General features: G+C 35.3%; 2 protein-coding genes across 2 annotated transcripts; one reads left to right on the top strand and one right to left on the bottom strand.

The window, feature by feature from the left end:
• Positions 1–40,280: 40,280 nt before the first annotated feature.
• On the top strand, positions 40,281–117,448 carry LOC145667021 (zinc metalloproteinase nas-15-like). The gene is made up of 12 exons (XM_081734711.1): positions 40,281–40,626; positions 47,863–47,923; positions 54,949–55,061; positions 64,935–65,010; positions 73,908–74,025; positions 81,773–81,948; positions 83,364–83,432; positions 90,761–90,870; positions 98,302–98,392; positions 103,382–103,492; positions 114,423–114,542; positions 116,047–117,448. The coding sequence occupies exons 1-12, from the start codon at positions 40,351–40,353 to the stop codon at positions 116,172–116,174; spliced, it is 1,449 nt and encodes a 482-aa protein (XP_081590837.1). The 5' UTR covers positions 40,281–40,350; the 3' UTR covers positions 116,175–117,448.
• A 4,865-nt stretch (positions 117,449–122,313) lies between these two features.
• Positions 122,314–122,970, bottom strand: LOC145678521 (uncharacterized). Its single transcript, XM_081748770.1, has one exon. It carries the CDS (start codon positions 122,968–122,970, stop codon positions 122,314–122,316), a length of 657 nt encoding a protein of 218 aa, XP_081604896.1.
• Between the last annotated feature and the right edge of the window lie 21,209 nt (positions 122,971–144,179).

Raw genomic sequence — 144,179 nt, 5'->3', positions numbered from 1 at the left:
CAATACAGTTCCTTCAACTGAACCGAGCCTCCAATACTTTCTAGTGGCCTTTCGATGAACAAACATGCCACTAGAGGAAGTATAAATCTCGATATGTCACTGAAAACCAGAGATTTCCTCATGTGGCGTTTGTTTCACTGTCGATTCCACACCTCAATTTTAAGAAAAGCATTCGCATTCCCAGTATATGACTCAGGTGCAGCGTTTTATGAATTTCTTGTTGAATGTTCAGCAGATGAATCAGATACATTTTTGCAGAAAATGTTACTAAATCTCCAGTAGATAAGTCAGAGGTATGTTTTCAGAACTTGATGTTTAATCTCGACAGACAAAACACCAGCACCTGCCAACAATAGCCTTTGAAACTTCGTGAGATGAATCATGAATATTATTCATAAAATGCTGCTGAAGCTTCAGCAGATAAGCCAAGGCAGCGATTTGAGGATTTACTGTTGAGTTTTCATGAATAAATCCACAGAAATAGGTGGGTGCTCAGCTACCATGCAACATCATCTCACATAAGAGACCCTTTCGCATCATATTGTCGAGCTCCTAATAAAGCTGTATTACGAACCTAGACACACGTTTTGTGTAATTGATCGTATACTGTTCATAAAAAATATTAGGAACAAATATTACTTTGTCGTCTTAATGTTCATCAGTGTAAATTACCAACTGTCGGTTACACAGCTTGCCTTACCAGCGAGAACAGCTTGGTTGAAACACAAAATAGAACCATAGATTAGTACAAGAACAACATACAAGCTGCTATTCCTATTTATCTCGGGCCTTCATCCATTGTTTGTATATCTAATGTACTCATTCGTAACCTCGTCTATCCTATCCCCTCCCTTTATCTAGAAATTTTACGGAAACTTATCTTCAAATAGGATAACGCGTATCCCAATAATGCTATCGTGCTCTTCGGTATACACTTTCTACCGTAACCTACTAGGTCTCCGAACCTAAGCTGTATGACTACGTGTGAACGGCCCCGACCATGATCCAACTATACCCAAGATCTACAGCGAGTGTAGAGTGACTTAAAGTATGTACGACCAGCTAATTCCCCGAACAGCTGCTTACGTGACTGCTTGTGGTAGTTACATGCAGTATTAAGCTCAATATCCTTCATAGCATGTTCGTCTGTCGCTCACACGTCATATCGGACTCTATACTACATATCATTATCTTTCTTTTATGTATCAACTTTCGGAAAGATATGTGATTCATAATGAGTGTTTTTGTGTTATCATGTTATTATTTCTTCCTATTGAATAACTCTGTAGTTCATAGTAGTGAGGACATGTTTACTTTGCGTTACATTCTTAGAAATAGGTGAAGTTTCCTTCATGAATCAACGACGTACGAGTGTTGTGAAACAAACATTTCTTAATTGTTTCTTTGGTTAGTTGTACGTTAGTTCTTGGAACCGAACCTAATGACCTTTGATGAAACTGGATGAATTGCTTTCGGGTGCATTATAGGTTTATATAGCTCTGGATTTTGAGAGAATTTATTTACAATCGACTTTAGAAATGTTCCTTTATGGGGTCTGACGATTTTCGTGAAATTAAGCGAATCAACCACTGTTTAAGGAAACCAGAAAGCGATTTATGTAGATCTGTGCTTCGCGAAAAATACCTCTTGTATTTTATAAACAAGGTTTCTAATATTCCATTGGTGTCTTACTTTGTTCTAATGTTTGAAAAGTATATGACTGCCTTTACCATCATAGCTAAACAATTGTAGAGAACTTTTCTATAATATAAGATTAAGCCAATCAGAAAAATCATAATTGGTAACAGATCCACTACATTTTTTTATATAAAAAATATAAAGTTAGTTATTAGCTAAATCACGGAAGGATATGAAAAGTTATTAAGAAAACCATTAGAAGTAAAAGTAATGGATAACAACTTGAATATAGATGATTTGAAAGTAAGTGAAATTTTGTACATTTTAGGTAAAAATAAATAAATAAATAAGAAAAAAGAAATAATAAGGATAATTATGATAATACACTGGAAGTTGTTAAGAATATTTGATTTTTACATATTAAAAAATAAAATTATACCTAAAGCGATAATATTCTCTAAAATAGCACGACATTGATCAAAAATATAGTAAGATACCTTTGAAATAAGATAAAACATGATAAAATATAAAAACTCTTATTTATTGACTTGCGAACATCAGCGTGAAAGTTACATGAAACATGTTAGGTGTTCCGGACAGTAAGGTGGAACCCAGAACGACCTACATGCCATCTGAACACTCGGAAATTACATTTGAGGGGTTCAAGTATAAATACCGAACAGCTTTGTGCCAGCCAATTTATCTGGCTATATGTATGGTGTGTGGAAGTCGTTCGAGTTTCTCTTAGAAAATACAGTTTCAAAATAAATCGACAATATTTTTGACCGTTCGCAGAACATTTACGGGAGACAAGACTTTGTCATCCTTACTACTAGGAGCGTCTCGTGTAATTCAAGCATTGTTTGTCTTTCTCGAACATTTGTGAAGACTTCCTATATGCTTTTTAAAGAATAAGAGTAAGTTTTACTTCAAATACCCTGTCACTCATTTCCGGTCGTATACACTATGTCACTGTGTATCTATAGTTTTAGTTATTCGTTGTATTTCGTTATGAAAAGTAATGAGAATGGCAAAGGCTGAGTTTAACCAGACTATTAAGAAAAAAGCAATCAATCGTTCATTCAGTGCTATATATTCTCTTGACAACTTCTTCAGTTTTTTTCCTTTTTTGTGAAAGAGTATTTTATTTCAGCTTAGCCAAAGAGGATCACGTTGTTTCCTCATTTATATTTCTGTCGTCTGTGTAGTAAATGGTCTTTCACGGCTTGGTTTTAATAATTATTCTCCCGGGAAAGAGGTGCGTTATACATTCAAGTCACGAATGCAATATACGTACAGCAGATGGAGTGTATAGGGGGAAGTGGTACAGGTTTTTTTTTTTTTTTTTCCAAAGGAAAAGAAGTTCAGAACTTTTAATAGAAATGGATCATGTTGCTTTGCCACTTCATACACATGCGTAAATATGCACAAAATTACATGGAGATGCAATTTCCCCTCACTTACCCTAAAATATATTTATACCTAAGCTTATGTACAGTCAACAGCAAAACTACTGCTGTAACTCCATTATATTGAGTGTATTACTTTTGGTGGTATCACGAACGACTGGATAGATGGAACCCAATTTATAAGTAATCTTTCAACCTGGAGACGAGCACTAAAGTAAGCTCCAACTGTGCAGTTGATGCATGTTAATGTCTCCAACGTAAGGTTAATCTCAATTGTTTTGAGCGTGTTGTCCAATGAGTGCTATATATCAATGACGCTATCACACGTTGTGTGCATAATGTATTATTTCACTCATATTGCATGTGAGAAAAAAACATTGGTCATGAGTTAGAAAATGGTTGAAACTAAACGAAAATATCAAAATTGGAACAATTGAAGAAAATAAATTTGAAAAATCTTTGTCTCTATTCGTGGAACTACTCCAATTCTCCCCATTCGAACATCTCTTTCCTTCTCCACGGATCTTGCATATCACACTCAGCATGAATTGAAATTGAAGTTGAAGAATATTAAAAATGACAGATCTGCAATGATTCGAATCCGGGCCGCATGAATAGAAATCCAATAAAATAATTCCATGCATAAGCCGATCACTTACTTGACGTGGCACAATTGGAAACCTTTCATGTATGAGTAGTCCACTTACTAAAGCCCGTATGTATGGAAGCGGAGTTAGTCATCGTGGATCATTAGTGGAGTTAATCATCATTTCCATCAGGTGTGCAAAGATGAGACATATCAATCGACAGGCAACATCGCCCTGAACAAAATAACATGTGTCAAGGTAAATTCCAATGTATAATTTTAAAGAATGACTCTTAAAGTATGCTGTTCATTTCCATAATAACTTACGGCTTTTATTCTGCTGTAATAGATTGTTCGCTTGGGTACTGTGTAGGCCCTATATGAAAGAAATGCATTGTAAATAGAACATTATATCTAATATTGTCTGTTATTTTAAAGGTGGTACACAGACAACCCTAACAATGACACAGATGTTCCTAACGGTTACACACACATTACTTCTAATTATCAAAGAATCAGGCAGTAACAAAGAATGAATGATGTAAACATGGTTAAAAGTAACTTTCTTACGAGTTCTCGACGTGGTCTTGTGGTTAGTGTACCGATTTCGCACAAGACACTAGGATTCTAATCTTATCCGCATCAACTATGATTTTTTTTAACGTTTGATTTTGTCATTTGGGAAAAATATTGAAGAAGAGTACAAAACTTAGATATGCGATATAGTGTGAAATGCTAATATCAAACAAATAATATTAAAATAAAGTTATAACTTTGCTACGTTGTTATGTATATACATGAAGGTACAATGTAAGATTAAGTTTAGAAAAAGATACACAACAAAATACATTCTCACAGAAGGAAGTACACATGAGAGTGTTCAAGTTACGAAATGAATAATTTCCAGAAACTCTACGTAGGTGTCAAATAGTGAAGCAATTGATTATTGTAGATAAATACGGATAGGAATCCCGTGTGAAGCCTTGATTCATACGGGTAACCAATTGAAAAGAAGGAGAAGACTCGATGTAAACCAGAGTAACGACTTTGTTTTACGTTGATACACTTCAATACATTGGATATTGTATTAAAGCACGTAATTAATAGCTGTATGGTACCAGTGGAACTATCAGGGAGTTCCAGTTTTTGTATATTGAAGTTTTTTAGTAGGATATATTCCCTAATCTCTTCATTCTGTTGTCTAGTCCACGAATCAAAAAGGAAAAACTTTTTCATTCACACAGGAATTCGTAAAATCATGCCAATATTCAAACACCAATCAATAGTCCTTTTATTTTTTCCTGATGTGATACGAATAAGTTTCATGTTCTGAAATTAAGTCTATGGTTACTTGTGGTTCTAGCGTGACTACCACTATGCGGTGTTAGTTCAACACAGACCCCGTGGTGTTGGCTTTTAACATAGGAGGCGTGTTACGTCTTTAACACACAACCGGTGTTGAGCGGTGTTAAATTCGGATCTTTGTTAGTATTTTCGGTGTTGATTCGACACCATGCCAGGGTTGGTAGTTTGGAGAAAAGTGTTGAGTGTTACTTATGGCGGTGTTGTACCAACAGGAGAAAAGTAACACAGCGTGTAGTGTGTTAATTATTTTGTGTTAATATTACACCATGTCAAGTATCAATATAACATAGTCCCTGTGTTACTTCAACATCGTTTTCTTATTATTTCAACACACAATCTGTTTCATAATTCAAGGTCAAAGCCGTATAAGTAACACCGTTTTGGTGTTAACACTCCCTGTGTTAAAATTCAAGGTCAGACCACCAGATTAACACCGTTTTTGGTGTTAGTTCGACTGCACTTCTGTGTTACTACGACACCTATTTCGGTGTTCAAATAGCTCCGTGTGTGGTGCTGATGTAACCATTTTTCTGTGTTGGAAAATCATGTGGTGTGCATGCTTACGCTTACCGAAGATTCTACTTTAAAAATAACAATAGTAAACTACATAACACTTCATATAGAAAATCTTTATAAAAAATTTTGTCGTCCTCCTCAACATTTATTGTGAAGTATTTCTTGATGGCGATAAACACAACCTTCACCAAAATCTTGTTCAAGAATGATAGAAAACTCTTACCTATATTCTTATAATATGTTTGCCTCTTAATCGTGATTTTTTGTTTTCCGCCATTTTGAAGCACAGTCCCCGGTGTTGACTGGTGAGTTCTAATGCAGTGTAAAAGTGACATAGTAATACAATGTTGCTTCTCGCTGTTGACATATTTCTTCAGAAACATTATATAAAACAATTGAAAACACATCGCGCGGTTTGCATGTTGAAATTTTGCGTATACCTGGATTTGTTTAAGTATTTCTTTCTACTTCGTTTGTCTGTAGCTTCAATTCATAAGTCTTTATAATTAGATGCCCAACATATTTGGCAATCACGCAGAAAACAACACCGAAGATTCTACACTTGTGTTAGTTTAACACAGAAGCTGTGTGTCATTTCAACTACCGGCATTTGACACACTACTCTAAATGGAGAGTGAGTTGTGTTATATTTTAACACAATCGTGTTAACACATAGGCATGTCGTTGAAATAACACAACGATTTTTTACAGTGTAGGTATATTAATGATCTTGTTTTTCTACATAAAATAATACATAATAAAATTGTTTTCAAAGAAGTTCTAATATATTTCTGCATGTTCCGACGTCTGGAACAAGGCTGAGTAATAGTAGTACCATGTACTGTAAGAAAGCACGTACTGACATTCTATATAAATCCCCTTTATGGAAAATGAGTTCTTACTACAATAATATTGAAGAAAAGTGTGAAATGATAGACGTATTCAATATATCTATAAAAAAAAGTGTTTAGGAGTACAATTTGTAGTATGATGAACTGAGTTAATCAATGAAACAATAAAAATTTCTGTATGCTTTTCTTCTGTAAAAATAATGACATTTCGCCATATATGTAAACAAACACTGTAAATGGGCAGAATCCCTGTTGTGTTGTTACAATAAATAAATTAACGTACAGCAGACGTACAACTGAAAACGCTTGTTTTATAATACTTTCTGTATAAGTGTTCCTCCTGGAAAACTACGCACCGGTTCACTGCTCGAATGTTGGCCAAATAGATGCACTACCCTGGGTATGAAATCTGTCATAGTTCGTCTTTTCTCTTATACAGCTATCTTCATTCCGCATGCTATCTTCATTCCACCTCTTCATAACCATGCAATCAATTCCTAGGGGCAAGTACTTCTGCGATGCAGCCACACAGCCTTCTGAGGTGCAGTAATGAATTTTAGACCACTACACCTTACTTCAGGTTCGGACCTATAACACAGGAACGGTGCAGAGTTACAAACTGTACATTACCACATGTTCTTTATAAGTATGCAGGATTACACATGTAAAATTTCATCGTTCTACATTATGCGGAAGTTGGTCAGGGTAAAACTTTCTCTCGCACATCTTGTTAGCCGGAAAATTTCAAAGAAATCACATAGTGCAAATTACTCAGAATCTATTGATTTGCGACCCCCCGTTCATATAGATGAAAATATTCCAAACTATTTGTAGAATATCCCCTTGTATCGAATTACCAGTCACCCTGTATATTTGAATTTAACGTCCCATGATCATGCATCGAGGCTAATGGAGAGACAGTGATGATGAGGTGGATAATAATGGTGGAATAACGAAATTGGGAGGTAATCGGAGAACTCCAAGAAAACGCAGAATGATTGTTTAAATTGTTGTAGTTCACTCCTTGAAGAATGTTCGGCTCTCTAAGGGAAGCCAATCATAATAAACCACAAACAAATAATAAAAATTACCAACAATATTATGGGTTGTCTTATTCTCATTGAAAATTAGTCTTATCAGGGTAAATAAATATTTATTCAGGAAATAAAGTAAATAGAAGTGATTCGACGAAATTTCTTAAGGTAAAGATTAAAAAAAAATATCCGGAACTCTTTCACTTCAGAGCCCTATCCCGTAAGTCTGATGATAATCACTCAGACCAACAGACTCCTACAAATGTATTTAGTCAGACTATACCGATCCGTCACTCCCTGACAGTTTTGTTTGACGCCTACCGCTATCAGAAAAGCCTGACTACAACTTTCCGTCTATAAATGTTAGAGACCTTGTTGTCAATGACATTACTTAACCCAAAGACAGATTCTCTTTCTCTGAAGGGAAGACCATCTTTCAGACTTCTCTGGCCTAGCAAAAAGAAAAAAAATCTATAAGAAACAGTGTTTTCTGCCTTTGAGGTTTAAAAAAACGTTTATACCCTACTTTCTCCTATCTAGAAGAAAATGGGAATCACTTATCCCAATAAGCTATCATTCAAGCTTATCACCTGGCTAGCTAAATGTTAACAAACTTGGTCATCACTCAGACCGAAGGAAATCACTCATTCCTTGCTCTAGCCATCACTTAGGCTAGTCCCTACTTATTTCCTTATAAAATCAGAAATTCTAACGCCATCACTCAGGCTCCAGAGAAATCATTTATTCTCTGTCATCTGTCATAATTCAGACCGTTCACTACAGATAGGAAAGTTAAAAAAAAAAAAAAAAAAGTGAGGCAGAATTTTCAACAACATACAACGGCTCTAACAGCCATAGTCATCCAGCACCCTATGCAGCGAGAGGCTTCCTTTTATATGGTCGAAGACTCTTCTCGTTTTTAATTTACTTATTTTTATTTTTGCTTAAAAATCCACAAAAAAATCTTTTAAATGCGAGCAACCATTGCAAGCCTCTGGAAAATCCCATCGATCACTATAAGAAAAAACTATGAAGAAAAAACTTGAATGTTGAGTTCGTTAAATAAAGCTGAAAGAAATCCAAGCAAGAAATATACAGTTTAAGCAGATATACACATACAAATAAGGAAGTAATATCCTAGATGAAATTATAAATATATAACACATAATACGTATATATGTAGTTAAATATATATGTCTGGACAGACTTACCTTTATCAGTAACAAAATTATATACACTTTTACACTAATCCTTTATTCAAAAAATGGGCGAACACTCGTCCTTACAATATATATATATATATATATATATATATATATATATATATATATATATATATATATAGGGTGTCCCAGGAGGAAGGGGCAATATTTTGGGAAATTGTAGTATGAGTGATTCTAAGAGAACAAAAAGTTCATATGAACATAGGATCTAATCTCAAAGGGTTGAGAGCTACAGGTTGTGAACCATTTTTTTTATTTTATATTGCGTATTGCTCATCCTGTACTTATTCTACAGAAGTGGTACACAGCGGATTGAAAGATGATAAAACCTTTCAAACGATATGCAATATGCGGCAGTGGTATCTTTGGAAGAGAAGTTATTGAGGGATATTTTTGAATCAGTGTTACCATCCAATTTATTTAAATAACCTTAACTTTTTCAAATTTCCCTCAATAGCATCCCTTCCAACGACAACACTGCCAAATGCTGCATACCGTTGGAATGGTCATTCCATCACATTTCAAATCCGCTATGTCTTACCACTCTAAAATAGTTACAGGGTGAACAATACGCAACAAAGTCAAAGATGGTTCACAACCTGTAGCTGTCAAACCGTTGAGATTAGGACCAATGTTCATATGAACTTTTTTGCTTAGAATCACTCACACCATTCCGCAAAATATTGCCCCTTCCTCCTGGGAAACCCTATATACAATACAATATTAATGGAACACATGAAAATCGACTTACATCGGAAAACCCTGTACTCTCGCTAGCAAAATTTGAAATGATGCTACTAGAATGGTTCAGTGATATTCCCATACGAGATGTTCGAATTTCGTGCAAGACTTCGAGTTCAAGGGAATTCTATATGAAATAAGAAAAGAAGGAATACAATATTTTGCCTTCAGTAAAATATGGAGTCATTTATTAGTAATTTTCATTATTATCTATCTTCCTCGAGAAGTCCATCACTCGTCATGGAAATCTATAGGAACCAGCTTCTTCAGTGGTTTACTCATAAATCCATTTCATTTGTTTCTAATACAAAATATTTTGAGTCACGTACAGCAAATACACCAGGGGATGAAGAACCAGGTGGCGGCACAGACAAAAGAATAGCTGCTCAGTTTTCTTTACAAAGAAGATAAGGGCTGTAAAGAGGAGAAGAATAAGAAAAGAAGGGTCACTTGAAAAGGTCACAACCAAGTCTCTCTCTCGTAAAAGGAAACATAAAATTTTTGATGTGAGAAGACTCCGCCCATCAAATCGTGAAATAAAACACATATTTATGGCCTTCTACTGTACTCAAAAGTGGATGAGACATCGTTACAGAAGGGACATATTGATGAATAATGCAACATCGTCATAGCTCATTTCACACTGCAACTCAAGTGAATAATAATGTACTTCTCTGTTTGTGCAATTGTACAAGTTTGCATATTAAAATTTTATAAAGTGAAACGAAATCTTTTCGTTAAGGCTTTTATACGCGGCGCACACACACAAGCCTAAAAATAAAATAATTCCTTTAACGTTGTAAAAGGAATTGAACAGAGGAAGATATGGTCGTCTCAGTAGACAATAGACACAGACTAACAATTGCGTAATAAATTGGTTATGTAAACTCTGTCATCCGACAACGATAAAAGAACAACGTTCACACAAAACGTACGTAGTATTTTAACACATCTCCCTGAAATCGTAAATTACCTCAAAGTACAGTGACCGTCCAAAAAGAAAATACGTAAGGCCGAAATTACAAATTTAATATATGTAAGTGAATTTTAAAATTATATTTCTACTATGCAGTTTCACCAAACAAAAAAATACACTGGTAGAAACGCATTAAAAATATACATAAACTGCGCAATTATTTTCTTGTGTCTACCACTAAGATTTCAATGACGCAATTTGTACTCCTATTGCCCTTTTGGCATTCCTTCGTTGTCCAATCCAATAACATTTTTGGGGATTGAAAATATGACCTGATTAATGAATAATATAATGTAGGCCTATGGTTATTTTTATGTCAATTTTAGTTGAGAGTTTAAAGAATAAAAAGTAAGCTTTCCTTATTCACTTCTTTTGTGTTTCTTCTTATTTTCTTGGTATAATAAGGGTATTAAACCTTGGTAAAACTATATTGGGGACTTTGATTTTACTAATAAATAATTAACTAAATCTATACTCTATGACCTATGGAACTCGAAGGTTCAATACCGCGTTCACAAAAGCTCTCCATTGATTTCTATTCTTAGCCAACTGGGTCCAGTTTCTACTTTGTATTCCTATTTCTACGAGATCCATCTTCATATTTTTCTCCCATCTGCATCTAGGTCTTCCCAATGGTCGTTTTCCGATTAGATTTGCAGTTAAAACATTGAACTTTTCTTTCATTCTGACTACATGACCTACCCACCTGATCCTCCTGGACTTGATGATTTGGTTAATATCAGGGTTTAAATGCAACTGTAAAACCACACGAATCAGAAATTCATGGCACTCTTTTCTTCTTTTTAGATGTTTTTCTTTAATCCACAATGGTTCATACGAGTACGTGTAATGGTTCAACTTGGTGCTTAAATGTTGCAACCTTAATTTAACAGATTTTCCGACATCTTACAATGACAAAATTTTGCACAGAATGTAAGTCGATTAATAATATAAAGCTCCATTGTTGCTTTTATATAGTTCTATATTCTTAAGACTTTCACTAAGCTCTCACTAAAAAAAAAAAAAAAAAAAAAAAAAAAAAAAAAAAGCAATTTGGTGAAGAACTTAAAATACATTAAAAATGTCAAAAATACAGAAACGGAGAAAGGTTGTTATCTATAAAACGCTACTAAATAAACTGGTAACAATTTCCAAATCTTTCCTTATACGCCAGAAAGTCCGGTACGTAATAGTATACGTATGTTAATCATATATATATATATATACAGGGTGTTAATGAATTATACCGACAAACTTTGAGAGGTGATTCCTCACATCAAAATAAGAGAAAAGGTTCAGATGGAGCTATGGCGAAAAGTGCATAGTTTCAGAGCTAGCGCTGTCCAAAATCGCGACAAAGCGAAATTTCAAGAGGCAATATTTCGAATTCGAGAGACTGTGGATGGTGGTCCTTATCAGCGTAAAGGAAGTCACGCATACGCAATCCAAAAACGCATATATTTCATTAATGTTCAATGGGTGTACAGATTATTCCTGCAGGGTGAAATTCCCAGACATGACATCAACCGAATTTTGACATATATTCCGATTTTATGATTGGTCCAAAGCAGACAAACGATAAGCTTTGGTAGCAGTGAACACGGAATCCTTTGGCGGGAGTCAGAAATGTTAAGAATCGTCAGCAGCATGGTCTCTCGTACAACGCATAGTGCGATGTTTTCTTTCAGGCTTACAAGTGAAGAAAATGTGAAATATACCGTGACAAAATACATATCATTACACGTTTTTCCGAACACATATACACACACAAAAAAAAAAAAAAAAAAAAAAAAAAAAACACACACACACGGAGCTGCCTGTTCTTAACATTTCCGCCTTCCCTCCGAAGCATTGGATGTCCGTTGTTGTCAAGGTTTACCTCCTGTCTACTTTGAACCCTTCTTGAAATCAGGGTATATCTGAAAACTCTATTGAAAACATATCTGATTATTACACCCTATAAGGAATACCCTCTACACCTATTGACAATTAATGAAATATACACTTTTGGATTGTGTATGCGTGACTTCCTTTACGCTGATAATAACCACCATCCACAGTTCCTGAAATTCGAAATAAGGCCTATTGAAATTTAGCTTTTTCGCGATTTTGGACAGCCCTAGCTCTGAAACTATGCATTTTCGCCATAGGTCCATATGAACTTTTTCTCTTATTTTGATTTGAGGAATCACCTATATATATATATATATATATATATATATATATATATATATATATATATATATATGGCATAAAAGTAGGTATACAATCCCGTACTGATCGGTCATGACATTTTATAGATTTACTTATTGTTATCCATACAGATATTGATTTAGTTTCTGCCTTATTTGTTCTTAATTTATTTTCACTCATTAAGCTCGGAACAAACCAAAGTAAAGAAATTCATTATGTTAATAAATTAATAAATGTTAATAAATGTTAATAGCGAGGGCGAGGACAAGTTTCGACAGGGCGGGCAAGGAGAAATTTCCAAGACGAGGGTGAGGGCGATCGACAACTCCCTTCGCGAGGGTGAGGGCCAACTTTCACTGCAAGTGTGAGTGTGTGCGAGGGCGATGGACAACTTCCTTGGCGAGGGTGAGGGTGAGCGAGGGCGCGAACAAGTTTCCAGTACGAGCGCGAGGGTGAACGATGACGAGGGCTGTCACTCCGAGGGCGAGGATAAATTTGCAGCACGAGGGTGAGGGCGACGGAGGGCAATGGATAACTTCCTTCGCGAGGGCAAGAGTGAGCGAGGGCGAGTGGAATCGGAATAAAATGAACATCTGTGATATATATATAAAGCTGGAGTCAAAAGCTATGCGCAGTTTCATTTCAAGCCGTTCAGCTACCCTAATAACATAACAGATAACGACATTTCATTTTTATTTATATAATAGATATGATTGCAGGGATATTATAAATATGAGCGCTTATTGACGGGCAGACGCCAAGAAAAGAAATTTGTAAAAAGTACTAGGATAATATTTCCATGAAAAGGCGTGATCCTTGCGTCTATCAATGTGGGCCCACATTATTATGATGCACGAGTTTTCAACAATTTTGTTTCATAATACATTATACGGTCATTATTAGCTAAATTAGAGTATTATACTCATTTATGTTTAGGAATAGCTATATTAACTTTATTAATTTTCTATTTATACTTATATTAACCAGGACGTAAGTAAACATCATTGAAGCTACTGTACCTTAGCAACAGCCTTAGCAATTGTATGTTTGTGACCAACACAGCTGCGCCCAGTGAAATTCACAGCAGAAGACTTTATCAGTGTATTGTTCTCTTTAGTATATATCCTATTTCCTTAAGCAACCAATAATACTCTGAAGATAATATGTGTAGTATAACATCCAGGGGATCTTCGTAAATTACTTTCCAGATTGTGAAAGTACGATAGACTTCAAGAAAATTAAAAAATAACAAGCATATAAAAATAATAGGGTAGCTCGGGGCTATATCGGTCATTTCACATTGAACAATAAGTTTATATAAAGAAAATCAGAAAAATATTTTTTCAGAAAAATTTGTTAATTTATTTTAAAACACATTTTTTTTTTTTTTTTTTTGGCTACAAAAGTGCACAATTGAAAATTCTGATAGTTGTAAATATGCAAAAACTGTAACGCTGGTCATTGCAAGATTTTTCAAAACTAGGGTGCAATTCTTACCATTTATTATTGTCCTTCAATGGAGAATAGAATCTCCAATTATATAAAGTACATAATAGGGATAGTTTATATATTATAATATTTATATTATTATACATGATAATGAACATAACAATAGTGACAAAAGTTCGCAAGAAGTGAGTCACAAATTGTAGTGCAGCGGGCCTTCGTACAAAATTTGGTATTGAACCACCAACTAGAAAAAGCATTAAGCGTTCGTTTACGCAATTTCAACAGACTGGAAGTGCACTCAGTAACAGTAGATACACTTGCTACACAGAGTTCAGCTACCGCATAGATGTTTGCCGTGCAGCAGACGGTGGACACGTTGAACATTTATAATGTATTGCAAATATATATATTTGTACTTTAATAAATACACATCTTTAAAAATGGGTCCATCGTTTTTAATAACCCTGTATTTTTGTGTAAGAAACATATTAGGATTCATGTCCATTGCAATTATGAGATATAAGTAAAAAAAAAAATCACAGCCGTTCTATTGATTCCCTCAGCCCTAGCTTTGGAAAAACCTTCTAATTTCCTCAACGAAAAATCGACATGTCGTTTCATAAATCCAGAAAATTAATCGTCTCCAGCTGTCTTTCTAGTACCCCAATAACGACAAGACCTGTTTAACTATTACAGGTATAATTCCAAAGCCTGTGCTTGCCAAATCTTGCAACTTCTCCTCCAAATCTTTCTCCTTATATTTCAAATGGATGGTTGGATATCCAATCGGCTTTTGGAATAATCTTTCTTTCTTTAAAGGGTCTGGCTTCTTCTATCAGTCGAAATCATATTTTTTAATGTCGTATATGACATGTTGAAGAGATAGCATGTAAACTTACTACCTCACGCAAAACACTTAAACCAGCATATTTCTACTTTTATTCCATATTCATATTTTCCTCTGACCATTTCATTCCAATTTCTTTCAACTTATATGTGTGCAACCATAACAAAAGTGATTGTAATTAATGTTTAGACTAGAACAGTACAAAAACTTATGATCGATATTGACCGAAAAAAATTAATTGTAAGGTCCCTAAACCGATGTTTCTTTCGTCTGTTGGTTACACTCCGGTATACAACTTTGGCGACAAGAATGTGTATGACTCACAACTCATATCCCTATTCTATTATTACATAATATAGAAAGTCACTTCTCGTGATAATGTCGCTGATGCAGCTTACGTTCTAAAGCGTTTCTGTCTAACTATGAGAAAATGTATATGCAAAGTACATACTCTGTTTCCGAAATGTTTTCTTTTCTTTTTTTATTTCTTTTCTTTATTTTTTACAGGCACATTAATTTCCAAATAACAGCAGAGTTGAGCACGTCTCAACCGTGTTCACTCTCATTCTGCATTGATCTTATAGAGTTTTCCAACTCCCTAGCAATAACAATACGCTGAACTGATTATCGATCGATATTGCCCCGTGATCGACATAGCCCCGGGCTACCCTATAATTAATACTTTTATAAAATGCACAAGAAAGAAAATTCTTTGGTGAGTAAAAAAGAGAAATGAGTGTAAAAGCGTAGAAACCTTATATTGCATTATTAGAGTTTAGCGAGTAGACTTGTAGTGAGGTGCAGTGAGGAAAGACACAATATCTCGGCAAGATGTGATAAAGGAAACAAAGCAAATTTCACAAAGATACGAAATATATTTAATTAGGTAGGAAATAAAATTTAAAAAATTGAAAAATATTATTTCCTTAAAAAAATAACAAAATAAAACAAATCGTACCAAAATAGCAAATAATTCTGGTTTCAAAAAAAAAAAAACTTCTTTAAAAAATGACTAAACGGAAAAATATGAGGAGCCAGCAGCCCTCTCGTCTACAATCAATTTATTAATGAGATCGCTTCCCATGCTTTTCTTTACAGTTACGCATTAATAGAAAAAATACTATTTTGAAAAAAAGAATTATTTTTTTTACTTTTTTAATTATTTGTTTTGTTTCTTTTTTTTTTAAAGGAAAGCACGTTTTTATTATTATTTTTAAATTTTATTATATTTAGTTTTACGTTCCATGATTAGAATGAATGATTATAACGAAATGAATGGTGGAAAGAAATGCCGAAAGTCTGGTCCATACCCCTTAAGGACTTGATTATCAGCAGATTTTCTGGTAAAAATACCCATATTTTTTTATTGCTTGTTTGAATTCTTTTAACATAGAAGAGTACATAACAAAAATGTCTCTTCATAAATCTTTATAGTGCGTAGGAAAAAGAAACTAAAAACTTACAAAATTTTATTCCAAGTTATCTCGGTGCTATAAGAAGAAGATATAGGGATGTATAGGTATAGGTTAAATATTCAAGCAGGAAGGATGTTTATTGCTAAATGATATACATAATGTCTTGTGCAATATACAATAAAATAACGTTTCAAATTTCCTACTTGGTGTCATGATTTTTATCCCGAGTATTCTCGATACAGAATGATACAGAGAATAACTACATAAAATTCAACACAGATACGCTAATAGCGTTGCAGTATGATCTGTCAGGAAAGTAAATGTACACCTATTTTTCGAGTCTGGCATTCCTGCGCTCCATCCGTGGAGAGTATGAGAATTAAATCAATCAAATGTTTACTGAGGGGCAAAAAGAAAAGCTTAATCTGGATAAGACATTGCAGAGGGGCACAAGCTGTGAATACGAATAGTGCATTGTGTAAATAAAGGACGACACCGAAAGAGAAAGCCAGAAACAGCTGTTAAACTTACAAAAAAAGAGTAAAAATTGTCGAAGTGGGAACATAAAACACAAATACAACAAATACGCCGACAACTAAACACTAACCATGCCATGATCTTGGTGTAGTAGTTAAGGTGCAGGCTTACAAATGCAAAGAACGCAAGTTCGAATCCTCGGCAAGGACATTTTTAAAAATTTTTGTTAATAATACATACAACTCATGAGAGATGGTAAAAGAGGTCGTATTTAGTTTTTCGTAGCAATTATTATTGGTAATGTTTAGTACTGATAATACTTTTTGTCTTTGCGTATTGCTTTTATTCTTTTCTTCATTTCCAAAGAGAAGAATATCCGAACAAATGCCACCAAAATTCCTCATATTTTGAATGTAAACGCCATTTGCAATTAGTAAAGAATAAAAATTGAACGTTCCGATGTAGCTGCAAAAAGTAAAAGGAAAAACATGGAAGTCGACCATACTCATGGTTACTAAAAATACAATTTCTACATGCCTTACACCTCCCGACCACGTTTCTACGTTAGCAAGTAAGAGGCTTGTGTTTAGGTTAGGCTCGTCAATACGTTTTGCAAAGGGGCCCGGTTTAGCTCTGACGCACCACAGGTGCGAGAAGGGAGAAAAACACTTTTTCTCTCTCCCTCTGTGTGTCTATTTATCTATCTATTTGTATATATATAACGCTATTTGTGAATGCCATAACCACCCTAATTTTCAGAGGATTGAGACGAAACTTGGCACAAACATTAATTGTTGAAATATCTTGATGAGTTCGTTAACCAGAATAATCAGATGAAAATGTTCAAAATGGTGGCCCTTCAAACTCTTAAAAAGTTCCAAGGGAACCAAATTTCGCCCATAAATAGGTATTCAGAAAGTTTGAATAAATTTTCCTCTTTTACTGAAATATTTGTGTGCAGAAACTTATTGAAATATTGGACCCGATTAATCGCCTAAAGAAGGTTCACGCCCTTTCGCTACGGTCAGGTTTTTTTTTTTTTTTTTTTTTTTTTTTTTTTTTTTTTTTTTTTTTGCAGGAGGGGATTATTTTCCTATCGGAACAAGATGATTGTTAGTGATGATATGAAATTACACATTGAAAGTGAAGTAACTTGTGAAACGTGTTATTTGAAAGAATAATATAATAAATGTGCATTCCTCTAACACAGAGAACTCATGTATTTCGAGTTTGGGAGCCTGAATGGCGAGGAGTGTTATTTAATTTGCTTTTTAGTAACACATTGCATTGCAAATAAAGGTAGGCAACATTAGTGGTAAGTAAAACAACAACAACAACAACAATAATAATAATAATAATAATAATAATAATAATAATAATAATAATAATAATAATAATAATAATAATAATAATAATAATAATAGGTGTTGTTTGTGGCAAGGCAATATCTTCCTCAGTTCTTCTTCAAACGTAATGATTGTAACGCCATATCTCCCTTACAAATAAAATATTAGCAATTTATATCGAGAGAACGGGAAATTGTAGAGCGATGGGACCAACGTTGGACAGTATGCACTCATAGTACTCAGAAAAGTAAGCGATTTCAATGCAAAATGAACGAAGAGTCATTGTCATGGGTACTCATGGGACCACGGCAGAGCCCTCTTTAGGCAAAATGTCGATAGCTTATATCGAGAAAACAGGAGGTGATACTGGGATGGGACCAACGTTGGACACCGTGGACCCATAAGGCGCATCGAAAAAATTAGGGAGGCGGGCGCCAGCCAGCCTTACTTATTTCCACATAATAATATAAAATTATGTTGTCGAAATACACACACGAGTTAGCTACTAATATTTCATATTATTATTATTATTATCTACAGCGTCTTTTCATTACGTGAGCATGTTTGACATGAAACCAAAGAGAAAATCCATCCTGTAGCGAAAAGAAACAATACTTTCTCTCAAATGGATAAAATATCAAGCCGAGATTGATTCGAACTCGCATGGACGGCGCGAAAAGGCAGTGCTTTGTCCACTATTTTTTTAACTGACTCACCGAACGCGTTCAGTAACTTACTTATTGCTAATTTTACTTGCTTCACTGGTTTAACTTCTTTTTCTAATAACTTATAACAACAGGGACACGAACACAGAAACATCGAGAACAGTTAAAAATGATAGATGCTCTCCCGCCGAGAATCGAACCCGAGACTCCATACACGCAAGGCTCACGTGCTAGCCTCTAGACCAGCGGCGATGGCAACGCTCACTTCCTGTGTCGTTAGGGATTACGACCACTGTATTGCCAGCTATCACTTCTGTGGGTTGTATACTATGATCACGTTTTTTCTTTGCTGGAAGAGTAAAACCTACATTATATATAATACATGAGGTATTTAGACCTACATGCTCTTCATATAATGTAATAAAAGGGTCATGGTGTCGGATTTTAATACATGACGTATTGCAGTATACAACATGCTTTGCATTACTTGTTTGTTTGTAGACAGCTACTAGCTTAGTGTTCTGAAAGGTTGTGTATAAACTAGGGATAGCCCGTTCCGGAATTATTAGTTTTCGGACTCCCGAAAGTAAAGCCGGACAAATTCCGGAATTCGGAAAATTCCAATTTTGTAATAATTTCGGAATTCGGAAAAATCTGGAATTTAGAAATTTCTGATTTCGTTAACATTCCGGAATTAGGAAAATCCGGATTTTTTCGAAGGTCGGAGTTTTTCTCAATTCCGGAATTTTCTAAATTCCGGATTCTTTCCGAGTTCCGAAATTCTTCTGAATTCCGGAGTATAACTGAATTCCATAATTTTGCGAAATCCGGAATGTGAAAGTTCCGCTTCCGAAAAATGAATTTATTTTGGTTAATATGAATCGTGGCGGAAATAAGTCTTTGACCAGGTAATGGCGACTGCTTTGAAAGAAATGGGGAGTATGAGAATTCAATCTGTCATATTTGTAGTTTCGTGTGGAGGAAGAACGAACTTGTGAACCAGTGGTTTAAGAAAAACTCAAGTTATTAATATAAACTTTGCCGACTTCATAAAAGAAATACGAAAGACATTTTGAATCGAAAAATATAACATACAAGTTTGCAAGCGGAGACAAAGAAACCTAACGTAACCAGACTAAAGATGGATCGTTTACCGCGTAGCAATCGCGGTTCAGTGGTCAAGGTGCTTCTGCGAATGCACGTTGCAATTTTTTTTTCTTACTTTAGAATTTTTGATGGCGATTGATCAGCGATAACATACGTTTTATTATATTCAGATATTTGAATACTCGGATGTTTCAATACTTGAACAATCAAATCTTCAGGAATAATAATAGTAATAATAATAATTATTATTATCTCGTAGAAGATTAAAAGCTAGAAGCTAAATTATCGCTCAGGTCATACCATTACAAGGAGAAACGTGACATTTGGAAAGAATATTTCGGTTTGGTTTAATGTTGCTCACGAGAAGAGGAGTTTCTCATCTCGTTTCTAAAACAAATAAAATAACATGAGAATTAACATTTTACATTCGAGACGGGTCAGGGCTAAATCAAAATTTTCGTCTCTCTTTGGAGATGAGAATCGAGACGAGACGAAAAGTGTCGTAAACATTTCCCGTCTTGTCTCGATTCTCGAAATAGTGTATGTCCATTCTTTAAGTAACAATTGCTCTGTAGACTGAATCTCATAGGCTATTTCGTTACATTGTATTTCAGAGCTCATTGAATTATGCTCTGTGTAGGTATTTTTGTAGCAAAGCTTTTATATTTACCTCTGCATATTCTAAAAATTAGTTTATTATATGCCTTACTGTCGCGTGATATTCAGTTATATTTATTACAGTTATTTTCCTCAAAACATACTTTCTACATGAAACTTCAATAAAAGGTTCTAGTTTAAAATGTTGGTAGTTGCAGAGGTGTGTCTTGAAGGTACGGAACCCTTTCCCCGAAATCTCTACTTTTAAGTAAGTTTTGCCAAATTTCAGGGCAAGTTTAAAACTATTATTATTATTATTATTATTATTATTATTATTATTATTATTATTATTATTATTATTATTATTATTATTATTATTATTATTATTATATCAACTCCATGTATAATCTTTAAAAGATATACGGTTTGTATCTGAATAGTAAAAGCTAATTGACTGTCGATCTCGGTCGTCTGGAAGTCTTCAGGAGGCAAGGACATCGGTCACGTTCTGGGTTTGAGTTCCGAAGGGGCAAGTATTCGGGCTCGAGCAAAAAATTGTTAAAAGTTATAGGCTTCATCCAAACATATTCAAAACAGCTGGGACCGGGTTTGGGCTTCTCAACGGCTCGAGCGGCTCGGCTTACAGCTCATTCAATATCGAACCGAATCGAGAAGTGAGCCGAGCCAACAGCTCACCACACCGAGCCGATTTGAGCCATCGGCTTAGTTGAGCTGAGTCGAAACGTGCTGATGAACTAGTTTCAACTTAGCTGGCTCGAACCGGTTCACATGAGCCGAGTAGGTGACCCATCCCAACCGAGAAAGCTCGAGCCATCGGCTCAATTGAGCTGAGTCGATGGCTTGTTCCAACTAAGCCGGCTCGGGTCATCGGCTCATCCCAACCGAGCCGACTCGAGCTGTTCGCTCAGTTGATACGAGCCGAGCCGGTTGATATCACTACCCGAGTTGGTCTTCTGCTTGGGCTCAAGAATTCGACCGTGCAGATCTCAGCCTTGATTTTAAGAACTACAGTATATACTTATATTGGTGATTACGACATTTGAGGCTGTCTCGTAATAATAATAATAATAATAATAAACTCTTGTCTTCTCGTTATCTAGACGAGACGAGATACACTAAAATTGCCCCACGAGATGCACTAAAATTACGAGATGAGACGCACCTCTGTCGTGAGCAACACTAAAAGTATTCCACATTACTGCTTACATTTCTCATGGCTTTTGCTTTCCAGTCTGATCAGGCCAATATTTCAAAACGAGTTAAAACGAGCTGAACGAGCGAGAGAGCCATTATCAAACTCAACTCAACTCGAAACTAGACCTCGAAAACAGCAACTTGGCTCGGAACTCAATTCAAGAAAATTACCTTTGACTCGACTCAAATTGTACTCGAGTTGAATTGAATTTTGGCTCGACTTGTGCTCATTCCTATTCGTTTTTGTATTTTATGTTTCCACTTCAACAATGTCTACTCTTTTTTCTCCTTTTACCTGCTGTTTCTGGATTTCTCTTTCGGTGTCGTCCTTTATTTACACCGTGCACTATTCTTATTCCCAGCTTGTGACCCGCTTCAATGTCTTATTCAGTTTAGGCTTTTCTTCTTACATTGACTTCACATGTGATTGATTTAATTCTCACTTTCCGCGCACGACCGATGAAAATGTTTTATTATTATTATTATTATTATTAATATTATTATTATTATTATTATTATTATTATTATTATTATTATTATTATTATTATTATTATACTATTGAACTTGCACGGCGAAATTACTGTATAATACGATATCATTTCTGTAATTTTACTCCATTGTATGTTATTTAGTTTATTAATGGGCACTAAATTGTCTCCAGATCAACGAATAAATTAACTACGGCATGCACTTTGGTGGAAATATCATTGCAATAAGATTATTGGTTCGTTCCAAACATGTTCATGTACTGATATTTCCACCAAAGTGCATGCCGTAGTTAATTTATTCGTTGATCTGGAGACAATTTAGTGCCCATTAATAAATTAAATAACATACAATGGAATAAAATTACTGAAATGATATCGTATTATACAGTAATTTCGCCGTGCAAGTTCAATAGTATAATAATAATAATAATAATAATAATAATAATAATAATAATAATAATAATAATAATAATAATAATAATAATAATAATAATAATAAAACATTTTCATCGGTCGTGCGCGGAAAGTGAGAATTAAATCAATCACATGTGAAGTCAATGTAAGGAGAAAAGCATAAACTGAATAAGACATTGAAGCGGGTCACAAGCTGGGAATAAGAATAGTGCATGGTGTTAATAAAGGACGACACCGACAGAGAAATCCAGAAACAATAGGTAAACGAAGAAAAAAAAAGAGTATAAATTGTTGAAGTGGAAACAAGATACAAATACGAATAGGGATGAGCAGGAGTCGAGCCAAAATTCGACTCGACTCGAGTTCAATCCGAGTCGAGTCAAAGGTATTTTTCTTGTAGTACTTAAAATTATATTGTAGTTCTTAAAATTAAGGCTGAGACCTGCACGGTCGAATTCTTGAGCCCAAGCAGAAGACCAACTCGGGTAGTGATATCAACCGGCTCGGCTCGTATCAACTGAGCGAAGTTGTTGTATTACTATACATCTGCTTCCGCCCGTGTCAAATCTGGTCGATCTCGTTGACGCGACATATTTGCTTTTTTATACCCCTTTCTTCGTTTACTGAACAAAACAGTAACTATTCTGAAATATACTACTGCGCATGCCTCGTAGATAAATATTTCTGATGCCAATAGTTTCCGTTTTGTCCAAGGAATGTTCTTTTTCTTATTCCCAGCATGACTCTTTTATTACATTATATGAAGAGCATGTAGGTCTAAATACCTCATGTATTACATATAATGTAGGTTTTACTCTTCCAGCAGAGAAGAAACATGTGATCATAGTATACAACCCACAGAAGTGATAGCTGGCAAGACAGTGGTCGTAATCCCTAACGACACAGGGAGAGAGTGGCGCCCTTCCCGCTGGTCTAGTCGCTAGCACGTGCGCCTTTGGTGTATGGAGTTCCGGGTTCGATTCCCTGCCGGAGAGCATCTATGATTTTTAACTGTTCTCGATGTTTCTGTGTTCGTGTCTCTGTCGTTATAAGTTATTAGAAAAAGCAAGTTAAACGAGTGAAGCAAGTAAAATTAGCAATAAGTAGGTTACTAAAACACGTTCAGTGAGTCAGTTAAAAAAAAAAAGAGGACAAAGCACTGGCGTTTCGCGCCGTCCATGCGAGTTCGAATCAATCTCGGCTTGATTTTTTATCCATTTGAGAGAAAATATTGCTTCTTTACGCTACAGGTAGTCCACTCTTTTCGTATTTTTCGCTGTCGTTCACAGTTAAAGTAACTGACTATTATTCTTTCTACGAATGATGGATCTTCTCTTTGGCTTCATGTCAAACACGCACACGTAATGAAAAGACGCTGTCGATAATAATAATAGGTCTAATAATAATATGAAATATTAGTAGCTAACTCGTGTGTGTATTTCGACAACATAATTTTATATTATTATGTGGAAATAAGTAAGGCTGGCTGGCGCCCCCCCCCCTATTTTTTGATGCGCTTTATGGGTCCACGGTGTCCAAAGTTGGTCCCATCCCAGTATCACCTCTCGATATAAGTTATTGACACTTTGCCTAAAGAGGGCTCTGCCGTGGCCCCATGAGTACCCATGACAATGACTCTTCGTTCCTTTTGCATTGAAATCGCTTACTTTTCTGAGTACTATGAGTGCATACTGTCCAACGTTGCTCCCATCGCTCTACAGTTTCTCGTTCTCTCGATATAAATTGCTAATATTTTGTTTGTAAGGGAGATATGGCGTTACAATCATTACGTTTAAAGAAGAATTGATTAAGATATTACCTTGCCACAAACAACACCTATTATTATTATTATTATTATTATTATTATTATTATTATTATTATTATTATTATTATTATTATTATTATTATTATTATTATTATTGTTGTTGTTGTTGTTGTTTTACTTACCACTAATGTTGCCTACCTTTATTTGCAATGCAATGTGTTACTAAAAAGCAAATTAAATAACACTCCTCGCCATTCAGGCTCCCAAACTCGAAATACATGAGTTCTCTGTGTTAGAGGAATGCACATTTATTATATTATTCTTTCAAATAACACGTTTCACAAGTTACTTCACTTTCAATGTGTAATTTCATATCATCACTAACAATCATCTTGTTCCGATAGGAAAATAACCCCCTCCTACAAAAAAAAAAAAAAAAATGACCGTAGCGAAAGGGCGTGAACCTTCTTTAGGCGATTAATCGGGTCCAATATTTCAATAAGTTTCTGCACACAAATATTTCAGTAAAAGAGGAAAATTTATTCAAACTTTCTGAATACCTATTTATGGGCGAAATTTGGTTCCCTTGGAACTTTTTAAGAGTTTGAAGGGCCACCATTTTGAACATTTTCATCTGATTATTCTGGTTAACGAACTCATCAAGATATTTCAACAATTAATGTTTGTGCCAAGTTTCGTCTCAATCCTCTGAAAATTAGGGTGGTTATGGCATTCACAAATAGCGTTATATATATACAAATAGATAGATAAATAGACACACAGAGGGAGAGAGAAAAAGTGTTTTTCTCCCTTCTCGCACCTGTGGTGCGTCAGAGTTAAACCGGGTCCCTTTGCAAAACGTATTGACCAACCTAACCTAAACACAAACCTCTTACTTGCTAACGTAGAAACGTGGTCGGGAGGTGTAAGGCATGTAGAAATTGTATTTTTAATAACCATGAGTATGGTCCACTTCCATGTTTTTTTTTTTTTTTTTTTTTTTTTTTACTTTTTGCAGCTACATCGGAACGTTCAATTTTTATTCTTCACTAATTGCAAATGGCGTTTACATTCAAAATATGAGAAATTTTGTTGGCATTTGTTCGGATATTCTTCTCTTTGGAAATGAAGAAAAGAATAAAAGCAATACGCAAAGACAAAAAGTATTATCAGTACTAAACATTACCAATAATAATTGCTACGAAAAACTAAATACGACCTCTTTTACCATCTCTCATGAGTTGTATGTATTATTAACAAAAATTTTTTAAATGTCCTCGCTTAAGATTCGAACTGGCGACCTTTGCATTTGTAAACCTGCACCTTAACCACTACACCAAGATCATGGCATGGTTAGTGTTTAGTTGTCGGCGTATTTGTTGTATTTGTGTTTTATGTTCCCACTTCGACAATTTTTACTCTTTTTTTGTAAGTTTAACAGCTGTTTCTGGCTTTCTCTTTCGGTGTCGTCCTTTATTTACACAATGCACTATTCGTATTCACAGCCTGTGCCCCTCTGCAATGTCTTATTCAGATTAAGCTTTTCTTTTTGCCCCTCAGTAAACATTTGATTGATTTAATTCTCATACTCTCCACGGGTGGAGCGCAGGAATGCCAGACTCGAAAAATAGGTGTACATTTACTTTCCTGACAGATCATACAAAGACACGGGACACTCTACAATACCCCTAGAGTCATCTGTTGGGTAAAATAAGTACTTCGAACACTAATACACTGTTTCTTTCCGTGATAAATACAAAGAAATAAGAATGTTACAAACGCAACGCAATACTTGGGGTATGTCCATAAGGGGTTAGAACATTCTGTAGACATACCATATTCAATTATTATTATTATTATTATTATTATTATTATTATTATTATTATTATTATTATTATTATTATTATTATTATTCAGCAAGAATGTCCAAAGTAATTCTCACAAATTATAGAAATGGATGTCGAAGATTTGTCAATTGACAAATTCGATCAATAGTAAAATCAGTGATTAATTCCTTTAACATTAGCTTAAATGAAAGGTAGGCTTTATCCCCTTTATTACCACCGACTGCTATAGCAATTTGCACACGAACATGACTGTCCTCCTTTCGATTACTATATACAGTAGAACTCCATATGTTGAATGATCTATATCCGTATCGTGGACAAGAAAAAGGAATTCCATTGTAGCAGTCAGAAGTAGTTAAGTCATGTATTTGTGAGAACAGCTATAGCAGTTGTCCGTAAAGAAAGGGGTCTGGAGTAATGTTGCTGAAGTACAGGAAGTACGAGTCGAAGGTAACTAAGGAAAATGCTGGTTTAAAACAAAAAATCAAAAGAAGAATTTGAACATTTAAGTTATATGTTATACTTGAAAGTTACGTACTTACAAAAAATGAAATGAAATTATGTTGTCGTATGATATGTTGATATGTCCTCATTGAACGTTCAAACACAACTGACTACGATCAGCATTTCTTCACGAGTTTTTGATTAGGATGTTCCGGGTCTGAATCCGTGGCCGCTAGAACCTCTGATATCAACGCATGAATCAAACGCCAGGTGTCACCCCTTTGCCCCACCTTGTCGATAATACCTGAGTATGAGTTCTTCAGCTTCCACACACACACACACACACAAACACAAAAGCAGTGGCGGCGCTTGTGGAGTTCGCAAGAGCACATGAACCACCAAATATCGTGCGCTGCTTATTGCTCGTTTCGTTTCTACTCTCCACTTGCTTTACCCCTTGTGTATATGCATCCCATCATTACACTACTTTCACAACAGCTGCGAGCGTGATAACTGCTCTGTATGTAGTAGTGAAGGAAAGCGCTGGCAGCTGAGTGGAGGAACTGCATTCTCCTGACGTTCAAATGAAGAGTTGAACGAGCAGCGTTGACAGCTGTTGTTGACTAATTTTCAGTAATGGGGCACTTTTAAATAGAACCAAACAATGAACATCTACAATTTATAATAGAAAAATAGAAAAATATAGTAGTATATCTCATTCTTTCAATCAGTTATCTATATTTCTTTTTATTTCAATTTCTTGTAATGAAAATAAACTAACGGAACAAACAAAATTACGGCTTTCTGAAGTCGTACCGAGAACCTCCCCCCAGAGATTTTTAATTTAATGCAGAACTAAATCAAATTTTAATTGTTTTTAAGACTTCTTTTTAAATACGTATCTCTTATTTTGCTTTAGGCTACGATTTTCCTGCCTAAATAAACTGATTGTTTGTTAAAAAAAAGAAAAAACCGAATAGCTTATCAAAACATATTGTACTTGGTAATATTGCTGCAATTGAAAAATCGTACTTTTTGTATTGTAGAAACTTTTGGAATTAATTTTTCTATTTCAACATTTATCGTTAATACACACAAGCTAGAAAAAAAAGACGGGTATTAGTATTTGCAGTAACTGACGTCCAGCTGTAACACTTCTGAAAAAACGCGGAAATGGTTTTTTGGGGGGAGAGGGAGGCATAACTTACTTCGGAGATTGTACTTTATGCGCAGAAACATAATTCTTTAAATGTATTTCAAAGCGGCAAAAATGAAAACGTGTTCTATGTTGGTATTGATTTATAAATGTGTTTGCTATTGTTTATTATTTCTTTTCCATAATTTCCATCAGCTATGTACTGCAAAAAAATTTTTGTAGGTATACGCCCGATTGTTCAAAAAACTATAGCTGATATTCATCCTTATACGTCCATTGCATCTCTTAATTAATGTAAATATATACTGAACTATAAAGAAATGAGGTAGGAATACTCAGTATACTCCTGTATACCCTCCTCGATAGGTTTTCCTAAAATACTTTCTCAGTACTAGTGAATTTAAAACCTGTTTGATACAGAAGATTTCTTCGGAAGATTTCTTGTAAGTAAAATCTTATCATTGCCCTACTTTTTAGAGGATTCTTTTGAGCGATTGCAAACTACTGGGCTATCTTTTAGTCAGTGCTATCTTTTAGTGCACTGACGGATTGTGAAAGCTTAGAAAGAAGTTAGAACATAATCGACCAAAGTTAACTATCATCTAGATGTAAAAACTAAACTGTGTCGAAATTGCAAAGTTGATATGGCTGACAGATTGTGAAATGAAAATATCATTGTTTTGCTTTTCTCGCGTCTTATACGAACGGAATTAGCAGTGGACCTGAATTGTGTAATATATTTGGGATATCTGATTGAAAAAGTAAAGAAATATGAGAACTGTAATAAACATATTAAAACTAAGCTAAAATTAAACTAGTGTAAGCACCAGAGGTGCATTCACACGGAGAATGTACCGAGTTAGGATCCCCCCTCAAAACTTCTTAACTCGACATACGTTTCTACACTTTCATAATAAAATTATATTTTTTTTTTAGTAGAGAAATGACTGGTGTGTCCTAAAGATTTGATGTTACATTTCATCTCTACTCTTTCTTTTCTTTTAAAAAAAATCTAATTCTATATTTTTAATTAGAACGTAGCTAGAATGGCAGAACTTAATAATTACATATCGTTTCTCTGATGTGGATTAAGGTGGAATCACATGAGCTCCCGGCGGGAATCGAACCTGGATCTCCCACGCAAAAGGCGCATACGCTAATCGCTTAGCCACGAAGGAGCTCAGCAGACGTTTGGAGTCTAATGCAGATTCCATGTTGTATATTGTCGTGAAATTATTGGTGATTTTGTAGAAAGAAAATAGCATACAACAAAATTCATGAAAATCATAGTAAATAATCCGACGTTGACTTCAGGAACTAAAAGTTGTTTTACCATATTAAAGAATATAAAAGCATTTAAAGAAGTGTAGTACATAGCTCAAAATAGTCTCAGTGCATTAGCTATAGTATCAACAACGAAAAAATTGTAAAAACTAAACTTCAGAAGAGCTATTGACAAGTTGATTGCCCAGAACATCAGAAGTGATTTCATATACGAGTGAAATGAAGCATTTGTTTATGAATAGGTACTTCTTATTATATATATATATATGGTTGCTTTAATTGATTTTTACTATTTTTCTTATTTGGAATACTGAAAGAGTTTTAGAATTAGAATTTTCTAACGGCTGTGAACTACTGAAAAATTATATATGAAAATGAAATATTTAATTTTTACGTTCCACAGTTATGCCGGTTAGGCTAAAGGAGACGGTGATGATGAGAGAGGAGTGAAATGGTGGAATGAAGACAGTGGGAGGAAACGGGAGAACCCCGAGAAAACCCACGAGCACAGTGTTTGTGCACCACAAAGTTCACAAGGCGTGAGCTGGGATAGAAACAGGACTCCAAGCACCGGAGGGAACGCTCTACCACTGAGCCACCGCGCCCCCGCATCGAAAAATTATGTCACGAGACGCCACTGCACACAAGTTCTTGAATTCACAAACTCACGGAAATACAAACGAAATCCTTTAAACATTTACCACAACTAGTGAATATTATCGGAGCTACCTTCGAGTGGGACACCCATTATAATTTAAATCGTTCAATGAAACAAAATAACAAAGCGGACAGATTATACCTTGGTTATTGATTCAAATTCTCATTGAATAAAATGTCGACATCGCCTTCGAATTTGAATAAAATGCTAAGAAAATTGTCGTCGAATGAAAACTATATTTAAAAAATTGAGTCAGGGGCGGATCCAGGGGGGGCGATCGAGGCGATGCCCCCCCCCTTCAGAAAAGGAAACTTTCTTATTTTATATATATAAATAAAACCCATCCCAAAGTTTGGAGCCCTTAAAAGTAGCAGTATGACAAACCACAGCCCCCTCCCAGAAGTCGGTCCTGGATCAGCCCCTGATTTGAGGATACTGCTTTCTTTTCAAATGCTTTCTTCCTTAAGTTCATTGTTGCCTCTGCTTTTACTTCCTTTATATATAAAAAAACAAGTGGTGAAAAATACACCAAAGAATTAAAAAAAAAGGAAAGTCAGGAGATATTGATCTCGCGAATTCATCAATCAAATTGTGCATCAAGATATGAAACAGCTACCAGTATGTGACACTTCTATCCTGTTTACAAGACATTTGACACAAAGCAGGTGAAGGAGAGACTTTTAATATCAAACGAGCTGACTGTTAACCTCCTGGTGAGTAAACTTCAGTTCAAAACCACGCTATTCATTTGTTGTGCAACAGATGTTTTCGTTTTTCTTTTGTCCACAGAGTGAAGTTTAATGACCCTCACTGCTGCAGGGTGGTAGCACTTGGAAGTCTTCAATACTCAGTTCCCATTTTCATCAAAGATTATATTTTCCTCTTTCTTTCTTTCGCTCTCTCTCTCTCTCTCTGTATGTTTGTGTGTGCCTCTCTTCTTCTTTTTCTTTTTATTATTCTATAGACTGAATTATCAACTTAGCTTGGTTCGTGACGTAAAACGAATTCAAGACGATGACATGGCACTCCAAAAATGGCTCGATCGTTAGCTAAGATGATGTTAAAGCTAATATACAGTAATGAATGTCACATAGCTCAGTAATGGATTAATTACGGCCCGTAGGATAAATGCAGCCCCCTAAAAGATTCACGATTCTTAATCTGACGAATCAGGGACATCCGCGGGATATTTTTTTTATTTATTTATTTATTTATTTTTTTTTTTTTACAACGGGACAAAACAACAATTCCAAGGTGGGCAAAAGACTGACACAGAAGCAAAGTCACGAATTTATACATACATAATACATAATGCATAATACATAATATAAACAACAATCTATATTATAATATTGAAAGTAGAGATGCAAAAAAAAAACGGCTTTTTTGAATTGATGGGTTTTATCACATGAAATTTTGGCTTTCTTCATTTTCATGATTTTTCTATCTAAATAGCTTTCTTATGGTATACTCTATAGTTAGATAAGATTTCCATTACCTAAATGCCATATTTCGCTCTGGAATTCACCACCAAGATGGATGGAGCACGTTTTACGAATAAAAGAAAACATAAAGAATGTAGTATTTGTGGGCAATTTTAAAGGTTATTTAACTTTATTTTAACTTTTGAGTTATCAACATTTTTTTTCTCTGAATCATTTCAGTGTGTCATCCGTGTTTCATTTCTAAGAGCTTAGTAATCTAGCTTCTAGCGGAAAAGTTAAACTTACGTTTTTCTATAAATCCGTCAAAGCGTACGTTTTTCAATATATTCGCCAAACCGTACTTCCACATTTCTGTTATACTGTAGCTGTACAATGATTTAGGAATAATTTTCCGGATACAACCTTGAAGATCATTTTACACTGAGATTCAGTGGCGGATTTAGAAAAGTGTTTCGGGAAGGGTTTTTCTTTCTAATATTTAGTGACACTAAAAAGTCCTAATTTTTATTTGAGGAAAGCTTAAAGTTTGGGAGTAAAGGCATAACAAAGCCTACTTTATCAATTTGAAGCAGAATTTTGAGAAAAGACCAAAATTTCCCAAACAAAAAAGCGAAGCAGAAAAAACCGAGTTTTTTCCAAAACAGATGTTTTTTCTTCCGAGCCCTTGCATCTCTAATTGAAAGTGACTATGTTTGTCACTCTTAATCTCTTAAACCACCCAACCGATCTCATGAAATAGTTTCTATTTATTCAATTTGACGATGGAATTTAGGGGAGGAAGTGGAGGGGGATATATATATATATATATATATATATATATATATATATATATATATATATATATATATATATATATATATATATATATATATATATCAATCTAGGCCTATATAAAAATGAAAGTGGCTGTTTGTGACTTAATTACTCTTGAACCACTCGACCGATCCCAATCAAATTTTCAACATAGATTAGGTTCGGGTCAGGGAAGGTTTTTATAATTGAAGACTTTGGGGCAAAAACCCGTCAAGTCCGAAAACTGAAAGTGTAAAGGAGATAGTTTCACAAGAGTTTCTCTTCATCCGATTTTTTTCAAACTTGGCACATATATATTAGACCGAAAATAAATTGACACGTATTTTTTTTTGTTTCTTCCGGCAAATAGATTAAGAGAGGGGACAAAGGGCCCCTTTTCAAAAAATTGTCACGTTGCTTAAAAAGACCATTTTAAAGGAACCAAACTCTGCCGATGCAAAGATGACTTCAAAGTAGGAAATAGGTTTTTGTCATTTTTGCAAGAAAAGGGTTGCAGGGGCAATGCCCCCTTCGAAATGAAAAAGGACCCCACACAATCCGTACGGAAATTGGATTTCGGTGGAATTGCTTAAAACCGTGATATGTTGTAGATATTATATTCCTAAGAAAAAGTTTCAATGGGGACAACGACAAATCACTGACCGTTTGGCCACTACAGGGCCACTTTTTTGAAAGCAGCCGAAGATAGTGATATTCTGGATTTCGATGGAAATGACTGAAAGTGTGATATGTTGAAGATGTTTTGATCCTGAGAAAAAGTCTCAATAAGCACAACCATCAATCGCTGACCGTTTGGCAACTACAGAGCCACTGTTTTGAAAACAAATATATGACTAAAAGCATGATATGTTGTAGATACTGTGATCCTGAAAAAAAGTCTCAATGGGCACAACCACCAATAATTGACCGTTTGCCACTACAGGGCCACTTTAAAAACACACACACATACAGAAGGTAACGTTATTCTGGATTTCGACGAAAAAGACTGAAATTGTGATATGTTGTAGATTTTTTGATCCTGAGAAAAAGTCTCAATAAGCACAACCACCAATCACTGACCGTTTGGCCACTGTAGAGCCACATTAAAAAAAATAGAAAGTAACGTTATTCTGGATTTCGGTGGAATTGTTTGAAACCGGGATATGTTGCCGATATTGTGATCCTGAGAAAAAGTCTCAAGAGGCACAACCATCTATCACTGACTTTTGGCCACTGCAGGGCCACATTTTTATTTAAAAAAGGAGCTGAAGGCAACGGTATTCTGGATTTCGGTGGAATTACTTGAAACTGTGATATCTTGTAGATATTGTGATCCTGAAGAAAAGTGTCAAGAGGCACAGCCACCAATCAGTGACCATTTGGCAACTACGGGGCCACATATTTTTAAAACAGTAGAAGGTAAGGATACTCTGGAATTTTGGTAGAATTTTATGAAACCCTAAAACGTCCTATCCCAGAACCTGGAAAAGGGATGGAGAGAGTAGCGGCCAACGTCATTTGAAAATTCTGGAAAGCCCTAGACAATTTTTATCAAGTTCACGACACCTACAACATATCACAGTTTCTTCATTTACACCGAAATCCAGAATACCATTACCTCCAGCTCTTTTTTTTTTTTAAGTGGCCCTGTAGTGACCAAAAGGTCAGTGATGCTATGGTTGTGCAAATTGAGACTTTTTTCTCAGGATCGCAATATCCACAACATATCACGGTTTCAAACAATTCCATCGAAATCCAGAATAACATTACCTTCTTCTTTTCTTTAAAAGAAAAAAAAGTATCCCTGTAGTGGCCAAACGGTCATTGATTGGTGGCTGCGCCTGTTGAGACTTTTTTCAGGATTATAATATCTAAAACATATCACGGTTTCAAGCATTGCACCGAAATTTAGAATAACGTTACCTTCTGTATGTGTGATTTTTTAAAGTTGCCCTGTAGTGGCAAACGGTCAATTATTGGTGGTTGTGTCCATTGAGATTTTTTCTCAGGATCACTATATCTACAACATATCACGGTTTCATTCACTTTTTTTTTTTTTACCGAAATCCAGAATGTCGTTATCTTCGGCTCTTTTTTTTTTTTTTTTAAAGTAGCCCTGTAATGGCCAAACGGTCAGTGATCTGTCGTGCCCATTGAGATTTTTTCTCAGAAACACCCATATCTACAACATATCACGCTTTTAAGCAATTCCACCAAAAGGATTGTGCGGGGTCTTTGTCATGGTTGCATTGCCCCTGCAACCCTTTCCTCGCAAAAACGATAAAACCCGTGTTTCCTACTTTGAAGTCATCTTTGTATCGGCAGAGTTTCGTTTCTTTACAGTGGCTCTTTTAAACAAGGGGGCCATTTTTTGAAAAGGGGCCCTTTGCCCCCTTTAACCTATTTTCCGGAAGAAACAAAAAAATATGTGTCGATTTATTTTTGGTCTAGTATTTATGTACCAAGTTTGAAGAAAATCGGATGAAGAGAAATCCTTGTTAAGCTATCTCCTATACACTTACACTTTTTGGGCTTGACGGGTTTTTGCCTCAATTTTACTTTAACGGCAAAACTCAGAAGAGGAGGGAGGTAGATATGAAAAATAAATAAAACTTGATATCTCTTCAGCCACCCGACCGACCTCGATCAAATTTTCAACATAGATGAGGTTCGGATCTGGGATGTTTTCTTTATCATATCACTTTGACGTTGCAACGTATGGGAGGGTGAAGGGGAAAGACATTTAAAAATGATCAAAAAATGACCAACATTAGTGTTGAATCCATAGTTTTCAGGATCACTGAGACGAGCAGTAATACTTCCGATGTCGTTTAAATCCATGCCACTAAAAACAAAAATAGCATATTTCACGGGTACACTCACGAAAGAAAGTATTTTTCAGTTGACAAAATTTCTTTTTCTAATAACTCAACAACAAAATAATAATAATAATAATAATAATAATAATAATAATAATAATAATAATAATAATAATAATAATAATAATAATAATAATAATAACCTCTTAGAGTACCGATTTTGACAAGTTATCAAATCTATATATATAAAATTGAAAATCACTATGTTTGTGACTCTAAATCTCTTAAACCGCCCGACCGATCTCGAACAAATTTGTAACATGGATGAGGTTCGAGGCTGGGCTGGTTTTAGACTATTCACTTTGATGGTAGAACTGAGAGACGGGGGATGGGGAGGGGGTTTAGAAAAATAAATAAAACTTAATAACTTCTGAACCACTCTACCGATCTTGGTCAAATTTTCAACATAGATAAAGTTCAGACCTGAGATCATTTTTATGATTTAAATTTGACGGAGCAACGTAGGGGAGGAGGAGGAGGAGATATATAAAAATCAATTTATTTAAGACTGAAAGTGACTATTTTTGTAACTTAATAACTCTTGAACTATCCGACCGGTTTCAATCAAATTTTCAAGATACATGAGGTTCGAATCTGGAAACATTTTTGTAATTTCACTTTAACGGTAGATTCTAGGGAAGGGGAAGGGGAGCGGGAAGTATAATTAAAAACTAATAAAACTTAATAATTTTTGAACCACCCAACCAATCTCGATCAAATTTTCAACATATATGAGGGTCTGGCCTTGGTTTCTTTTAATCGTTTCACTTTGACGAGCCAACCTAGGGGAGGGGGAGGGGGAGGGGGAGGGGAGGGATATATATGTAAAATTAAAATGACTGCCTTTGTGACTTCATCACTCTTGAACCACCCGACCGATCTTAATCAAATTTTCAACATACATGAGTTTTGGGACAGGGATTACTTTAGGCTATTCACTTTCACGATGCAATGTAGGGGGAGGGAGAGGGAGAGAAATTTTAAAATGATCAAAAATGACCGATATTAGTGTTGAATCCATAGTTTACGGGGTCGATGAGAGAAACAATGAGACTTCTGATGCTGTTTTTATACAAATTCAGCTCTGATGGTTGGGGAAGGGAGGGTACAACGTAGGGGAAGGGGATAAACATTTAAAATGATCGAAAATGACTAATATTAGTGTCGAATCCATAGTTTTAGAAGTAGCTGAGATTAACAGTGGCAATTCTGATGCCGTGTTCCGCAGCACGGAGGAGGGGGAGTTATATATAATAATAATCTAAAATAACCAATATTAGTGTCTAATCCATAGTTTTCGGGATCATTCAGATAAACAATGACATTTCTGATCCGGTTTAATTCAAAATCAGCCCCGCCACTTGGGGGAGAAAGATATATATATATATATATATATATATATATATATATATATATATATAAATGATCGAAAATGGCCACTATCAGTGTCGAATTTATAGTTTCCTGGGTCGCTTAGATGAAGAGTGACACTTCCGATGCCATGGCCCGCAACATGGGGGAGGGGCATATAACCGATCGAAAATTACCAATATTAGTGTCGAATCCATGGTTTTCGGGGTCGCCGAGATGATCAATGATCTTTCCGATGCTGTTTAAATCCATGACATTTAAAACGAAAACATATATTTCACGGGTACTACACACATGAGATACGGAGTTGTGCATTTAAATTTTCATTTCAACCCATGCTAGTTATAACTACTGTAAGGATAGCAACAAATAGATCCAAATTAATTCATTTGTTCCAGACTTGTTGGCAAAAGAACATTTGTCAACTGTCAAATACTTTCTTCCCCATGTGTACCTATCACATGAGATAGGGGTTGTGCATTTATTTACTTTCTTTTAATTTTAAACCAGCGAAGCGGGTAATCGATGCTAGTTCTAAATAAACTATAATACTCTAGTTTTTGGGATAAAATATATTAAATACTATATTTTTGAGAGCAAATTATTATATTTTGACACATATTTACGAGAACTAAACATCTTTCAGAAATCAGGAGGCAACTCGCCCCTTGATCCCCCTGAGGGCGATTAGGTGGCGAAAGAAAAAAAAAATTAATGTTAAGTCGAAAAAGTTGTATTGGAAGCAGATTGACATATGAGCATTTAACTTCAGTTCTGTTGAAAGTCAATGCACTCCATTCGATCCAGATTATGAGAAACTTCAGTCATTAATAGAGGCAGAATTATAAAACTTTTGTAAAATGACCCGCCGAAAGTTTTTTTTCTTTTTTCTTTGGTCCCCTCCTAAACAAAAAGTTTGCCCATTACTGACAGTCAAACGATGAAGGCAATTGCTAGAAATTAATTTTCAATTAACTATTGTAAGTAGATAGTCAATTCAGTGTTGTGTTAGTTTATAACTTCTGCTATTTCAACGTCTCAGACTTCAAGTTATTGCTGCAGAGAGCTATAGGGATAGATTTTGTGCACCTGACAAGCAAGGGCGCCGATTTCTCTGTAAATTTGAGGGGGGGGGGCATTCAGTTGCAGAAAGCATATATGAGGATTTTAAGACAAATTACATTTAAATTATGCCAAATATTGTAAATTTATAAATACAATGACAGGACCCGCATGAACTTTGGGGGGCCCGGGTCCCCTCGGCCCCCCCAGAATTGGCTCCCTTGCTGACAAGACGCTTGAATAAATACTTACTAGGACAGTGCATACTTGTTTCTAAGTTTCCTTTGAATATGATTATTTAGTGATTGACCTCTGGCTATCTACCATTTTAGGCATGATTCATTCTTCCATTTCTGAATTATTATTATTATTATTATTATTATTATTATTATTATTATTATTATTATTATTATTATTATTATTATTATTATTATTATTATTATTATTATATCTCTGGTCATGCGAAATCATAGTTTAGTATCAGTTTTGTTATTGTTTGTATTTTCAGGTTATATTTAGAATTAGGATTTTGATTTCTGGGACTTTTAAGAAGCATTTATGGCCATGTTAGCCCGTCACGTATGAGGGACGACGTTCCTTGGCAATCACGGTATCCAAAGAAAGGGAAGGAAGAAAGGATTGCGGAAGGAAGGAAGAGTCCTGAGACCTGTATGTTAAGTACCATCCTGGTATTTTCTTGTTGCGAATGAAAAAAAAAACTTACTCAGAATGGCTGGAATGGAAAAGCTTTTACACTTTTTCGACCGAGTGTCCCCACCGGGAATCGAACCTGGGACCGCTCTCATCAAAGGCGAGAGCGTTAGGACTACGCTACTTGGGGCCATCAGGTTATTTTTTTAGAGGCGTTTGTTAGCTTCGCAGAAATGTTTCTACCCATTTCAATTAAATGTCGCGAACAACCTAAACAGAGTGGTTTTGAAAGAAAAATCTTAACTATTATCTTATTTTATGCATGTTACTAGTATAAGTTTCCCAATTGCGGAATAAGGTTATCTTTTTTCAAATTTTTCAAACAAATCTTCACTAAAATTGTTTTGCAAAAATTTCACTACTCAACATTCCACATTTGATAGCTGTTTATTTGGAGACTGAAAGTATGCACTTCATAAAACATCCTACTCTTAAATAGCAGGTCAAATTTCACCATAATGTGAAGTTTGATCCAAATCAAATTAGTTCTTGTGAACTCGTATCACCTATATTTAGCTAGTGTCCTTGATTTTATTTTTTATTTTTGAGGAAAAAATCAATGTAAGACAAAATGTAACGAGTCCTTAGGGAAGTAAAAACTGAGTTGGTACATTAATCGCTCCTTTAATATTCAGTCATCCAATGAACTTTAAAAAAAGGTAACGCTTTAATCAACTAACTCTTTGACCTATGAACCCGAAGGTTCAACGCCGCAGTCACAAAAAAAGTTCCATTGACCAACTAGATCTGGCTTCTACTTTGTGTTCCTATTTCTGCGAGATCCGACTTAATATTTTCCTTCCATTTACGCTTGGTCTTACTAATGGTCCTTCCCCGATTAGGTTTCCAGTTAAAGTTTCAAAAGCTTTATCAACATGTCAGCCAATATATAGGAATAGTCAAATCAATTTGTCTAAGTTTAGGAGGAAAATGTACCATACGAGTACAGAATATTGAAAAGAAAGTCCCTGGAAAAAGAGTAGTTTCATAGGTTAAGTAATTGTAGTCTTAATATCCGCTTTCAGCATGGAAACTCTATGAGACAGAGTTCGCTGATTAAAGTGGGATCCAAACTACTCTTTGGGCTTTTTTTCTCAACAGGAAAATACCGCTTCCAAAAATAGAAACTCGGATTACTCGAGTTTGCAACTTTCGAAGATGAACCACAAATTTTTGGATAGGCGAAGATCAGGGATAATAGAAAGCAGGATCATATATGATAGAACTGAAATATTTGGATTGTATTGTATTGTATGGACACATTGGAGTATTGTCCTGTGGCAAGCTTTACTTTCTGAGGTGATGGAATTTCGAGTATCTTTAAGTTATAATATTTCTCTGTGTGCGGCGTTAATAGTCTATAGCCGCACTGATCACCTATTGCACAGTTGCAGGCGCGCACCCACAAATTTTTGTAGGGTAAGGTCCAAACTTTAGTGAGGAGTCCAATATTACAAGCCACTACGTCTCTCTAGTATTGAACGGGTATTATTCTGCACTCTAAAAGACTATAAGTAATTGTAAAACACGTCCACCTATGTTTTTAGAAAATAAAGATGATGGAACTAGATTGTTTTTATAGGAGAAAGAATACAGATAAAGTGTAAGATCAAATTTTCATGCTACATCAGTCATTTCGCTGTTAAACAAGTATAGTTTTATTGAAAAAATGTACAAATGTATGTTGAGTTACGAAGTTTTTTTTGAGGGGGGGGTCCGGACCCGCTGAACCCCTCCTCGTGTGTGTGTGTGCCCCTGCTCAGTTGCGTGTAAGTCATTTTTCCAGGAACATCTTTCGCGAACTATAGCACATCAGTTTATTAGTATAAATTGATATTTCCTAATACGTTGTAACTTTTTCCCCATTTACTGAAAGAAATAACCATTTGAGAATACGTACACCTATTACAATGATTACTACATCGTTAAAAACTCATTAAAAGGTTAAATCAATGTGTTGTGTCAAAACCACCCGCACGTTTTCCCCCTTTTTTTTTCGTGGTTAGATATTGTGATACGTATATTTGCATTGTATATACGTGAGTTTTATTTAAGTTGCTAAGATACGGGATATCACAGCGGGAATTTACGAACAAAAGAGAGCAGGGTTACTGTACGCTTTGCCAAGCGATTTCTAGAAACAAGGAGGAAAAGGTTGAAATGTTGTGTCAGTGTCAAGGACAGGCATTACACTTGATTTTTTTTTTTCATTTATTTACTTTTGTAATCAGATCAGAATACACCTGCCAAGTATAACCAAATAAAGGAGACCTTCACCCGAGGTACATCATAACTCTTTCGCTAATAGCCCTTCTGCCCACACTTTAAACAGGTCGTTGAGCACTGACCATAAACGCCAAAGAGGGCAGAACATTTTATCAATGGCTCTAGCTATTTCTCTACAACGTATAGGAGTGGTTTATTTTAATTTGTTTTTTGGTATATTGTCGTTATGTTTAGCATTCAGGATAAACGGAATGTATCCGGAAGTAAATCCGTTAATAGATTCGGAATACAACTTCCAGCAGCAAGTAGATGATGAGCCGTTTTCGTACGACGACAGAGTTGGTAGTGATGAAGTTAATTTGGTAGCCGACGACAATGATATGCTCAACGATTTAGAAGGAGGCGATATTCCGCTTGGAAATGGTGAAGAGGTAACAAAAAATATCATTATATATATTTTTTTAAAAAAAATCGTTTGTTTATTAGTAGAGTTTAATAGATACAGTAAAAGTTAGGAGCTACTCTCACTAGCCAACAAACTGGCGATAGCGGTTGCAAAATTTGAAATTTCAGCCACCTTTAAATATTAGTTTGAGTTACAGTTTTTTCCTAAATTATCATAGGTGTTTTCTTTCCTTTAACCCTTTGACTACCATTTTTTTCTAAATGTGAATATACTTTTATATGTACACTCAGGTCCTAAATTATTGTCGCATGTCTATAAACATGTTGTTGTATAAATATAATTTGATAACGAATTCGACCGGTATTTCTTATAATGTTAGTATGTGTATAATCGGCAAAGACATGTATGTGGCAAATTTCATGTCAAAAGAGCAATAAATAAGAACAATAAAACGAAAATAAAACTTTCTTGTCCATTTAGCAACATTTTGTTTTACTCATTCTAATTTTCGTATTTATCGTTCTTTTCCTATGAAACTTTATCACAAATATAAATTTCCCGATTATCACATAGTATCAGTATTAAAAGTACCTTGCAAAATCATTATCAAATTATATTCTTACAAGAAGACAGTTATAGATATGCGACAATCATTTTGGACATGAGTGTACACGTACGACTCCTTCAATGTGGGATATTCCTGATATCTGTACACAGTTCTGGAAATTAAACACAGTGTCCTGGTCACATCTGAACCGATGGGAAAACAACGTGTGTTTTTTTTTTTTTTTTTAGAATTTTCTAAAATAAATTTCCAACGATGTTTGAATTATTCGCATGGGACACATGTATTCCGTTGGTAGTCAAAGGGTTAAAAGTAAACGCTTATAGTTAATCGTTCGAACGACATTTGAAGACAGCAAAATAATTAATCGAGGGTGTCAAAATTTATATTATAAATAGCGTGATGATGAATATTATTATGTATGTGATCAATATTACCAAGTTCAAATACAACCTACTGAGTAGAAAAAATGAGTATCAAATTTTTGTAAATTTCATTATCACACACAATCTCTTTTGTGGACAGAGACAACTTGAGACAAAAATAGGTAGTTACTTGGAACATCTTTCCAATTTATTTCTTTTTATATATAAAATTTTACCCCAAAGGAGAGAGGAAATAATTACTATCCCTTTCCCACCTTTGGAATACACTAACCACGGCAGCTTTGGAAGAGCTGACAAGTCACGCTATTTCCGAGATGCTCGTTCCCAACCGTCTGGTCATCAGAATCTGGCCGCTATAAAACTCTGAAATATCACCTTTTTACTCCATTCTAAAAAAGTTCCGTCCATTTAGACAACCCCCTACTTCTTCCGAATTTCACCAAAATAGTCTCAAACGTTTGCGCATCGTTTGTACGTACACGATAATGCACGCAAAACTGGCGTTTGTGTACTAAGCAATTTTAAGATATTCAAAAATGAATTTGGGGAGGCTGTTCTATCGGCAGCCCTCCACCACAACTGATTGGCGTTAAAATGATCTCAATCATTAATGCATTGTTTGTGCACGTTTATGCAACAAAAAAACCTTATTTGTGTAAAAAGGGGAGTGTAAGATTTTGGCGTGTCTTTTGAGTACCACCTTCCAATTTTCACTGATGGGTTAGGTTATGTTTTACCTTTTGGGTTTAGTCTAGAAAGATTGGAGCCAAACTCGCAATATCTATAACTCTTTGATCTATGATTGAGAACAAAACAATGCGAGTTATCCATTTACATATCCAGAGGGAGCAGGGGCACACTTTATAAAATTTGCTGTAATGAAACATAACTTGCAGAATTCGCTCTCCATGAAGCTCTGAAAACAAAACATTTATTTTTTAATTTTCCTTTTCTTATTTGTCGAGAGAAAACGGGGTGTATTCCTCCATGTAATGCCATGATTCAGCCCTTGGTTCTTGTATAGAAGGACTGGAACATTTGGAACCTAATTTCTAGGATCAATGCCTTTTCGATCTACAACTTGAAATAAACTAATAATAATACACCTATTATTTACATATACAAAGGGATGGGAAACATATGGGTCTAGGTCAAAACCCCCCACAGCCAAAACTCCCACACTCAAGAAATGTCAAAACGCCCACAAGATCGGTCATAACTCCCACACAAATGGACAAATCCCCCAAACGCACGAACGGTCAAAACCCCCACAGCCAAAACCCCCACACTCAAGAAATGTCAAAACGCCCACACGATCGGTCATAACCCCCACACAAATGGACAAATCCTCCAAACGCACGAACGGTCAAAACCCCCACAGCCAAAACCCCCGCACTCAAGAAAAGTCAAAACGCCCACACGATCGGTCAAAACTCCCACACATAGCAAATGTCACAACCTCCACATAAATGGACAAAACCCCCACACAAATGGACAAAAACCCCACACAATCGGACAAATCTCCCACACTCTGAAAATATCGTGATTGCACGTCTTTGTTGCGGCTCTTTACGACGCCCACGTAAGTATTTATGTCATTACAAAACAGTGCAAGAAGAATAGTTGCAACATCGGTTTAAGTGGAATAAAAAATGTTATTAAAAAGTACAAGGGCAAGACATACAACCAGGATCATTTCAGAGTGTGGGAGATTTGACCGATTGTGTGGGAGTTTTGTCCATTTGTGTGGGGGTTTTGTCCATTTATGTGGGGATTGTGACCGTTGTTATGTGTGGCTGTTTTGTCCATTTGTGTGGGAGTTATGACCGTTGGAGGTTATGACCGATTACCAGTGTGGGGGTTTTGGCTGTGGGGGTTATGACCGTTCGTGTATTTGGGAGATTTGTCCATTTGTGTGGGGGTTATGACCGATCGTGTGGGCGTTTTGACATTTCTTGAGTGTGGGGGTTTTGGCTGTGGGGGTTATGACCGATCGTGTGTTTGGGAGATTTGTCCATTTGTGTGGGGGTTATGACCGTTTGTGTGGGCGTTTTGACATTTCTTGAGTGTGGGTGTTTTGGCTGTGGGGGTTTTGACCGGTTCCCAAACATATCATATAAAAGTTGTCCAAAAAATGAAGAATTTACTCTTCATGACGCTCAGAAAAATAAAATAATTTCAAAATGTATTCCTAAGAATTCAAATTTACTCTTAAAATAATTTTAAAAATTTTAATCTTCAACCATTACTTAAAGATGTATAATTATATTGGGCGTATGGAATCTTAGATTACCGGGGTAGAGTGTTTTCTGGAACTCCGAAGAGCTTCATACACTGAAAAAAGGTTTGCCATACTTGAAGACAGTATATTATTTTTCTGTATTTACATGTATTTTTTTTTTCATTTTCTGTGGTGTTAACATTTAATAATATTTCAAATAAATTATATAATTGGAGATTCATTGTAGATAATTTGCAAAACTCGTGTACTTTTCTTCTTCTAAATAAATAAATAAATAAATAAATTTCTTTTCGGCGAGAGCAGGGAGAGCATATTCCCCCACGTAATGCTGTGTTCCAATCCCACAAATCTTATGGATTACGCTCCCTGTTCCCCTTGTATATACAAATAGGTAAGTTTATTATTATTATTATTATTATTATTATTATTATTATTATTATTACTATTATTATTATTATTATTATTATTATTATTATTATTATTATTATTATTATTATTATTATTATTATTATTATTATAGTACAAAAAAATATGTGTTCTGCAAGTGTTCCAGTCATCCCACTCATTCTATGCTAGACTCAACAGACGAACCATGGAGAGTATGCCCTGTCTGCTCCCGCCAAATGGAAAAATTGAAATATTACGTTGTTTTTCTGAGCTTCATGGAGACAGTGTCTCATTATGACAAATTTTATAGAGTATGCTTCTTGCCCCCCTTTGTATTTATAAATATATATGTTTATTCCTTTTTATAGCTTTTAAACGTAGTCCAGAGAGCTATGGATACTGCAATTTTGACTCCAATCATCCCAGTGGTTCTAGGCTAGATCCAAGAGCCGAAAACCTAACCGAAACAATTATGGCGCCAATTTGTAGATTTGGGGAAGCTAGTGCGCAAATAGAAATACGCCAAAATCTCCCACTTCCTTTCGCACACAAACGGTGCACTAACGATTAAGATAATTGTGGTGCCAATTGGCATTGTAAGGAGGGCTGGCGCCTAAACTAGATACTTCAACATCTCACACTTTCTGTTGTGCATAAACGTCCATAAACGATTCAGTAACGGTTAAGACCATTTTGACGTCGATCGGCGGATGTGCCCCAAATTTATTTTTGACTATCTTAAAATTGCTTTGCACACAAACGCTAGTTTTGTATGCACAAACGCCAATTTTGCATGTACAAACGTTTGAGACTAATTTGGTGAAATTGGGAAGAGATGATGGAACTGTCTCAATAGACGTTATTATACGCACTATCGAGTAAGATCCCTGTCACCGTCTGACACATTTTTCTTGTGCTGTGTGCCTGTGGCTCTTACGTCAGCCCAATGATTACCCAACTATGTCAACCCAACGAAGTAGTGGATTGTCATGATATTTTGACTGGTTAGTATATATATATATTGTTACAGTAAGGGTTGTGTAAGGGTAAGTAAGGGTTGTCCTTATGTAAGGGTTGTCCCTTACATAAGTTAATTTCGTGTTACGATATGCACACCCGCAAAATGTATTCTATCTGACCGCAAACACGCATTGGTGAAATAGCAGCTTTCTACGAGAACGTTAACCCGTGCCGACAACAAAATAATGAAATGATGTTTCCACATTATAATATATAACCGCGATAACAAAGAAACCAAAAAAGACAGAGAAACTATCGTCACACCAAGAATCTTTACACGAAGCAACTAGAGAAAGGAAGACACCTGCCCGTGTATTAATGAAAATTACCGGATGAACAGTGTTGCCAACCCAATAGAAAGTTATGTTTTTGTACATCGAATGATCTAAATTGGGTATCATCATTGCAAGCAACAATAAAAATAAAGACAAAAGAAATGTTAAACACAAATCAGTGCTGCAAACTTTTCGAGAAAAAACATGAAACATGGTTAAATGCAAACGTCGTTGGTGTACGCAGCATGGCCATCTTTTACAAACCACACTTCTCAGCTTTAACAAGTTACTGAATACAGTATTTCAGTCAGTACCTGACTTATCGATTTCACATAACCACAGTACTGCTTCTCATGCTCCACCGCTTTGCATTAGAGGTTTTAAACCATACTGCACTAGTGATCTTTTCCGTGTTATTGTCCTTTTCCAAACCCAACTTTTTATTCTGTTAATAGCAACACTGTTCAATGGATCCTTCTAGACTTGGAGTCAGCGTAAACAGTTCTTGTCAATATTCAATTTAAGTACCTCACTTCCTGTGTATGCCAACTGTGTTTGCATCAACACGTTTTACGTTATTTCTCACAAACTGTGCAACACACTTATCTTCGTTTACCATCTCTTTTTTTATTATTATTATTTTCAGTGTTGCTTACAATGATGATATCCAATTTAGGTCATTCGATTTAGAAAAACATTTTTTTTGGGTTGGCAACACTGTTCATCTGGTGATGTTCGTCAATACACGGGTAGGTGTTCTTTTTCTAGTTGCTTCGAGAAAAGTTTCGCTTTTCTGTCTCTTTTAATTTCTCCGTTATCACTGTTGGACATTCTAAATTATACTATAATATGGAAATGTCATTTCATTATTTTGTCGTCACGTGGGCACAGGTTAACGTTCACGCAGGGAGCTAATGCGTGTTTACGGTCACATAGAATCAATTGCATAGAATACTTTTCGCAGGTGTGCGTATCGTGACACGAAACTACCCCATATATATTGAATAAAGCTAATAAACAAATGGTGCATGAGTAACTTCGTGTGGTATTAAATTGTACTAGTTAAGAGATAATTACTCCTACTGTTTCATTTGATAATGATGTGCAGAAATAAGTGAAATATGAAAACTTAGCTAATTAGTTGAACAACTCATTACAGTTGGAATTGGTAATGCAACTAAATTAATGTAATTATTCAGTTGCAATTAAATTTTCAATCAAATTATCCATTAGTGTAGTACATTTTAAATATAACAGAATACTATTACATAATACTGGTTTACTATCTTGACAGCGGTTTTAGAATTTGAAAATATAGGGCCTTGTTTTAATTTGCGAAATACCAATATACGAATAATGACATGGAGGAAAAATTGTTCAAGAAATGTTCGATTTTCTTTCGTCAGTAATAAGTAGTACTTGAAGCAGTACATTCGAGGAAAATTAAAATAACTAGGAATCGTTAAAAAAAAGAAACTTAAAAACACAAGTTATAAAGATTTCGGAATGTGAGACAGAATCTAGGCCTAATATACATTTCATAGAGGAAAAAACAGATATTCGAAAGTACATGTGACGAAACCGGCGAAACCGGTTGTATATGTGGCGAAACCGAAAATCTAAATTTCTTCTTGGGGCACTGTCGGTTAGTAGTCCCTGGTTCGATTCCAGACCAAGTAAATTTGTGATGAACAACATTGTGTCCATAGATTTTATCGGGATTGTCATATTTCCTTCCACATTTTCATTCTATTATTTTTATTAACATTCACCTTCATTAACCATTCGTTTCCTTTTTAGCCTATCACCCTTGGATGCACTCCTCATTGCGTTCTTTTATACTAATTTGAAGATCCTGAATCCAGTGGAGTTTTTTGAAATATTTTTAAACATACATGTCTGATGATATGTTTTCTCAAAGTTGAGATATAAGTAAATATAAATATTCCAACTCCAATGTCACTTTTCTCGTAACCTCGCGGCCATTGAAGTCAGTATCTTCAAATTAGTACGTGAAGTGCAATTACAAATTATTTTTTAAAGCATGGAACCCGTTTTCCAGTGGCATGAGTGTTAGTTTTTTCACGATACGTTTTTATCTGCATCTTAACTTTTGTATTATTATTTCTGTGCCGTCAGCAATATGGTAATTACACTCTTCTGAAAATTTTCTTAGATTTTATTTCTACTTTTTCATTGAATTAGTTGCTAAGAATTTGCTTATAGTCTACTAAATACAAGATATAAATTACGTCCATTTTTATTTTTTTTTATTTTTTTTATTTTTTATTTTTTTATTTTATTTTATTATTTTTTTTTTTTTGAGAAAAGATATTTAACCTAAAAGAATATTTTCTAAAAATATTTTAAATTTTTATTTTTGCAGGAGAAAAATGTTCCAGGAGAACCTCTCACTCCACAGGACTTCAAGAATGCAGAGAGTTTAGGTAAGTAATACTAAAGTCTTGTTATTCATTTGTATCCCTTGTGTTGTTGCTATCAAACTGTGTCAAAGTGAGGTGGTGTTGAAACTAAGAGACTCAATGGGAAAGTAGTAACTCGACTAATTCATTCATTTTTTTTTTTTGCAACGTGAATGATAGAATATAAAAGGGAAAGAAATAGTTCAAAGCTTATTTTGCATTTCTTCCGTAGGCGCCTGTTCTGGAATTAATTTACTCTCATAACATATATGAAGATCTGATAACGGATCGATACCGAACCCAAAAATGGTTTTGATCTGACTACACTGATCTCGATTCCAATAAAAAAAAAAAATGGCTGAAAATACTTTCCACTATTGTACGTACGTACATTTTTTTTTTCTTTATGAACACTTCCGAAACTTCATCACCAAGTAAAAAGTGTTTTATTGATTGAAATAATCTTTTGTATGATAACAGTTCATTATCTGAGTAGGTTTTTAAAATATTGATTTTTTCGAAAATTTATCTCGAAGGGCAGAGAGGGATAATACTGTGCAACTAGAAGTTGTCAGCCCTGCAATTCGTCTCAATTTACAAGTTTGGAGTTTTGAACTGATACATTTACACTATTACTGGGATCTATTGCTTCGCTTCCTAAGTGAAACAGTTACAAAGTTTAAGAAAACAAATAAGAAGGATCAAAAATAAAGAGAATGAGAGGAAAGGTACTCAAGCATAGTACCTCGTCATAAGTGATTACTTCAGCATTGCTTTCTGCATCTCGTTATCTGGACTTCCAGAGTTTAGATCAGACAGACAGCTTCGATGTCTCTTTTAAATAACCTTTCATGGAATCTCAGTGGTACTGACTCTGCATGGGATCACAACTGCTCGGGGCGACGTAGTTAGGCTAGGACCCTCCGGATGGCTCAGGGTTACACGGGTCTCCTCTACATACCCATCATGTCTATTCCATCTACTGCGGAGAATTTAGTGGTCGTCTTCGTAGCACTTCTGCTAGAGCCTTGGACCTCTCGTCGGACACTTTAGCTTCAAACGCACTTCCTCATCATTAGTCTCAATCCTTCCAAAAGCATCGTTTTTTGTGGTTTTCATTCACTTGGAATGTCGATGTAATGTTGACAATAAGGACGCTTGCTACTGTTCTATGAAGAAGAGACGCCCCATTCAAGTATCAAGAATGCTGTTAAAAAAAAAAAAAAAAAAAAAAAAAGCTTGTCTGTAGCAAATTTCAACTTAAAACAGGAATTACTGACTAATAATTTTACTAAGTTCAATGAATTTCTTATCTAAAGGCTGGTGGCAAAGGGATGTTTCCAAAGTAACGACATCATAGATAATTTCCTTCACAATATCATGATCGGCCTATCCCTGGGGGATCGCATTCAAGAGAACAAAGTAGGTTTCTCCAATCTACTTCTAAATGATTGTATGAAAGCCAAAAGGCTAAGTTATTTACATTAGGAGAACCTACCATTTTTAAAAGCTGTGGTAAACTTTCAAATTAAACCCAGTTAAGGAGACAAGAGTCAACAATTTCATGCATAAAAGAACAAATGCAATAACAATGAAAAATAAATGCTCTTTGTATTCTAGCTACTTATCTTGAGTTTGTTCTCAATATTGCATAAAAACACTGAACTAGTAACTAATGGGGTGGGATGTAACTTTTCTACTGGAGCCATTCGGAGGGCCCTAGCCTAACTACGTCGCCCCGAGCAGTTGTGAGCCCATGCAGAGTCAGTACCACTGAGATTCCATGAAAGGTTATTTAAAAGAGACATCGAAGCTGTCTGTCTGACCTAAAGAACTAGTAACCTTTCTGGGTGGGATGTAACATTTTAGCAAGAAGAGTGAGAAGATGATGTCTTAACGTAGTTTTTTACTGTAGTAAAATGAACTGATAAGCATAGTTTGGAGTCCTTGTGTACATCCTATTTGCGGACATGTTTCTTCTTTATTACTTTTTTGGATCTTGCAGTCCCGATCTCAAGTTTAGATAAACGGGAATCGCTTGCCCAACTTCTCAAAGCATTCAGTAAGTGTTTGAAAAGTCTTGAGATATGGCTGATCAAAAAGACGATGATTAATCACTTGCTTTGATGATTATTACGCATCGGTAAGCTTATGTAACAGTCTACTCCTGAAAACTTTACGTCCCTCAGTAACTGGACTGAATACGCTTTACACGTTTTGAGTTCACGAGCAGAATCTCTTTTTTTGTCTCCATGTGATACTTTTTAATCAATCTATTCTTACTTACTTTAACTTTCTCATCTCCTTGATGGTTTTCTCAAAGTAGTATTTGGAATTACAAAGAATGTATGAACTTGTTGAATTTCGTCTAAAGTCTGGATTAGATATGTAAATTCTGAGCTTTTCCTCCCTCTGGCCATTTAGCCCGTTACATATGAGAGATGACGTCCCTCGGCGAGCACACTATCCGGGGAAAGGGGTGGGAAAATGGATTGGGGAAGGAAGGAAACGGCCTGGGACCTAGAAATTAGGTACCACCCCGGCATTTACCTAATGTGAATGAGAAAAACCCAGGAAAACCCTCACTCAGTGCCCTAAGGCCGGCCTGAAAACGCTTTTTACACTTTTTCGACCAACTGCCCACACCGGGAATCAAACCCGGGACCGCTCGCACAGAAGGCGAGAGCGTTAGCGACTACTCTATGCGAGGTCATCTCATAAGTAGAAGGTCACCAGAATTTTTGATTGGGGTGGTCTAAACATAGTATATAAATATATATTGACGGAACCTCTTGGAAGCGAGATAATGTAATAAAACTATACTCCGCAATTTATTTATTTATTTTATCATTCTTCACCTTTCTGAGTACAGAAAAGCAACTGTTGAACGATAAAATATAAACAAAAGATTGAAGTATAATATATGTAAAATGTTTATAGAACGTCATTGAACTTCATGGATAGATTGAAAAAAATCCAAATAAATCATTATTACTAATAACAGGTTTGAAATACTGTACTTTATTTTAAAATGTCAACTTTTGGTGTTTAATTTTCAATTGCATGAACTAATTTTGCAAGTCATATACAATCAATATGCATTAACGTGACCGGAAAATGAATAGTTATTTGTAGCCTAATAGAATTAAATATATTAAGAGTCCTCATCACGGCGAAATTAAAATACCGCTAATTTTACAGTAATTATGTGATATCTTCAAATAGATAAAAGATAATCGAAAAATGGAACAAGAGCTCCCTAGACAATATTACTATACATAAGATACCGTTATCACAACTCACTTATCTGCTTTCGATTTCCAGACATTTAGAAAATCGGCATTTATTTTCGCGTTTCTAAATGGCTGCAAACAGAAAACTACTAGGTGACTCGTGATAACGGTAACGCACGCAAAATAATATTGCCTAAGGCGCTCTTGTTCCACATTTCGATTATCTTTTATCTATTTGAAGATATCACATAATTACTGTAAAATTAAAAGTATTTTAATTTCGCAGTTATTAGGCCTCTTAATAACTCATAAACACATATTCCGCTATGATTATTTTTATTTCCGATCTATTTATAGTCTTGCAAGAAATCATGTCAGTTAAATTTATATTTATGTTAATTAATATATACATTCTGTTTCAAAAAGAATATACATATTACGAAGAATTATTTTGTCCAAACTATCGATCGCTACGCCTCGGCTCGGCTATTGGAGGAACTAATACATAGTCTAGTTTATATTAATAACCGTTAGATGTCAGTTGTCTTCTGTTTTGCTTGGTAACCGTCATATGTTTAAAATAGCTACTCCGCAGCAGAAATCATTTTGTGCTTTCGAGTTTGCGAAGTTCAATTCCGTGATTTACAGTGCAAAGACTTTTCATGTTGAGGTACCAAATTGATCCTCCGAATGGGTGGAACATTCTCAGATGGTATCGACAGTTTGCAAATACAGGATGTGTATGTAAAGGAAAGAGTCCTGTCCGCCCTCGTGTTCCTGAAGAAAATTTTGCACGAATTCAAACTGCTTTCCAACATAGTTCTTCAAAATCAATTCGTCATTCCAGTCGGGAGTTACAAGTGCCGACAACAACAATTTGGCTTGTTTTGAGACGTCGGTTGGTTATGAAGCCGTACAAGTTACAGCTGTTACAAGCTCTACGTCCTGATGACAAACGCAAACGTGTGGTATTTTGTAACGAGATTCTGGATCCTATTGACAATGATAACACTTTCGCACAACGCATCGTGTTCAGTGATGAAGCGACTTTCCGTGTTAGTGGTCAGGTAAACAAACAAAATGTTCGAATTTGAGGCCTACAGAACCCACATGCAGTCATTGAACATGTACGAGATTCGCCCAAAGTCAATGTGTTATGTGCAATATCCAGATCATCTGTTTACGGCCCATTCTTCTTTAATGGAAACACGGTTAACAACCAGTAGTATCTCCTATGTTACAAAACTGGTTGTTTCAAGGCTGCATGAAGACAACTTCATTTTTCAACAAGACGGGGCACCCCCTTACTGGAATCGAAAAGTGCGTGAATATCTGAATGAAACTCTACGGAACCGTTGGATTGGTCGTCAAGGAGCTGGCGAATTAGCATGTCTCAGCAGGCCTCCACGGTCACCGGATTTGACACCCTGTGACTTCTTCCTGTGAGGTTTCGTTAAAGACAACGTTTATGTACCACCACTCCCACAGAACCTGGAAGAGTTGAAGGACCGGATCCGTACCGCCAGAGCATCAGTGACGCAGGACATGCTTGCCCGAGTATGGGAGGAATTTGAATATCAATGTGATATTGTTCGTGTCGCTGATGGGGGGACCTATTGAACATCTGTAATTAGAACTTTGAACTGTAATTTGAACTTGAGAGGTTAGTAAATATGTGTGTAAAATTTCATATTCGTATGTCTTAAAGTTTAATAAATATATGCATTCGAAATACGTATATTCTTTTTGAAACAGGGTGTATTATGACAATTCACAATGAATAGAACCTCTCTTTCTGATACTTAAGAAGTAGATAAATACATATTGAAGTACCTATATTTTTGAGTATCGTGTCATATACATTACGGGGAAGGGTGCACTTGCAGTAGATGGTTCAGTGAGTCCAGATCCCTCCTTTGCGGAGCTATACATTATTTTCATGACTTTTGGAAACAAAAAACATACTTTTCTGTATTTTATCATAGAGATTTGGGCTTAAAGATACATATTGCAGCTGTACTTGGTTTTTCAGAGATAATTACGTAATTTTCTATGAAATATTCATGATACTAAACATTGAAATGATGCTTAAACATTCTTTAACCTATTTGAGAATTTTCTTTATTCTTTACTTTTTGGTTTGTTCGAAGGTTATGTGACTCAGCGCAGAATAACGTCAGATCAATGTCAGACAGAAACCTTGTAAATTGCTCCTATCAATATGGTTTCTTGTTAGTTACAGCATTTTGTGTAAGAGCTCAGTGGCTGAAATTCCGTCTTTACACAAGAGTTATAGTTTGATTTGTTCTCTTTAGAAACCAACAAACTGGCTGGAAAATGCTATTTGAAACTTAGGTGTAAAGTAAATACAAGTATCTAATATTGACATATGAAGATCTTATTTTCAAAAGAGAACATTTCTATCATATTCTTGCCAAGTTTGCCTTTAATGGTTTATGAATCTATACATTGAATTCTGTCTAATTACCTGGGTTTATATAAACGGAAAATACAAGTATTTGGTAGAAATCACAATATAAACTTGGTCACGTTGGTACAAAAAAAGGAATAATTCCACCTCGTTCATTCACTTCTATTGTAAAACTAGCAATTCAGGAACATTTCATCCCAAAACTTGAAACACCGTTAAAGGTCAAGTTCAAAGATGGAAGTATTCCCTCTTGGAAAATAAGGTCCTCTATAAGATCACCAATAAACCTGATAAATGAATCAAGTAACTTCTTTTGGTTGTTTTCTATGTATTAGCACGAGTAATATGTGCAGCAGTATTCTTAAGATTATGTGTATTATTGTCAGGAGTGTGTGGAGTATAGTTAGGTATTACTGTTACCATTCGAAGACAATCAAGTACAATCCCTACGTTATATATATAACTATATATATATATATATATATATATATATATATATATATATATATATATATGATTAAATAAATAAATAAATAACTTGTTCCAGTGCACTGAAAACTATCCGTTGTTATTGGGAACGAATGACGTTCATTTCAGCGCCGCAAAAATTCGTTTTTCTCGAAAACTACCTTGAGAATTTACTCTCATATATCTTTGTTTTGTTTACCTCATTGTGATCTATCGACTGATATGTATATCATCTTAGGTGAATATTAAACAAAATGTTGGACTATATCTTGTTAACCCCTTACCGCATGCCGTGCCATATATGGCACATCCCCTTTTTTCAGTTTAGCTTTTCTGTGATTTATCAAAGGCACCAAATGACTGTTTTGTCTGATGTGTGAGATATTGACGTGTATGAATAAGAAATTTTGGTGTCATCTGGCATGTTCTTTGTAAGTTGTAAGTGTATCATATATGGCATTTACTTATCTCTCGTCGGAATTAAGTGAAAAATCTAAAAAATTTAAGTTTTAATTCATTTTTCAAGTTCCCATATTCCCATGAGGATTTCCAATACTGATTATTTTTGTCGCTAAAAGAAAAAAATCATGCAGAATAGAGTTAACAATACAGTGTACTGTAATCATGCTAATCTCGTAGGAAGTAACTTCAGTTTCAGTTGCATGTTAAAAGGTGGCGTAATTATCAAACAATATCAAATTTTAGACTTACAAAAAGAATATCTTTCACAATTTTCTCGAAACCTACGCATAAGAATCTGCACTCGCCCATATAATTTTGGACAGCTTGATGACCTCTATCGATTTGTATGTCTCATCTTTAAATTTCTTTTTCGTTAAATGCTAATAATGTTGTTGAATTATACCAAATAATAAATTTACTTGTAAATGTCACGTATTTTTGTCCTTTTGTTTCAGAATTGCTTCTACCTCCACAAGATGAAAATTCTCCTGATCCTCTAGAAATTGCTGGGCTATTTGAAGGAGACATTGCAGGAGCGGGGCCCTCAAACTTTTCAAGAGATATTGACGTAAGTTTGTTGTATTGTGCATACACATAAGTTTGATATAATTGTTTACGTGTGAATCTCTTACAAGTTTATTAAGGATTCGCCCGAGACGAGTCGAGACAGGATTTTCCTGACAAAATTCGAGTCGAGACACGGTTCTTCCAATAGAGAAATATACATTTTTCGAGTCGAGACGTAACTTTTACAGCACATTTTCGAGACGAGACAGCCACAAATCTTGTCTCGTGCGCATCCCTAAAGTTTATAGACATTTCTCAGAATTGAGAATCATACGGGTAATTGTAACACGAGTTTTCACTAAAAAATGTTCAGAGCTGTGTGAAGTCTATTCCTCACTTTTAAATTTAGCTTCAAAACTTATGTGAATCATTTGTTTTTCCTTTGTTATTAATTGTTTTGTAGAAGAAAATAGTTCGTTTCGAAAAACATAAAGAAATATTCAGTTTCGTATTACATTAGTTTCGAATTCAAGTTTAAAAAACGAAGGTAACAACTTTTCACAAACAGTGTCCAATGCTTCAATAGGTGAAGCTATTCTTAATTAGGCCTTGTGTTTTATTGTTGCGTATGCTAGTTATTCATTCTTTGGGAGTAATGTATGTATTACGAGTAAACTATAATTATTGACTTCATGTGTATTGCATTTATAACAATTTGAATAACAATTAGTGTTAGTAGTAGATGAAATTGATAAATAGAAGATAAATAGAAGTTAAAGAATGGCATACATAATATAATAGATGTATTGGTTCAAGATAGATCAGTCAAAGCTGCAGCGAGGTCTGGGATTAAGGACTCCCGTAGAACCACCAAGAAGTCATGCAAATTAAAAACTCAAATATTCGAGTCAAAATAAGGGAAGAAAAAGGTGTTTTAAATATCTTCGAAAATTATAAAATAAGCACAAAATCATACATAGCTTTATACACACCAGAGAATGTCTATTTAAGAACCCTGATCCACTTAGGGCTTCCTGTTCTTTTCCTTCGTTTCTCCCTCTGCACATTCTTAGTACTGTAATAGCCGGGCTGATTAAAATTCTGGCTGGTCTAAGCAGCACAGCAAGTGATTTAGAACAAATTTATACTAGTTGGTTAGTTGGTTGGAATTTCCTTTTCACCATCCTTTCAACATTCCTTTTCACCACAAAGACTATATTACACGACACCTACTGTTAAAAGTGAGATCCAAAACACAACTTGTGTTTGTATTCTCAGTAAGCACCCTACCGGGAATTGAACTCGAAACCGACAGTACAGAAAGCACGTGTGTTATCCAATCGGTTACAAAGGGACAGAAAATAGTAAAGTAATAAGTTGCTAGAGTAATATATGTAAGATATAATATTAAAGGCAGCCTACAAGTACTGGAGAATTTTTTTCGTAATTTCAAACGATATCGGGCAACATTGCTTGAGTCAACAGCTGAGTGAAGTATACAAAAAATCACGGAATTATACTATTATGTAGTTCGGTTGATAAGGGGTACACTGTGCACTTTATGATTAAAAGATGTAATTTGCTATATAGATCCCTTGGACAATCCTGAACATTTTGAGAAATGGAGACGTCCCTTCCAGACCTGCAGGGAGAGAGAGAATGAGAGAAGTTCCGTCCTTAAACTGCTACTTAGTTGCTTATGCTTTTACGACCTCCGTTCAGAAAGTTCGGTGAATGATGTCATACTGCTCACGGCCGGAAGAGTGCACCACGCCGGACAGATCAAGATATTAGAGCTAGTGTTCTACTACTAACACGCTTGTGCACGTTGGGAGAACGTGCTGCGGCCGCTTGGCCTGCTTTAAGGATCGGTGCCACTAAATAAAGCACCCGAACCGAATTCCTCTATCTTGGACCTTGTCCTTGTGCACGAAGTGCACCGTCAAGATTTGTCCCCTAACCTTGACGCCTTAGCGTGTAACTCCCATTCACTGAGGGAGTGGAATACGCCCACTGCGCGGCATAACCGAAGTTCTGCCTACCAGTTGCCTACTGGTGGAGGCGGTCCTGCTAGCGAGTCAGGTCCTACCATGTTCTGTGGGCATAGACAACCTCAAGACAACCTCAGCTCCCCCATTCGCTCACCGTTACCCAGATTCCTGGGATTAGCTCCCGCATGGTACCGAAACCCACGGTATAACCACAGCCCGGCAGAGTCCAACCCAATCCTGGAACCCCAGGCAATGCCCGAGGAGGCTTGAGTCCCGTCCCTACCTACCTCTATCGTTCAACTGGCAACCGCCTTGTCATGTATAGGTACCACGCACACGACGAGATACTCCCCATCTCATTCCGGACCCAATGGTCGACGGCGCTGTGAGTTTGCTCATCATGTGTAAACAGCACATTGTAGAATGAAGGTGTAGTGCACGCCGTCGAAACTAAACATGAATACCAAACGAGCAGAGAACGAATATGCTGTTGTGTTTCAAACTTGGAAAATCAGCGAAAGAGACTCATGAAATGCTAACAACAGTTTGCGAAGAACGCGCTGTCACCTTGGAGTGTGTTTATGAGAAGTTTTAACGTTTCCGAGAAGGAAGGGACACCGTGGTAGACGTCCTCCGAACTGGCCTGCCTGCAATTGCACCCTCTCCTTCGGCCCGACGCCTGTGGAGACCTCATCGATATGGCGGGTCGAGACCCAAATTTACTGAAAACCATCGTCACGGGCGACGAGACCTGGCTCCTGAAGTATGATCCCGAAGGCAAGCGTCAAAGTATGGATAGGTGGGGTCCGGGGTCGCCGAAAAGCAAGAAGATGCGAAGCGAGAGATCACGAATCAAGACAATGCTCATGATGTTCTTCGACTCTGAGGTCTCATCCATAAAGAATCTTTTCCTGAAGGCACTCCGTTAAATGCCGCTACATACGTGGAAATACTGAAACGTCTGCTGGAACGGATGAAGCGGGTATACCCCCCAGAACGTCACGCAAAGCGACTGGATCCTGCTCCACGACAATGCCCAGCCACACACTATCTTTCTGGTGCAGAAGTTTCTTGCTAACAGGGGAGTTTTGTCTGTCACTCATCTACCTTAATCCCCAGACTTGTTTCTCCTGGACATTTTACTTCCCAAATTGAAATCATCCCTGAAAGACCAGAGGTTTTCGGACATTTCGGAGATGCAACGTAAAGTTACGACCCAGCTGAAGGCCATCCCTAAAGACGAGACGCCAGGCGTTTCCAGGACTTGTACAGTCGTTCCCGGAAGTGCATTACTATAAATGAGGACAACTTTGAAGAATAGTACTTGCTGTTTTAGGTAAGACAACAATCCCTTCGAAATATGGACACAATAACCGACAGAGTGTTTTTCTAGACAGAGTATTTTCTCGATTCTATATTATTGCCATTTCATAAATTTATGCTTCAATTCATTCAACACTCATAGGTCAAGTATTTCGAGACAGCTACTTAAATATTGGACTCTAGGGACGTAACCAGGGCGTTCTTATTGGAGGAGTAGTAAAAGTGTGAGTCAGGAAGGGGATTATATTTGCATTCTTCAATTTTTTTCTTAAATTGTTGTTAGCCTCCAAAATGGAGTAGGGTTGACTACCATAATCCCACATCCACACCTCGGGGGGCACCTTTAGATAAAAAATCTTACTTTTGGGGCAGAATTTCTCAGGATTGCGATCGTTCTTGCAATAAATAATATATTATAAACTAAAATATATTATTATTGCTTTCTTAGCTCCTTGCACTGTGCACACCAAACTAACATACCATCGTTATCTTACTGCAGAAGCATTTCTTTAAACAAACTATACATCAATAAAACAATATATTAACATTTTTTCTTCATGGCAACTAAACACAACAACTACTGCAAGTGCAGAATCCAGTGCTCACAAGATTTTGTTTTCTTTTAGATTTACAGTGCCCTAGAGCAACCCTTTCTCAAGACGCATGCAATGAGATAGTCGGACTCAGAAATTAAAGGTAGTGGTCCACACAGGGTTGACTTTTCCCAACCCCAATCTAAAGGGCTTGGAATATCTTGGAGAGGCAATAATGACTCACCACTTATTTAGACCTGTAAACCAAGGCATTTAAAGTTGGTGGTATTTATTTCATTGTTCTTCTTTTCTTCATAAATAAATATATCTTGTGTCATTGATAGATTCTTTCTGTAACAATTTCTCATATAGGAGGATCACTAACTTCTCTATCCTCCATGCTGGTTTCAAGGTTTCCACATCTAAGTCTGAGGAGCTTTTCAATAATTCAAGGGAGCTTGCTCTGGTTAAGCGGTTAGCATACGTACCTTCGGCGTAGAAGATCCGAGTTTGATTCCCGGCGGGAGCTCATATGGTTCGGATCCCGCGTTAAACTGTAGATCTACGTCTCATATAGCCTTACTGCTAAAAGGGGCATTAAAAATATAATTGAATAGTTCAGGCAAAAGCAGCCTATGTATCACAAGCTTTATTTTTTCATCACCCACTGAAATAGGGCACCGTATCGCAACCTGTTAAGACATGTAATAAAATAAGTGCTCGATTCTTCTCTGGACTCATAAATGCTGCTATTTTGTCAATTCTAAGATGCTTTCCTGTTCCAAAGTAAATCCAGAGTTCTTCAAAATTTAGTTCCCAAAAGAATGAAGTCCCTGTGACAACTAGGCAACAACATTTGTGTCGGTTACACAAACGAGAACGTTCTTCAGGCCACGTGTAAAAGCATCGGCGGCGTGCAAAAAAATACAGGTATTTGCTACGTTGTGGTTAGAAGGATTCATGGGGGAGAGGTTTTGACAGTTTGGAAAACAAAGTACTTTTGTGTCGAGACTGGGGTAAGTTTCTTTTTCTTGACAACCGATTGCTATTATTTCTCTTCCTAGAAGGTTAAATAGTTCTGTCCTATTATCATTCAATTAAGTACTATTGCCAGCAACGTTTTGAGGTAGTGGTGCGTTCAATGTTGCTCGAACTCGTTGATCTTTTCCTCGTTTCTCACAGGCTCCTTCTTCAGACCCCCATCTTGGCCTCCCATCTTGCCAAGTGTCCTACACAATGTCTAGTCTCGTTACAAATTCCATCTGTTTTAATAAGCATGAAAGGAACTTTTTTTCGGCATACTCCTGAAATGTTTTTGTCTTACCAGGCTTTATCATGTGGACGAGCACAGACACATCAAAATATTGAAGTCTACTCCAGGTTCAGAAGAAGAAAACTCTATGGACGCAAATTATTTCAAGAAATTCAAAAGATTAGCCTTGTTCCATGTTCTTGGTTATCCGTAGGCACAAAGAGCTAGGGTAGGCCTGAATTTCACGCCGTAAAATGTCGTCAAAGTTTCCCTCTCTTTCCTAGCATGAGATGTAGAGACGGTTAACTATTAGGGTGTACCGTTTTGCACTTTTGTTGGAAATTCGATGACGGCTAGTGCGGAAAAGGTGCCATTACTGGCACCGATCTTAGTGATTTTTTAATTTTTTTTTGGACAACCCCTTTCCCTGCCCCAACGGGCTTAAAGTTTTTTTTTTTAAGTGTTTGGTTAGGCAACACGCACAACACCAATGACAGGAAAGCTACTTGTGATCGTTTTTAGAGTTACCTGATGGCTATAATACAATTATTTTATTAAAAGAAACTTGTAGCAATGCCAGTAAATAATTTTAAAATGTTTATGAGTCCAAGTACAGCCATATTAACTCAGTTGTTGGAATTAATGTCCAGATTTTGTTTGGAATGCCACGTCAACGATGATTATAGGCATAGCCCTTGATATAACTCGATTTTCTTCGTACAACTCTTCGCTTATTTTGCTCCGTACGCAAAATAACCCAGAACTCACCACGGGAAGGTGGTTGCACAGTTGCGGGAGTTCCGCCCACCCATCCACCCGGTAGGCATACATTGACATTTGACCTTAGGTCACATAGTTCTTCTTGGTCTCGAAGCGGGGCATTCTTATTCTAGACTTCCGTTTGGCTCTAACGTAGATAGCTCTTGCGTTCTGGCCGCACTTTTTCGACGCTGCCTCGGACACCAGCTTCACTGTGCGTTCCACAGCTTGACCATGACACGGGAATGTTGTTGTTAGAGTAGTTGAAGTTCGGATGTTTTCTTCAACCTGCTGATCCGTTATGTTTCGTGTGATTGGTTACTGTTAGACATTTAGGTCATTTAATCATATCGTAGTAATTTTCAGCTATAAAGTTTAATTTCGGAACAATGAATTCACGTGGGCGGCTTGATCTCGGAGTCTTCTGGCTGTGGCACTTTTTTATCCTTCTCCAGCTTAACGTTCGAATGTGCGGATTTTCATCTGTTGTCATTGCTATCAGCAGGTTTTCATTATGAGCGTGGTATCCGTTTGTTTGTAGAACAGAATGAACTATGTATTGTAGATTTTCTGGCAGAAAACGTGATAGCTAACTATGCTAAACAGATGCATGGCGCCCATTTCGCACGAAGGATTTCGCCGTATTGGAAACTAGACGGGAGCGTATACTTTAACAATGTACTGGCAAAGTAGACACAAACTTGAACTAGGTTTATGAGTACTGATGTAGTGGCGAAACATCCTACAGGCCAATGTGAGCCATCGTGAATGTGATAACGGTTCTGATTTTCTGTTTGCTAGATCGGTAGTACACATTCCTGTAGCAACAGCCTTACTATTTTCAAAGAGCTAACTCTGGTCGCTGCTTAAACCATGTGGTTTTTCGATTTCAGACACCCATTCAACGGGAATGGGTGTAAAGGAGACGATCGGTGAACGTTCACAATCCTTTAATTTCTTTCCGATGGGGCCGGGAAAAGCGTTGAGTCCGGTCGTCCCACCATCCAGTTCGGTAACCACGTGTCGAAATGGCAACCCGTTGGTATGAAGAAGACAAATGAGATGCTGCAGTTCCTTTCCTAGGGATCTTTGTATCTGACTTATCACGCCGTTATCCCATCCTGTGCTCATGGCTTCAACATCGCTGCCGACTGCCTCAAGACTTAACGCGTCGTACTGGTTCTTCTCTAAAAGCTCCAATATAGAGTCGGCAATATCCTTGCCAGTGCCTGACTTAGCTGTGGCATGACCCAAGTATTCTGAACCGGGCTCCGATAGAACTGATATGCTTTTCTGTAACTTCTCGTCTTCGTAGTTTGCCGTTAATTTTTCTTGCACAAGAGTTGCATCATTTTTTTCGTCGAAGTAGATACTTGTAATCACCCGGCCTAGGTGATCCTTTTCTTTCTGGATCTTCTCACCCAGTTTATTTTTCCTCATCGTACCTTAGATCTGTCAACAACAAGATTTTTGTCCTCTGGCGTTATGAGTCTCGCGTCCTGAAGTACGGCAGAAACCTGTCTGTCTGAAGCTCCAGTTCTAAACGCTGCCTCCGCTGTATTTTGAAGACACATGCACTTTAGGCTATGTTTCCTTCTTAGTCGCGCCTCGAAATTAGATCCCGACGTGCTTCCCGATTCAACAGCTTCGCTGGATTCCCCTGAGGACGCCAGTATCTTTGACCTGTGCCTATGCCTAATCCCACTAGTTGATGGACTTGCTTCAACACTTCCAGCGTCTTTCTTGGTTGTCTGCCCCTTAAATATGTTCACTTTACGGGAAAACATCTTTGACAGAGATTTGCTTATTCGGACGTCAATGTTACCAATGCTCATTTTCCGTGATATTCTGTGGTCCAAAAGAAACTTGAATTCTCGTTTTGGAATCTTGCGTGTCCTCTCACAGTTGCAATCTTCGGCGATTTTACATTTGCAAGAAGCAATATCAAAAAGAGACTATTCCGCGTGTGCAACAAAACCTGCACGAAGTGTTGCTTCTTGTCCTTGTCGACTGAAATGTTTTTCCTTGGTGCGACACTTATTATAAAATGTTTTCAGCATGTCAAAAATTCTCTTTTCTGAAACCACATGAATGCTTGCTTTACGCCAAATATGTACAACTCTTTGTCCAACTAATTTACACTGGTAATTTAGTTACACTTTCGTCACCACTTAAACCATTTCGAAACCAATGATAATGTCGCATAACGTCAGCGTACGTGGGTAACTGCACTTCACTCATTTAACTTGGAGTGCCAAATAAGCCTCGTTTCACACTTTCCCGCGTTGGTCTGCTATGAGGCTTTTTCTTCATCTTGCTTTCCATTGCTTCCGAACTTGGAAACCAAAGTATACAAAATGTCTCTGAATCGTATCGCACTAAGATGACTGTAACTTTAGGTACAATGCACAAACTCCCTGTCTTAACAGAAACTGTAGCGAACTAAAACCATTAAAGCTTCAGCTGAAATAAACTCGCCTGTTTGTATTGGTTGGCCGAAGTACGCAATATTTATACCACCGCCGAACTTCGAGCGAGAATATTCTAGAAACGTCGGCGTAGGTTTTGCAGCCAACGAGGCGAGCGGGAGGTGCGCTAATCTTCTGGACGGAGCCGGACGTTGCGACGACGCTCGAAGAGCGTGGCCAAAGTAAGCAACCATGAAGTTTTGAAGCCTGCTGCTAGATGGCATTTGCTGTCGGTGCACATAACAAGCGAAGAGTTGATAAAAAAAAAAAAACAAATCGTGTTATATCATGAGCTATGCCTATAATCATCGCTAACGTGGCATTCCAAACAAAATCTGGACTTTAATTCCAACAACTGAGTTAATATGGCTGTACTTGGACTGATAAACGTTTTAAAATTATTTACTGGCATTGCAACGAGTTTCTTTTAAAAACATAATTGTATTATAGCCATCAGGTAACTGTAAAAACGACCACAAGTAGCTTTTCTGTCATTCGTGTTGTGCGTATTGCCTAATCAAACACTTAAAAACTTTAAGTCTGTTGGGGCAGGGTAAGGGGTCGCCCCAAAAAATTAAAAAAAAATCAGTAAATGGCACCTTTCCCGCACTAGCCGTCATCGAATTTCCAACAAAAGTGCAAAACGCTCCACCCTATTAAATATGCGCAATCATTTTGCAGTGACATCTTTAATGCTGTAGTCTTAGATGTACTTGTTATTAGTCTTCCCAAAAATAGAGAATTTATTGCGTGTTATAAGGTCCATCATCTTTGACGCGGCGACTAGGTGCTTATCAATAAAATTTCCAAATTGTTCTCGGCCTTGATTTGCAATACTTATACAACGTTCCCCACGTTCCCTCTCATAACATGTTCATTGATGTTAAGAAGATCTCCTGATGCCACAGAAAATGAGCTTACTGAATATTCAAATGCACAAATGAAGGCATCTACATGTCTAGTAAACTTTGCTCTGTAGGATGTTGTTTTTTCATGGTGTCTTCTCTGTGTGCCTATCAAAGTCTTTCCTCATAGAATCTAAGCATTGCCTCCCAGCTAACAATTGTGTTCTTGTCCTGGTTTTACTTCTCGTTCAAACATAGCTCAGGGATTTACTCAGTCTCAGTACTTGTAAAATAGGTGCCTGGGAAATCCTTGTAATATAGTTATCTTACATGGTGCTGAAAGCACTACCATTTTATATACTGCATATTAAATAGTAGAGAGCTCTTTCGTGGCTAAGCAGTTAGCGTACGCGCCTTTGTCGTGGGAGACCTGGGTTCGATTCCAGGCGGGAGCTCTTGTGATTCGGATTCCACGTTAATAAGTAGGTCCCGTCTCATATAGCCTCGCTGTTGAAAGGGACATTAAACTCAAAATCAACTCAACTCAATAAAATGGTAGATGCTAGCAAAGAAAATAGTCAAGATGTGGATCACAATAAATATAAAGAAGAATAAGACTGTACAGTTCATATTATATCTTTAATGTGATATAATTTTCCTTCAACCTGCCTATTGTTATGTAAAACGTCTGTATTATCTTATTAGAAACACATAAATATAATCTAAAACTGTAAAATTGTATTACTTCTTTTTCTTTTTGCAGACAAAGAATGCTATACGCGACATGTATATGAGATGGCCTGGAGGTGTGGTACCATATGTAATATCAGCCTCATTTAGTAAGTATAGTGTGATACATCGAAAAAGAATCAAGTTTATTTATTCATAGTAAAAAAATTCCCGTCAAATTTAACCTCCGTAACATTAATGATTAAAGAAGACTGAAATCTTAACGACAGCTCCAGGGGCAAGCTCTCTTCTAGATTTCTGAGACGTCACTACGTTAAAAATTGTGCGTTGTTCCATCTGTTGTTATTAAAGGATAGTTAACGTGATCACATTTGGCTTTGACTACCTGGTGAGATTCAGCTCAGTCCGTCCGGTGCACATTTCAGGAAAATAAAATCTTTAACCCTTTATTGGGCAGTGTTGCTCTCAAGCAACATCGCATTCTATTGCGTTATCCGCACGAATTATAACTTCAGTGATCATTCAATTGGTATTATTGCTTTCATACAATATTCATCCTACATGATTTGCGGGTCGCTTCCTTAGATACTTCTAATCTTCGTCAATAGGGGACGGCCAAATTTAGTATTGTAGAAGCTTTATCTCCTACGTTCCGTGAAAGTTCTTTTTCTATTTTTTTATTTGTAGTTTCTTGCTCTGTAGGAAAATATTTTAACGGAACTGCTGCTAATTACTGAAAGTATTCTTATGATATTTTACCATAATAGGGCAATGCTGCTCAGTAGCTACACACAAGAACTATTATATGGCAATGTTGCTTTGGAATAAACACCCTGTATTTTGTAAGCAAAGTACAAAGTACTTTAAAAATTACGAAATTATGATCAGAAAGACATGGTTAAACCATAAAATTAAACTAAATATTTTAATGGTAATGCTATCAATGCTTGCCCATTAAAGGGTTAAAGCAATTGCAATAAGGATACTATGTATAACGTCGCTCATTTTATTAGTAGTAATTACAAAATTTAATTTTAAAAATATATTAGCGCTTACGATTTATAAGTCTATTTAAATTATGTATATTTCACTAAACATTAGCTTAAAAGGATATTCGGAAATTGTATCGATTAAATAAACTAATAACATAAACTTGTCTGATTTTGAGTAACCTACGTTAATATTCAAACAATGAGCTTATAACCGTTTCAATTCTTTTCTTTCTTCTTCTTATACATAGTAATAGAAAAGAAATCTGTAATATTCACATTGAAACAGCTTATAAATTCAATTTTAGTTTCTTTTTGAAATTAAAAAAAGTAAACAAATAATGAACTTAAGCTACAACCCACCATACTACGGTAAAACTGAACCGAATCTTTATGCATTGTCATCTTATGTACATTTTAAAATTTCTTATTCAGGGTTCAGTAATTTTATCTTTGATAATTCGGTTTTATTGGGCACAGATTGTAGATAAATGACTCAATGACTAAATATGACATAAGGTACGACCATTATTGTGCTGGTAAATTGTGTGATGTGCACGCTGACTCCTTGGGAATGCTGCGAAGACTCTTCTTCCCATCTTCAGTAGCAGTTTTACGCTTCCCACTGCAAGGCTATTAAGGATCCAATAGTGTTTGTAAATTTGATTGCCTAATTGGATGTAGGTTGTTAAAGTCAGTATGTATGGCCCCGTTCCTTAGATATTAGGATCAATTTTATCCTTTTGCTTCTCGTCAATGACAGCGATATTTACCTGTAAGAAAACATTATTCTGTGAGTGCTCGAACTCATAACTCTCAAATAGAACAGACATGTAAGATTTGATCGTGAAACATTTTAATCTTATTTGATACTCCACATTAACCTTTTCCATTATTTCTAAGAAAATGACCTCAATCCAGTATAGCAGGTTTCAAGATGAATGTCATGAAACGGAAATATCTTCGAAGAATAGATCTATATCCTTATGTGTAGTATTGAACCGGAATGGTCAACATCTCCTACATTTCAGAAGGAAAGGGTGTCCTAAAGGTTTTGTCTAATAAGAACATAAATTTCAATACTGAAATACAAAGCAAAAGATGGAGAATCTTGCACAGAATTTGAGTAGGAAATAGGTTTATGAAAATGGAGGATTACGCACATAATTTGAGTAGATTTATGGGGGGAGTTCTTAATAGAAAATTCAGTTCTCCACAAAGTAAAACATGATCCAAAAGTTATACTGGTGTACAAAAATTTGTTTTATTCTTGTTTTTCTTTCAAAGTTACTAAGTATGTGTCTTTTTTCATTCTGAATTAAAAAATGTAATCAAGATATTTTCATTAGGCAGGATTTTCTTGTGAGTCATTTTTTTAAACCTTTAAACGCGATGGCTTAGGTGTCAAACTATTGTCAAAGGATAAAGCTTTCACATGTTATCAAGCTTGTCGTCATCGATTCCATAGGGAACTGAAAGGGTAATTAAATTTCGATAAAACATTGTGTAAATTTTATATATTCAATTGCGCAATCACCCCACGCTTGCTGAAGCTTAACAATGGGCGACAACATTATAAAGTTAGACAGCTTATGGGTGGACACATGTCGTATATGTATTTGATTTGCCGAAGATGTTCTTAATATACAGTAAAAGGAAAAGAAATAAAAAGTAAGCATCATTGTTATTTACATAAGAAGTTGTAAATGATGATTTTAGGCTATATGAGGCCTCTGACGTAACTCTCTCTCTCTCTCTCTCTCTCTCTCTCTCTCTCTCTCTCTCTCTCTCTCTCTCTGAATGTTCAACAGTAGTCGACCAGCATCCTGGGACTCTATTTGCCTTTATATATCTTTTCCATTATGGAAATTTGTTGATGGAATCGCTCGCCATATTCATTGTTTACTAAGCCAAGATTTTTTTACACCGTAAAACAAAAAATTAAGTAAGAGTCTAAGAAGTGGTACTGCATCTCATAACTTGGTACGAATTCACAAAATTACTCACTGTATCATTATAGTTGTTTGTTTTATATTTTCCAAGAAAACCACGACAGATATCTACGAAGGCTTTCCACACCTTGTCTTCCTGGGGATTCAACAGTTCTGAAAAATTGTCATCATCCAATAATGATGTAATTTGTGGGCCAATAAATGTTTCTTCCTTCAGTTTTGCATCGCTTACTTTGAGAAGTTTAGATTTCAAATACATGAATGCAGGAGAGTTTTTATCAAGAGCTTTTAAGGAATTCTTCATAAGGCCTAATTTGATATCCAGCAGTTGTAAGCAGGCACGTAGCCAAGGGGGGGGATCCGGACCCCCCTTCGAGACCAGAAATAAAAACAAATTAAGGAAGGAAGAAACAAAATGAAATGAGAAAAAGAAGGATCGCGTTAAAAATAAAAAGAAAGATCAGGAGGCTTTTGATTATACTTTCTTATGAGGAGATTTCTATTACTTGCATGGTGGTGAGGTAAGCGAGATATCCTGGAACAGTCAGGGAATTTGAAATTTCTGGAAAAATTACGGAATTCTCAGAATTTCTAGAAAAGTTATGGAATTCTCAAAATTTCTGCTACTAGTCAGGGAGATTTCAAGCTTCCGGAAGTATAGTACCGTTGTGTAACAGCTTGGACATTTTTTATTATAATTTTTCGTTATTTCATCCTTGTAGTATCAAACATGTCATTTCAAAAACAATTTTCTACTGCTCCTTTAACCTGTCATTTGGAACAGACAGTAGTTGACGGAATAATAAAAACAAAAATTTATGTGGAAAGAAAGTTCTGTTAAAATTTGATTCAACAGAGAAAGGAACGCAGATATTGTAAAATATTTTACAAGACATTATTAAGTAGGTACTTTTTATAATAGTGAATATGTACTTTTTATAATAGTTGAGGTCATAATGAAAGTAAAATTGTTATATTTGAATGAACAGAGTAAGAATGTAAATATTGTAAAATCTTTTTCAACACGTTTTTTTTATTGTTATTATTATTTTACTCGAGATTTCTTCATAGTTTATAATTAAAATACTTACCATCATATCTTCGTTTTATCGTCCTAATAAACCAATATATGTTGATAGTAAAATAGTAAAATAAGCCTTCCTATCTCTGCTGCTGCATTCACATAAGAAACAGCGGAATTTGGTGTATCCAAGTTGCAAGCCAAGCAGTAAAGCTATGACTTTTAAATCACCACAGATATTCCAGTTATATTTTGTGTACTCGAGTTTATCTGACAGCATTTTAATAGTTTCATGTCTCTTTTATGTCAGCTGCATGGGCCACAGGTTTGATGGTAATTCATTGCCATTATGCAGAAGTACCGCCTTGAAACTAATATTCGAGGAGCCTATAAACAATTGCCATTCATGTAGCTGATGTTATGTCCAAGAGCCTCCAGCACTACACTAGCATCACTACAAAACACAACTAGACTTTGAAATCACTATCACGACTACGATATATGTATATCCTTGTAATAAATTACAAACTTTGAGCCTCGAACCTAAAAGTTCGGCTTGTTGTTTAGACAACTGTAAATCCCGAACGAGATTATTGAGATCTCCCTGAGTTAGTAGGTGGGGTCTGATAAAGGTGGTAGGATCACTTTGTCTTGGCTTTCTTCCACAGTATGCATTGTGTTGGAATCAGAGTCATCAATTAAGGACACGATATCTGGACACTTTGGCACAGGAAACTCGTCGTTAGAGGCATCATTGCAGATTTGAGTATGCGACAGTATGTTTACTCTTAGACGTGATTAATTTTATGTTTGTTAAACAGAAATAGCAATCACTGGAATGGTCTTTTTGTTCCCTCTAGATAATGGGAATTCTCGAAAGCATATGGTGTGTGTCATTTTTCAATCCTGTGAAAAGCCGCAAACATGATACACAACAATGTATTTGGAACCCATGCTTTATCAAAATCACTGCTTTATAGCCAAAGTAAAGCTTATAACACTTATTTTTACAATTGGCGTAAAATTTCGCCTCTGAGATTTAAAGGTTAGTTCACCACAAATGTAGCAGAAATTGTCCGAAAGATTCAAACACTTTCTTGGTATTATACAAACTTTCTCACAACACGAGAAACAAAACAAAACAAAAAATCCTCCACTTACATAGAAACAAAACCTGATGGGCTCACTACATGATCAACACTGGCTCGCTGCTAAATACGTCTCACTTTAATCTACATTTACAGTGTTATCAAAGCGTACACAAAAGGGCAACTTTTTCGCCATCATTTTCCATTTTTTGTTTGTTTTTTACTGTACAAGGACAGCTTCGACAAATCGAATACATATGTGCCATGTGTGTCCCATGAGCTAACTTTATAATTTTGTCGCCCATTGTTAAGCTACAGCAAGCGAGTGAGTATTGCGCAATAGAAAATATATAATTTCCACAATATTTTACAAAAATTTAAAATCTCTCATCTCACTATAGGGTCAATGACCGCAAACTTCATACCAGGTGAAAGCTTTATTCTTTCGTAATAATCCAATACCTAAATCATCTTTCTACATTAACAAACAACTGAGCTATTCCACTTCAAACACATACACGTTTCAAGAAAATACAGTCCATTTCGCGTATAAGGGTGAAAAAATAACTGTCACAACAAAACCTTGCCTGATGGAATGATTTCGATTACATTTTTGAATTCAGGAGGATGAACTGAATCGGACTCAGTATTCACTTCTGTATTGCATAAAAAAAGTGGACCTGCGTTATTATGATTTATCAAATTATGCATCTTCTTGACATAATTGTACATTTTTTTATTTATTTTGTAAGTTACTGCAATAATTATACAGGGTGTGGCCAAAAGTTTCGACCGGTCTAAATATTTGAGAAACTGTAAATGCAGGCGATCTGAAGTCAATTGGGAACAATGTTGGTGGGAGGGGGAAGCGTTATGACGCAGTAAAGGTTGCCCTCCGCTATCTTGCTGGCCGCCATATTTGAATCAACTTGTTTATTTTAAATGGACATGATCGTGTGACTTATTAAATAATATCCTCTTGCGAAGAGAGATTCAACAGTAAAGTTATTTTTTTCCAAAACCTGCGACGGTTTTGAAGTTCTGAATGGATTTAGGATAGGTTATGTGTGAAATGTGAAATGTACTATGCGATGTTTTCGAACTGAAGGATAAATATAAAGTGGAAAACAAGCTTTGTAACATCTCACATTACTTATTCTTTAATGATTAGGAAAAGACCCAACTAACACACATGAGACAATTACAATCACATGACATGTTCAACATGTCCAATGTTCTGTTGTATGCACATCCTTAACCGTGCGACCCAGTGCTCGTGCATTTTGCAAAGCACAGTTGGTGATATTTGTTCACAGCCGTAATGATTCTCCTTTTTAGGTGGTCAATATCATTAATTTTACGCTGGTAGACAATAGCTTTAAGGTGCCCCCAAAAGATAAAAATCCAACGAAGTTAGGCTGGGGAGTTGCTGGCCCCTCAACTGGTCCATGCCGACCTATCCAGCAACGGAGAAACTGTTCATTGAACCATCTGATTACATTACGACCATAATTCAGCGGTGCCCTATCTTGTTGCTAATGAGGAAATGTCCCTTCCTTGTTCAACAAAAGTAGCATAACAGTATTTCTCCACAAGCATATCTCCACATTCTGCAGCATCCAAGGTCCCTCAATGAAAACAGGTCCAATAAGTTTCTCGCCCCATATTCCACACCACACCGTTACCTTACCTGCACCTTGTATCTTTGATGCGTCTATCCAATTAGGATTTGTGTTAGCCCAGTACCGAACATTTTTCTTGTTAACCTCACCTGTTACATAGAAATTTGCCTCGTCACTAAAAACAATGTTATGAGGAACACTGGGTCACAAGCTATCTGGACCCAAGCCTATTCACAAAACTCCATTGGTCTATCAGGATCATCGTCTAACAGTTTTTTATTTCAACTGTAATTTGTAAGGGTGCCACTTTTCCCTTTTTAAGATTCTTTGAACACTTTTGGCACTAACATTATGTTCACTTGATAGACGTCACACATTCTTCGTAGAACTTTTCATCAATTGATCCAACACAGTTGCTGATGTGTATGGATCAGTTGCACTTCGTGGTCGTCCTGATCAAGGTAAATCATCAACATTTCCCGTTGCCCTGAATTTGCAGATTAGTTTTCGTACAGCACTGCCTGTCACTGGTTCGCGATTAGGGTGTTGCTCATTGAAGACGGCTGCTATTATTGCTGAACTACGTCCTCCAGCCAAAGGATAACTTCGATTCTTTCCTCTCGAGTTAACATCCCGTTCTAGCTACAAGAAAAAATAAAGAGATTGTCAATTTCCGTCCATAGAATGCTCTACACATAACAAAATCTAAGTCTAAAAGATAACATAATCTTCCTAAATCAATTCACAACTTCAAAATCGTTGCAGATTTTGGAAAAATAACTTTTCCGTTGGATTTCTCTCCAAACGAGAATGTTATTTAATATATCACACGATCATGGTTCCATTTAAACTAAACAAGTTGGTTCCAATATGACGGCAACCAAGATGGCGGACGACAACCCTAAACACGTCATAATGTTTTTCCTGCAGTGATGTAAATTTTCTGGAAAATTTTGAAATGGAAAATACTCCACTTATTTCTACATCATTGTTTAGCCGTAAAATTTATTTGTAATAAATATTGTCTGAAAAAAGTTTCATGAAATGAAAATGTAACGATACTTCATTTCTGCAAAAATGTTTCAAAAACTTCAATGTATTCTTCCCTCAAAATTCACCTTTGATCTCACAAAATCATATTTCGTTAATTTAATACCTGTAAGACGATGTTTTCTTATAGCTTTAAATACAGCAAAATCAAAGCATTTCTTCTAATTTTTGTTGCAAAAAATAATCTTCATAAGAAACTGGAACTTTTATGTAGTTATTTCATTACTTAGCCAGGCGTATATGTGAAGAAATAGTGAAATTTTATGTTTTTGAAATAACTGATAGATTCACAAAGATTTCTTTTCGTTTCTCGTTACATTTTAAACGATGTGATGGGGTATTTGTACTCTACGAACTCGATTTATGTTCCCTGCACTTTATACACACACAGAAAGAGAGAGAGAGAAAGAGAGACAATGTAAGTTTTTACTTGCCAACTTGAAATATTGGAAAATTTTCTGGTTCCTGTAATCTAACTGGAAAATTATAATTTGTTGCTGTCTAACTTTCCTCTACAGAAATCAATTTTATAGTTCAATATGCAGTTAAATATAGTGAAAAATTTCCCACCTAACATTGCTTTACATAATATTCAAAATTGTTCGGGCTATGAAAAGTTTTTCCACTTGTTTCTATGTCATAATGAAAATTTTCCGATCCATGAAAACTCCTTTCACTCTTTTCTACAGAGAAATAGAATTTTCCGATTCATAAAAAGTTGTTTTACGTTTTGCAACAAAAATTATGAAAATTTTTCTATTTATAAAAAGGTTTTCATTTCTTCCATACACGACAGAAAATTTTTCGATTCATGAAAAATTGTTTCACTTGTTCCTACGTAGTACCGGAAATTTTCTGAGCCATGAGAATTTTTAGATTCTTTAAATGAACTTCCACTTTTTAACATTTCTATACATGAAGTCAATCAGTTTTTGGTTAATGAGGAATTGTTACTTGATCACTGATATTTCTTTACAACGGAAAATTTTCAAAAAAAAATATAGGCTAAAAGTTTTCGGAAATTTTTCCACCTCACATCACTATTTCTTTCCCACCAATATTGGTCCCAATTGGCTTCGGATCACCTGCATTTACTGTTTCTCAAATACTTAAACCGGTTTAGACTTTTGACCACACGTGGTGTAATTTAATGTGTTCAACACATAAAGCAATTATTACACATTCGAAGATAAATTTTCAGGTGAAAACTTATGAACCTAAATAGTTTTTTCCTTTCAGTTCTCTCATTGCCTTATGTTTACTCTTCGGAAGAAGTCATTTGTCAGAGACAAACTATTTCAAATTTTATTTTTTATAATTCCAGGTGTATATGAGAGGTCAGTCATCGCTGCAGCTTTTAAGGATTACCACTTGAGAACTTGTATAAGACTTGTGCCAAGGACGAAACAAAAAGATTACATTTATCTTCTCAAAGGAGCAGGGTATGTATTTTGTTTTATATGAGAGTAGAAAAATGTACACATTAATAAACAGAAAGTCTGCACGTGTTATAGTTGACAAATTTAGTTTGTTTAAAATGTGAGAGATCACGCTTTGCGTAATCTTTATACTTTCAATTTGATATGCGTAATTGTTGTTGTTGTTTGTTAAGCACCGAGGATATGTAGGATGAGAATTTACCTACAGTCTTAAGGTGGAATTCGAATCACTGTAATGCATTCAAATTTAAATGCTTTCCAAGAGGGAATTGACCCCGGGACCCCTGCACAGAAACGGGGGCGCATGTGCTAGTCATGAGACCAGTGAGGAGGAGCGTACTATGCGTAAAATTAGGAAAACTTACAAAATACCTTTTTCTATTCGTCCGTCTTTCGAAGATATATAAACATAACCAGTAAAAAGATAGTGAAAAACAGTTTTTGATATTGATTCAGCGTCTCAAGAGTGGGTTTCACTTACATCTTTATCATTCTACTGAAACCAGAATTTGGTAAATATAAACCATTTCCAGTTCCAACGTTAGATCGCCTTAAAAGGAAAGTAATAAGAGAAAGCAAACGTTGATGTCGTATATGGATTAATATTTAATTACAAGTAGAATTCGATAGAGAAGGATGTAACGAGGAGAAGACTTGTCCATTAAGTGACTTGTTCAAAAAATATTCAAAGATATGGCTTTACATATATATATATATATATATATATATATATATATATATATATATATATATATATATATTTGGAGTTTGGCTACGAGCATATGATTTAAAGCATTCACCAACTACCTCTATAAAAATTGTTGCAGAAGTACCGCAGAATTCTGAAACATGGAAATTTGAATAGGACACATACTCGTTCCTAAATAAAGTCTTGATCCGACTACGGTAGGTCTCATAGTATTGGAGCTATAGACCTTTAAATTTCATTTTTTTCATGTTTTAGCAGCCTGTAACTCCGAAAGGAAGAATTGGTGCACCCAGGTTGATCTATATTTTTCGTCTTATCTTGATGTCAGGAATCTCCTCCCAAACGTTGTCGGTATTGCATAACTGTGTTGTGTAATTCATTGTAATCTCGTGTACTCTTATAAATATTCAAAATTTAGAATCAGGGAATGTAACGAAAGAAATAACATTACATATTTATATGGTGCCAAAACCGTGGAACCTTGAGATTAGTCAGAAGCTTTAGTAAACTATCTCAACATCACGGATTACATTTTGCTACGTAATAAAAGCAAAATATATCGAAGAACTAAAATGAGTACCAGTACAAGAATTGAAGATGTCAATATACCGACAACTGAGACCTCAACGGATGTGATTGATCTTTTACGACAGCTAGGACATCAGATGAATTCCCTGACACAAAATTTGGATTCCAAATTGGATACCGGATTGGAACAAGTGACACAACAAATAGGACAGCAGATGGATTCCAGATTGGAACAAGTAACACATAACTTGGATTCCAGATTGGAACAAGTAACACAAAACTTGGATTCCAGATTGGAACAAGTAACACAAAATTTGGATTCCAGACTAGAACAAGTAACCCAACAAATAGGACATAGATGGATTCTATATTAGAACAAGTAAAACCACAAATAGAACAGCAGATGGATTCCAAATTGGATTCCAGATTGGAACAAGTGACACAACAAATAGGACAGCAGATGAATTCTAAATTGGAGCAAGTAACGCAGCAGATAAATACCAAACTGGAAATAACCGACAATAGGATAGACCAAATTATTCATAGTTTTGCAGTGGTGAGGAGTACCGTTTATGAAGTAGAAACGCAAGTCAATGAACATACAAACCAAATTCGGAGACTCCAAGAAGAGGTACAGACCATCAAAGAGAAAATCCGTACAGCAAAGTGTAATCCTGATCCTGCCCTCAACGTAGTGTATGAGGAACATAGGAAAGCTGAATCAAGGCCCTGTGAAGAAGACAGCAACTCATCAGGAGCCTATTCTGAAAGGGAGGACACCACTTCTAATATCGAGGACGAAGAAAGAAGACCACGTCGAAGGAACACTACACACGTAAAACCTAGACATCTAAGGTATTTTAGTACTAATAATACTCGCGTGAAATTTAGTGAAATAAGATCCTTAACTAAATTCAACAGTAGAACTGAGGACATCCCAGCGAGTACCTATTTAGAAAAAATTGAAGAAGAATATGAACTAATTAGCTAATTTCCTCAAAATATTACCACATATTTTGTTACTACCTTGTTCGGCATGGTATAAAGCGATCAGAGGTAGTCTGCGTAATTATTCAGATTTTAAAAATTCTCTGTTAGCAAATTTTGAAAACGATTTTATGTTAGCAGACCGGGATGCGCAGATCAGAAACCGATGTTTTGATCCTAAAGTGGACAAAAGTCTTACAAATTTTGTAATTTCAGCATATAATGACTTGAAGCAGATCAATCCATATCAGCAGGAATCACGCATTATTGCATCAATAAGAATATTATTACCATTTAGGCTACAGCAAGTATTGATCTCTTCGCAGTGCATTAATTTTAATCACTTAATAATGATAGTTCAAAATTATGAGAATCAGACTAGATTGCAAGGTAATATTAAAAGAAATCAAGCTAATCATATTCCCATGCGAAACATCAATGTTAGAGAAGATTGCAATTATAATACTAGAGGTAATGTTGGATTTTTTCGTAATGGCAATGCGACCGAACCTAATTTTAGAAGAACAGGAATAATAATCGTACAGCTTTTAGGAATAATGTAAATAATCGAGCTAATTTCTCACGAACTCCCAGATTTCGTAGTAATTACATACGTGGCTGAAATGTTCAGAATAGGAATCAAAGAACTGATGAAGTAAATAGTGTACAGGATTGTACTCAAGATTATGCTATTCAATGCAACTTAATCGAATCTTTTGGTAATGTCACTTGAGCTAAAGTTATGACGTCCGTCAAAACATATCCAATTATTTCTTGTTTTGTTTCACTTTGAATATTGTTATGATTTCATTGTAATTTTTACTTCGTTCATATTCTATGCAATTACATCTATGCATCAATACAACGTTACGTTTATAAATATGTAACGTTATTTCTTTCGTTACATTCCCTGATTCTAAATATATTTTGAATATTTATAGAGCACACGAGATTACCATGAATCACAGTTATGCATTTTTGGATATATATTTCGTCATACCAAATTTGACACATTGAAATAATATACATTCTATTCTAACAAGATGGTTCTTCGTTATATCTTTTCTTAGTTTTCTTAACATCCAGATAAACAAGTTGTCATAGCAACCAAAACAAGAGAAATGTCAATATAATAAAAATATTTAAATTATTTCTTTATATATTTTCTTCTTCTTCTTAATCGCTTGTGCTCTTTTAAATAGCACTCTTGCCCGTAAAAATAGAAACAATATACGTATTGTCGATTGTTGTAACCCTATATATATATATATATATATATATATATATATATATATATATATATATATATATATATATATATATATATATATATATATATATATATATATATATATATATATATACAGTGAAACCTGTCTTCAGCGGAATCGAGCGGGACTTGCAAAAATTTCCCTTAAAGACAGGTTTCCGCTTAATGGAGATAGACCTTTCCATTAAAAAATATATATGCTTATAACGGACATAATGAGAAAATATATTGATGTACGCAACTTGTGCAAAAATGAAATGAAATCTTTGAGTGTTACGTCCCACGGTTATGCCGGTTAGGCTAAAGGAGATGGTGATGATGAGAGATGAATGAAATGGTGGAATGAAGAAAGTGGGAGGAAACGGGAGAACCCCGAGAAAACCCACGCACACGGTGTTTGTCCACCACAAAGTTCACTTGGCGGGAGCAGGGTTTGAACCCAGGACTCCAAGCACCAGAGGTGAACGCTCTACCACTGAGCCACCGCGGCCCCCGCAACTTGTGCAATTACAGTACGTTTTCCTTCTACGGATTAATACCCAAAAAAAACTTAAACACAAAATATGCTGTGCACACTTTCCTTTATTTTTCCCAATAGTCAAGCAGGATTTTTTGCATACATTGCTACTACTTGGCTGCGGTATACTTCAGGACACAGAAAAGCTTTCTCTGGAATTTTGAAAGTCCTCTGAACTCTTTCCTCCTTGTTTTCACGACACGTGATGAAGATATATAACTTCTGCTTTACCTCAATTCCTTTTTTTCCAGAACTTTGTTTTGTCAGTTTTCTTATTTTTGTTGGCTGTCGCTAGTTGCTACACAAGCGGAACAGGAGTACGCCTACAAAGAAGACTGACAGCTGACATGCTACCTAGGACTAGCGAAAAATTGTGGGAGCTGAATATGAATAGTGATTGACGAAGGTCAACACTGCCCATAAAGATTTAACAAAAGAACGAAGTATTTATCGCAGACAGTATATGTTTACCCTCTCACAGGATGTTTAAAAATTTTCTAAACGATGTAGTCTGAAACTCAGAATTTTCCGTTAAAGGTTTATTTTGCTTTCCGTTGTCCGCATAACACAGTTTCCGCTTAATGAAGGGACGTTTACATGTTTTTTACTCCAAAATCCATGGGACCATGAAATATTTCCCTTTAAGACAGTTTTCCGTTTAATAAAGGGTCCGTTGAAGGCAGGTTTTACTGTATATATATACGAGGGTCGTTGCAAAAGTCATGGCAACTATTTTTTTTCTCGAAAATGGTGACGAATAAAAAAATTGTGAAATTTGCGAATGGAAGGTTGCTTCATATGTAAACATTACATGTAGGGAGGTGGGTGAACTTACACACTACCATAAAGATATAGCACGAGAAAAAAGATTTAAAAAGTTGTCGTTTCAAACGTGTTTCACTGTCAATTGCAACAGTACACAATAGTACAAGGCAGGAACACGTACCTGTGAAATCTTAGAGTCCCTGCCATCTTGTGGATTCTTCATGCCAGGGAATCCACGTAGTTTGTAATGTACTATTGTGTACTGTTGCAATTGACAGTAAAACACGTTTGAAACGACAAAATGTTTTTGGTGTCTTTTCTCGTGCTATATCTTTATGGTGGTGTGTGTGTTCATCCATTTCCCTACATGTAGTATTTACATATGAACTAATCTTCCCTTTGCATATTTAGGAATTTTTCAATTACTTACCATTTTCGAGAAAAAAATAGTTGTCATGACTTTTGAATGACCCTCATATATATATATAAATGTATGTATGTATGATGAACAAATCAGAGCTAGTTCTTTATGAAGCTCTTTTACTCATTCTGTACGATTCCCAAGACACCTTGTTAACTGTTAGTCCAATCTAGATGGCTGAAAGAATTTATTGAGCACTGCACACCCAGTTTTCTCCATAAATTCAAACAGTTTTCTCTCTGGAAGGCATTTCCAGCAAATTACTAACAATTAATGTTTAAATATAGCTATATTCTTAAATTTATCAACATGAGTCAAAATATTTTTCAAAAATGTGCCGTAGCGTTGTGTACAGAATTGTTATCTTGAATTTATAACGTTATTTATATGCCTAATAGTGTGCGAGTAGCATATGCCTAATAGTGTGCTATAGGTTATTACATTTTGTATTTTTGTATTGAATAACTGGTTTGCAATACATTGTTACAAAATAAAGTGATATGGTATAGAAATTGTTTAAACTGCTGAATGAATGAAAGTGAATGTTCTCAGTCGGAAGAGATTCGTAGATAGTTAAATTATCTTGAATATAAGAGCAATGAAACTTTAATATTCTATTTATGTGTTTTAGAACAATTTTGAACATAAATAGATGACTGCTCTACCAATTACAGCTAATTAGAGTGTAAATTTGTAGATGCAAAGCACTATAAATGACACTTCACTAGGATTAACTAGGCTTATTTAGGTTTTGTTTCATTTGCCTTCATCTTGTAAGTTTGGATTGCTCTACAGTTTAATGGATAATGTTTCACACAAAAACAATAACATCAAAAGTCATTGAAGTTACTCAGATGGTCGAGATATAGGGCATTCGAATGACTGGAAATTTGTTTTCATCGTAAATAGAGAAATCTCTTCTCTTACGAGGCATTGAACGATCTTTGCACTACAAATAAAGGATGTTCATTTATTATGTAGCCAAAATCCATAAATGAATTTCTCACACCTAAACAATAAAAAAGTCCATATGAATATAGGGCGAAAAATGCGTTGTTTCAAAGTTACGGGATGCCGAAATCGAGAAAATTGTAACTTTGAGGCTACCTAGTTAGAAACCTGAGAGAGATATCGAAGGCGGTTAAAGAAGTATTAGAGGAACGAGTACACACTCTATCTAAATAACCAAGTTTCGGAGTTGCGACGTATGGGCGCAATGGATTTTAAAGAGGGAGCTGCAATATAGGTTTCGCTCTTCCACCTCTCTTTCTAAAGTAATGTACGACGGTACAACCAACTCTGAAACATAAATATTTAGATAGACAGTGTACTATTTTCTCTAATATTTCTTTAACTGCCTTCGATATCTCTCATAGTTTTCGAGCTAGGTAGCCTCAAAGTTACAATTTCCTCGATTTCGCATCCCCTAACTTTGACACAACGCATTTTCCGCCCTATATTCATATGGACTTCTATTATTGTTTAGGTGTAAGAAATTCACTTGTGGATTTTGGCTACATAATAAATGAACACAATCTGGATAATTATGATATAGACGAAAAATAGAAAATAATCTTTAAATCTTAATCTTTTTACATTATTATTATTGTTAAATTCAGATAATATATTTTTAAAATTATTTACTTGAATTTTCAACGAACTTAAATAGTTCGTTACTGAGTATGTCTGTGTATCTGTCTGTCCGTCTGTCTGTTATTTGCGATTTTTTTCAATTTTGAACCCTGCATTCGATAGAGTATCAAATACTATCTAAGAAAATGGTTAAATTTTTCGCTTCACTCTTACCGTTCCCGAGATATTGGCCAAAAAATGGCCGATTTCCAGAGATTTAAGGAGCCATATCTTGGTAACGATAAATCATAGAGAGATGATATTGGTGTTGATCAATACCTAATAGGATGGTAAATATTTTGGTAGCAAATATTAACCGGTGGCAAGTGGTTTGGCGAGTGGCCACGAATTAATATGGGCACCAAAATGTTTTCCATCCTCTTAGGTATTGATTAACACCAATATCATCTCTCTATGATTTACTGTTCTCGTGATATTGGCCAAAAATGGCCGATTTCCAGATATTTAAGAAGCCATATGTCGGGAACCATCAGTTATAGAGAGATGATATTGGTGTTGATCAATACTTAAGAGGATGGTGAACGTTTTGGTACCAAATAGTCGGTACCAAATCAACTGGCCAGCGTTCCCCAGATATTGGCCAAAAAAAATCGAATTTCGGGAGATTTAAGGAGCCATATCTCGGGAACTGTAAGTCATAGAGAAATTAAAAATTTTGCGAATTTTTGCTTGAAACAGAAGAAGATGTGAATAAAAAGATTTACTTTTACATGTAAGAACAATCAAGTTATTCTTCCTGTTCCATCTCTTCATTCTTTTTAAGTTCGTTCTGACAATGCTCTTGGAGCATTCTCAACTGGTTATATAATGGAGATATATTTTATGAATAGTGTCCATATTTACAAAGTTTTACTTTTTATAATTTCAAATTACAAAGTAAGTTTCCCTTTCAAACTTAAGGTGCAGCAGTGAAGTGGGTAGAAGTGGTCATGGACAGCAGGTGTCTTTGGGCCCAGGTTGCGTATACAAAGGCATCATCATTCACGAGCTGATGCATGCGATTGGCTTCTGGCATGAACAGAGTAGAGCAGATAGAGATGACCATGTCAGAGTTTTGTGGCAAAACATCCAAAGGGGTAAGAGAATTATAGTTTTTAGAAGTCTATCTTTATTAGACAATTAAGAACTGAATCCATTATTGAGATGAACTATGCATTGGCGGTAAAAGCAATAAGTGGTCCTTAAAAACCACTACCATCTGGAATCCGGTTTTGGAAAATCGGAAAATAAATTAGAGTTAAGAGTGCTCCTTAGCAAGAAAGTGATGCACCAACCTATATCTATGTGCTCCTCCTATATACAGTTAGCAACCTAAAACAGCATATCGAATGTTGTATCTCATGTCGGATTTTATCCTAAGGCATTTACCAGATAATGCGTATTAGAGAAAGAAAGAAGAGTTTAAAAAAATAGGAAAGCACTTGAATATAGTTTGCCTCACCCTTGGCTTTAGAAGTAGAAAGGAAAATTTGGCAAACGCCTGAGTCCAGGAAAAACCTCTTTACCGGACATGCGCATTCTCAATTATTTACATTGAAAACCACACAGAAAAGTGTGGCAAAATTCCTGTACCTGTGGAATTTTGAAAGATATAGACATTTTATTATTTTAGGAATATAATTTTGAAATTTAGAAGGAAATTTTCTAAATATACGGCCGTAGAAAATTTTACAATGACATACCGTTAAAGATTGTAGACACATACTACGTGCTTCGCAAAGAAGAAATATATTAAAGAATGTCTCTTTTTATTTATTAACATCATTGTTTTTGTGTCTCGTTAGAATTGCTTTGAGAAACAGTGCGGATTGGATTTGTTTATCCTGTCATGAATACATTTTACAGTTAAATTAATTCAAAATATGTTGCCCTTTAAGGGTTAACATCCTAAAACAAATTTCGTAAAGCCGTTCCAATTGTGGAGTAAGCCATTTCGCTATTTCTATGATCAAGTGTTTAATGTTTTAAGGTAGCATTTAGTGTTTTAGTGTGTGATAATTAAAATTAAAATCAATTTTGCCATCGACATACAGAAGAAAATATGCACACAACTAAAATTTTGTTTCCTTCAGAATGTTTAAAATTTTCCAACTTCGTAAAACAACGACTTTCAATTTAATAAAACTGTGACATACTAATGCATCTTCGCAGTAAATCTTCTGTGAATTAGATAGAATATGTTTATTCTATCAACTCAATATCTTCTTAGCATTATAGAAATCGACAAATGTTGTCTTTTGTTAATTCTAGAGTTAACAAAATGATAATGAGTAGAAAGACAGAAAATTTACTAAAGCGTATAAACATAAACATCTAGTTTCTCAAGTTTACCTTACTGAGCACTGTTAAATAACTTACCGAACAACTCTGTTTATTAATTACGTTTCTGTCAATTACAATGATTTTATTTTAGGTATAAGACATTTCTTTTCCTTTTTTAGAATAACTAAATATCCTGTTCCTCTATTAATTTTTCTATATATTTACATAGGAATGGAACATAACTTCTACAAATTCAACTGGAAAGTAATGCAAAATTTAGATGCACCCTACGACACAGGTGAGTTATCTGTTGTTTAATATGAAAATAAGAATTTAAGGAATTGAGTTGAATTTCAGTTTAGCGTCCCTTTCAACAGCGAGGCTATATGAGACGTGGACTTACTGATTAACGTGGAATCCGAACCACATGAGCTCCCGACGGGAATCGAATCCGGGTCTCCCGCGCCAAAGACGCGAACGCTAACCGCTTAGCCACGGAGGAGCTCAAGAATTTAAAGAATTTGTCCGTTTGTGCTAATTGGAAAGCTTCTATATACTTCAATCCTACATTCTTTGTATTAACGTCAAACGTTGGAGCTCTTCTACCATACCTTTTACCACGTCACATTCAACAAAATGTCTTCTTAGATATTATGATAACCATTTTTTTATTTTAATTATTTTCCAAATTATTCTTTTCTTTACAATGTTATTCTTTTCCTTTCTTCCTAACTTCGTAATTTGTTTCTCGTTTCAACTAGCTACTTTTATCTATTCTTTTCCATTTATATAATATTACACATATTTTAAGTAGGTATAAGTCATATAAAAATTTACTGCTATGAGACACATCCCCAACTTTCAAGAGTGCCGGTTTACAACAGTACAGACTTGATTGGCTTGCATATAAACGAAATGCAAAGGGCACGGTACGGCGTAGGAGCAATGCAGAATCTTAAAATTAACTCCACTATGGGAGTAGTGTGTTATGTGTCTCCTATAAGGCTGCCAAATGTCTTGAGCCGTAACAAAAATGCGAACTAAAGCTCACACCCTCGACACACGCACGCGTTGAGCCAATGAGGGATCTAAGCAAGAGAGCCTTAGCGAAAGGGAGTGGAATTCCTTCAGCCGATAGCAGCGCTGAGTAGCCGGAAAACTAAGTGTCAAGTCAATGTTGTATATCTATAGCAAAGTAGTTGTGTTGTGAGAAGTCTTGTTCTTCTTTCCCTCCATTTTTTATCACCTATGTCTATGTTTCCTATTAGTATTCTCTGTAAAGCCCTGTCCCGGAACTCCTCTCACTTTACACCTTGCTCCCTGAAGTTATTCTTAACCTTATTCATTCTTTCTTGACTTCCCTCTCCTTCTCTTCCCATCCACTTCGATTGCCATCACTCTTGTGGTCACACAGTTGCTTGTTCTTCTCATTAGATACCCATTCCCGAGTAATCTTTTCCTTCCATCTTCTCAGATATCTCTAAAGCTCTTGTTCCTCCCATGTACTCTTTCATTCCTCACTCAGTCTCTTCTTGTTATCCAACATATCCAACGGAGCATTCTTGTTTCGGTTACATTCAATCTTTTATCTTGTTTCTGTTTATTGACCATGTTTCTATTTCGTATATCATTCCTAACCTAACCATTGTTTTGTAAATTTATCCGCTTATTCTTTACCGTGATTCTACCATCACAAAGAACGTCACATACTTTCTTCTAATTTCGCCAATCCTCCTGTATTTTCTGTATTAGTTTCACCTTCAAATCACCATTCTTGGCAACAGATAGTCTAAATATTTAGTTTTTTTTTTTTATTTATTCAATCGTTCTTCTTGAAGCCTTAGTTCCCCATTTCCTTCTCCATTGAATTCGAGTATTCGAGTAGTCGAAAGTGAATCGATTCTTGAAAATCTACATTGAAGCACTTTCCGATGTACATTTTGGGTTTTCGAACATTGTTAAACACAGTGCCAGCGTTACGGATTTGCTGTTAAACGCTCCACTGTGAATGTCATAATCCGATGATATGCAGTGCCACATGATCCAGGTTGTGTATCACAGACTAAGCTACACCTGAGATGGACCACAGTGGATATAACAATACCGGTGATTGCATGGAACTGGTATTGAAACTGATGAAAAATTTGGCGACACAGTATCTAACCATCTGGTTATATGTATGCCAACCAACCATTCATCATGTCAAAGAACAAAATGTCACATCTCAATATGGTCTATAAGACAAAAGAAGAAAGCCATGTGGTATAACGGAAAACCAACTGCAGAACCCTGTATGAGCACCACCTCAAGAGAGATAGGTGAAAGTCTGTAGTCATCATAGCCTGGGTATGGATATGCCCAACCGATTGAGGAAAGGTTTAGACAATTACGTACATAACAATCAATGCAAATAGGACGAAGCAATGTCATTCTTTAGTGCAACAAAAAATATCCATGCTATTTCAATTAATATGTTAGAAAGGAAAATTAAAATTATATTGCTTTGCAAACTGTAAAAATCAATGTTGTGCATTATTAGTTACATGCATTGCATTTACATAACAAAATCCTCAACAGTATGGAATGAAAGCCAACGAGTGAAACTGTATCAAGACAAGGCGCCCTGTCACACAGCCAATCCATCGCTGGCATTTACAGACAACTGGAAGGTAGGACATGGATTCATGTTATTCCCTTCAAGGGTATCACACACCTTTCTTCTTGTAATATATATATATATATATATATATATATATATATATATATATATATATATATATATATATACAGTTTCCGGCCTCTGGAAAGCATCGCAAGGGGAATAGAATCAAATACTACTTACACATCAAGATATTGGAATGAACGTTGTTGGTCAACTGTCAATAGTGTTGGTCGTAAACAATACGACATAATAGTGCAAGGACATATTGTCATAAGTGAGAGAACTTCAAAGTCGTGTAACTTCTGTATATAGGTATTGCAAAAAATACATAAACTTTCTACAATACTTAAATTTCCGCCAAGCTAATCATTCATTTTCCAAGTTTAGTCAATAAGGAATCTCAAACCTTCAGAAAATAGGTCAGAAAGTACCTATAAAATGCTATTAAATATATTAATAATTGAACGACTCGGGCAAACATAATGGTAAGCACCACTTCCGGTGAAATTGAGTTCACTCGGAAGTTAGAAAATGTGACATATAATTATGTTTGCCCCAATTGCTTAATCTTTTCCATTTATATTTTCTTGTGAGATAAAAACAGGGGTGAAGTTAATGACGTCATAATTGCCTAGCACTCGCATTTCTGTACGATATACATAAAAATTCTTGAAAGTTAAAATTAATTAATTTATTAATACATTTTGAAAGTCTTAAATGGATAGTTTTTAAAACTTCTTGTGTTGTTTGGATGTTACACATTGTTTACAGAAAGCAAGACCTTGATGAAAGCGTAGGTAAGACGTTCAAATGTTTTTAAAAAATCAAATGGTAAAAAAGGAAGAACTTCAGAAACTGAGAGTAAACTTTCTAAAGAATGCTATAATAGTATCGAATTATAGGCCTATATGTATGTATGTTTAGTAATAACTAAATCAGTTAAAATACTAGAAAAACGTGCCTCAGTCATCAAAATTTTCCAGTCTTCATATTTTCAATCAACGCCTTCTTTGTTTTTGAATGTAAAATGATTAAGTTGAACCAAACTATAATAATCCAATCTAATAAATTGCTTGATGAAAATTTCCTTATTATTTCTAAGAAGGAAATGTTCAAATACACTAGTCAACAAAAAAAAAAAAAAAAATACTTTTTCTCTGGCAGACGGAAGAAAATACCTGATTCCAATAGAAATTTTCACGTAGAGTTCGAATCTGCAATCAGTTTTTCTCCATCACTCTCAGTTTTCCCGTGACAGGGGGATTTTCGGGAAATGTCCCCTCAAATTTCCCTTTTTTACCATTTTCATACATGTAGCTCGGGTACCCTTAGGTATATAAACACACAGCTTGATTTATACTTAGTAAGCCCTCTAAGTTTCATAAGAATCGCATTATTCTTTCTAGAGAAATAAACATTTATATAAAAATATGCTACGTGTACTGTTCATTTTACCATATTCATTAGTGCAGATAAAATCACATATAACTTCCACGAAAATTACAATATAAGCACGGCTTATATCTCATTGGACTTCCAATAAAACATATTTTCAATGATGTATACAACGTGTCACCATTTTTGTATGAGGGAATTTCTAGAGGGACTTTGTTGGAAATTCCCTCCAAAAAGTAGTTTATAAGATTTTTTGTCTTCATTTGCTATTTGTATATAGTGATACAGAAATAGGAACTGCACTAAAACATAATTTTGTCTACTTAAAACATGTGAGTAGTATCTTTTTAATAAATGAACACTTACTTACCTTAACTAGTTACAATGTTTTAGTTGTCGAATTTCTTCTGTGTTTTGCTTCTGGAACATCTCTTTTGAGTGTTCAACAGTAATAAGCTAGCATTTGTGAGCTCCACTGTCCCTGGTATCTCTTCTCCATGGAGGAAATGCCCTGATGAAAACGTTCCCCATGCTCATCACTAACAGCACCAAGGTTTTCAGGAAAGAAATCCAGGTGGGAGTCTAGAAAGTGAACTTTAATGGACATGTTGCAACCCATTTCTTTGAATGATTGCAGGAAATCACTCACAATTTCACGGTATATTGTGGCTTTCTGGTTTCCTAAAAAAAAATTCTCTGTTAAACATTTAAATGAACACCAAGCTGCTTTCTCAACCGGAGTTAAGAGATCCTCAAATTTTTGGTCACGAATCAAATATCTTATTTTGGGGCTTACAAAAATCCCTTCCTTGATTTTACCGTCACTAACAAGAGGAAATTTTTCCTTGAGGTAATAAAATCCTGCATTACTTTTGTCCATTTCCTTAACAAAGTTTTTGAAGAGCCCCAACTTTATGTGAAGAGGAGGTACAATTATCTTATCAGGGCTCACCAGTGAGGAATAAACAGCATTCTTCTGTCCAGGAGTTAATACACGCTTTGGCAATTCCTTCTTGATGTAATGTTCCGCTTTGTTCCTGCTGTCCCATTCGCAGAGGAAACAACAATATTTCGTATAACCAAGCTGCAAACCCATTAACAAAGAAATAACTTTTAATCACAGCAAACGGTCCACTTGTATTTCTCATACTGAAATCTTTCTAACACTATTTTGATGTTTTCATAGGTTTCCTTCATATTAGTTGCATAAGCCAAAGGCACTGAAGGAAATTTGTTGCCATTGTGCAAAAGGACAGCCTTCAAACTAGATTTGGAAGAGTCAATAAACAATCTCCACTCTGTACTTATATGTGCATGTCCGAGTGTATCCATCACAGCACAGACATTGTTATAATACGCTAAATCATTTTCTTGAGAATAGTAGTTTTGAAACTCTGTATGACGGTTTCGAAAAATACACACTTTAGTGTCACGATGGAGCAGATTCCAGCCTTTAAGTCTAGAAGCAGGAAGTTCTGCCTGTATCTTGGAGAGTTTTAAATCCCGTACGAGGTCATTTAGTTCACCCTGAGTTATCAGATAGGGATCCAATGTAGATATGCTTCCTACATAAGTAGGATCGTATTCTTCATTTGGAACTTCAGTAGTTGCCTCAAGTACGTAATCCTTATTTACCGTAAGATGAGCAGGAGGTACTGGTACAGGTAATTTTGCACTGTGTGGAACTGGCCTAATTGTTGATGACAAATTAGGGTATTGTACTGTGTGCTTAGATTTACTGGTTATTCCTTTTATCTGTGTCATACAAAGTAGCAGTCTGAAGAATGATCTTTTGGTTCCCTCCAGATCATCGGTACTGCGTAGTTCATGTTTCGTTCACAGTTTGCTCACCCAGTCAGACGTTTCACGCAAGTACAACAAATGTAGTGAGGAGCCCAATTCTTATCTTGGTCTCCTACACAGGAACCAAAATATGACTGATAACACTTCCTCACAAGTGGAGTAAAACATCGACGTTGCGATTTAAATGTCAGCTCCTCACATACATAACAGGAATTGTCCGGGTGATTTACACACTTCCTCGGCATCTTGTATCCTATAAGGTATCACACACACACACACACGAATCTACACTCCATCAATCATGAAGCAGTACAAACGTAATCTAACTCAGTCCATCACCACACAACACAATCTATTCGAACTCCACAATGCACAAAAACTTCAACTTACACGCGGCCACATCTAAAACACGTCCAGCTTGGACCGTCACTCAACGCTATTAACAGTCATCAGGCTACGCGAGTCATCAATTTTTTATGCATTGTTGCCAGATCAAAATATTAAAAAGTGACTTATTTTCCACAGAAAGCATGCTGTATTTGTGCTTGTATTTGAGTATCCATCTATGTGCCGACAATAATACGTCAACGTTAGGTTTTTTGTGTTTGGCAAAAGTCTTGCAAAGTATATTCCTTATTGCCTATAAATAGACACAATAGTTTATATCTCTAGACAGAATAATGTCATTAACATGAAATTAACATTATTTATTAAGTAGACATAAAATTATGTTTTAGTGCTGTTCCTGTTTCTATATTACTATACACAAATAGCAAGTTGAGACAAAAAAAAATCTTATAAACTACTTTTTGGAGGGAATTTCCAACAAAATCCCTCTAGAAATTCCCTCATACAAAAATGGCGACATGGTGTAAACATCATTGAAAATATGTCTAATTGGAAGTCCAATGAGGTATAAACCGTGCTTATATGTAATTTTCGTGGAAGTTATATGTGATTTTATCTGCACTAATGAATGTGGTAAAATGAACAATACACATAGCATACTTTTATATAAATATGTTTATTTCTCTAGAAAGAATAATGCGATTCTTATGAAACTTAGAGGGCTTACTAAGTATAAATCAAGCTAACACGCAATACAATTTTTGTGTTTATATACCTAAGGGTATCTGAGCTACAGGTACAAAAATTGCAAAAAAAAAAAAAAAAAAAAAAAGGAGGGGGGAATTTGAGGAGAAATTTCCCGAAAATCCCTCTGTCATGGGGAAATTGAAGGTGACGGAGAACAACTGATTGCAGATTCGAATTCTAAGTAAAAATTTCTATTAGTATCAGGTATTTTCATTTCTGTGCCAAAATCTTGTTGACTAGTGATATTTGTTTCCTAGAACAAATGGAATCTGTTCAACTTCACTTCATTATTATAAACCACTTTCAAAGGGAAGACAGGATTTACGACAACCATGTTGCACACAAATCTAAAGGTTAAAAAGAAAAGAGATTATGAGAACTATAGTAACCAACTAAATCATTTCGTTAATCCGCATTAAACTAATTGTTCTCTGTATGCAATGGCACTTGCACAGTGTAATTATTATATGCGGATTTTACCAGGGTAGAAGATAGATACTGCATAAGGTGAATGTATATGACTGCACATGAAAAAGTTTATGTGAGTATAGAGCCGATAATGCTTAGTTTTTGAAAAAATACCAAAGCATTATTGCGTGAATCTAGATCTGTTGTTTAGTTCCTAGAAGTTTCATGTTGTTCATGATCTCAATAGGATTAATTTATTTCAGGGTCCGTAATGCATTACGGGATGTATGCTTTTTCGAAGGATCGTCGATCGCCAACAATAATGCCAGTAAAACCAGGCATTCAACTTGGACAAAGACACGGGTTTAGCAAAGTAAGAAATATTTCTTTCTTTCTTTCTTTCTTTCTTTCTTTCTTTTTCTTTTTTCTTTTTTTTTTTTTTTGGTTCCTTTCCATTGTAAGGTTTCCTAGCATTTTCCATATAGTTTTTATATCATGTGTTTTCGTTTTGAAAATCTCAAAATTGTTGGTTTAACGTATTTGTTTCTTCAGATCGAAAAAGAAAACACTGATTCGCAATACGTTAAACATTAAACAAAGTGAAATATAACATTTCTGTGTATACTGATATAACTGGAATTGTCGCCCAAACCACAGATATTAGGTCAGATTCTCATCTTGACGGGATGTGTTTCTGGGCTTTATACATAATTGTAATTGTAAACCCATATACAACGAACGATTCGCTGTACTCATTTTTCTTGTGCTATTTCCTGATGGGGATGTGTATGTTCATCCAATTCTCTACATGGTAACGTTTACATTTGTACTAACATTCCATTTACATATTTCTGAATTTCTCGCCTCGTTCTCATTTCCATACACACACACACACATACACACACACACACACACACACATATATATATATATATATATATATATATATATATATATATATATATATATATATATATATATATATATATATATATATATATATCGGGTGTTGCAAAATAAGTGTTACAACTCTTGGGAGGTGACTCCTGTCACTGAGACAAGAAAAAAAGTTCTCTTCAATTTTCTGCTATCGGACACAGTTTCGGATCTACAAGGTGCCGAAAGCGTGGGAAAATGACTTTCGGACGCCAATAGTTCGGAAACTATCCAACATAAAGAGGGCGGGTAAAAAATTCACTGAAGAAGTCATACCTGCTCTATTAAATTTTGCATGTTTCACAATCCTACCGTGCACGCGCAAGGGATTCCCCAAAGGAACGTAGGGAGTCCCGGATAATCCGCCAAATGAAACTTGGTTAAATGGATATGAATTGATAGGCTTTCTACCAGGTAACAATAATTCGTTTGTCTTAAGTCGTTATCTGGAACGAATACAAAATGGCGGAAACCTTTATGCCCGTTGTGTGTGGTTGCATAATCGCCAGGAACGGATGCTGGCCAACAGTGACGTTCTGAGTATTAATTGTAGCGAATTTGTACTCAAATGCTCTAGAAAGACATCTGGAGTGTCGGTAGAGCATAAGAGATGAAGCAGGGTGATTCACATGTGTGGAAACACTTAACGAAAAATGCCAAGAAATGCACTCATACTCAATAAACTTGAGTTCAAAGCGTCGGAAATGTAAGGATTAGCGTCAAGAATATGAAAGCCATTGCCAATTCACCAATAATATTCCCTCAAACCGATGCAATATGATGTGCATGTTTGCATACCAATAAGGATGCAACAACTGAGGCCAAGTTCAAATTTTGCAATGGACTCACAAAGAAACTGGGTAAACTAAAGGAATGTCACTAGTGGGATCGCATGATCGATATTGAAATGTGACCAATGTGTGTGTTGATATCAACATGTAGCTAATGGGCAAATGTCAACATGTCGCACTGCTGCTGGGACACCATCTCACGTGCGAAAACTAGGAAAATAACGTTGTACATTCTGCTATTACATCTGGTGTACCTTTTGGTAGAACGTAACTAGAACACGATTGTATCAATGTCCCTCTTTGTTTGGGACATTGTCCCACAGTCGACACATATGGAAAGAAAACTCATAATGCATGGTTCAAATTCTGATAGAGCGTGAAAATAACAAACTTGTATCATGTCCCATATCTTCTGAGACATATGACGTACTCGAAATATAGGAAAATACCTCCAGAAATTCGTATCTTACACACAGTGCACATGCCGCCAAGACAAAGACGAAAATGAACGGATTTGGCACATTTAACACTACAGCTGGAACACCATACATATGGAAAATAAAACGACATGAGAAATAGAAAGAAACGTCTTAAAGCTCTGATTGTTTACAACTGTGCAGTAGAAGTAACAAAATGAAACACACAAGTATGTCGGGAGGCTGTACAAGAGGGCTTGCCAAACAAAGTGGGTACTCTTCAAAGAAATGAATACAAAGAAAGTGAGGCTCTTTCGAACCTCAGGGCTAGAGCGCTCGCTTTTGCTCGCGTGGTCGAAGTTTCCAATCCTACTGGGAGCCCACGGCCTCAGATTCAAGACCCGAGTAGTTATTTTCCTATTTTTCGCACGTGGGACGATGTCCCGGCAGTAGTGCGACATGTTGGCATTTGTCCATTAGCTACATGTTGTTATCAACACACACATTGGCCACATTTCAATATCGATCATGCGATCCCACTAGTGGCCTTCCTTTAGTTTACCCAGTTTGTTTGTGAGTCCATTGCACAATTTGAACTTGGGCTCAGTTGTTGCATCCTTATTGGTATGCAGCCATGCACATCATATTGCATCGGTTTGAGGGAATATTATTGATGAATTGGCAATGGCTTTCATATTCTTGACGCTAATCCTTACATTTCCGACGCTTTGAACTCAAGTTTATTGAGTATGAGTGCATTTCTTGGCATTTTTCGTTAAGTGTTTCCACACATGTGAATCATCCTGCTTCATCTCTTATGCTCTACCGACACTCCAGATTTCTTTCTAAAGCATTTGAGTACAAATTCGCTACAATTAATACTCAGAACGTCACTCTTGACCAGCATCCGTTCCTGGCGATTATGCAACCACACACAACGGGCATAAAGGTGTCCGCCATTTTGTATTCGTTCCAGATAACGACTTGAGACAAACGAATTATTGTTACCTGGTAGAAAGCCTATCAATTCATATCCATTTAACCAAGTTTCATTTGGCGGATTATCCGGGACTCCCTACGTTCCTTTGGGGAATCCCTTGCGCGTGCACGGTAGGATTGTGAAACATGCAAAATTTAATAGAGCAGGTATGACTTCTTCAGTGAATTTTTTACCCGCCCTCTTTATGTTGGATAGTTTCCGAACTATTGGCGTCCGAAAGTCATTTTCCCACGCTTTCGGCACCTTGTAGATCCGAAACTGTGTCCGATAGCAGAAAATTGAAGAGAACTTTTTTTCTTGTCTCAGTGACAGGAGTCACCTCCCAAGAGTTGTAACACTTATTTTGCAACACCCGATATATATATAAATATATATATATATATACTTGTCATGACTTTTGTGGTAACCCTTATAATTAAGGTTCTTTGATGTTTTCCTTTTTAAATTTCATCTATTTTGCTTTACTATTATTATTGAGTTATTTTCATGTTATATATTTTATATTTTGTTCTTTGTTCACTTGAATTTTTGTTTCATTATATTTGATTTATGTCAAATACAGAAGTAGAGGGAGAAAATAGAACAACTGACTAGTTTTTGATACCTGGGTAGTATCATTATTAGTGATGATATGAAGCGAGAACGTGAAATAGTAAAGTTGGAAGAAAATACTATTTTCTTGGACCTTGAGTAAAGAGTTGAAAGAACGGCTCATAAAATGGTTTGTGTGGAGTATTGTGCTGTATGGGGCAGAAACGTGGACATTACGCAAAAATAATGGAAAAGACTGAAATCTTTCTAAATGTGGGTGTGGAGAAGAATGGAGAGAATTAGCTGGGTCGAGGGGAAAACGAACAAGAGGGTGTTAGAAATGGTGAGGGAGAAAAAAACAATTTTAGACATTATTAAGAAGAGAAAGAGAAACTGGTTGGTATATTAGCTAAGAAGGAATTGTATCATAAGGGGCGTGCGAGAAGGTGTGATGGCAAAAAATAGAAGGGGAGGGTGAAGAAGACTACAATTAAAGGACTATATCAAAACAGAAAAATAATGCTTGAAGACGAAGAGGTTAGCGGAAGACCGTGGAGCATGAAAGCTCCTCAGTTGCAGCAAGTGACCTGTCAATAATAGCAGAATACCTATGATGATGATGATGATGATGATGATGATATTTGATTTCTACATTATTTTAGAAGCCTCATTATTTTTATGGCCTCCGTGCTGAAATCTTCGTTAAACCCCGATCAATCAATTTCCAGGCTAAATTATCAATCAAAACTAGTTGCAAATGCCATTTATTACTATTTGAACAATGTTATGAATGAAACCAGTGGCGGCTGGTGTTTTGAATTTTAGGTGGTGCACAATAGATGACCTTTCCTTTTTCATTATTATTTTTATTATAAATAATAATAGTTTAATAATAATAATAATAATAATAATAATAATAATAATAATAATAATAATAATAATAATAATAATAATAATAATAATAGCAGTGGCGTATTCACTATTTTGTTTCGGCGGCTTTGCTACCTCTCGGGGGGGGAGCTTTGCCTGAAAATGTGAAAATTCTGCAATATATTTCATATACTTTACTATAGTAAGTAAGATTTCGGGGGGGGCTTAAGCCCGGAAGGCCCCCTAAACACGCCACTGATTGTTATCATAAATAATAATAGCGATTTCTTCATGGCATGCTTCAAGCATGCAATGGAGAAGCTCATTTTGTATGATTTTTGACGTGCTCTTGAAAATTATTGCGCTTTCTAAACGACTGTCAAGTTCTGCACTGAAATTAATTAACCTACGAAAAACGCCTCGATTTGAAGACGAGTCTGTTTCCCATCATGTCCTCTTAAAGCCAATTCGAAGGTGCCACGAAACCAAATGCAATTGATGATTATATTGAGCACGTACCTGTTTTGCGTCACTCTTTGATTGTGATTCTCAATGGACCGCCTATAACCAGCATTTAGTTAAGCAGCAACATTCACGTTTCCCAATGCAGTGAGATCAGAACGTGTCTTATATGACCTGACGATTTTTTTTTTTTTTTTTTTTGGTGCATATGCTGGATATCCGCATCTTTTTTACTCCATGCTTCTTCCTCCGCCCCGAACAACAAATAGGGAAAACAAAACAAAGCAATTTTAATTTCACATTCACATAACCACTTATGCTGTTCGTACAAGTTGAGATTAAACTTCCTTGTAAATGTTTGTTTCTGACTTCTAATTACTTGCGTTATATTGAGAGTCAGAATCGGTCTTCCGATATCTTTCACAAGTAGGTTTGCTTCTGAAGTTCTTTTCCAAAACGGATAATTCAACAGAGACGTTACAGAATTCATCGCTACTGCATTGCTAGTTCACGTATATCAGGGACAAACACGTAATTATGCAATTACAGCAACAATGTTCCAATGAACAACAAAGACCGGCACACACACACACACAAACATACAACACAACCAAGTCCGCTACCCGCTTTAAAATCTCACCCCTTCCCCTAAAAACTGCCCTCCAATTTTCTCACTCACCCATGCACACATGAAAAGGAAAACATTGTATCTATGCTGCCAAATTTCTACTTATTCAGATACGAGTTTATTAAATATCGACGCCCTCAATTTGTCTTCACTCTTCACGGGGTCGCCTTTACTGTCTTCATAGTTGCCTCTACGTTACTTGGTTGACAGAACCAATAGTTATGACCACTTGGCAATCTCGCTTTTAGGCAGGCGCAAGTTTCTCTCTCTCTCTCTCTCTCTCTCTCTCTCTCTCTCTCTCTCTCTCTCTCTCTGTAGTGACTTGGTTACGGTACGCAACATTGTCACAAAGGAACAGACTATTCCCCTTCAGGCGAGAGCCGTATCAACCAATACTGCAGGGGGAGGGATGGTGGTGAAATTCCAGTTCCAAAGCGTGATGTTTTGGAAAGGCTGTTTTTGTTTGGTAGATTTGTTTGCAAAAGATGTGCAAGCATATGGATCGTTATGAGGCAGTGCATGGCGTGATAACCCCCTCTTACTGTGCAACCCCCGCAATGGCCCAGAAGCTGTTAAAGCTGGAGAGTTTGGCAAACTATCAAGCATAAAGCAACTAGCCAGCCCCGTTTCAAACGCACTTGTTTAAGAAAAGATGATGTTGACAATAAAATGAAAAGTGATTTAGCACAAATAAAAAAATGAAAATATTGAAAGGAGGTTTGTACAAACATGCAAACATTAAGAGAAACCGCCACTGAATGAAACATCTAAATACATCGAACACATTGTATTGTTAAATGGTAGCTGTGCAGACCAAAACAAGAACAACCTTAATTCACACTTAGTTTCGGAATACTCCTGAACATATAGAGGCTAAAGGAATGCTTCTTCGTGAACGTGTTCACAGTTCCTAGTATACGCCAGGTATTTCGGCGTTCTATCTCAAGACATTCGTTTTCAAGGAACGATTCTCCTTCCCAGCGGCGCAAATCTGTCTTCAACATCTGGGGTACAGGTAAGACCGTTCCTTTTTTTCTTTTTTTGCGATGTTCAAAATATTTATCAAGTTGAAAAACTGCTGTGGAGGATCAGAAGAGCAGAGTTGTCTTCAACATTGAAAAGTGGACAGATTTGAGGCTTATTCTGGCGGGACATCAATTTCATCTCACTTTCCTTTGTGGCGGTCTGACACAAATCATCACATTTCTCCCCCCACCCCACCCCACCAAAAGAAACACATTTCAAATCGGATTATTGGAGGGACAGAGCCCCCAGTTCGAAGATTGGAGGAGACAGAGCCCCCAGTTCGAAGATTGGAGGGGACATGTCCCTCTCATCCCCCCGGGATTTGCGCCAATGCTCCTTCCTGAAGAATTCCGCATTAAGGAAACATGTTGTCTGCGTTATTTTGCCCTCAAGATTGGTCAGTTCAAGACTGGATGTCCAAGTATCTACAGAACTACAAATCACTAAATGCCATCCAAACCGCAAAGAAGAATTTGACTTTTAAAAGCAAAACAGTATAGGAGAATCTCTACGCAACTTTCGGTGGAACTGTTTTATGACAATGACTGGTTCCTTTGTTTCACTACTGAGGAAAGAATGCTATGAATTCGAGTATGCTCTGTAGCAAGAAATATGAATTAGAGAAGACTGTAATGAACCTCAAGAAAACATTTTCAGTTACTTCTGAAACTCATAATATTAAAATAATGTAAATGCGTTGCATTGGAAAGCATAATCTCATAATTAATTCATAGAACTAGTTGCAAATTAATATTACAATTTCATGAAGATTTAATTTGAAACACATTATATCCCTTGTTCGGTGCAAATAATGTTATATCATTTCTTTTAAAGTTAAACAATTCTATGTAGGATTTAATGAAAGTAAATATTTTCTCTCCGTTCTTGTTACTATCGAACCGTAAATACATTAACACGAATATTTTGTCATTTCTGAGAAAGCATTTTTGAAAATATAACATGTTTTCATTTGACTTCATCATACTCGTACACAATATATAGAACTAAACCTGTTTCACAGTTTGTTATTGCTTCTTCTAAAGTACTATAGTCATAATTATGAGGTGGAAGGTTATTACTCATATTTTCTCAGCGTTTTACTTATAATTTTTGTATATATGTAATATTAATTTTTATGTTCCAGATGGACCTGTTTAAAGTAAATCGCCTCTATGAATGTAATGGAATTGAAGTGAAACCTACTATGCCTCCAATCAAACCTGTAAAACCACCGTGTAAGTAATAGTTTCATAAACGGAAACAATGTTACTTTAAGTGATATATTGTACTGACTTATAAGTATTTGAATGTTCTTAATAATACATTGTTAGCATAAATTACTCATCAAGTTAGAAAATACTCTGTTGATATGATTAGAAACGACGGTATTTGTCGCCGATTGACTGGTCAACCTCACCTCCTCCTCTCCAGCTGCAACAAACAGCAGAAATCTTTTACCCTCTCCCCGGCTGCTGAGGGAGGAGAAATTCCTACTACCCTCTTGGCAATCAACAGATCTTGTACCACAACGCGATTTCTTTATGTGGGACTATAAAGCATTGGTTGCCAACTGATGTGTCGTTTAGCTCCATAGGGTGTGTCGCGAAACTTTAGAATGTAAAAATCATGAAGCTTGTAGAAATTAGTCAAAATCAATTTTAAGACATGCAGTACCAGTCAATGTTTCCCCCGACAGCAACAGTGCTCAGTACTATGTAGTCACCACTTCATAGAAACTTACACTCTTAAACTATTATAATTTATAAAATGTATAATATTAGTAAAATCAAACAAGTGTGTCGCAATTTCGTGGGTGTTCCGTAAAGTGTGCCATAAGTCAGAAAAGGTTGGGAATCATTGATGTGAAAGACACAATTTGTCTATACTCCTAATGCTAACTATACTGGAAGTACTGAAGGAACACATTACCACTGCAGTGACGAAAATTGATGACAACATGCATTAAACAAATAGAACGAACTGGATAACCGTTTGGGCGTGTGCCGTATGACGACCGATGCATATTTTGAACATCCGTGGTATAGGCCTATACCTGAAACTTGGTGAGTGTTCATATTTATCTTTTCACGTACCACCAATCTTAGTAGGTTTTGTACTTCTAAATATCCAATGTTTTGTAACCCGATGACTCATTTATGTTAGCCATGTATTTTCCTATATCACATAATTTGAATATTCTTTTCTTTTTAAAAAATATATTTTGCTATATTGGATCTGAGTAAGAGTAAACGGTTAGAAGTCTACCTCAAACCATTTGACGGCCAGATTTCGTTCCACGATAGAAACAGAATTTATTTCTTATTCCACTCTCGTGTAAAAGTGATTTTTGGGGTTTATCTAGCCTGTGTTAATTCGGTTATCTGGAAAAACTTAATGATGAAGGGATCCGGCGCATTGTGTTTACTATATTATCACCTAAAAGGGAATGTGAGCCCTTATCGTCCATAGACCACCTCCACCCGTCTCAAGTGGCAAATACCCTTTAACTTACGTTGCTATAGTAGGCAGAAAAATCTTCACTCATAAAAAAAAAATCTACATAATTAGAAAAATAGGATCAGGAAGAAAAGTGATCTACATACAAAGTAGAATGAGGGTGAATTCAAATATTCGGATTGAGATAATCTATACTCAGATTCTTAACTCTTTTTATACAGGGTGTTTCAAAACAACATCGGCAACGTTTGGGAGGTGGTGATTCCTGACACCAAGATAAGACTAAAAGTATAGACCAACCTGGGTGCACAAATGCTTTCTTTCGGAGTTATAGACTGCTGAAAACATGAAAAAATGAACTTTAAGGGTCCATAGCTTCAAAATTAAGGGACCTTCCGTAGTCGAATCAAGACTTCGTTTTGGAAATAATATGTGCCCTATCCAAAAATAATGTTTCAGAATCCTAAGGTGCTCACGCAACAATTTTCATAGAGGTAGTTTGGCTACTGGCATGTAATTAGAAGTACTTACCTACTACCTCTATAAAAATTGTTACGGAAGTATCGCAGGATTCTGAAACATGAATGTTTGGATAGGGCACATACTACTTCCTAAATGAAGTCTTGACCCGACTACGGTAAGTCCCATAATATTGGAGCTTTTGATCTTTAAAGTTCATTTTTTCATGGTTTCGACAGCCTATAACTCCGAAAGGAAGCATTTGTGCACCCTGGTTCGTCTATACTTTTCGTCTTATCTTGGTGCCAGGAATCATCTCCCAAACGTTGTTGTTGGTGTTTTAAAACACCCTGTTTATCACTCACTTTCTCTGTTTTAACCTTGCTATGTAATCCGAATAGTATCTTGGTTCGTGTGTTAGTTTACTTTGATAACCAAAGTTTATATATTGTTTTGTCTACAATATATTAGAGGTCTACTCGGGCTTGGGCCGAGCCCACGGGCTTAAGCCTTACCCGGCCCGCGGGCCGGACTCAGTCCTACAAAGCTATACCACTTCGGGCCGGGCCATGCATTTTTAAATATACAACTATATTTTTCGGGCCTTTTAGAGCCTAATTTTGTAAATATACTGTACAACGATATTTATTGGACCGTTCTTTTTGGAGAACTTTTAAAGCACAACTGCAAAATTACTAGGTATACCTCTAATTGCTGTAAAGAAATATACAATTTTACGTTAATTATTAAGTTCCTGTAATTCGGGCTTATTTCGGGCTCATTTGATTATCACACGAGCTCTGGCTGGGCTTGGGCGTAAATGCTAAAACATATTTCGCATTCGGGTTGGACCTCACATTATAAGTTCACGGGCTGGGCTGGGCCCGGGCTAAAAATTTCGGTCAGTGCAGACCTTTAAGATATATATATATATATATATATATATATATATATATATATATATATATATATATATATATATATATATACTGTATATGAGCCGCTCGGGCGAACATAGTGGTAAGGACAACTACAAGGAGAAGAATATGTAAGTTGTTTTATTTCCATAAATATCTGCAAAAGACAGGGAAAGCTTGTTTGGTATTTGTCATTATATTGTAATGGTAAACTTTATTCGAAATGGGTGGAAATGGTCAATCTTCTTCTCCAGTTTACTCGAAAATTACAAAGTGTGACATACTATTGTGTTTACCGAAGAGAAACATTATAACTTTTTCTGCAAGCATATTTATTTGAGAATAGTAGTCAATCTTGATATATATTTAACATATTTATTACACATTAAAGAATAACATATCTGAACAGGCAATAAACGATGATACAATAAATCGATTAAGTAGTGGAGTTGTTTCTTCTTACACAGACGATAGCAAACGTTCCGTGATGAATTAGAACTCGGACAATTTTACCGACCGACAATAAATAAACAATTAAATAAAGATTTGATTTCCAGTAAAAACATTTCTATTTCGAATCCCATCTTTACTGAAATTTGTTAAAGATTCTATTTAATGTTACCTGATGAATGGTGGAACGGTGCTTTTACATACAGACTCTTGTTGCCTTCCTTCCAAAATTTCTTCCAATTCTTTAGCGTTAATTATTTGCTGTGTAAAATGACTACACAGTTAATGTATTATCAGGCAATCAAAAAAGTATTGAACCTTTTGCGCACAAGGTGACGTTAGTGTCCCAAATCTCAAGGTATATGACTCGCAACGAGCCAGGCTTAACGTCATTTAATAGTGGATAATCGAAAGTAGTAGATGTGCTAAAGGTATTGGAATTCTTATAAGGTATTGTGTCGTGAAGATGAATGAACTTTCCGCATAAAGACATTTGTGAAGTGAACGGGTAAAATACTTACAGAAAACCCAACAGCCAAAGCATGGTTCAAGTCGCTTTCGTTCTGAAAATTTCGATCTCCAACATGCTCCTCGCACTGAGTGATCAACCAGAGCCAAAATGGATGGTATTCTGTCGAAAGTCGAACAAGACCGTCATGTAAGCAGACATGACATCGCCAGTGACCTAAACATCTATCACCAAACATTGTTAAACCATTTCGAGAAATCTGACTACAAATTTTTTTAAAAAATAAAATGCAATCTTTCAGTTTTACGTCCCACAATTATGCCGGCTAGGATGATGAAAAATAAATGGAATGGTGGAATGAATAAAGTGAGAGGAAACGGGAGAACACCAAGAAAAACCACGCACATGGTGTTTGTCCACCAGAAAGTCCATTTGGCGCAAGATGGGATCGAACCAGATACCCCACCCACCAGAGGTGAACGCTCTATTACTGAGCCACCGCTGATTACAGAATGAGACTCAACGTTTGATGTCAAATAATTTGACTTCAAAACATTTACTCTATTCAATTTCTATATGTGAATATCTACTGAAACGTAACTAACTCGAGCCTTTTCTGAAGCAGTTGATCACGATTATGAGCAATGAATAACCTACAACAACAATCTGGAAAAATTATCGTGGTTGAAGCGAGGAGATGCTCCACAGTGTGTGGCAAATGTCACTCCATCCAAGGAAGGTTATGCTGTGCGTTTGATGAGATTGGAAGGGCATCGTGCGTCATGAGCTTCTGCGGCAAGATAGAACGATAGATTCGGACTTGTAATGTAGACAATTAGTGGAAGTGCACCTTACAACTGAAAACAAACAGCTGTAATTAGTCAACAGAAAGGTGTCGTATGTCATGCGGACAATGCTAGACCGAATACATTTTTAACGAGCAGTCTGAAATTAAGACAACTTGGAAGGGAGACTTTAACGCATCCACTGTATAGTCTAAATTTGGCGTAATCAGACTATCATTTGTTTCTTTCTCTGCAGAACTCCGGTGCTAAGTTAAGTAGTATTAAGTTAGTTTCAAAAGATGCCTGTGAAAACCATATTCACAATTTTTTGACCAGAAATCACAGAAGTTCTATAATGACGGGATTATGGTGTTACCAAAAAATGGCAGAAAATCATTATATATATATATATATATATATATATATATATATATATATATATATATATATATATATATATATATATATATATGCATATGTGGTTTCATGGTGTTATTTTGAAAGCACGATAAATGTATTCTCAATTTTGACCTCTAAAGGCTGAATAACGTTTAGACAGCCTGATATAAATAAATACATAAATGTACAAAAATTATTCTTGTAGCATAAGGATACTTGCAAGTAGAACAACGTGACTTAACGACTTATTTAAATATTAAAATTAACCAACTTTTTAAATTCTTTCAGCAACATGCACTGATAATCATAGGTTTTGTGGTTATTGGTCGGGTATCGGGGAATGTAAGAAGAATCCCTCTTGGATGCTGGTCAACTGCGCGAAATCTTGCAAACAATGTGGTACGTATATATTTAATACGTTGAAAATATTTTAAAAAGTATTAAGTTTCATTTATATTCGCTAGAATAAAAGTAAAGAATAATTCATACAGATTATAATATTTAAAGAGCTTTAATTGATCGGTTGATGGGTGGAATTTAACGTCCATTTTCAGTGATGCTGTGATGTGGGGCCTTCTGTTTAACGTGGAATCCTAACACTGCTCTGCTTTGTATTCTAGATAAGCAACAGGCCGAGATTTGAACACGAAACTATGCTTATATATTCTAAGTTATAGTAGAGAAGCTCTTTAAACTAAATACTCATAAATTATAATCAATTCAAAGAAAGCGCATGACTCACTGTTGGTAAATGTAAAAAACTTTTAATTATGTTTGAATAATTTTATTTTGAGTTTATACTACTGTATTTATTGAAATATTTATTAGTGTTTCTTTGATATTTTGTTTAATCTTCTTCTGCATGTTTCTTCAACATAAATTTAGTAGAAAATATACCAATATTTTCGTTATAGTTTTTCATTTTATTTCAAATCTGTAACACAGAACGTCAACTTTAATATACGTAGTAGTCTATAATAAAATTTGATGAAATACATAAGTTTTGCCATCTAGCGTCGTCGTGTATTCATATTACTCTTTTTCTTATAAAGTAAATATAATTCCTGAATATATACTGAAATTAAGGGTAACCTCGTATTACTGTCTATGAAATTCAACTACGTATTTACAGTAACCAACACGTTTCCGTAAAATAAAATACTGTATCTATTATTATTTCACATATAATGGATTACAATCAGGATGTTTATAGTTTGTACTAAAGCAGTTTAAGCCATTTACATGGCTCCCATACTCCTTAGAAAAACCAGGATATTTTATAAAAAATTACCGTATGCATTTGCTTCTTACTGAAATATCAAAATTAATTAAATATTAGGTGAATATTCAGCAAGAATGAGTGACAGAGAGCAGGGGTAAAAGTGGATCTGGAAAGATAGGGGAACGGTAGTTAGCGGCATGACGTCACGCCGTCCCCTTCCTATCTTTCCCCATTGTATTTTTTTTAGGAATTGATATGGCGCCGTACATATTTTTGGAGGTGGGGGACGCCATCCCCTAAATTCCCCCTCATTTTTATCCCTGAGAGAGAGTGGGTTATTCCTATCAGTTTAATTACCAATGAGTAATAAAAGCAATATTATAGTTTAAAATAATTCCGGGGAACCACGGATAAAAGTGGATCTGAAAAGGTAAGGAAGGTATGACGTCACACCGTCCTCCGAGCCTATCTTTGCCCATTCTAAATTTTTAGGAAGTGAGGTGACGCCATAGATATTTTTGAAATTGGGGTAATGGCATCCTCGCGTTCCCTCTCACTTTTACCCCTGTTGGAGACACAAATTATGTAAATCTGGGTCTCCAACAGGGAGTGAACAATCTTATCACTTTGTTCATCTCAATGTCACCGATCAAGTGTTATTTAGTCTCATCTTTGGACATTACATTTCGATAAACACTAATAAGACCGTGTAAATGTTACTTCAAGTATCATATAAAATTTAGTTTCTTTTCTAGTGCATTTTATTATATCGGAAAAAATTTTTTAAAAATATACAGGATTACTAGAATCCAAAGGAAGCTTCCATAGGTAAGGAAGTAGGTTAAACTTTAATGGGATCATTATTACAACGACTATTTGAACTCGTCACGAGGAAGCTTTCAGTTTCCTTTGAGTACGATCTCCTTAAGCATAAAGCCTTTCGACCATATCACTTTGACTTGGATTGTTGCTATTGTTCCGATTTATTAGCATATTAAGTAGAAGATTACTTACCTCTGGTACGGGGGTCCCTGATTCGATCCCCGGCAAAGTAATTTTGTAATGGAGAACATCGTATCCCTGGGTTTTCTCTAGGTACTCCCGTTTCCTCGTACATCCTCATTCCACCAATTATTCCATCATCATTCACTTGCCTTAATCATCCGTCTCCTTTATACTAAAGGGCATAAGCGTGGGACGTTAAATTGAAATATTTCCTTTCATTTTCATATAAATAAATTCTTGCTGTTTCTTACAGTCTTCCTTATTGCTATATCCTCTAAAGCAGCGTTTCCCAACCGGTGTGCCGCGGCACACTGGTGTGCCGTGAACGGGCCGCTGGTGTGCCGCGAGGAAATCGAAACAAATTATTAATTCTATAGCAGTCAAATTGCAAGACATAGGGGAAAATGTATATTTGTATTTAACATTAACGTGAACCTCTACTATGTATCTACAATTTTGAGTTTCACACTGTTACTTTTCTGTGCATTTTTAATGTTGAAAATAGTATTTGTTATCATTGTTATGACCATTATTGCTTCTTTATTGTTGCAGACTGTTTCGTAACTTGAAATTTTAAAATACATTCAGTCCTTTCGACAAATCAAACATGCATACAAATTACCTATATTTGTGTTTTAAAAGTAAAAGAGATGAGTTTGTTCATTCGTTATTTAGTGATCTTTCTTCTTAGTGAGATGTTGGATACAGTTTTCAAGAAAAAGTGTATTTTTAAAAGCCTTGGTCCCATATCTCATTGCAGTTGTTTTCTATTTTTAAATTAGAATGAAAAAAAAATAAGCATAATGATTTACCACGGGCGGAAATCAGTGATCGAGCTTTCCTCTCTGTGAGATCAGTAATCAAAGAAAAAAATACCACTATATTTCATATTTACAAATAATAATAATAATAATAATAATAATAATAATAATAATAATAATAATAATAATAATAATAATAATAATATCTATATGAGTGTGCCGCGAGAATTCAAGTTACACCTATAGTGTGCCGCAAGTTGAAAAAGGTTGGGAAACGCTGCTCTAAAGTATTGGTTCCTACCTGACATGTGATGTCACAGTTATAATTTATTACAAATTTGAAAAGAAGAATAAGAAAAATGTTTCAAAAAAAGTTTATTTTTCTCACACGATCAACAATGGACACCAGTAATTAATGAAAAAAAAAAATTACTTTCTGTTGGCAACTCTTACGTTTGTACACCACGTGTACACTCAACTAAGTAAACTGTGACGTGACAAAAAAAAAAAAAAAAAAAAAAAAAGAGGTTCAAAACCACTGGTCTAGAGTTTAGGGAACGTTGCCGTCTGGAACGTGATGTTCATTGCTGTTTGTCATCAAGAAATTTATTATCACTCCCGTCGGGAATCGGTCTTCTCGTTATTTCCCTCATGTAAAAGACTGTGGGCTCCATTTTCTCAATTTTGCTTCATTGTCACTACACTAGCTCCGCTTAGCTTTGTACCATTATCTGCATTTCGTATAACTTTCCAAATACTTTTTATACATAAATATATAATAAGCAAATATACATTCGAAGTGTAAAAAATTCAAAGTCAACTGATCGTTCTTGTAGCTTACGTAATACTAAAAATGTAAAAGAAAAGCATTGTCAACATTAAATTTCTTTCCATTAAATTGTATACTTGTTCAGATTACTACAAGCCGGATTGAATGTAACGCAGTTAAAAAAAAAAAAAAAAAAAAAAACTAACTCTCAATGGTTTATGAAATCAGGTAATGGTTAAGATGTTTATTTCCACAAGACTGGTTGAATTCACCCTCTCCCTTTTAGTCTACGCTCTGTCCATAAGGGCTGTAGAAAAGTCGGGGATGACAGCAGATCTCTTCAGAACCTGCTAGTGGGTGATCAATTAATGAAAAAAATCGAAGGTAACACTTCCGCAACCGGGGCCTTCATTGTGAAATTCAATAATTCAAAATGGCGCCCGCGCACAAGTAACAAATTATATTTGAACTGAAATATCTTCTCACAGAAACAAGTTAGAAACTTCGTTTTTGTACCAAATTAAAGATAATTGATAGTAGAAGTAAGAAAACTGGATATATTGTTTACATGTTGCCGCCATGTTTAAAAATAACGGTTATTTGGGCCAAAAATTAGTTTTTCTCGTTTCTCTTTTTTCATTTCATGACAAATAACTATGAAGTTATTAAAAATATGAAAATGCAGTCCAAACTGATTAAAGGAGCATAATCTTAGCTTTCTATCGTTACCAATATCTTTAGTAGATCTTAAAAAATGACGGAGCTATTTAAATTTAAGTGGCGCAGGGTGTAGAGTTTTTTGGACTGTTTAATAAATTACCGGAAAAACACTCACTACGCGCAAAACTTTCAAATCTATTACTTTTCAACAAATTAAAATAGTCCATTCATTTTATCGATAAATTAAAGGTAATAGGTTGCTGTGTGGTAGGAAATGAAATAATAATGTTATTGCATTTGTCAAATATTATTATTAACATGTTCGTTTATAATATGTAGCTAATGTTGCAGACTCTAATGTGGACACTGGAATAATAAAAATCCATAGTTGGCACCAATTTCCTAGACAATGACTATATAAAACCTGTTTGATATCTCCCTATCACGAAACACCTCTTCCTCTGCATCCGTATTAGACGTAAATGCCTGCATCATTTGCCACAATCGTGACAAATCTTCAGGTAAAATAATGTCGTCTTTCCGAGGGAGAGATGTTATAGCTGCGGCTGAAAGAAATAAGGATGGTGTTCTGAAAAGACTTAAGGATCTTCAGTCTTAAGAGAACGTAGTGAAACTGAGGAGCTGGATCAACGTTCAATAAAATCTCAATCTGTGCCAATGGCAAAAAAAATGAGATTAGATATTTCAGTTCGACAATCACCATCTTCAAACAAGAAAGCAAGAAATGTTTTATGTGTAGTATGTGGGAAAGGGAAACACAACGGAATTAAACAAAAGTACAGAATATGTGAATCAAATCGTGCAACTACATTTTTATTCGCAACCATGTTCTTTAAGGATGACGGATTTACGAGAACTTGTGACTTGAAGGATGAATTAATTACCTGTATTCGGCGCAGATGTCTATTATCATAAGGCCTGTCCTGAGCACTATATTCTGAAGTTCAATAAATATTCTCAGAAATCAGATAGCACAACTACCGAGTCTAAGAAAACTAATAAAAGTGCAGTGCTTAATAAAGTGGCGCCAATTATCGAGAAACTATTGAATGAGGGTGTGGATTGATATTGTCGGAAATTCGAGACTTCATTAATGGAAACAGTGAACTAAGTTTTAATAACAACGAAGTTAAACTTTGGAGAAAATGTAAGGTTTTCGAAGCCTTCGAAAAGAAATAAACCGATTCTAGGTCTCAACTCATTATTTAGTGCCGAAGAAGTAACTGACAAACTGATATCGATTAACATCTTACGAGTGCAGCGGAAGAAGTACGAACGTCTCTCCTTCACACAGATTTCGGTATTGAAGGAGAATTCGGGGACAGCCAGCAACTTCATAAGTCCTGGCCAACAACTAGAATTCCTCAACCTCTTTTGGATTTCCTAGCAGAAGTACTAGAAGTGCTCAAGCTGAACATCATATCTGGGACGCAAGTGAAGATCTACATATCACTGACGAAGACAGTGAAAGTGGTTTTGAAGAATTTTCTGACCAACAAAATCTAAATTTTCAGAATCTATTGAAGTCAATCTTCCAGACTTTATTTGATAATATACATATATCACAGTAGGAAAGCAACCCTCATACATTTGATGGTGGCACATTCAATTCATGAGAAATACAAAATCAGACAACTGATCTCAACTATGAATAAATTAGGTGTGTTAGTTGGCTACAAAGATATCACGCAAGCACGAAGCAACCTTGCATAATATACACTAAAAATCTGTTCCCCAGCTTGTCTTTTTCAAGACACTCTCAGGGTGATAGTTTCACGGTAGGAGCTATGGACAATTTCAACCGTGAAGAGGCTACTCTGTCATGAATCCGTGATAGCCACGATACAGTCATGGTGCTTTTCCGGGAAGTGCCAACAAAATTCCCATCGAAACCCAAATTGTCGAAGTCGGTATTAGCAAGATCTCCAGTCCAAGATCTTCGATCCTTGCTTCCATCTCAGCAATTGAAGAAATAAGAAAGGAAGATACAACCTATATCGATTCAAAACACGCTGACAATTTCCCCCTAACTGTATGATTTGGACATCGATAATCTGCGTCAGAAAGAGTTTACTCAAGACATAATGCATGCTGCATACGAGCTAGAAACTAAAGAATTCGCTCTAACGCGGGGTACTGTAAATGCGATAATAACGGATTCAGATGATTCCAAGAAACAAGTTGGCTTTCTTCCAATACTGCCGTGTCCAGTAACGGAATATAATAGTGTATACACACCAATGAAAAAACTTCCAGAGCCTAATTATACATTTAAACCAACCTTCAATGCCTGTAGTATGTTACGAAGGGGTGTATGACATTGCTGCCGAAATTCAACTTAGGAGCAATGAATTTTCAAACATTGCCCTCATGCTAGGATCATTCCACATGACCTTCATGTCTGCACAGGAAAGTATATTTCTGGTAGTGATTTGGAGTCTCTTTTCATAGAAATTTTTTGGGTCCAAAGTAACCTTGAGTATTCTAAACGGAACTATCTACGTTAGGGCAGTGAGAGGTATGTTTATGATGGCAGATGTGTTTATGTTAAAGGGAAGGCTTTCCTGGAAGAAGAAGGTGAATATTATACGTCTGTCATCCAGCAGTTCGTTGACACTATCACTATTATGAAAGAAAGACAGGCTTAACGTGCTCTTATCAGTTCATGGAGTTGGTCATTAATTCAGATGAAATATCAAAGCTTTGCAGAACTTTTCAGAGAAACTCAGCTCAATCTCAGAGCATGGCCGCTGCCTTGAACAGTTTTTACATCTTTTATTTCTGTTGAAAAGCCTTATAAGAGCTGATCAAGAAGGATACTGACCGCTGCATCTGTATATTGCACAGCAGTTCCTTCCGGTATTCATGGCATTCAATCGAATCAATTTCCTGTGGTGCGCGTCCCACTATCTTGAACAAATTAGAAATTTGGAGACTCAACACCCGGAAATAAATGCTCAGTTCACGAATGGTCACTTGGTAGTCAGAAGAACGAACAATGTATTTAGCACAGTTGGTGCTGATATGATACTTGAACAGATTATAAATAGACCAAAGAAATCATCGGAAGGAATTATGGACCAGACGCGCAGAAAAAATTATATTACGGAGTGGGAACTGTCCTACCACGAAGTTCTTTCGACATACCAAATCTTCAGTCAGATCCTTGGTATATCACAAACAGACCATGAGTTCCTTAGTAATGTACTTGATGAAGTTCGTAACTCTTGTTAACAGAATGGTAGAATTTTATGGAGCGCAGGGACACCCCGTACAAAGTTCACAGTCCTGTGAAGTTGTACCATTTCATGTCGCATGAAGTTGTACCAAGTTCTAATGCAGAAGAAATCCTGAATTACCTGACACGTAGCCATAAAGCTTACGTGGCATTCCGAAACGAGCGATTTCTGTACAAAACAACTCCGTTGTCGAAGACCATTCACAGACGAAAACTTCCACTGTTTCGTCAAGCAAATAAAGTAGTCTACTTTGTCTACTTTGCAAAAGTTGTTGGGACCGTCTGAGTACGTTTTCGAAGGACATTCATCAATGAATACAGTAATTATTGCTGATGTTATGAACCAACTTCGTAAAACTCGAGTGAAAGGTTTAGCTGATTTGCTAATCTGTTTGATGTATTCTTCAGGAGCTGCAGCAATGTTTAAACACGCACACGCAGGGATTTTATGTGACTATCTAAACACCTCGGTCAAAAATGTGTAAAGACAGCAAAGGGTAACCGCCTCACCTATACAACTAACTAATCTGTCATGTATACATTCCTACCGGTGTAAATGGAGAGATTTTGGGCTTTCCTGGAAAACAAAATTGAAAATCAAGATGTCTTAAAAGACTATCTTTGCATAAAAGCAAAGTTTATCGTCTTTGAAATGTATCTGAGTGAATTACTGCTTGAAAATAGTGCAACTCCTGCTATATCTCACTGCCTCTTCAATTGTTCCAAAAATTACATGAGTGTTTCATGTTTGGTGTCAGTAATTTTACATTATGCTCTGAAAATAAATATGTAAATATTCTCTAAAGCACAGTTAAAGTCATATATTCGTAAAAATTTTGAAACTGTAGAAAACCTTAGTTAAACAGTACTAACTCTTACAAGCACACATGACGTTACCATCAAATTAAAGTAAATTCTCATAACATCAAAGTCTGCAAAATAAAACAATATAATTATTACATAGCTACATATTATATAAATGAACATGTTAATAATAATATTTAACAAATGCAATAACATTATTATTTCATTTCCTACCACACAGCAACCTATTAACTTTAATTTATCGATAAAATGAATTGACTATTTTAATTTGTTGAAAAGTAATGAAAGTTTAATGAATGAATGTTGAAAGTTTTGCGCGTAGTGAGTGTTTTTCCGGTAATTTATTAAACAGTCCAAAAAACTCTACACCCTGCGCCACTCAAATTTAAATAACTCCGTCATTTTTTAAGATCTACTAAAGATATTGGTAACAATAGAAAGCTAAGATTATGCTCCTTTAATTAGTTTGGACTGCGTTTTCATATTTTTAATAACTTCATAGTTATTTGTCATGAAATGAAAAAAAGAGAAACGAGAAAAACTAATTTTTGGCCCAAATAACCGTTATTTTTAAACATGGCGGCAACATGTAAACAATATATCCAGTTTTCTTACTTCTACTATCAATTATCTTTAATTTGGTACAAAAACGAAGTTTCTAACTTGTTTCTGTGAGAAGATATTTCAGTTCAAATATAATTTGTTACTTGTGCGCGGGCGCCATTTTGAATATTGAATTTCACAATGAAGGCCCCGGTTGCGGAAGTGTTACCTTCGATTTTTTTCATTAATTGATCACCCACTAACAGGTTCTGAAGAGATCTGCTGTCATCCTCGACTTTTCTACAGCTCTTATGGACATAGCCTGGATTATTTCATAGCCAAACAAAAGCAGTAAATCTCTAATCTCAGACAAAAATAATAATAATAATAATAATAATAATAATAATAATAATAATAATAATAATAATAATACGCAATATGCTTTATGAAAATTGGAGAATTTCTGTGATTTTTTCAAAATATTTTTGTAAAATCGGAAAGTTCTGAATACACTACCTTGTTATTGATCTATTTCAACTCCAAGCAGTGGGAATTGTGTGAAGTCTCAAACGAAATGTACACTACAGTGTTTCAAACTAGGATATATATATATATATATATATATATATATATATATATATATATATATTACAAAAGTTATCGGAAAACATTTTAAAATTTATTATTGAAGGTTTAAATCCACTCCCTCAATTTCGACTGAATCCAAACCTAGGCATTGATGATTGGGAGAAACCCTCAAAGAAAATATAAAATGTACACTAGGTTATACCGAAATCTCTTATTTTTTAATACTTTTTTTGGTGATTCATTCTTATCAAACAGGAAGTTTAAGTTAATTTCCTCATTTCGACTGATGTTTTACCCCAAGCAGATTGGGAAGCCTTAAAAATATGCTCCATTTTACATCCAAATCGAATTTTAAAAAAATAAATAAATAAATAAATCGAATTTAAATAAATAAAAATTATCGTGAAACATTTTTTCTAATAGGGTAGTAAAATTCATCTTTCCGTTGTAAACAGATTTCATTCCTAAGCAGTGAGAATGATTGAAAAGCCTCAAAGAAAATACACGCTAGATTGCATTAAAAATAAATAATTTCGATGAAAGTTCTGGAGGAAATTATTTTCTCATCATACCATCCCACCGCATTCACCATCTTCCCGTCACTAATGTCAACCCCAAACAACAGGAATGCGTACCCAATTGTTTACTTTGGATACTCGGATCCCAAAGTAAACATACTCTTCATTCTATAAATATCGGAGGGTATTGCATAATTTTAATGAATTTGATATTTGTTGGTGTCTTCCGCAATACATTTCTTATAGAATGGTTTTAGAAACAAAACATCGATTTTGACTATACTTGGTGTAATTTTTATTTTTTGTGGCTTCTCAAAATGAAATTAAGTGGAATTTTCCAGTTTAACATCCCATGGTTATGCTTTATACGCAAAAAGGAGGTGGATAAGTAGTGAAAGTTAATGAGAATTAAATAATTGGCAGAAGAGAATTTGAGAAGAAATCGGAGAACCTCGAGAAAACCCGCATACATGATATTGTAAAACACTAACTCACATAGCATGGAATTAAACTTGAGACTCCTGGCATCAGAGATGAAAGCTTTACAACTGAACCCCTGACTCCTTTTATAGATACCTTTTATGGTTGAAATTGGTCCAGAACAAGCAGGTCATGGGTCCAACTAGAAATAACGCCCTTCACTACATTCTACTGTGCATCGTTTCACTAGTTTATTTATGTTCTGTTATTTTGTTAGAAGTATATCTTTTAAATTTGGTAATATCAAAAAGTAAACAATTTAAAATATTTATTTATTTATTTATTTATCTGTCACCTATAACAGTTCAACAGTATAATAAGTTGAACTAAACAATTTAAAAAATTTATTTATCTGTCACCTATAACAGTTGAACAGTAAAATAAGTTGAACTAAACAATTTAAAATATTTATTTATCTGTCACCTATAACAGTTGAACAGTAAAATAAGTTGAACAATTTTACTTACTATTTTTATTAACTATAAGAATCTATGACGATTACTTTGTTATACAACACAAAGAAACAAAACAAAACACTACAAACAAAATTTAAAAATTTAGAAGTTCAGTTTTGTTACGTTACAAGTGCAAAATACTTGCTAGCTATGTCATACTTACGACACGATATGTGATAAATATACCCGAAACTCTTTTCTTATTGTTGAATGCAATGTTGATATGATGTTCTCTTTTTTATAGCCACTCGATGCAATAACTACAATCCAAAATGTGAAAGATGGGCTAGCATTGGCGAATGCATTAAAAATCCAGCATATATGACCATATATTGTGCACGTGCTTGTGGAACATGTAACACAGGTAAAGAACATTTATATTAAAATTACTGTTGCAATCTAAATTTTTTGGTTGTTTAATGTTAAATTGAAAAATAAAATAATTACTCTTGTTGCTATTTTAATGATTTTGTCGGAATTTTTGCGGAGAAATCTGGTATCCTTAATTGAAAGATATTTTCCATAAAATTTTCAAGGTACTTCCTTTCAAAAAGAGAAATCGTTTAAAAAAAATAGAATTTATATTTTGGTGTCATTGATACTGACAATTGTGAACACCAACGTTTCACCGTTAATTTTTGAGTATTTTCTGGGATATTTATTCGTATAGTACATATGAAGTTTACATTTTTAGGATGAAATCGTTACAGAATTCTTATATCTTACGTCTTCAGCTACAAATTCATGTTAACAAATTTAAAGAAATATTACGCATAACACACAAGATTAATCAAAATTTTTGCCAAAATCAAGTGATTTCTAAAAAATATTTCCAACAATATCGCTTTAAAACAGTGACGGATGTAGCTCAGGGCCGGGGGCCTAAGCCCCCAGTTTTTTGAGTGACAAACAAGAAGTCATTATTTATATATTTTTGAAAGTTTATGGTAAGCGTTGCCTTTTATTCTTTATTGGGAAATTTTCTAAATATTAGATATAATTTCAGTTGTAATTTTTCTGTTATTCAATGGTAAAACAATACTTGAAGTAGACAATGTCAACGTCCAACGTAGCTATAATATCCACCCGGAGAGAATTAAATTGGAAACTTCTTCAGGACCCATGAAAAATTGTAAACTTATGATACACCTATTATAGTTTGGGTTCTGACTGTCTCTCCCCTCTCAGTTTTTACCTTCTAAATCCTCCACTGCTTTAAAGTTGTCCTAAATATTTTAGGGTAAAAGGAATAAGTGGTATAGAGGAAAACGCCGTGTTTGTGGTAACTCAGTAATAGGTATCTCTTTGTGTGATAGTTTCTTTTTGTAAAGATTTCTGTCTTAACAATAATTATCTCAAAGAAAAATTTTCAAAATAAAAGGGTTGCGTTTATTTAATAGTAATACGGTATTTGTAGAAACAAAAATGTTACTTAGCATACAGCATAATCTAGATTTATTTTTTTACATTGTTTTTCTGATCATTCACACTTACGCACATACTCAAAGCCACATTTAGGTTCTCTGTGTGCCAGTAAAGCAAAATATTCAGTAAAAAACGTTTACCAACACCAACACCAACACCAACATCATAGAGAAAACATGTGTATTACGATAGATTCTGTTTTGTACGGTATTGAAGTTCGTGTTTTTCAAGCACTAATCACTTATTAAGTACAGTGTGAGATTTCAGATATATGTGGGAGTATTACCCCGAGTCTAGGGTTAAGTAACTTTTGTGAATACAAACAAAACTGCGTTTGTTCCTTGATTCGATATTCTCCCGATGTTTCTCGTTTATCTCCATCCATTCTTATATGAATTTTTTTTTTAATATTTATAACTAAATTCGTTTATTTTTTATTACAGTAGGCTCTGGAGATTCATCCTGCAGAGATCATAATAGATATTGCAAAGCTTGGGCCGAAAACAGAGAGTGCACTGCTAATCCAAATTACATGCTCGTACATTGCAAGAAATCATGCAAACAGTGTTAGGTATATCATAATCGGATATGGAGAACATACGTTTATATAACTAATAGACTCTTCTAATATAGACAAGTCAACATATGGAAGCTTGTACTATTATCACGGCGATGGAGTACGGTTGTTGCAGAAAAATGAAGGTGTTTAAGAATAACACTTTTCAGACTTTTTTATGGTGATGGGTGAATGGATATTTTATATATTTAGCTTCTATCAACGTATTTGTTCCTGGTAACGGTGTTCTATGTTTTTTTATATACATTGTATATGTCTATTTACGTATATATCAAGCGCGTACCAACAAAAAAGAAAAGAGGAAATTGTTCTCAAAATAACAAAACCTATATAGAAGATATTTGGATATTGCTTAAGGCTATTTTGTTTAGGTAAACTTGAAAGTTTTAATTTGAAAGCTTTTATCTCTTCCTGGTATATGCCTTGATTTATGTATATGTCACAAGTCAGCTTATGCGGGTAAGGGACTAGTTGTTTCATTTTGAATACAAAGTAGCTCAAACATATGCTAAACAAACAGATTCAATATATTCTTCACTATTATTAAAATGAACTTTAGCATTAATAGTTTATTCCGTGTTGTTTTATTATTTTTAATTTTATTAGCTGTAGTTGCAGATACAAAAATGTTTATTACTTACAGGACTTGTCCTGCTTTAATTATACACCCAATTAAGTAACCCAATCAAGTGAATATTAGTGGTTCAAATAGAAAATGTGTTCAACGGGGAAGCTTGGAGACATGAAAATCCCCTTCCCCTTCCCAAAAAGAAATTACCAATTTATTTTTTTAATTTTTAACTATTTAGGATATTAGGATATTTTTGTAAGTATTCTTTTAGTATGTTAGTCTAATCACATTTGGAATCAAATATTAAGTACCACTGACTGAAGTTATCCAATAGGCTGACACGTTCATATTTGAAATTGTTTCGAATGTTTAAATGTAATTTGAAGTTTTAAATGAACTAGTTTTGTGTTGTTGTTATGTGTCCGAATTATTCTGTGCTAAACAGGTCAATGATGAAAAGGTAATCATGATTTCAGTATGAAAATCCTAAGAATATAAACTAAACTTCTCAATTCTGAAATATGTAATAAAAATAGAGTTTTATTTTATCTACCTAAGTATGTATTTTATCTACCTAAGTATGTATGTATGTTAAATTACCTAAGTATGTAATTTTATCTACCTAAGTATGTCTACACTTGTCTAAGACATATGTCCGTCTTTTGAATATGTAATTTTAAAAGAAAGATTTGTATTGCTGAACATTTTGTACTTTTATATTAATAAAAATATTCCTTTCTTTTTTAGAAAAATATGTATGGATTTCATGTTAATTTAACAAATAGCCTAACATTTGTCCTAATCTTCAAAGTAATTTTAAAATTTCAAATTGCTTTAAAGACAATTCTGAAACATAAATTAAAGAATATCTCTTAATTACAAGTTTCTAACATATTCTAATCCGTTTTTACTGAAACCATGAAACTACATTCGTCAAATTACAGTATGTTTTATGGTTCTTTTCTTGCATAAAATTACTCATTTCCAATTGGCTGATGTGTGACGTAGTCTGAGACATAACAGAAAGCAAAGGAGAGGTGGAGAGGGAATGAGTTAGGAGGATGAAATAAGCAAGTATTGGATCAATGAGTAACATGTTTGCATAATTATTGATAACACTATCAATGTTTTTCCTTGCCTGTCACTAATGTATTTTATGAACGCTATGTTTCTTGTTTACTCCTTGTTCTCCTTGTGTAGTTCACTGAAAAGGAAAGTGCCAAATTATGATATCACTCAGCATTCAGTAGGAAATCACTGGCTTGATAAATAATTGAAGTGTTCTTGTTTATGATATTATATATGGATATTATTCTGTAAATAATTTCTGATGCTCTTTACAAAGTGAAGAATGGCCTAAAAGAATGGTTATGTATGGGAAAAAAAGATGAAGGAATTTATGGCATACGTAATTAAATTATGGAAAGGTGACATGAGAGTATTAGCGGAAATCCCGAGAGGCGAAGTGTATTCACCGAATGGTCTTCATATTGAATAAGTCCAGACTTCTATACGCAGGGTTCTACACAGACAAGGCATCCTTATACACCAAACTTATGTTTCATTTGCTCAGAAAATGCCAGCACTATACGTAATAGGGTATATCTAACAGTAAGATTTAAAATGTCCCAAAGAAATTGAATCTCCTAAAGGAAAAATAGAATGAACAATAAAATGAATCGAAATACATTTAACCATTAAAGTACACATCACAATTTTCATTTTCGGTACAGCAATACTAAATACTACCTGAGAAACACTATAATTTATCACTGGGTTTCTCAACCTTGAAGTCAGAATAATAGGGAGTGGTGCGAGAGGAATACACGCGAGTCGCAAAGTGAGGTAAAATAAATTATAATTTGCTATTGGGAAAGCATATTTTTAAAGGTTATTTTAAATTACATAATTTAATAAGCAATTTTTATTTATGTCCATACTTTATAGTACAAAAAACGTATATTTAAATACAATTCAAAATGAAGAATACACCCATATACAATGTAAATAATAGATATCAATAATCAAAAAGGTTATTACAAACCGGAAATTACTTATGGGGTCGCTGGTAAGAGAATATGATAAAAAAAGAGGTCGTGATATGAAATAGGTTGAGAGAAACTTCTCTAAAAGATTTATATCTTACTGTCTAGCTGGTGATCTCAAAGTAAATAGTCGCTTCTAAAGTCATAAGCAACCTCTTTATCAAAAAGGGGCAAAGTTGAGTTGGTTGCGAGACGTCTAAAATCTATGGTGTTGCAAGAAGTAAAAACATCTGATTGTCCAATCATTTTGTTGAATTTCATATTCAGCATTTACGTTCTGTAGCCTAAAAGTAGAAGTTGAAAAATACACAAATAATGATGTTGAAAGAAGTTGCAGAATAAAAATACTTATGTTCAAGATGAGCAAGTTCTCGAATTCTGTTAATTTCTTAAGTAAATTCAGTCTATGGCGTAAATTCAGTCTATTTCTCTGCAACATGTGTGTTTATTCTTTACAAGAGAGTAGCTTCCTCCTGGTTTTATTGTTAATTATACCTGTCTTATGCGCGAAAGATCCTAGTTTGATTCTCGGTTGGAGCTCATGTGCTTTGGATGCCACGAGAAGCTGTAGGCAGGGTCGAATTAAGGGAGGGGGCTTAGGAGGGCTATAACTTTGGGCCTCCAGGTGGACAGAGGCCTCCACTCTGATCAAAATCATTCCCGGTGGGAGCTCATGTGGTTTGAACTCCACGTTAATCAGTAGGTCCACGTCTCATATAGCCTCGCTGCTGAACGGGACGTTAAACTCAAAGTCAACTCAACTCTGATCAAAATCTCAACTGGGTATCTAACAAGAATTATGCAGATACAATCATCATCACAAAATAAAATATGACCAAAAGAATATGAGACATATTCAATTAACTTTCCTATTATACTTTCATAGAAATGTATTACGCGAAGCCACCATGGCCACGTAGTTTTTCAAGCCCCGGGCCTCTAGATGGGTTAATCCAGCTCTGGCTGTAGGGCCACATTTCGTATAGCGTCGCTACTGAAACAGACGCTAAGCACCAAATCAACCAATCTTTGTGACAGTAGTAATATTCTTCTTAGCTTTTGCCATGTGAATGCAAGTGTTGTTCTTTATCATAGCTTTTCTTAATTTCACTCAAAAGCAAATTATCTCGCAATTTGAGATAAACTGTAATCTGTGTCATATGCAATTTGAAGACACAAGAAGTATATGTGGCTTAAATACTACAACGATTTATCATAATACTTTGAAGAAGTGGTGCTGTGTTAAAAAAAAATCTTCATATTCTGTTTACATACTTGCAGTTAAATACTTGGTCCATGTAATGCAATACTTTCGGGAGAATAACGAAATTAACTTTAAGCAAAAGCATATTTAGTTGCCTGAAATTGAACGTCTAACAGTAGTGTCATTTCAGATGTTTGGGACTGGGGGTAATATTCCCCAACGATATAAACAGAATAATTCTTTTTAATGAGTATACTCTGTAACGAACCTTGTGCCGAGGATTGCTTGACACCCACCTTAATTCTATTTAATACAAATAAGCAGTGATTAAGTTTAGCCAAACTATCATTTGACACGGTTCTGATATCTGGCATTAAAAAAAAAGAATCCCCCAAGTAATGCAGGCTTCAAATCTCCCAAGCGAAAATGCAAGGTTATCAAGATTACAAATGTTAAATATTATTTTAAATAAAAGAAAATATTCAATTGGCTTTTTATTACAAATAATCAAATATTAAGGAAATAAATACAAATTAACAACAACAAATTTTAATTCTGTGAATGAGCTTCTAACTATGACAAGTGAAAAAGTAATTTAATTGCAACTGAATAATAGGTGAAAGTTACTTGAAAAATAGTTAAATATACTTTGATAAAATGAATAATTCCAAACAAGAACAATTCTAACGCTATTAACAATTTCAAAAATTAATAAAATTTACCCGGAATAGAAAGTGTCGAAACTTAGTCAAAAGCGACCGCGACTCGATCCAATAATTTTATTACAATATAACGCGAAAACTATTAAACTCTCAAAGCAAGAAACAAGAAAAATTTAATTCGACGTCGAAATCAATCTCTCAAATAGAAATATCAAAAGACTAATGGGACGCTAAATGCAATATTCCTTTAGATATCAAATTACGAATTATTTTCATACCAAGTATTAAATCTAATAATTAATAGTCTAATAGCTACTTCTACTGTTAGCAGGAAAAAAGTATTAGTCAAATTGTTAGTTAATTAACCAAACCAAGGTTATCTGGGTTTTAGGTTCTAGAAACTACAGCTAGGTTTGTACTCACCAATTTTCAAACTGCTCTAATCTGTCACTGGGATCGTCTGTCCTCAATCACCTCTACTCGATTCTACTGTTCCCAAATATGCAGTTAATAGAAGAAAACTTGGTAGGAAATCTGAAGATTTTAGAAAACGCCAATCCGAATTTAATAATAACTTCGTATTATTCCGACCCGTTAATTCAAACGAAGAAAAATTCAACTTCAAACTTTCTATTCCTCCGTCCTCCGTTAACATTCGACCAAATACAACAGTCAGGTACTTCCAGAAGGACAATCCAGATGGACATTCAGCGCAGCAACTAACCTGGCTCACGGCTTTCGCTCACGAGCGAGGCAGCTGTCTACGCGCAAACGACCAGACATTACGTCACGAGATTTAACCTTGAGTTTGTTGCAAACAAACTCGCTTCTACAACCTTCGCTCTTATTCTCATTACCTACAATTTTTACTCTTTTTCTTTTTTTTAAAAAAAACGTAAGCACAATAGATTCTCTTAATCGAGGAAATACAAAAATAGGAGTAACTTATACAATCAGATATAATACATTTTTCTTTCTTTCTTTCATATTCTTGTCATAGTCCATATTTTCGTTTCACTTCCAGAGACCAGCATATACAGAGTGTTCCAAAAATACAGTCAGCTCCAACTCAATGTAGCTGAGCATGCTACATTTCTCCCCCTCCAAAGAAAAAAAATCTGAAGATTTTTTTGTATGGCTACCAGGATTCATCCACTTTAATGTCTCAGCTGGAAAACTCACAAAAAAATTTCATAAAATAGGCATTAATATAATGAAACACTCTCTCCTTTAATTACATTTAAAACAATTCACAAATCACAATTTAAATTTCACTCCAAATAAAAACCATTCTCAAAATTACTAGAAATTTCAAATTACTTTTTAATTATTTAATATCGCAAATTTTAAAAGTTTTCTTTCCAAAATATTTAACTTTAAATGTCTCATTAAATTTAAAAAAAACTTTAAGATCATGATCTTTTTAACAATTTTAAAATTTTTAATTAACACATTAAAAATTTATATACAATTTCATACAAAATATATCAAATTACAACAAATTAAAATATAATCTGATCAAAGACATCTTACTCCCTTTACATTTTAATCTTACCATTACTGTAATTCCTTTTTCCAGAAAGCGACGAGAAAAATCATCTGATTGAATTTTCAGAGATTGTAATTAAACATTTCTTCTAGGGAAAAACTTCTAAACATCCGACACATGAACTCGCTTATATGAGTCTCGAGAATCATCAGCATCAGATATCAATAATGTATTAGGGGTCAAAAACCTCCGAATAATAAAGGGTCCATCCCACTTAAAACTCAATGATTTTGCTACTTTATCAGCAAGAGAGGATTTAATATGAGACTTTACCAATACTTGGTCATTGACAGAAACTACAACTGGACCTCTAATTTTGGATAATAAAGATTTCCTCTTTAACCATGCCTTTTCCATATTCTCAAGAGCATTGTGCCATACGTCAACATTCTTATGCTTGAACAATTCTTGGTCACAAATCTTCCATTTTAATTTTAATGGGGTGTTCAAGGGACGTCCAAAATATAATTCGTATGGAATCGATTTGAGACCAGAATGCTCGCATATATTTAGCGTATATTGTAACACAGGTACAAAATTAGACCACTGTTGTTGTTTTTCAGCACAATAAGCTCTTAATGACGCCTTCAAAATTTTTATGAATCTTTCCGCCAAGTTAGCCTCAGCATGGTATGGACTAATCCTAATATGTTCTATTCCTAGCCCAAATAGAAAGGATCTAAAATGGGCAGATATAAAGACTGATGCATTATCAGTAGACAAGGATTCCGGAATTCCTAGCCTACTAAAAACATCCATTAACCTGTTACAAATAACAGTAGAATTCAAGGTTCTTAATTTTTCGAGAAAAACAAATCTCGAAGCATTATCCACCCCAATTAATATGAATTTAAAGGAATTAGAGGTCGGCAAAGGTCCTATTATATCGACCATTACATTCTGTCCCTACTCTTTTTCATTAATATGCCATTATTTAAAACATAATTTCGAATGTTCTCACCATATTCCAACCTTTCTATAATATTTCTTAACTCAGGATCTTCTTTTTGTAACTCCGATAAGGGCTCTTTCACCATAGGCAATTGCCAAGAATTTGCCATTTTAAAATTCCTTTTCATTATAGCCATACCCACAGGTCCGTCCACTTGCACAAATTCAAATGGATCATACATCCGTGTCAGGAAATCTGCAACTACGTTATTTTGGGACCTAACATGTTGGATAGTAAATGAGAATTGACACAAAGTCTCGACTAAAGGACCATATTTTAACAATCTCTTAGAATTACCCAAAATCCAGGATAACGCCTTATTGTCGGTAAAGACCACAAACTCATTAATCAAATAGTGGCGAAACCTATAAATTGCTTTAACGAGACTGATGAACTCGATCTCATAAATGCTCCTGTGTCGGTCAGCTTCCGTCAACTTTTTACTAAAGTACGATACAGGAATAAGATTATTATTCTCATCCATTTGACTTAAACAAGCTCCAATCGCTTTACCTCCCCCGTCAACATGGATGAAAAACTTCTTGGACAGATCAGGAGTCCTTAATATAACATTATCTAATAATTCCTGCTTTAATTTATTCAAAGTTTTCTGATGCTCGATGGTCCATTCGAATTTCCTTTTTGTTGATTTTAACTCGCTTAATGGACCCATCAACTCCTGAAGACCACTACAAAATCGAGCATAATATGAAAACAATCCACAATTTTTGTACTCCGCGCCTATTTCTAGGTGGAGGGATTTTCTTAATAGCTTCGACCCTTGATGAATCAATTTCGATAGTATTCCCATCAGTTACAAATCCTAAGTATTTTATCTTTTTATAAAAGAAAGCACTCTTATCTGGGGAAACAGTAATTCCATATTTTCTCAATCTTTCGAGGACCATTTTCAAAACTTTTTTATGTGATTCTACATCAGAAGTACATATTAAAATGTCATCAAAATAAGTTTTTACGGCTAGATCCTTCAAATCACCAAGAATTTTATCAATTACCCTCGCTAAAATACAACTTCCAGTCTTTATACCGACTGGTACCCTCGTATACTGAAAGCTGCCACGTGGGGTAACAATAGTGGTTATTTCGCGTGATCCCTTTTCCAGTTGCAACTGGAAATATGCTTTGGTAAGATCTAGGCTCGTAAAGAATTTCTTACCCGCTAAACTCGTTAAACATTCTTCTAAATTAGGCGCAGGATATACGTCATCCTTAATCAAGGAATTCGCCTTACAGAAGTTACCTACAATGCGATGTGAACCGTTCTTATTTCGTACTAAGAAGCAACTACTTCCATAATCTGAATGATCTACTTCAGTCAAAATACCCTGAGACACAAGGTCATCGATACAATCATAAAAATTTTTTTCTTTGTTTTTAGGAATCGGAAATGGATGCTCCTTAAATGGTTTTTGTTCTTTCAAATAAAGTTTAGCTTCAAAGCCTTGACAACATCCTATTTTTTCCGTTATAACATCAGAAAATTCAGTTCGAAGATTATCAATGAATTCTAAAATATCTTTATCATTATATTGAAAATCCGAACCCGAATCTCCCAGTATATCCTTAACATTGTCTTTTGAAAACGACTCCGCATGCAATTTATCTTCAGGATCCATTAATTGTTTTTTATTTTTTTTACTAATTCATAGAATTTATTAGATTGCTCTAAATCCATATCTGAAGCTGCCGAATCACTATCACAGAAGTTCATATGAACCGCTGCAACACAGTCTTCCTTTCCTCCCACACATCGTTCCACTGATTTCTGTCTAAGTTCAGAAGAGGTAGCATTATTATTCAAAACTCGACGACTCTTCATTTTCCTCTTCTTTCTCTTCTTTTTCTTCTTCACATCAATCTCCATTGTATCCCCCTTTCCATTATTGGGTGCAGATCCAAACTTCTTATCCAACTCTCCTTGATGCAAAGATGTGGAAGGAAACGATCTCAGATTCGCATCTCCATCAGATTTTTTCCCCAAAAACTGAAGATAATCGGGTCTACGTTGGCTATTTCTCAAATCATGTGAAGAACCATTATTCTGAACTGATCCAGTTAAATTCACATAATTGGAATTTACAGAGTGTCCAATTAAAGTCTCTTTTTGTTCGGGTTGTTTCAATCCAAAAACACGATGAATTTCTTCAAGTTGTGTTAAAGTAGGTGTTTCCAATAGTTGCCGCTCAATGGTTGATAATTCTATATCACATTGGACCCCAACATCCAATGATCTTCTGCCATGATGAACTGTCTGACTCCTTTCTAAATTCCCATATGATCTTGATTGGCCAACCGAGTACCCCGATCTAAGTCCGTTTCTTAGTGACGAATCAACTCGAAAAAACAACGAAGTCGATTTCTTAGATTTAAGTTCATTCCAACCTACACTTCCACCTTGATGGTCAACACGATCAACTGACTTAAATCCTGAAGTCGAATTCTGAATGGATATTGTATCGTCTCTAAAATACAGGATAACTAATTTGCGATTATTACGCAAATTCAATCTTCCACGAACAAAGTCCACACTCGAAGAGGTACTTTTCAAAAATGGAGTTCCCAGAAGGCAATCGCACGGCAAATCATTCACTACTAGAAAACTAATTCGCTCGAACCAACCGGAAAAATTTAGTGAGCTTAATCTCCTTACTTGATTCATAAAATGATCCCAAAGGTGCACGAATTACAATCGGAGTGGTTTCCTCAAGATAATGCACGACCCCACAACGTTCAACAACCGATAACGTAAGTAAATTATAAGACGACCCGCTATCTAAACAAGCGCGAATTAACTCATTATTAACGCGAACATTTACAAAGGTAGCTACTGTTCCGTCTAATTGCGAAGGTACAATATTCTGTTTTTCCGAACCCGCATTAGAATTCATTGATCGTCGCAAATTTTTTGAATTACTTTTACCAAAATCACATAATTCAATTTTTTGTCTATTTACATTCAATTCTTTAGAATGGTACTCTCTATCATTTTTCTTTACTAAAGCAATTGAAGTACCCGATGACTTATTTCCGATTCTTTTATTATATTCAACCTGATCTCGAAAGATTTTAGAAAACTCTAAAGAAATTCTTCTAAGTTCTTCTAAATTTCTTGGAATAGAAAGACCAAACATTTTAAATCTCACCGCGGGATTCATGCCATCAAGCATGATACGCATTAATTGTTCTTCATCACCACAACAATCCAAGATCAAAGCAGCATAAAAAATATCATTAATATACTGATCAACAGATTCAGTTAACCTTTGCTTCCTAAATAACCTTTCTGATATTAACGCATGCTTAACTGAATTAGTGATAAATTTCTCAAAAATTAACTTCTTGAATCGCGGCCAAGAAATATTAAAATAAATAGCTCGCTGAATTTCATCCAGAAATTCTCCTTCACTTTTAGATAACAAGGTACTATAAAAAGCATTCAAAGGAAAACTAGTACTTTCAATGATTTGCTCTAAGTTGACCAACAAATCAAAAATAATATAGCTATATTTTCCATCAATCTTCCTAAAATTCTTAAATTTCTGATCCAACAATTCAGCAATTTTTTGAAAAATAAATTGATCGCAATAATTGCCAGAAAACAACATTGGAAGCGATTTAGGATTTAATTCCCCTAAATGCTCTTTTCTTTTTGAACTACCCTCACACATCTGTTGATTACTTTTATTTATTAATATAGGATTTCCTCTACTATACAGATTAACTGGAGTAGAATTTTTTATTGCTGAAACTCTCCTGTAATACTGTCCTAAACGTTGATATTTATCACATCCCTTACTCTGGCCCACAGGTTGAGAACTCTCAGATGGTAAGATAAATCCTACCTGTCTATTAGCTATATTGCTAACACTCGAACAAACTTTTCCCAAAAGATTTAAATTACTAGCACTTCCTAACGGGGCATTATTATCAAAATACTCATTTGAAGGGGCGTCCTACTTCTGGCTCATTCAAAAACAAATTTCCTCCAGAATGAAAACTATTTCTTTCAAAGGATCTATGGACAGTTGAAGGAGGTTCTGGTAAACAACTAAAGTTTCCACTAAAAGGATTCTCTAAACTGGAACTATTTGCCCTACCAAACAAATTCCGCTGACTTCTATCTCCTTCTACATTTTCACTCGGGCTATTCAGCATTTCTCTATTTTCTCTTGAATTAAAAAATAACAATGAATCTCTAAGCGGTGGAGTTAAACTCATTGTCGATCTATCAAAAATACTATCGTCAAATCCAGTTTGATCAATTGTATTCCAATCGAAACTCGAATCTACCTCGAACATGTTTATGCTAACGTACTCCTCCGACATTTTCATTCCATATAAATTACAAAGTATAACTAGCAAAATACAAAAAACAGCAAAATTATTAAACATATACTATTAACAAAGCAAACTACCACTAAATCTAAGCAAAATACGAGATACTACAGAACTATCCCCAGGGTTCTAAATATACACAATTCAATCGTACTTTGTTTCCTCGCTCTCTGGAATTTTTCACGCTTTAGCATATATAGCATTAATATACCAAAACAGTAGTAGTCGTTACCCTAATTTTAACAAACAATTTAAAAAAATGAAAAAAATTAAATGCCTTACAAATTTCAGGGAGAGATGCCTCATCAAACAAGAGGTGAGTTGCTGCGCTGAACTTGTAACGAACCTTGTGCCGAGGATTGCTTGACACCCACCTTAATTCTATTTAATACAAATAAGCAGTGATTAAGTTTAGCCAAACTATCATTTGACACGGTTCTGATATCTGGCATTAAAAAAAAAAAGAATCCCCCAAGTGATGCAGGCTTCAAATCTCCCAAGCGAAAATGCAAGGTTATCAAGATTACAAATGTTAAATATTATTTTAAATAAAAGAAAATATTCAATTAGCTTTTTATTACAAATAATCAAATATTAAGGAAATAAATACAAATTAACAACAACAAATTTTAATTCTGTGAATGAGCTTCTAACTATGACAAGTGAAAAAGTAATTTAATTGCAACTGAATAATAGGTGAAAGTTACTTGAAAAATAGTTAAATATACTTTGATAAAATGAATAATTCCAAACAAGAACAATTCTAACGCTATTAACAATTTCAAAAATTAATAAAATTTACCCGGAATAGAAAGTGTCGAAACTTAGTCAAAAGCGACCGCGACTCGATCCAATAATTTTATTACAATATAACGCGAAAACTATTAAACTCTCAAAGCAAGAAACAAGAAAAATTTAATTCGACGTCGAAATCAATCTCTCAAATAGAAATATCAAAAGACTAATGGGACGCTAAATGCAATATTCCTTTAGATATCAAATTACGAATTATTTTCATACCAAGTATTAAATCTAATAATTAATAGTCTAATAGCTACTTCTACTGTTAGCAGGAAAAAAGTATTAGTCAAATTGTTAGTTAATTAACCAAACCAAGGTTATCTGGGTTTTAGGTTCTAGAAACTACAGCTAGGTTGTTTGTACTTACCAATTTTCAAACTGCTCTAATCTGTCACTGGGATCGTCTGTCCTCAATCACCTCTACTCGATTCTACTGTTCCCAAATATGCAGTTAATAGAAGAAAACTTGGTAGGAAATCTGAAGATTTTAGAAAACGCCAATCCGAATTTAATAATAACTTCGTATTATTCCGACCCGTTAATTCAAACGAAGAAAAATTCAACTTCAAACTTTCTATTCCTCCGTCCTCCGTTAACATTCGACCAAATACAACAGTCAGGTACTTCCAGAAGGACAATCCAGATGGACATTCAGCGCAGCAACTAACCTGGCTCACGGCTTTCGCTCACGAGCGAGGCAGCTGTCTACGCGCAAACGACCAGACATTACGTCACGAGATTTAACCTTGAGTTTGTTGCAAACAAACTCGCTTCTACAACCTTCGCTCTTATTCTCATTACCTACAATTTTTACTCTTTTTCTTTTTTTAAAAAAAAACGTAAGCACAATAGATTCTCTTAATCGAGGAAATACAAAAATAGGAGTAACTTATACAATCAGATATAATACATTTTTCTTTCTTTCTTTCATATTCTTGTCATAGTCCATATTTTCGTTTCACTTCCAGAGACCAGCATATACAGAGTGTTCCAAAAATACAGTCAGCTCCAACTCAATGTAGCTGAGCATGCTACAACTCGTATTACTATAGATCTCAGATAAAAAAATGTAAATTTGCCCCTAAATGACGCCCCTGTTCTTAGTAAACATTTAAACAATTTCTTGCCTATGAATTACGGGCAAGTTTTCATTTTTGATTTTATCGTAAAATATGTTGATAAAATCAAAAAACCAATACATCTACAAGCAACCGCAGATTCAATATTTTACGAATAGGGTTTACAAGATTGATGTAAAAGGATTAAAGAAAATATGCATTAGGAACAAGTTCTTCTACAAATACGAGGACAAAAGTCTCCAAAGGGGTTGAGTGAACATTTCTTTTAGTACATCGATGAACAAAAGATCATTTACTTCCATAAAACACTTTCGTTATGTAAATCTAGAACAGAAGGTCTGATTTAAAAGTCAGTTTTCCTTTTCGTAGGTATTGATGTTAAACTGTTTGTAACACGTTGAAAACTTCTCTCGTTCCTGCCACAATTTTCTAGGACCAAAAACAAACTTTTGTTTATAGATGTATACAGGCAACGTTTTCCTTAGGGTATAAATATAGCGAATTTAGTCATTGCATAGTTATTTAACATCACTGAATGTACACCATGTGAATTGCATTCAGATAAATCACTTTTCTTCCGAGTATTTAGAGCTTGTCAAACATTTGTGAATCGCTGTGTCAGATCACATACTTGAGATATTTGTTTAAAACCTAAACATAAAAAAAAAGCTTTAACTCAAAGTGGAACAAAATTGGAGCACATTTATACGATTGTGGCTTAATTTCGTGTTAAGCCACAATATTTCCTATAGGCACAGTAAGAAAGTACTCGGTGTAATGTTGGTTTTAGGATCGTAGACTTCCTATGCTTTTATGTAAACAAAACGCCACGGCACCACAGTTTACTATGGTAGGTCATATGCCGGACATTCGACTGGGTGATTGCATGGTAAGTGCTTCGACTCCATGAGCTATTATTTATGGGTTCCTGGACTGTGTCTGCTACTCTTAATTCACGTAGTTCCCAATTGTCTCGTTTTGTTGGATCAACACCGATAAAAGTTTGTGCTAACACCTGGAATTGAAGCTGGGATCACACACTACTCATTCGCTATCAATATTTAGTTCTTTATTCTATTATATAAAGCAAATTTATATAATTTTAGTTTGTTGGTTGGACTGAAGTTTAGTGCCACTTTCAGCACCGAGGCTATGTGACAAAACGTGAACCTGCAGTTTGAGGTGGAATCTGAATCACCGTAATACGTTCAAATATGAAGACCTTCATATGGGAAAATCTAACCCAGAATCACGTCCGTTCCACGAATAACACTAAGGCCCGTCTCCTGAAGAAACCAAGGCAGATAGAAACATAAAACCTTTTGTAACCTTTAAGAGGCATAAAGGACAACATTATGCTGATATGGAGAACCCTCCCCCATAAGGTGCGCCCAAGGGGGTTTTGGGGGTAACTACAAAATTTTAAATAGCAACCCCCACCGTGTGGTATCTCGTTTGAAAGATAATCACGTGTAGAGACTAATTTTGAAAACTGCATGTCGCTAGCGTGTCCTTATCCAACATGGCGGCCAACCATAAAGTAGGGTCGAAGTACGTTCCACGCATAGCACTAAGGCCCATCTCCCGAAGAAATCAAGGCAGATAGAAACATGATATTTTTCGTATCCTTCAAAAGACATAAAGGACAACATTATGTTGATAAGAAGAATCTCCCAAGAGGGGGACTTAAGGGAGTTACGGGGATAACTATAAAATTTTAAATAGCTTATTTGTGGTACCTCATTTGGTACCATCCAATAGGTTATGCACAATTGGCTTTTCGTATTAAAGAGTGGTAGCACAATTCCAAATTATGAATTTCTTGAAAGTCGTCCATCCACGTCTGTTATTGTCAGTAATGTTGACACTGGGTGTGAAATGATTGAAAGTGATCGGAATGTGATATAAAATGTATGTTTTTGGATAAAAATATAGGCTGCCAATTCCCACTTTCTTTACAGATTCAACACTTAACAAAAAGCTTGATATACTGTAGACATTCAAAACCAGCTACCATCTTTGGCAATCTGTAGAATGAGGAAGTAAGTACTAAATAAATAAATAAATAAATAAATAAATAAATAAATAAATGTGTTTACGTTTGCTGTTTTTGCTTCATTATCGTACTTTTTGTTATGTACAAAAATTGTTGATTTATATTTATTATTTCATGCCCACGTGAAACAGTAAAATAAATCAACAAATTCCATTTTTATTGGGTTTGGAAATGCTAATGTAAAAACTAATATTTCGATACAAATTTAAATTATTTCGCGAATTGCCACGCAGATATATATATATATATATATATATATATATATATATATATATATATATATACAGTATATATATAGTGAGTTCCACGAAAAACACTAAGACCCGTCTCCTGAAGAAACCAAGGCAGATAAAAACCTTTTATAACCTTCAAGGAAAATAAAAACATTGTGCTGATATGGAGAACCCCCATGAGGTGCGCTCAAAGGGGTTACAGGGGGTAACTACAAAATTTTAAACAGCAACTCCCACCGCGTGGTATCTCGTTTGAAAGTTAATCACGTGTAGAGACCAATTTTGAAAACTGCATGTCGCTAGCGTGTCCCTATTAAATATGGCGGCCACCCGTAAAGTACAGTCGAAGTACTCGTAGTTACCCCTCGTAACCCCCTTAGGTCCCCTTCATGGGGGATTTTCCTAATCAGCATAATGTTGTCTTTGGTCTCCCTTCAAGGTTACAAAAGGTTTCATGTTTCTATCTGCCTTGGTTTCTTCAGAAGACCGGCCTTAGTGTTACGCGTGAAACGTACTTAGTAGGGATGGTACCGAGACCGAGACGGACTTTTATATACCGAGACGAGACCGAGACCGAGACGAACTTTTACATACCGAGACGAGACCGAGACCGAGACAGACCTCTATAAATCGAGACGAGACCTTAATCAGTCTCGGTCTCGTCTCGAATATTGATAGCTATTTTGCCTTTACTCAAAATTTGTTTCATTGCTGTCTGAGATAATATGGGAACCGTTGAATGATGTACAGTGGCATATTTAGGGGGTAGGTATCGGACTTAAGCCCCTCCCAAAATAAATTTGTGATAATTTTCTCGCATTGCATGTACAACACAAATGTTTCTTACCCGTTCCTCCAGCCTCACCCGAAACAAAATCTACTGCTGTTGCATGTAATCTTCTCTCATTATATATATAAGCATGGATCCAGGATATGATCAAGGGAGGAGTTAAACCATACTTTGCCTCTTTATCAAGTGTAAAGCAGGATTGAAGCTCATTTCGTTCAGTGTATACCTATAGCCCTTCCCTTGAGTCCGCGCCTATATATATATATATATTTATATATATATATATATATATATATATATATATATATATATATATATATATATATATATATATATATATATTAAAAATGCTGAAATTTTGTACAATGTTGTGTGAAGTATTGAAAGGAAAATTCTTCTAGATACTCTGCAATACCACTAGATAAACATCCAGTGTTGCCAACGCAAAATAAAGTTGCATTTTCTCAAATTGCACTATGTAAGGTATTACATATTTCTAATTTAGATATGAAATAAAACCACTTTACCACATACATTATTCAGTGTATCAAAGGACAATACAGTATCTCTAACATCAACATTCTGGAGATCTCTAATAACTCAAATGACATGGACGGTGCAATGCGCATTAATTGTATCTTAGCGTCAAATACTATGATCATAGTATAATGTATTTCGAATGAATGAAGGAACAAAGTTACAAGAAATGGAAAATTTAACTTTTTCTAAAAACTTAATGTGCTGACATATCACGTCTCATCATGGAGATGCTTCCAAAAGACTGTGATCATAATGTCATTTACAACAATTGTTATTTCGAACTGTTTCAGAGATACCAAACACATGGATAGTAATTGTTATACTGTTTAAAATAACGTATTCGTGTTAATTTTTTGTAATGATTGTTGATTTCGTTTGCTTCTATAACATTACAACAATAGTTTTTCTTGGTTTTAATTACAAGTCGCAGTTCCGTTATTTTAAGCTTGAACATACAAGGTTCAATCAAAATGAGAAGACTTTTATATCGGACTTCCGAAGAAAAATAAAATAAAATAAATACATGACCGTGTTTATTATATATAGAATTCCCAGTCACGACCCCCTTTTCAGTTTTATTAAAATTAGAAGAAGAAGTAAAGAAGAGAAGAGAAAGATGGGATAGGAAGAAGAAAAGGGAAAGTAAGTAGATGAGGAAAGAAGGAAACTGTTACTGGATATTTTTGAGAAATATGGTAAAGGAAAGTGAATAATTATCGAATTGGGATTATTTCCAAGAGCTATTGGGTGAGTATTTGGTATTAAGGTGGTCAAAGTTAGACCCATGTGAACCCATACCTCTCAGACCTAGATCCATTTAACCCCAACTACCGAATTATCCCAATCTAGCTCTGAGATAGACGAGAAAGTTTAATTTAACAGTTTATTCAATATTTCCGAAAGTTCTTGACTAGTATCCAGTACTTGAAGTATAAATGATGAAGTTAACGGTATGCTAGAATTGACCACAGGAAAAAAATCAAAGTAACACACATATTTGTCAAAGATTTTTACCTTCAAAGTTCTCCTAGGATGATCGTTCATTCAGGCTATTTCTGTCCCTTTTTGCTTCCTTTATAGAGCCAACTTAAGTTGAGTTAGTATTGACTTTCAACGACTTTAATTGTCAACTACCATTAATTACAGTAAGTCACACATATATGTCAAAAGAATTGGTGCACTTAATACTAAATATACATTTCACTCACTTTCACATTCATACAGGACAATGTATACTTCGGGTTGCATTTAGTTGAATTAAACTAATCTAACTACATTTCTATGGACATTTATTACATATCAAGAAAACTTAATTTGACAGCACAGGAGAAGTTTCGATACATGAAAAGAAAATAATAATAGTAATAAAAATATGCTTTATAGACATGCATAGAAATTTGTTACTTATCAACAATATCGAATAACACATTTATTTTTACAGATACATTAAGAGTTGAACTACGTTACAAAACAAAAAAATCGACACACCGAAAGACGAAGAAAGAAAAAAATCAAAGGTCAACATTGAACGTATTTAAGATTCAGTACGAACTAATACATATCAATGTGAAAGAGGAAAGAAAAAAATATAATTGGTTAATCATTAAAAAAACTTTGGTAGCATTTTTATGGAGTCTCTATCCCGAGGGGAAAATTCGACAATTTTATGAGTCCTTTTCTCACGTCGATAATAAATCTTTTTTAAAAACTCTCTTTATACACTGATTGGTAGTTACTTAGTGGTTTGTCTTAACTACAGACAGAGATAGTTGCTTCACATTATATATATTTTTCATTTCGTCACTTGACGCACTTGGTATGAAAATTTCCAAATTTCATGAGATTTAAAAATAGTGAATTTAGTTCCAAGCATTGGGACATATTTCTATTATACGATAGTTCAATGGAGCTAGATTTCCGGACCTATCCTAGGTCCTGTATTTACACTACGAAATTATTAATCAAATTTCAGTTCAATTTAAGATCACTAAATTTTATTTCAGGTTTATATCGTGGAGTCAAGAGATTCGAGTCACTGAACTGACGAATGACAAATAGTTATGTTTCCGGCCGTACGCGAAGGATTTGGGGCACACTGTTTCATAATTCACTGATTTCGTTATGGTTGCACAAAAATAACTTTGGATACGGATTAGGTTTAGTTTTACGAAGTGTTACTTGTTCTATTTACATGCAACATTTAACATATTAGTAAAAATTTAATAGTTACTAACATTAGTAACAAATCAGTAAGGTGTTATTTATTACAAATTACGCGGTAATACTCTACAATCATAACTAGTTGGTCAGTATCGGGTGTCAAAAATCTATGGCAACCTAAAACAACCAGGGTAAATACCGTGCCATTTACACACATATTCGCTCATAAATATATATGTTCATATTACTCAATATAATAAATTTTATTCTAATATCAATCTTAGTATTTCATCGACACTTAATTCTCTACATAACCTTTTCATATTCAACAAGTATTCATATTTTTTTGGCTCAAAACAAACAAAAAACATGACTAACAAAATTCTTTTCTTTTAATAAGGTAGCAACATTGAAATGTATATATATAAACCCGATAATCGACAAAGATTCAATTTACTAAGGTTCGCGTATAAAGAAAAGTTTGATATTATTTACCAAGTTGACACAAGAAGTGGAAATACAGCAAGTAAAACAGGCACGTAACTTTTCAAATTATGTAAGCATACATATTTAAATGTATATACAGAGAAAGAAAAAATCAAGATTATTTGAAATTAGTGGGCCCAAACTACTAATACATACACATCATATAACCAATCAATAGAAAGAAAAACCAGAAGTCAGTAATCAATGGGTATAGTTTGTACGATCGATGAATAATAGTCAAGCTTCTGGGTATCTGAAATCGTAGTGTACCCTCTCGTCAGTCCCATGGTGGATTGAGTATCGTGAAAAATGGTCCTGAGTTGTTCTGAAATACCAGGAAACACCTCCACGAATTGTATCCCTCGATGTCTCGGTTAGTACATACGATCGAAATAAGTGATATGAACATTGTATGGTTTCATGAGTTTCAGAACCGGGGGGAAGGTTGAAAATTAAAAAAAAATCTTTAGAGAAGGAGTAGAAGAAAGAACAGGTAAAAAAGAGAGGAGACAGAACACTAGAACTACGAAAGATAAGTGGTCGAATTTATGTATACAACATACTATAACCAAATATTTTCCTTTATGCCAAAAGGGGTTCGGCTTACCAAATAAATAGCCGAAAAACAAATATCTTCAACAACGAGACGAGTCTGTGCCCTCAATGGGATTTTCGGAAACACAAAGGCTTTAGGGAAATCCCACGACTCACTGTATCCGGTCAATGCCATTGAAGACCAAGGCCATGCCGGAAGGTTAGAGTAGGTTCTTAATTTGGAATTTCAAAAAGAAAAAAAATCATCCGACCTCTCAGAAACTAAGAAAGTCCAGAACAGTAATGAAACTAGAGTAATAGCTAAGATATCCCTAACGAGTAATTTGCCGAAATAAAAAAAAATAAATAAACTGAATTTTGGATCGGTGATTTCAGTGACCAAACATCACCGATGGCTACCCTGCGCAGACATGCCAAGGTCTGGGACGTCGTTAATTTCCATCATCTAATTAAACTAAGAAAAGACACGAAAATACTTAAGAGGACTAGGGGTCGACGTCCGGGTACGCAATGGGCCTAATTTCTTTTTTCTTTTTTTTAGTAGCGGTTAATTTAATTGGATAGCCCTATCCGATCCATCAGCCATATGAACACTGCACAGTAAATAAGGTAAGCAACGAAGAAAAAATCTCGGAGAGTCAATGAATGTTACAGGTACAACTGACCAAACCTGTACTTTCCGATGATCACAGGATATAGCAGTTATTTATATTAATTTTCATTTCCGTAAACCTTCAACAAGTAATTCCTACATGATGCTACCCTATCTGATGAAAGGCTTAAGAACCGGAGCTGTTAATATGAGGTACTTAAATGTGAAGTAACATATAATTCCCAACTACACACTACTATTCAAAAGCAAACTCGGTTGGATGAATATATCGGTGTAGAAGTCCAAACGCGAGAGATTTTCAATAAGCATATTCATATTCTCAATATATAATATACACTGGGCCTATTCACTTACGTACAGGTGTCCTATCATCTCGCTCATATTTTATATCATAATCGTATTATTACTATATCATTACATTTATTCATTATTTACTCATTTCCACGCTAAGTAATATTTTACAGACACCCTATTACATACATTTGCACGCAGGCCATATACATATTACATTATGCACTAATAAATCTATAATTATCACAATCCGTTATGCTTAAACTGCTACACGATAACATTCATCGAACCACGGACTCTTTGTTCCGAAACACCAAATTATATTACGTGCCTGAAGTTGGCCCCCCCACCTCTCCCAAATTACATCAAACATTGCACATCGTTAGTGCATCGTTAGTGCACGTTAGTGCACTCAGAACTAACGTTAGTGCTATCAGCGTTTACGAGATATTGAAGATTTTTGGTGGGGGGCCAACTTCATATGAAGTTAGCCCCCCCACCCATCTTTATGCAGACAGGTTTTCACAAAACTTAGCACATCGTTAGTGCATCGTTAGTGCACTTAAACACACTAAGCACCACTGTTAGTGCTAACATATTTTGGGATTTATTCAAGATTTTTGGTGGGGGGGCCAACTTCAGAAATATCAAATTCTATACAAATAGAGGTAGAAACATAGAGTTAACGGCAATCGTTAGTGCACCTAAACGCACTAAGCACTAACGTTAGTGCTACAATATTTTGGGATTTATTCAAGATTTTTGGTGGGGGGGCCAACTTCAGAAATATCAAATTCTATACAAATAGAGGTAGAAACATGGGGTTAACGGTAATCGTTAGTGCATCGTTAGTGCACCTAAACGCACTAAGCACTAACGTTAGTGCTACAATATTTTGGGATTTATTTAAGATTTTTGGTGGGGGGCCAACTTCAGAAATATCAAATTCTATACAAATAGAGGTAGAAACATAGAGTTAACGGCAATCGTTAGTGCATCGTTAGTGCACCTAAACGCACTAAGCACTAACGTTAGTGCTACAATATTTTGGGATTTATTCAAGATTTTTGGTGGGGGGCCAACTTCAGAAATATCAAATTCTATACAAATAGAGATAGCAACAGGATTAACGGTAATCGTTAGTGCATCGTTAGTGCACTTAAACGCAGTAAGCACTAATATCAGTTCTACTGTATTTTGGGATTTATTCAAGATTTTTGGTTAGATGTCAACGTTAGAAATATAAAATTCCGTACAAATTGATGTAGAAACATGGGGTTAACAGCAATCGTTAGTGCTTCGTTTGTGCACTTAAATGCAGTAAACACTAACGTTAGCATTACCATATTTTGGGATTTATTCAAGATTTTTGGTGGGGGGACCAAGTTCAGAAATATCATATTCTATACAAATAGAGGTAGAAACATAGAGTTAACGGCAATCGTTAGTGCATGTTTAGTGCACTTAACGCACTAAGCACTAACGTTGGTGCTGCCATATTTTGGGATTTATTCAAGATCTTGGGGGGGCAACTTCAGAAATATCAAATTTTATTCAAATAGAGGTAGAAACATGGGGTTAACGGCAATCGTTAGAGTGTGATTTGTGCACTTAAATGCACTAAGCACTAACGTTAGTGCTGCCACATTTTGGGATTTATTCAAAATTGTTGGTGGGGGTCAACTTCAGAAATATCAAGTTCCATACAAAGTGTCAGTATTTTCAGGAAGCACTAACGAATGCACCAATTACTTTGTTAGTGCTTGAAGTGGGCGCAAATTCACGCTGACCACCAAAGATATTTTACTAGTAGCATCTACACTAATTAAGCATTAATGTTAGGGGTTGGTGCACGAAGAAGCACTAACGATGCACTGAGGATTGTACTAGAAGTGATCATTAGTGCTTTTAAATTTGGCAGAAATTTCCCACAGTGAAAAACTCCCCTTAAATTTCTTATGTGAGTTTCCTTAGATGTAACTGGTCATAACTATACTAATAGTGAAGCACTAACGAAACTGAAAGTATTTTTTAGAACCACGAACGATGCACTAACGAACGGCTTTAATTTTTCGTTATTGGTTGAAGTGGAGGCGCCAAGTTCATGAAGGCTACCAAAGGGTTTTTTTTTTTTTTTTTACTTGTAGGACCTACATTAATGAAAAACTAACGATAGGTGTTAGTGCGGTATGAAGTACTAACGATTTCAGTAGAAGAGGTCATTAGTGCTTTTGATTTTGGCGGAAATTTGACGCAATGAAAAATTCCCCATGAATTTCTTATGGGATTTTTGTGGCATATCTACATCAATAGTTAAGCATTAACGGAACTATGGGTGTTTTGCAGAAGCGCTAACGATACATTAACGAATGGACTTATTTTTCGTTAGTGCTTAAAGTGGGAACCAAGTTCACGCTTGCCCGCAAAGGTTTTTTACTTGTAGCACCTACACTAATGAAGCATTCAACTTAGGTGTTGGTGCACTAGGAAGCCCTAATGTTACAAGTAAAAAAACTTTCGAAATTAGCGTGAAGTTAGCCCCCACTACAAGCACTAACGAAAAAAATAGTTTTATTCGTTAGTGCATTGTTAGTACCTTTAGAAGATACAAGTAGTTTCGTTAGTGTTTCACCATTAGTGAGGATATGGCCAATTATAAGTCAGAAAACTCCCATAAGAAACACATGGGGAATTATTCATTGTATCAAATTCCCATCGCATTCAAAAGCACTAATTACCTCTGTTAGTGCAATTGTTAGTGCATTGTAAGAGCTTCTTAGAGCACAAACACCTAACGTTAGTGCTTCATTAGTGTAGGTGTTACAAGTAAAAAAAAACCTTTGGGGAAGTCAGCGTGAATTTCGCACCCACACTTTAAGCACTAACGGAAAAAATAGTGCCATTCGTTAGTGCTTCTATAAAACACTAACAATTTCATTAGTGCATCACTATTAGTGTAGTTATGGCCAATTATATATCACGAAACTCACAAGAAATTTATGGCAAATTATTTATTGAATCGTATTTCCGCCAAATTCAAAATCACTAATTATCTCTTCTAGAGCAATCGTTAGTGCATTGTTAGTGCTTCTTAGTGCATCTACACCTAAGGTTAGTGCTTCATTAATATAGGTGCTACAATTAAAATACCTTTTGAGGCCAGAGTGAACTTAGCGCCCCCACTTCAAGCACTAACTAAAAACTTAGTGCCATTCGTTAGTGGATTGTTAGTGCTTCTAGAAAACACTAACAGTTTAGTTAATACTTCACTATTTAGTTATGGCTAATTACATGTTACGAAACTCACATAATAAATTTATGGGAAATTTTACATTGCATCAAATTTCCGTCAAATTCAAGAGCACTAATGATCTCTTCTAGTGCAATCGTTAGTGCTTCTAGAAAATACTAACAGTTTCGTTAGTACTTCAATATTAGGGTAGCTATGGACAATTACATGTCACGAAACTCCCATAAGAAATTTATTGGGAATTTTTAATTGCATCAAATTTCCGCCAAAGTCAAAAGCACTGATGATATCTTTTAGTGCAATTGTTAGTGGTTCTTAGTGCACCAACCCCTAACGTTAGTACTTCAATAGTGTAGGTGCTACAAGTACAATATCTTCGGAGGGCACGGGAACTTGCCCCAACTTCAAGCACTAACAAAAAATTGATGCCATTTGTTAGTGGATCGTTAGTGCTTCTAGAAACCACTAAAGGTTTGTATGGACTTTGATATTTCTGAAGTTGGCCCGCCCAACAAAAATCTTGAATAAATCCCAGAATATGGTAATGCTAACGTTAGTGTTTACTGCATTTAAGTGCACAAACGAAGCACTAACGATTGCTGTTAACCCCATGTTTCTACATCAATTTGTACGGAATTTTATTTTTCTAACGTTGACATCTAACCAAAAATCTTGAATAAATCCCAAAATACAGTAGAACTGACATTAGTGCTTACTGCGTTTAAGTGCACTAACGATGCACTAACGATTACCGTTAATCCTGTTGCTATCTCTATTTGTATAGAATTTGATATTTCTGAAGTTGGCCCCCCACCAAAAATCTTGAATAAATCCCAAAATATTGTAGCACTAACGTTAGTGCTTAGTGCGTTTAGGTGCACTAACGATTGCCGTTAACTCTATGTTTCTACCTCTATTTGTATAGAATTTGATATTTCTGAAGTTGGCCCCCCACCAAAAATCTTAAATAAATACCAAAATATTGTAGCACTAACGTTAGTGCTTAGTGCGTTTAGGTGCACTAACGATGCACTAACGATTGCCGTTAACCCCATGTTTCTACCTCTATTTGTATAGAATTTGATATTTCTGAAGTTGGCCCCCCCACCAAAAATCTTGAATAAATCCCAAAATATGTTAGCACTAACGTTAGTGCTTAGTGCGTTTAGGTGCACTAACGATGCACTAACGATTGCCGTTAACTCTATGTTTCTAATTCTATTTGTATAGAAATTGATATTTCTGAAGTTGGCCCCCCCACCAAAAATCTTGAATAAATCCCAAAATATTGTAGCACTAACGTTAGTGCTTAGTGCGTTTAGGTGCACTAACGATGCACTAACGATTGCCGTTAACTCTATGTTTCTACCTTTATTTGTATAGAATTTGATATTTCTGAAGTTGGCCCCCCCACCAAAAATCTTGAATAAATCCCAAAATATGTTAGCACTAACAGTGGTGCTTAGTGTGTTTAAGTGCACTAACGATGCACTAACGATGTGCTAAGTTTTGTGAAAACCTGTCTGCATAAAGATGGGTGGGGGGGCTAACTTCATATGAAGTTGGCCCCCCCACCAAAAATCTTCAATATCTCGTAAACGCTGATAGCACTAACGTTAGTTCTGAGTGCACTAACGTGCACTAACGATTCACTAACGATGTGCAATGTTTGATGTAATTTGGGAGAGGTGGGGGGGCCAACTTCAGGCACGTAATTATATTTACTTCGCAGTTTTGGAAAAAAATTCATACGTGCATGCACTGAAAGTTAAATTGTCAACGATGATTTTATTTCTGATTTGCTGATAAAACTAAAGCAACAATGGAATATGTCTATAGTAACGGGAAAAGAGAATTTAATATTGCATTTTGAAACAAACAGTAACATCATGTAGGCTTACTTCTATTAAGAAAATAGGTATTCTTGATTTCAGTGGATATTTCGGTTTCTAATTGACATAGCAAGCTGTAATTTTCAGAACAGTAAGATCTCATGCTATTTAATATGAATGTATACTCTAATGAACCGAAAACCATGCCTACTGGATGTAATTTAGAAATAAGGGGCTAAAATCAAACAACCTAGACTGCTAACTAATGCAATGACGTAATGTCAACAAGCAATTGATTACCGAAAACGAACACGATGGCGCTACAGTAGAGAAACAAGTTACTGTGTAATAAAATATACCCTTACACTTATTAATCAGAACTATAATATTTACTCTTGTTTAGTATACTTCGAGTTAGACAAATGATACTAAATTAACGGTGTTTATACACTGTCCTAACAGTAAATTCACGCACTCACACAAAACTACTAACTACATACACCACTATTAGCATTACACATAAAGACGACTAACTAAACAAGCACCCTTTATTATATGCATATTAAAGGCAAGTACCTGATATATTAGATTTAAAACACATTACTACCTTGTCGGTATATAAAGCTGGCTCTATTGAACTTTAGGGGGACAAAATGAGAAGTTTAACCCTAGGTCCAATTGACCTGACCAATTACTTAAAACATGTTTACTAGAATTTGAAGCCCTGGGGGCACATTAACAAAATTTATTGAGGGACCTTTCCCCTGAAGGGGAAAGGCCCTAAAACAAACAATAACTAATAGATTCCTCCCGCTAGAATTGGTTCAATTTGGAGAGGGAATAAGAGCCCTTTTTGTTAGATTAAGCTGCCATTCTAATAGTTACATTACAACTATGAAATCTATGAGATACATGAAGTTACTGATTAATAAAAAAAATCACATCTACCAAATACACGAACGAAACACAAAACAGGTCGTATTGTCCCTAATCCCTAACTGAATTTGAAAAGATCAAAAAATCACTCTCCTATACTGTCTATACTATCCAGGCAGCAACATGGCGTCCTGTAAACCGGAATCTGATATTTCACTGAATTGCCGCTTCTTTATCAAAAATTGTAGATTTTCCGGGCTCCTATGCCGTTGTCAGTGTTTAACTATTAAATCGAAGTAGATTTTACCTGGATTTTCCTTGGAATTTAGGGTCCTTTGGCAAATATGTGGTAGTAACTATTAAGAGCTGCGCCTCCTTAGACGTTTTCGATAAAAATCATAACATTGCGCCGAAAACGACAGGGATAGGTGGATTCCCCCGATCAGGGCGAAATCTTTCAGCCGCGGAAAATACAAAGCAAATAGAAATTGGTGAAATCCAGATATAACCGGATCTGAAAGTGACTATGGACTAGTGAGAGGGGTGAGGGAAGGTTTAGTTACCTGGCCAAATTCTACATTGGTCTGAAATTAAGAAATTTTATATCCAATGGCGGAACTATATTTCGGTATGACGTCAGAATGGTAAACCTTGTAACTATTCAACTTGTATATGCGAAAATGAGATTTTACAATTAATCAGAATATAATAAATGTTATTCCGTGAAAATATGATTCCTAATAAGACCTTTCGATTCATTACATTAATTTGAGGTAACGAGGATACATACATCTTGTAATTAAACTGAAATCGAATTTAAAAAAAAAATTCACTAGGTACAGGGTGAGTAAAAAAAGTTGCCATTACTCTCAACTGTAATGGTACACTACAAGCTTATGGGAAGAAGGGAAGGAACTCAAAATACTGACAGCATTGCCATTTTGTATGGCTATGCTTATACGTTGCAGTAAAAATTGATAGCTTCTCGGGTCTCCTGTTTTTGCTGTCAGACTTGCTCCTAGTTCCTTCAAAAAATCAATTGCTTCTTTGCTGAAGACACCTGTTGTTTAGTAGCAAAGGCTATAAAATGATGGTCTT

This window comes from Thermobia domestica, chromosome 1, assembly GCF_964235325.1.
Source record: "Thermobia domestica chromosome 1, izTheDome1.hap1.1, whole genome shotgun sequence".
Lineage (NCBI taxonomy): Eukaryota > Metazoa > Arthropoda > Insecta > Zygentoma > Lepismatidae > Thermobia > Thermobia domestica.
This window is presented reverse-complemented; position numbering and strand designations above follow the sequence as displayed.

Excerpts from the sequence above, each read along its gene's own strand:
- LOC145667021 (XM_081734711.1), top strand. The coding sequence starts at position 40,351 with ATGGCTCTAGCTATTTCTCTACAACGTATAGGAGTGGTTTATTTTAAT. Across the intron at positions 74,026-81,772 it reads TATCTTCTCAAAGGAGCAGG|GTGCAGCAGTGAAGTGGGTA; the intron begins GTATGTATTTTG and ends TTCAAACTTAAG. Across the intron at positions 83,433-90,760 it reads AGATGCACCCTACGACACAG|GGTCCGTAATGCATTACGGG; the intron begins GTGAGTTATCTG and ends AATTTATTTCAG.
- LOC145678521 (XM_081748770.1), bottom strand. The coding sequence starts at position 122,970 with ATGGATGTTTTTAGTAGGCTAGGAATTCCGGAATCCTTGTCTACTGAT.